We start from the raw sequence: 134,130 nt of genomic DNA, 5'->3' as shown, positions 1-134,130 counted from the left end.
TGCTTCAGTGCAGATAAAAGTAAGTTTTGTATATCTAAGTCAGTCACATAAAATTGAGCTCCAAGCAGGCAGTTAGAGCCCTTGGGAAAGGGCTCCTGCACCCACCACTGGCAGGTCACTGAAATCCTTGGCTCAGAACACAGCAACAGCCAGAAAAACAACAAAACACCATCTGAAAGAGTCCTGGAAACAGAACAGATGGCACCTTGGTGCCTTCAGAAAGGAGCAGGGCAAACCCACAGCTTGGGCTCTGCCTGCTGGCAGATCTGGTCCCAGTAGGACAGGGCAGGGAGACACCGGGCACAGCAACAAGATTTCCAAAGGATGGAGCCACTGCTGACTGGGCTGACTGGCAGGATTTGAAAATACCACAAGAGGGATGTGCCCCTGCAAACTTCTTTACAGTTCTATGTAAACTTGGAATTAAGAAAAAAAAAATTACAAATTCTGTAATATTACTCTTTTGGTTTGAGTTCTCTTTTTTTTTTTTGCAACAAAACTCTGAAAGAGGGGGAATATTGAGCAATCAGGCTAACCAGTAGTCTAAATATGTCATACAGGGATATGAGAAAGCACCATTTATAACATCGTGTAAAGGACCTCAGAATTTTTTCTGGTTTTTGTTTCTTAAATGCCTTCAGAAGACCAGCACTTGGACACTTAGAAAAAGAAAAATAAAAAATATTACTGAAAGGCACTGTATTCCATGATCATTTAGGGATGGTGATGGTGTGGCTCCCTCTGCTGCAGTATCCTGGATGGTGTTGCTGGTCCCTGCCTCGGTTCCTGGCTTGGCTATGAGAGGAAAGAAGCAGTCCTTTTAAACAAAAACAAACTGATCAAAGTGACCAAAGATTACACCAATAGGTTTTTGCTCACTCAGAAATAGCTTTATGACTCTCTGGAGTAAGTCACAAAGACATACCTAATTTCAGGCAGGAAATTGCAGGCAGCAGGGCTGGCAGGAAGACACACACACTTCATTTGAAAGAGATTCAGGTACAGCTGGAGCCTTGTAGCTCCTTTTGAAGCAGGGAGGTACTTTAAGGAGAGATGGGGTATTCCTCCAGAATCATGTCTTAAGATTCCTTTCCCTCCTGCTTCTACTGATTACTCTTCTCTTTTTTCAGCTACTTTCCTTTTCCTCTCCTATATCCTGATGCTTCTTGTCTCATTTTGTGTGTTTGGGGTTTTTTTTCCATTTATTGTACCTCCATTCATTGTTTTGGGTTTATTATTTCTGATCTTTTTATCTCACCACTTCTTTATATGGCAAAATGCTTGGAAAGGAGTTGTTTTTTTCTGACAATAGCATTGACCATTGCCACAAGATCCTTTAAGTGAAGAAAAATGCACCGGCAGCCCAAAAAGGAACTGTTTGGCATCCTGATGCTGCATTGCAGTGTACCAACACCATAAAAATTTAGCATTAACCACATTCTTCCACCCACACAGCCATGAGAGGAAGGAGGCTGGGGCAGGTCTGTGCTTCTGCATGTGCCCCATCTCAGTGTGGTGTGACATCAGTGTGCCCTGATGTCACATCCCTGCCCTACACAAAGCTGGGCTGCTCTCAGTCAGTGAGGTGGAAGCAAGAGAATGAGGACTGGGGGATGTATTTAGAGCTGATGTGGAAGATGGTTGAATGGAGATTGGCTCTTACTTTAGGCAGACCTGCTTGAAATCAAGCAGTAAATTTAGACCTGCTTTGCAGGCACCTGGAGTGTCTGTAGTGCTTGTGCAGAAGGTCACTGCTTGGTCTCTGCAGCAGAGGGATGCTGTGGAAGAGCTGTTCCTCCAACCTTAACACCCTCAGTGAATATCTGTGATTTGAGCTCGCATCTGGCTGTGTGGTGGATGTAACTGGCAGTGTAGTTGATCCCCTCCATCTGAAGCAAGTGCAGAAGGTCACAACCATCCAGCTGCTGGATACCTGTGGGCACTGAGCTCCTGTGCCCTTTCCAGCCACCCCAGGCAGGCCCATTAGGAGACGTACAGCTGTGCCCCCAGGCTCACCCTGCCCACAGGTACCTTCCACAGCTTGGTGGGGAGTTAAGGGAAACAGACTGTCCACTCCTGGAAAACTGATCCCTTTTTGGGAAAGAGAACTTCCTGAATTTAACACTGTGTGTCTGTGTGTGCAGACACTAACCCACCCCAGAAGGGTGCAGGACTGTCCTGCTGTGCACTGCCAGCTGTACAGTTGCAAGCCTCAGGGTTTTTGGTTTTTTTTTCATTAAATTCACAACAGATGACACCTTCTGTGAAACCCCGGTTTTAAAATCCCTGGAATTACATAAGGATTTATTTGAAAAAAAGCAGGTTCTTGACTTTCATTGTTCCAGGGAAATATTTGAAAATCAGACCACTCAGCACCTTGGATTAAAATTTAAAAGATCATTATATTTAAAAACTTGTTATTTTTTAATGCCCAGAGTTGGCAATGTAGCATAAGTCTGCTGTCAGCTCACAGATTTTACTTAAACTACATACTAAAGGACTTCAGCAGCCCTTACAAAAAAAAAAAATGGGGCCATCTGTTACCAAAGAGTTTATTCTAAAATTACAAATCTCCGTTTCAAGTGCTGCCCAGCTGTAATTGACTGTGAGGCAAGTAAGCCACCACCTGAGGGCAGAGAAAAAGACAGAGAACACAACTTCACCCAGAAAACTATCAGATTTTACTGTATCTATTTAGTCATTTTTCCAACACAAAATGCTTCAAACTAATGAAATGCGTTTTCCATTCACAGAAAAAAAAGACTTAAAAATATATGCATTAAAAAGTCTCAATTCAATGAGCTCGTTTAAGTGTGAAGCAGGATTTTCTCTAAGAGACCCAGTGTTAAGATTTAAGGAAGAATGTAGGAGGAGACAGAAGGAGACAGATGCTTCAAGAGAAGTGAAAATTATTTAGGTGTACTTCTATTAATACAAAATCTGCACTGTATCATTACTATGAACACAGGATGTTCAAGACACGTGGTAACAGACAAGTCAAGCAGTGACGTGGGAGTCTTCTGGCTGAAGTTGCCTTCCTGAAACTAGGAATAAAAGAGAATGTGTCAAACAGAAGACCATTAAATGTGAAGCTTAAAAAATAGTGATGAAAAGGAAGTGTGTAAAATGAGGCCTTGTTTCCTGGTAACCCTGTGGAAAAGTCAAATTTAGTAATAGAGATTATACCTTAAATTATGCATGAATGAATGTCACAACTATAAGCTTTAACTTCTGAAGTTCAGGCAGCACTGACAGCAGCAGACTTGCCATGCAAGTAGTGTAACCTCCCAACCACTCTGTCAAATTTGTGAAAAGGAGAAATACACATATTTGCCATCTGGCACAGACACATGAACTCCCATTTCTGATGAAAGTCACAGTTCACAGGTTATAGAGTCCCATAGACAAGATATTTATCATTCATGGCTGCACTAGTTCTGTTCACAGAGAGATAATTATCCCACTACAATCCAGCAAAAATATCTAACACCCTGCAATTTTTTCAGAGCTATATACTTTGTTTATTTTTGGTACCTGTGTTATACAATGAACAGAGGCGGTGCCCATCATTTTTTAACACCCAGTTCTGCCACAAAGGTTAGTTGGAGTCAGCTCTGCAGAGCAATGTAGGAAGCCCATAGGAGCTATGGGGACTATTCCTTGGATGAGGAAGAATGCCAGCAGGGTCACCCAGTGTCTGAGGGGGACAGCAGCCTGTGTGGAGTCTGGATGACACCAAGGGACTGCTTGAATGGCAGCCTGCTTGAATGTGAGCAGACTGGCTGCACATCCTTCTCAAGGTTTCACACAGCAGGCTACCTGCTCTGTCCTGGTAAAAAGCCTTACACGTGTCTCTTCCAAATTCTCCACAGGAAAACAGACTAGAAAATATTGCAGTGATCCTAAAAATGAAGCTTCAAATAACGTTTTTGCTCAGAGCATATCAGTGCAGGACTGCAGAGTTCCATGGTAATACAATTGTCACTGGATCATGACTGGATTGTTGGCTTTAGCAGCCAGTTAAAGAAAGAGGTGGAGAAGGACACCTTTTCATATTAGCTTATTTTAAATATCAATCAATCTTAGGGTTCTTTAATTAAAATAGAAACTTGATTGGGAAAGAAAATAATTTTTAGAGTTGACCTACGGAAAGGATTAGTGCATTTGGCACTGTCCCTAATTTGCCCTTACCTGAAATGAATTCAATTTTAAATTATCTGCCTCCCCAAGGTGTGGATGCCAGCCGCACAAATAGATGTAACAATTCTGCACTGTAGACAAATTGTCCCTGTGTCACTCCTTGCCTCACTGCTTCCCCAGCCTGCTTAATTGCCATATCATGAAACAGCCGCCATCCAGGTGCACCTCATGCATTTCTATTTTCTATTTACCACTGAAGCAGCAGGTGAGGAAACTGATTGAAACTGATTGAAACTGATTCCTGTAATATAACTTACTATGTACCAAAACAATTATACTAGCAACTGTTTTCAATAATAGTTATTAGGGATCCACTAGAAGTACCAGCTTTAGTATTTGTTGCTTTGATGCTTTTCCAAATACTAAAGCAGTATTAAAAAGTAATGAACTGGACTCTTTATTCAAATGTGGTATTATTAGTCTGCAGGGTTTGCTGCTGTTTCTGTTCAGTTATGGTGGTCAAAACTTTGTGAACAGTAGGAGGGGAAGGAGGACAGATTGATAACCACCTACAGATCAACACCTTACAGCATAACATTGTCCTCATGTCTGTGAACAGCAGCTTGGTGGAGAATATAATATTAGCACTCTGCATGGCTTCCTTCTCAGTGAGAAAGAAAAGAAAAACAGCTCCAAGTGGAGCTCTTGGCAGGGACTGGAGAAGCCTGTAGAGAAAAGTAAGAGTTACAGGACAAATTAAATAACGGGAAACCTTGTGTCTGTAGCATGGGAAGGGAGATACGGTGTATGCAGCAAAAAGGAGATAACCACAGAGAGCGTCCTGTCCTCACAAGGGGTGGCAAAATTGGTATGGACAGGAGCAAGTGAAGTGAAACACAGAGCTCTGCCATGTACAGGAAGGAGAACAAATCTACCATCATGGGGATGAGCAGGATGAAAGCCCTGGTAATTGCATGGTGAGCTCTCAGCCTCCACACTTCTCCTGGTTTATATTCTACCACACACACCAGGGAAGGATCCCTGCTCTACCTTTGGCCAAGCACAACTTGTTTTGAAGAGAAGTCATTAGCGCCACCTCAAGAGATCTCAAGCCCTGTCTCCCTGGAAGATTCCTGTTATGTGGCTCCCAAGCCCGTCTGCTGAAAGATAACGTGATAGTGAAAACCAAGCTGCACTAAAATAGCAGTGTTATAAAACTGAGGCATCACAGAGGGAACTGCCAGTGAAGAGAAATTAGTATTGAATCAGCTCCCTAGGGCACCTACAAGCACACTTGCAGTGAATTTCATGAAAACAAACTCCTATTAAGCATTTGAAATCATGTGCTGCTTTACAAGGACTAACCTACCCATTATGGGGAAAATTTCCAGAGTCATTTCAGTCAGTGAGCTCTCAGCTGCCACAAGCTCAATGTATGTATGCTTAAAACTAAAGTTACATAAATACAGAGATGCTAACAAAACAGAAACTTCAGGAAAGAGACCTCTCAGTGCATCTGCACAAAGAAGTCTGCAAAAAATGGCTCCCAGTAGAAGTTCTAATGAGCTATTCACTTACAGTAGGATGACTGGTTACCATTTCCTTCTAAAAGCATTCTCATTCAGAAAAGGCTCACAGTTAAATTCTCTGTCTTGCTAGAAAAACCTGAGGTCTGAGCCAGAGGATGGATCTCGTGTGGACAGGGCTCACTGGGCACAACACTCGTCCAGTGTGAAACTCAGAGCATCATGTGAGAGCAGAACCTCTCCCCATGTCACCTCACCCAGCCTGCACCCACACCAGGAAGACAACTTTTGGAAGACATTTCTCCAGATTTAGTGCCAAAGTCACTTAGTAATAGATCAGCTCCACATAAGGAACAAAGTTTCAGATTTAAAAAGGAAATAAAGAAGCCTCTCCTTGGTTTTTTTTTTGCCACGTTTTAATTAGTGGGAACCAATTTTCCTTTGGCTCTCCAAGCAGTATCTGGCAGGGATGCAGGACTGAAGTATTTAATGTGACCATTCTGGTTCTTCATCACCAGGCTGCTTCCCAGTTGCCTCTCTCATGCATCACCAATGCTGACAGGTGACAACTCTGAAGCAAGAGGACATCAGGAATGCAAAATACAAATAATTTCTTTTTGCAACACCAATTTACTGATTCAATGCAGGCAAAAAGCTTGGAACTTGCTTAACACTTGTCCATCCAGCTCAAATTTATCTCCACTGCCCTGACAGCTGCAAATATCTCATGGTACTCTATTAACAGACCATTGACATTATCAGTCTTTGCAAACCTTTAAATCAAAACTCTGTTTTCCACAAGAGATCATCTGATTTAAACAGGGATTGACTCAGGGAAATTCAATGCCAGGTGCTACACAGGTCAGACTGTTTGATTGCAATTGTTTCTTTCTCTGGATTTGCAAGTAATTTTTTCTTTGCAAAATGAAATTATCAAACTGTACCAGTGAAAAATCCACAAGTGTTCATACTATCAAGAGAAGCACAATAAAACAGAAGGCAGGAAACAGGATAACTGTGGGTGGCTACTACACTTTCAAATAGCAGGAGCATCTTGAACCCAACAAAATCAGCAGATGAATGTTCCTGTTCTGTGGGAGCAGGATGGAATCATGGAGAAGAGTTTGATCATCTTCAGCCCTAGCCCATTTTTATTTAGATTCCTGCCTTTTTTTTTCCTTTCTGGTTTATTTTTTTAAGACATTCTATTATTATGCACAGATCTATACCATACCACATGAAAAACATCCGAATTGGAGACGCAGTCTGTCTGAAGTTCTGGTTGGGAACTAATTTCACAGGTTATGTTTAGACTCTTCTCAATATTTGAACTCCTGTTTCTGGTAGTTCTGCTGCATGCTGTTCTGGCAGCTCTCATCTCACTTCAGATCTGCATCTAAGAGAAGGCACAATATAAGCAAAGCATCCTGAAATGTCATTTATTCAGAAATCTTACAGTTCCATCTCTTCTTTTTGCTGCTTGTCACGTAAAAAACCAACAGTTAAGAGGTTTTAGTCATACACTGACACTAATGGGACCCTAAATAAACATGCAGCTCTTGCTTTGTTTCTCAGTGCTGTACAAACTCTTCTAAAACTAATACTTCTTCTAAAACCAGGAATCTTCCTGTCTGCAGACATGCAAAAAAGCAAGCAAAGAGGAAATTAATCATCTTCTGCTACTAAAATAAAGGTGGTTTCTCAGCCCAGTTGCAGTGTCTGATTTATGCATGCTGGGTGTTGAGAAGTGGTGCACTTAGTGCTGGTGAAAAAGTGCCCTTTAAACACACTTCTAAAACACCCTACATTCCTCCAGGCCTATAAAAAATGAGTGTATTAGAATATCTGATTTTCACCAGCCTAGCAGATTGATCATATTTAGGTCAGAATGACCTCAGTACTAATAAACATTTTGTCATGGTTGTATTTTCCAAAACTTTCACTGACTGCCTTATCTGCTGTGTTTACCTCATGCTTGATTTCTCCTTTGGGGCAACTTCTGAGGAAGGTCAACATTGCCTTCAAGCCTGTCTATATCAGTATGATAAAACTGTGTGAATTGTTCTACCTCAGTCTAGGATGGGTCTGGCAGCCTCTGTCACCGAGGCAAGGCAAAGCACTTGGGCTACCTCTGATCACCTCACCTCTGTGGAACCAAAGCAGTTCAAGTCAACCTCAGAGACAGGACACACATTAATCAAATGAAGCAGTGGACTCCTCTTTCCACTCCCCTGAAGCTATTTGCTTTTTTTTTTGTTAATAGTTACTGGGTGTTTGCAACAGCCCTATAAAACCAGTTAAATCCTGTGATCTTTGTCCACAGCCATTTCTTGTGCCAAAAATAAAAATAAAAGATAATAAAAATTTTTGAGAAAATGTGTTTATAATAAAGGAGAAAAGTGAAAATCATTACATCTGTTCCAGTGGGACAACTGCAAAATATTGGGATGATAAAATCCTAACAGTTTTGTTCAAATGAAAAAATTCTACCTATAATAGCTAGGCCTTTGGGGGCTTTTATTCTCAGTTTAAGAGCTTTCTGTTAGCTCTGCAAGCAAATTTGTCACTCAGCTCAGCAGACACATAGAGAAGGGTAGTGCACATAACTGGTGTTTCAAACACACACCAAAGCGAAATTTCCTACACTGCTCTTGACATTAATTCTCACAGATAACACTCTTTTAGCAAATTTTGTCTGATGACCTATCAGAAGTTTGATATCAACCATTTCTTTTTTTTCCTGGAGGGCCCAGCCCCTGCCTGAGTGATGCTCCCTGGAGCTGTGCCTGCCTGCAGCCCTTCCTCCTGGATTGACTTCAGGAAGAAGGGGTTGAGAGAATCCCTGCCATGAAGGACCTGGGGACTCTGGTGGATGAAAAATTCCATGTTGTCCCTTCCAGCCCAGGCCATTCTGTGATTCAGATGCTGGGGATCTGCACCAGCTGGGTCAGCAAAGGCTCTGCCTCCGCCAGGAGCAGAGCAGCCTTGCCTCCTCCTGGTGCTCCCTGAGCCTCACCAATTTGCTCTGGACTGTACCTGGCAATTTCAAGAGCTAGACCCCTCACCTGAGGAATGATTTTTCCTTCCTGTTAAATGTATCTTCCAAAAAATATTGAGAGATAGCAAACAGTACAGAAGATAAACAACCAGGCACCTGGCCTCAGGAGCACTTTGCTTTACTGTTGTGGTTATTAAGTATCCTTTTTGAAATACATTACTTCAATCTTTTCCAGAAATATCTCAAAATTACCTTGTTAGCTTTTTCCTTATTACAGCAACTAACAATATAGAAATGAATTCTTCTAAACTCTGGATGAAAGCCTATGTGTAGCAGAGGGTCTCTATAGAACCTAGAAAAGCTAGGTATAGACAAAGTTGTTTAGTTTCAAAAAATTTGAAGTATTACCTTGAAAAAAGACAAATCCTTGCCATTTCCCTGTTCCTAGAATGAAAAATATTCAGAACCATTTCAGGAGCTATAAATTTAGTAACAACACCTTTAGTAATCTATCAAACAACTTCAGACTTTCATGTTTTAATTATTCTAGAACCTACTCTGTTGAGATTGGCAGAGAAACAAATAGATTTATGTGTTTTACCAGGGAGAAGACGAAGACCCTGTTTTAAAACCCCCTCAGCTTGAGTTAGTGTGAATGGCTCTACCAGGCATTAGTGTGCATGGAGAAATTGGCACCAGGAACAAGCAGGCTGAGGAGAGCTGACATGTGTGCCAAGCAATAGCATCCAAGTTCCTGCCAAGAACTGATAAGCTCCAGAGACTTCACAGTCCTGTGGAATCCACAAAAACTGATAAACTGAGCACAGACACTCTGCCAAATCTGTCCAAATCCACTGGAATCAGCCATAGGTGTTGTACAATGCAGGCCATATCCATGAAGGCTGCTACATGCAAAACTCCAAGATTATCCGTCTATCTATCCATTTATGGATATGATTATATAAAACATACACACACACACACACACACTCACATACATATAGAAATGATGAAATAAAATGATCTGGAGGGACTTCCTGAACAGCCTGACACATCAACACACACCTCTGCTTTTAAGTAGTCAGCTGGGGCTGGTTTCCCAACTCCTGCTCCACTCATCAGTGCAGATGTTTGTGAATCACAGTGTGTTATGAGTCCCTTACTATTAATAACAGCATAACAAAACATAAATGATGTTGTGATATGTTTCCCCAGCCTGATCCCAGAGAAAAGGAGATATACAACAACCCATTATTGCAAATTTAAATTTCTACATTTTTGTGGATACCACCTCAGCAAGAGTGTCTGATGTTGGATCCAGACTTTCTAAATTACAGACTTAGGTAGGTTTCCAGTGTGGCATTTTTCAAGTGGCTGTCACCACAAACGGAGGCAAGCCCAGACACACACAGGGAACACCCCAGACCTGGAAAACTGGTATCACGGAATGGGACAAATTAAAAAGTTGCCAGGCCCCTCACCCAAGCTTCTGGACCATGTGGTCTGTACAGTCTAAAGATCACAGTCTCTTCTTGGGACATTCAGTGTTGCCTAATCTGTAACCTGTCCCTCTTCTAGCAGAGTCATCAGGACTGACTCATGCTCCTCCCAGCCTGAAGAAGCCCCAGGACTACCAAACCCGACCCCAACAATAAAATGACTTCTGTGCCACTCATTCCATCTTGGCTCAGGAGGGTACCAAATTCAGATGACCCTTGATGATTTCCTGTCATCTCCACTCCTCATATGAACAGACCAAGAGACATCTCCAGGAAGAATCTATCAGGAGTCTGTTCAAAACAGTCTTTATCTTTAAAACTGGGCCTGCTTTCAGCATTTGCCCAAGTTTTCCCCCTTCCTGCCTCATCCCATCTCCCTGCTGCTATCTGCCAGACAGATGATCACTGTAATTTTCCAGAAAAAATTAAACTGTGTTGCCTATTTGCAGCAAAAAAAATGATGAAAATGAGCCACCCAAACACTTGTGCAGGTACTGGTTCTGGTGAGTGTTTTTGATAGGACCAGCAACACCTGCTGAGAGGGTTATCCTGCAGCACGTTCCACTTCCAAGCACTTCACAGGCCACGTGCAGTAGAATCTGCTAGACTTTTCTCAGAACAATAAATGCCTTTGCTTTCGTACTTCAGTTTGAGGCAGAGATCAGATTGTTTGTGAATGCAACAGATGACAAGTTAAATTGCAGTTATGCTTTGATGTTAAAAGGAAATAGTTCTTTTAGAAAGAACAGACCTTCAAAATCCTTCCATATCAGCTGGATTTGCAGGACCTCTTGTGGTTAAAGCCCTAATTTGCAGTTCCACGTTTTTTGCTGGCGCACCTGTGGCTTTTTCTCCTTCAGTTGTGCAGAAGAGAAGAAGAGGCTTTGGCTTGAAATGTTAAGCAGCAATGTTAGTGGAAGGAAAAGCTGCGCTAACTGGCATCTGGTGACAGCAAATATTTTTTTCTATGGATTTAAGCTTATTAAAAAAGTTGTTATTTTTGGTCCATCCTCTTGAATCTCAAGCACACCGTCAATAACAGTGAAATGGAATTGTCCTATGGAGTCACAGAACCACAGATACTGTGAGCAGGACGTGACCCACAAGGATGATGATAGCCCAGCTCCTGGCCCTGCACAGCACAGCCCCAAGACTCACATCTGTGTTATAATGCATCAGAAAATTGCTTTCAAAGGATCTCACCAATTAATATGAAAAAAACCCTCCAAAGCTGTAGGAAGAGATCCTGTTATTTTAGCTGCCACTTCTTAGCTCTGCTGTGCATCTGTCAGTGAAACCAGCTGAGAAGTGGGGTGTCCAAGTTTCCCTCTTCCCACCACAGGGCTGCAGGGCAGGAAGGAAGTTGCCTGATGCCAGTGCCACAACTTCTCCTACCTGAGGATGTTTTTGTGGGAAGGCTCCAGCCCGTGCCATCACACCATTAGCCATAACAAGCACTGTGGCCCCATGGCAGGCAGGGAACAGGGTTTGGAGGGCAGTTGTTGTTGTCCCAGAATGGGTTCTTTGACTTGGTATGTGAGAGACCAATCCACACAGAGTATTTGAGGTATTTGATTTATTCACAGTTTGGCACAGAAAGGGGTGCTGGGTGGTACAGCCACAATGCCAGCACGGTGACTACCAAAACCTGCTAATATTTATACATTTTAGTAAACAAAGGCATTAATGTTCATTGGCTGAAAGCCAATGGGTCTCTTATTGATTAGTATTCTGTCTTCTGCTTATTAATGATTCTTTTGCTTCTCCTGCTAACTAGTGCCATACTCAGTCTTTCTCTTCTTTTGGGTCAGTGGGTTTCCTTGGTCCATGAGTTGGTGAGATGGTGATCACCATCTCTTCGTGCCAGAATTACATTTTACCCATTTGGAGCTGATACAGCACAGTTGCTTGAGTTGTCTTTTTAGTTTTGAGGTCCTGCCAAATGTCCTTGTGGCCCATAAATTCTGCGTTCTTTTTGTCCACTATCAGCAGTGTATCCTTCTCCCCAGGCTTTGTTAACCTCCCCCGAGGTCGGAGATCACCTCGAGTCCTAAACCTTAACGAGGTAACTCTACCCACAAACAATTTGTCTTTTTAACACCCAGACATCCCTCAGGGATTGCTCGTTAGCTGCTGTTTCTAAAATCCCCCTTTCCTGCTGATCAAGCTTGAGACATAGCAGGACCCGACAGCAGAGAACACCCCACCTTCGGGAAGTTTTTCGGTATTCCCCGTTGCGCACCACAAGGCCCAGGGGCCGGGCCGGGCCGGGCCCGTCCCTCAGCGTTTCCCGCCAAGGCTGAGGCGGGCCGGGCCGGCCGGGGCGGGGCCAGGCCTCGCTCGCGCGGGTTTGGCGCGCAGGGCGGCCCGCGCTCCCGCCGCGGCCATGTCTCGGCAGAGCACTCTGCTGCGCTTCTTCTCCAAGGCCGCCCCGCCGCCGGCCGGCACCGAGCCCGGCACCGAGCCCCGCACCCAGCCCCGCAGCCAGCCCCGCAGCCAGCCCCGCAGCCAGCCCCGCCGCGCCTCGGCGGAGCGGAATGGCCTGCAGGCCGCCGGCAGCCCCCCGGGCGGGCCGGGCCGAGCGGCGGCGCGGCGCGGCGAGAAGGACGCGGGGGGCGGCGCGGCCGCCACGGCCCCCAGGTACCGGCGGGGACGGGGGAGGAGAGGGGAGGGCGGCAAGGGGACGCGGGACGGAGCTGCAGCCGCCGGCGGGCGCGGCGGGACGCGCGGGGTGTCCGTGTCTCCCCCCGTCGCTGCCCCATCCCACCATTCCCTGGATACGGTGCCCGGCCGGGCCCGTGCTCCCGGTGGGTCCGTGCTCCCGGTGGGTCCGTGCTCCCGGTGGGTCCGTGCTCCCGGTGGGCCCGTGCTCCCGGTGGGCCCGTGCTCCCGGTGGGCCCGTGCTCCCGGTGGGACACTGCGGGGACGGGGGCGGTGGGTTTTGCTGTGTGGAAGTAGTGATGCACTCGTGTTTTAAATTTGCTTTCCGTGCCGTATCAGAATGACACGGCGGGTCAGGCTGGAAGGGACTGTAGGGCATCTGGCCCAGCTGTTGGAGCAGGGTCATCCCGGAGCACATGGCGCAGGATTGTATACAGACAGCTTTGAATATCTCTAGTGACGGAGACTCCACCTCTCTGGACAACCAGTTCCAGTCGCACACACAGTTTAGAAGTTCTTCCTTGTGGTCTTGTGGAACTTTCTGCCCATTGTCTCTTGTCTTAATGCTTGGTACCACCAAGGAAAGCCTGGCTCCATCTTCTTGGTAACCCCTGATTTAGGTATTTATACATATTGATGAAGTCCCCTCTCAGTCATCTCAAGGCTGAACAGGCCCAGCTCCCTCAGCCTTTCCTCTTAAAAGACATTCCCATAACCATCTTTGTTGCCCTCTGCTGGACCTGCTCCAGCAGCTCCGTGTCTCTTTTGTACTGTCTCTTTTTGGCAAGTGTCCCACATGTCAGCAAACTGAGTGTCACTGGTTGTGGGGCCACAGCCTGCAGGAGAGTCCCAGCCATCCTCTGTGGGAGTGTGGCAGTGGCTGGGGTGAAATCTGGGGGAAGGACGAGACAGCAAATAAAAGCTGCATCAGGTGCTTTGCAGTGCAGGTAGAATTTTTTATTTATTCATTTTTTGTAGCCTGAGGGCTTTTTTAAGTCTTACTGTTTTCCTTAGTTGCCTGGTTGAAAATTAGTTTCTACAGGAAAAGGGCATGCAGTGACAGGACAAGGGGGAGTGGCTCCAAACTGAAAGAGAGTGCGTCTGATTAGATGTTGGGAAGAAATTCCTCACTGTGATACTGATGTGACACTGGCACAGGTTGCCCAGAAAAGTTGTGGATGTCCCATCCCTGGAAGTGTTTGGTTGAGGCTTTGAGCAGCCTGTCTAGTGGAAGGTGAGTCTGAATATTGCAGGGGATTGAGACTAGGTGATCTTTAGGGTCCTTTCCAATGCACACCGTTCTGTGATAAAGCTGTATCTCTGGGGATCTGGCAGAGCTTGGAGGAACAAATCAAAACAGTTTGAGAAGTGGTGGTAGTGGTATGGAAGAACTGTGTAATCCAGGTTGCATCCTATGAGAGGCTTCCCAAGACTAAGAGGGCAAAATGCTCAGCAGCAGTGTGCAGTAACGTTTATGAAGAGAGCTGTTCCAAATGTTTGTATTCCTTTCATGGCACATTTGTTGTCTCTGCAGTGTCTCCTGTGAGTATTCTCCTGGGGACTTGGTGTGGGCCAAGATGGAAGGTTATCCCTGGTGGCCGTGCCTCATATACAATCACCCCACCGAAAGAACAATAGTCAGAGGAAAAGGAAAATCCGCTCGAGTCCACGTGCAGTTCTTTGATGACAGCCCTACAAGGGGTTGGATCAGTGTTAAATACCTGAAGCCATATAAAGGTAAGAGGTAAAAACAAAACCGTTTGAAACTGAAATATGCCTCTTGTTTTGGAATTACAGGCTTGGAATATAGGATATATTAATTCTACGTAGAGAAAGAGCTGCAAATCCAAGAGTGGAATAGAGCATGTTTTGTGCTTTGTAAGTGACAAGTTTTGGGGGTTACAGGTGCACTTGTGTTTATACAGTTCTTGAAACATAAAACACTAAACCCTTCTGGTTTTTTAGATTAGAACAACTAATTAAGCAAATTTAAAGCTTGCTAATGTTTTAGAGATATTTCCTGTATTTCTCCCATCAGTATAAAAATTATGTAAACGACAAATCCAGTGTTTTCAGTTTTATCCCTGAAATCCTTAAAATGTTAGGGGTGTCAAACCCAATTCTTTAGCAGCTATTTAAGAACTGCAGTATGTCCAGAATTAAAGGCTAGGCCCAGGATATTGGGTAAATAAAATTAATTCTGCTGCAGTGTTTCTTCTTAGCAGTGCAGCAGTTTTATAAATAAAATACATAACTTAAGGGTTGAGTGTTGGTGAGGGCAGTGGTTGTAGTTACAGATCAGAGTTGGTGTTTGTGGTACTGAAGAAATGACATGGCTAACTAGTGATAATCAAATATAATCAAGAGTCAACATTTTGCATAATAAATCTCACCTTTTTAATAATCATAATCAATTTTCCCCTTTTCTCATAATTTTATTTTTGTTGAAAATGAAATAATTGGTCGTAAACTGTTGGTCAAATACTTCCTGTGTAATACAGTCTTTCTGATGCCCCATAAGATTTGTGTCACTGAAAAAACCTGAATTTTAACAGTTTCTCTCTTTTTACAAGTCAGAGTTCTGTCTTGTGATCATGTAGCCATGTTTTTGTCTCCTCTATACTTCAGTATACTGCACTTCAGCCATAGTTTCAAATTAAAAAGGTAATGCTATTGCTATGAGTGCTAGCATAATTTATTGCAAGTAAATTGGTCCATAGTTATATGTGCCTTTCCTGACAGTATTTGAAAACAGTCAAAGTATTTTAGGAGCTTGCAGTTGCATTTAGAAGCAAATACAGGTAAGGGGAATTAATCTGTTTACCAAAAGAAAATTGTGAAAAAGAAGTTTAAGCACAGATAGACATCTATCACAGGAAAAGTGTTGAATGCAGAACAGGGTAAAAATATTTAAAATACCTGGTTTGCTTTAAATTCAAACAAAAAACATCTTCATATGCAAAGGGTAGGAAAATGGAGATACTTCTTTGGTTGTGCTGGTTTTTGTACCTGAGTAAATGCAGACAGCACAGGGCCAGACCTCTCACAGGTGAACATGGAGAAGTGGAGGTGCATAGCAGTTGGTTAAGTGAATATGCAGATGTTGCACACTTGAGTGTGCAGCTCAATTATATGCGAAGATTTTTCTCCTGACATTGTTCAGTCACATTTAATATTAATGCAGAATATTTTTAGACTGCTTCATTGCAGTTGGAGAACTATAAGGAAGGTCTGGATTTTTGCATTTGTGCTGTTGAAACAGCTGCTTGTAACTCCCTTGCAATCTCAGAGTAGGTTGTGAGTAAGAATTTTGAGTTGTTTCTGGGGTATTTGGCCTCCTCCAAGTCTGCTGCCTTTGTCTGCCACTGGTTTAGAGCTGAAGCTTCAGTCAGTAGTGGTGGATGATCGGATTCACAAGCGTGGTAAAAAGGACCTGAAATCAGTATGTAGATTGGTTGGCTTTGGGTTTGTGTGATGTGCAGGTGGTGGCAGGAGGAGGATGAGAGAATGGAGCAGTTATTAATAGCAGGCTTTGTTCACTGCCCTGCAGTGTCAGGCTGAGTGGCCAGCGTGATTGGCCATCAGCTAATCTGGCTAATGGGCTGGGCTGGGTGCCTGGCTGCACTTAGAGCAGCAGTTTGGAGGCCAGCAGAGCTTTGAGGTCTGTGCCATAGGTGATTTGTGTCTAGAAAGTGAAGGTAACTGGTTGAACTTAGCTGTCGTTGCTGAAACAGCCCCATGGCCTCAGTCAGGACTGTGCTGCGCTGCCAGTGTGAAGCGTTAAATTCAGTTCTAACTACAGTCAGTGTGAGCCTGTTCAGAGCTCAGCTTAGGAGTGCTCACATGTGCTAATGAGTTACAGAAATAGAAGCAATTCTTCAAGTGTTCATGTAGGTAGGCATTTCATTTGTGTATACTTTCCCCAGGGGTAGTTTATCAGCCTGAAGGAGTGACAAGTTGCTGTATTTAAGATGTGGGAATGAGTGGTAGCAGCACAGTTCAGTTACCTGAATATGAATGTTAGTTGCCTGAATGCATTTAAAAGTGAACTGTGAACACTGTTCATCAGTTCCTAACAAATCTGTGTTTTTTACAGGTTCATCAGATGGGGAGACTATGAAGGGAGGTTTGTTTTACAGCACAAAGCCTGAAATTAAAAGAGCCATGGTGCTGGCAGATGATGCCATGACCAAAGATAAAACCAAGAGGCTTGAGCTGGCAGTATGCAATGAGCCTTCAGACACAGAGGAGGAAGAGGAAGAAATGGAGGTAAAATGTTTCTTAATTGCTGTAATTTGCAGAAATATTGCTAGAACTTAGAAGCTGTTAGTTGGAACTAAGCATGGAATATCCTGCCATTCTCTGGTACTCTAATCATAGCTTGTCTCCTTGTTAATCTTGCACACATATGTATCCATATGACTTTTTTTGTACTGCTTCTGTACTGTACTGCTGGTCTCTCATCTTTTCTAGTTGGAAAGATAAGTCTCTTTTGTGTTCTGTATGGTAAGGACTGACCTCTGAATCTACTTCTCTGACTCTCTTCGCTCATCGCTCCATGGTGACCTACTTTTTCACTCAAATGCTTTTTCCTGGTGCATCATTTTATCTTTTATCTCTATCTGTTACTCATGGTCCAAGTTGCCCTAAGTTTGATCTGAAGTTTTTGTGTGTCTTAATGTATAAAATTTTAGCTTTATGACTATTCATCTAAGGCATTAAATTGAGTTTTTGGAGCCCACCCTCATCTTGTGGAGTAGCACTAAAATGCTAGTTCTTGCACTGTTAACACCAGTCTTGATGGAGTAACTAAAAAGTGATATTTTATTGTATTGTATTCATGTTGTGTTGAGTCAGCTATTATTTTAGTAGCACCATATGAGTACATAGTCTTGGAATAGATTTCTTTGGAGAGGAATAATATGAGGAAACTGTCAGTGGGATGGGTTTCCCTTAGCTCCTCTTTTACTCAGGCAATTTGTACTCTCTCAACTGCTGGTTTTCCATTGAAGTTTGAGGCTGAAAAGGAAATTGTGGAGTTGCTTTTCTTTCTCCTACACGTGCCATATTCTTTTTTGTGTAGTTTAAATGCTTTGTTCATCAGCATCACATATGCACAGTAGTGAATGAGTCTGTAAAGAACACAAATAAGAGTAATTACACCACTGGCCAGTAGCAGTCAGTTATCCAGAAAAAACCTGATTTCTCTTAAGGTAGGTGTAATTGGCTGTGACTCTGCTGTCTCTTGCTTTAAGCATCATAGATACTGCGTTATTGTACATTTTTGCATTCTTTATGCAGCAGTATCTTTGTAGCCAGAATTACCTACAGACAAAATAATTTATTTTTCTAGGAGATGAGTGAAAATGCATCGGGCAACAGTGAAGACTGCAATAGTGAGGAGGATGTGAAAAGCAATAAGCGAGTGATGAGCAGTGAAAGAGCTGTGAAAGCCAAGAGAAGAAGAGTGTTGGATTCTGACAGTGACCACGATGGCTCTGATGTGGAGTTCAAGCCTGATGGGAAAGAAGCAGCAAGCAGTGAGGAAGCCAGTAGTGGGGTGGATGAAAATGAGTCTTCTGACACAGAGACAGAGAGTGTTGCAGAGAGCCCCATAAAAGTCCCTTCTAAACGAAAGAGAGGAGAGGTGAAAAAGCCTGCTAAAAGGAGTAGCTTGGGAAATGGATGTTCTGAAACTCCCAAAAGAGCAGCAACAGTCTCTTCAGAAGCCAAGTCTAAGCTGACATCGTTTGCAGCACCTGAAAGTTTTGAATCTCAAGCAAATGCTGGCAGTGGAAGCACTGGTGGCTTCTCAGTGTGGGAACACGAAAAGCTTGACTGGCTGCAAGAAGGGAAGAGGAGAGATGCGCACAGGAGGCGTCAGGGTGACCCTGATTACGACCCCTGTACTCTGTATGTGCCGGAGGATTATCTCAACAAGTGCACGCCTGGCGTGCGAAGGTGGTGGCAGCTCAAAAGCCAGAACTTTGATGCTGTGATTTGCTACAAGGTTGGAAAGTTCTATGAGTTGTATCACATGGATGCAGTCACTGGTGTGAATGAGTTGGGCCTGATCTTTATGAAGGGCACCTGGGCCCACTCAGGTTTTCCAGAAACTGCTTTCGGCCGGTTCTCCGATGTCCTGGTGCAGAAGGGCTACAAGGTGGCACGCGTGGAGCAGACGGAAACGCCCGAAATGATGGAAGCGCGCTGCAAGTCAGGGGGCCACTCCAGCAGGTTTGACAAGGTGGTGCGCCGGGAGATCTGCAGGATCATCACCAAGGGAACCCAGACCTACAGCGTCATGGACTGCGACCCCTCCGAGAACCACAGCAAGTTCCTGCTGTGCGTGAAGGAGAAGGAGGACTCGGCCGGGACGCGCGTGTACGGGGTCTGCTTCGTCGACACCTCCATGGGCAAGTTCCATGTTGGCCAGTTCCCGGATGACCGCCACTGCTCCAGGTTTAGGACTTTGGTAGCTCATTACACCCCTGTGCAGGTGCTGTTTGAGAAGGGGAATCTGTCTGTGGACACACAGAAGATACTGAAGGGCTCGCTTGTTTCTTGCATTCAGGAAGGACTGACCTCGGGCTCCCAGTTCTGGAATGCATCTAAAACACTAAAAGTCCTTCTTGAGGAAGGATATTTCAAGGAGAAGCAGAATTCTGAAAATGGATGTTCTCTACCCTCTGTGATCAAATCTCTGACTTCAGAGAGTGACTCTCTGGGATTAACTCCTGGTGAAAACAGTGAATTAGCTTTGTCAGCTCTTGGGGGATGTGTCTTCTATCTCAAAAAATGTCTGATTGATCAGGAGCTGTTATCACAGGCAAACTTTGAGGAATATGTCCCTGTGGATATCACTACTGCAAAAACCATGAGTTCAAGTAGTTTGTTTGCCAGAACTGGGCAGCGGATGGTGCTGGATGGAGTCACCCTGATGAACTTGGAAGTCCTGCAGAATGGAACTAATGGAACCATAGAAGGTACTTTGTTGGAAAGGATTGATTCTTGTTGTACACCATTTGGGAAGCGACTCCTGAAACAGTGGCTCTGTGCTCCGCTTTGCAATCCTAAATCCATCAATGATCGTTTGGATGCTGTCGAGGACCTCCTGGCAGTGCCAGATAAAATGTCTGAAGTCAGTGAGTGCCTCAAGAAACTGCCTGACCTTGAGAGGCTGCTCAGCAAAATTCACAGCATCGGGTCACCGCTCAAAAGTCAGAACCATCCTGACAGCAGGGCCATCTTCTATGAAGAACTCAAATACAGCAAAAAAAAAATCGCTGACTTTCTGTCTGCCCTGGAGGGATTCAAAGTCATGAATGAGATTGTCGATCTCATGGAGGAGGTTGCCAGTGACTTCAAATCCAAAGTCCTGAAGCAACTGCTCACCCGCAAGGCCAAAAATCCCAACGGTCGCTTCCCAGACCTGAGTGCAGAGCTCACAAGGTGGGACACTGCCTTTGATCACAACCAGGCTCGGAAGACAGGAGTGATCACCCCAAAGGCAGGCTTTGACCCCGATTACGATGGAGCACTACACAATATCAAAGCTGTCGAGGAAGATCTTCAGAAGTACCTGGATAAGCAACGCAAGCTGCTTGGGTGCAAATCCATGCAGTACTGGGGCACAGGCAAGAACCGGTACCAGATGGAAATCCCGGAAAGCGCCATATCCCGGAACCTGCCCCAGGAATATGAGCTGAGGTCGAGCAGGAAGGGCTACAAGCGCTACTGGACCAAGGAGATCGAGAAGATGCTGGCTGCGATGGTGAACGCCGAGGAGCGCCGCGATGCCGCCCTCAAGGACTGCATGAGGCGCCTCTTCTACAACTTTGACAAGAACAGCAAGGACTGGCAGACAGCTGTGGAGTGCATTGCTGTGCTGGGTAAGAGCTTTGCCTCCTTCTGACACACAGTGAAACTACCCCTGTGGTGATGAAATCTGGTCTAGGGATGTTGCCCAGCTCTTGTCATTTCAAAGTTCTTGACTGTGGCTTTGATAATTAACAGTGATTCCCTGTTTACTTCCTATCATAGCAGGACAGTTGCTGGGCCTTGTTTGCAAACTCTTCCTTCATTCCTGTTGTGTATTGTAGATATGCAGCCAATTCAGTGTAGCCTGGTGGGCCACACCGCTTCCCAAGCCTTGTGTGTGGATTAGTAGCTCCTTACTAAATGAAGGTATAAAAATCTAACCTGCTGGTAAACTCCTTTCCATCTGAGCCGGAAGCTTTCTGGGCATCCTTTAAAAATAAAAGTGCTCAGTGTCAAGCCTTGAAGAAGGTAGTCTACTAAGAAGGCTTCCCCAAATCTTCCTTAGATTTCTGGGATAGAACAATCTCTTGTATTCCCTTCTCAGGACTGGCATACTTCTGTCCTGTGGATTTTCTGATAAGATGGAGCAATCTGGGATGTCTTTGTTCCAGGGAAAAATAAAAGCACTTTCTGAGTGCCACTAGAGCAGAAAAGGGAGGGCAGGCAGGCAGGGAGTTTGGCTGGGAATGGATTTGCTGGGAGAGCTGGGAAGCAGTCACATCAGCTACACCACAGCCCAGGGCAAGTGCTGAATTGGTTCCCAGCAGAGAGGAATTCATTGTCCAGGCTCAGCTGTAATGTGTGTACATAAAGTCTCTAAAATCATAAACAGTCTCACTGTGTAGGTGATCAGCTTTTAGAACCTCAGGGCTCAGCTAATTGAGGGGTCTTGTGCTGCTGTTTTCTGCTGGACTAACAGAGTTTCAAGCAGAATTAGGATTCTTCACAAAGTAATTCACTGTCACAGAAACTGGTTTCCACCTTACTTGTTCTAAATGGAAAAAAAAAATGCAAGAAAATAGTACTTTATACGTGTACTTTTGAAATGAAATAGTGTGTATTTTAAAGACTTTTAACTAAAATAACTATAGGGGAGTGTTTTTTATCATGACATCTGCAGAAATTTGGAAGGAATGAGGAAAGACACTGTAAATATTCCCACTTTTACTTGTTCTGGAGTACTTCTTGGGCATTTCCCTTATGAGGAAAATGGAAGAAAATAGAATATTGTTTCTACAAAATTTCTGTTCAATGAGTAAATGAATTCTACTGTATGAAGAAATCTGAAAGTGCAACTGACTGGAATTTCTCTTCATTTTCTAGATGTCTTGATGTCCCTTGCTCACTACAGTCAAGGTGGTGATGGACCCCTGTGCCGACCTGTAATACTGCTGCCTATGGATAACGCTCCTCCCTTCCTGGAACTCAGAAATTCCCGCCATCCGTGCATCACAAAGACTTTCTTTGGGGATGATTTTATTCCCAACGACATCGTAATCGGCAGCAAGGATGAGGGCAGCAGCAGTGAGGCCTCCTGCGTGTTGGTAACTGGCCCGAACATGGGTGGCAAATCTACGCTCATGAGACAGGTGATTGTCCCGTGTTCCAGGGTACCTCTGGGGTTTGGGTAAAGGCACTACGGGGCCTGGCTGTCATGGGTGTCACAGGAGGTCCCAGAAGTGGTCTTCAGGGTATGCAGCAGTTGCAGAGGCTGCTAGAAAATGCCCATGTTGAGACAAATTTTCTGCTTTAGGAGGGATATTTCGTTTGTCCTTGGAGAGGAAAAAGTGATTGAGTACCGTTTATCTTTTTCAAGTTACTTACCCAGGACTTGGCATCAGCTGGCAAAAGATGCTTCTGCAGTTCGAATAAGATAAAACTAGGGATGAGCAGGGAGGTTGCTGTATGAACACTGCTTGCTGTGATAATTTGTGTTTTGAAGGCTTTCAGAGTATTTGAGTTGTGCCAGAGATGATGCTGCTGCAGCCTGGAGCTGTTAAAGCAGCGGGAAGCTTTATGTACTCCAGTCCCTGTTTTAGGGGAAACACGGCTTTGTGTCCTTGTTGTGTGTGTGGAACTGAAGCTGCAAGCACCAGTAAAATGTGAATGTCCCTGTTTGCTGTGCAGGCTGGCCTCCTGGTGGTCATGGCCCAGCTAGGGTGCTATGTGCCTGCGGAAGCCTGCAGGCTCACGCCCATCGACCGCGTGTTCACACGGCTCGGCGCCTCCGACAGGATCATGGCCGGTGAGTGTCTGACCCTGCACAGAGGGCTGGTGCCACCAACTTTCTGCTTTTGCCTTCAGTGGCAAGTTGGAAAGGGGAAAGTATTTTGCAAGGGGAGCTGGGCGCTCTTCTCTCTTGTTCAGAGTGGAGACAGGATTGCACTTAGGCTTTATTTTTTTTCACATGTGTCCCTGTTCAATTTCTGACAGACTCACGGGATCACTTCCTAATGAATTTTAATATTAAAAGCCTAACTCCCAGCTGGATGCAAATCTGAGGAATATCTTTTTGTAGAATTGATTATACTCTCATTTATACCTTTTTCTAAGTGTTCTGAAATAGGACAGTGGTGTTGGGGAAGCTGTTGCACAGGAATTGTTTTTGTACCTTGCAAGGAGTATAGAATTTCCTTGTTTCAATCAGAATGCCTTATGTTTGAAATCTGATTTCTTCTGATGGGCAAGAGAGGCAGATAACCTTGGAAGCAGTAGTTGATAGTTCTTGGGAGTATTTTGTTCCTTTAGTGGAGAGGAAGACACAAGTGGAGGATGGCACGGCAAGTGGAATTGCAGTCTGCCAGTGGCGATGGGCAAAGTGCCACTGGGCTAGAAGAATAAAATGATTGTTGTGGTAAGAGTGGTATCACTGCTCATTTGAGGAAGGCACAGATTTTCTGTGATCTCTCTGCTGAAAAATGTGGGTCAGTGAATATGAAAGGAGTTAAGCCCACTGAACTTGTTGCACAGAAGGACTTTGGAAAAGAATCGTTCTGAGTTCTTAGTTCAAAAACTATTTACACTTCCCAAAATTAAGGCTTTTCTTTGCAGCTAGAGAATATTATTAAGGCTTTACTTCCCCAGGTTGTCTCCACATTGTTTAATTTCGGTACAAGAAGGAATCAAAAGTGTGGAAGAATATTTAAGTGCTTATGGTAGAGGTAAGAAAGGCCCCTCCTTCATGAGAGATGGGTCTAGCAAAATGTAGAATTTTCAATTTTTTTTTCAATTAACTGAGAACTATACTTCTGACATTTCAATTTTTGTGAGGGTGAACACTGCACAGAAAGTGCTTTGAAATCTGTTCTTGATGCACTTCTGATGTACTCTGTGTAGATAGGAAAGCACAGCAGAAGTTCCACAGCAGTCACTTTGTAAAGGATATCAGCAGGGCTTTTATGAAGTTAATATTTTCAGTAATATAATTTTAGGGCTTTATTTTCTGAAGAGAATAAATGGTTATTCTTAAATATCATTAAAAACATATTAAATCCTGGTATTTCTTTAAATAAATGCAGAAAATCAGGATTGGTGGACACTGCTTAATAATTTATATTGGAAAACTTATGTTAGAGCAAAGCAGTACTCACACAGCATGAGTACAGGAAATAAATGCTTGCCTTTAAAGGAATAAATTGCATTAATTGATGCTACTTGTGATTATTTATAATGATCCCCACAAAGAACAAGTAAATCCCAAACTCTTTAAGTGTGGCTTTATCATGTGGAGCGGTGTGAATAATCGTGTACTTCTGCTCATAATCTGCTAAAACCAATTTCAGGTGTAAATTTCAGGCCTTGTACTGTCTGGTTGCTGAAACTCCCATGAGGTGCTTAAGCCTTAGCAGCAGAACATTGCTTTTGCTGTACTTCATTCGAGGACAAATAAAGCCTTTATTAGCCAAATCATTCCCTCATGGCATCACAACCAAACCAGTAATTCCTGTCTCTCCCTTTGATTTTTTGCTTGTTTTTTTTACTGGAAAACCACACCCACCTTCAGCCTGTCCTGTGTATTTAGAGCAAGAAAGGGACAAAAATTCATCCCATCTTGTAGTTTTTGTGCCCCTCTTCTTGTCCAGCTGTTATTTTTAACTGGTGCTATCAAAATTTAAGCAGGTGTGTTGGCCTGAAAACTTAATTAATTGTGCCTGTGTCTGTACCTGTACTCTAATGGAGTACAGCCAAAACCTGTTGTTTCTGGTGAATGGGAACCTGCTGTTTTCACACTGGAAAAAGTGTCATGTTTTTGCTCATCTTGAGTTTGCTGTTGAGTTTCACTTTAGCTTAACCAAGATTCTAGTGCAGATTAAATGAGGTTTTAGTTGTGGTTCTCAGATATTTGACTACTTCTTGGCTTTCTTTTTTTTTTTGTCATTTCCTTTAAAGGTGAAAGTACCTTCTTTGTTGAATTGAGCGAGACTTCCAGCATTCTGCAGCATGCAACAGAGCATTCCCTTGTTCTCGTGGATGAACTGGGTAATTAGACTATTTTGTAATAGATGGAAGCTAAATCTGAGGGATGAAAGACTGGCTGCAAGGTTTTTGGGCTGTCTGAATGGCAGCCAAGCACACAGGGCTTGGCACACAGTTTCACCATAATGCTGCTGGTGTTTAACTGGTGTCTCAGCGTCTCTTAACATGAACACATCTTGGGTGCCCTGGGAACTCATCACCACCTCCCACCCACAGTCATTATTACCCTATTTCCAGCTGTGGTTTCCTGCTTTTCCTCTGCATAATTACTTGCAGCAAACCTCAGGAGAGCAGAAACATATTTTTTCTGCAGTGCAGAGGAGGGTGATTGTTATGGGGCTAATTCTCAGGTCACTTCCCAGAGCTGGCTCTCACCCCTCACTCTGTTTGTCTTGCACACAGCGGGGAGGAGAAAAAACAAACACTACAGATGCATTGCTGCATTTGTCTGTCGGGTGTCTGTCTCAGCAGCAGCATGTGAGCTGTGGATTGACTCCACTGTGCCCCCTGTGTTCCCGTTGCGTCCCCAGGCAGAGGCACGGCCACGTTTGACGGAACAGCCATAGCGAGTGCGGTGGTGAAGGAGCTGGCGGAGAGGATCCGCTGCCGGACGCTGTTCTCCACTCACTACCACTCCCTGGTGGAGGACTACTCCCACTGCGGGGCCGTGCGCCTGGGCCACATGGTACGTGTGGCAGGATGGCATTTTCCTGCTGGGATTGCTCCTGCTTTTCTGTGCTCTTCTGCCCTGAGAAATGGGTGTTTTGAGAACAGGACATGATATCCCATGCATTTCTTAGGCTGCAGGTAAATATTGCGAACTCTGACTTGTGATTTGCTCTTCCCAGGCATGCATGGTTGAAAATGAGAGTGAAGATCCAAGCCAGGAAACAATTACATTCCTGTACAAGTTCATTGAAGGAGCCTGCCCAAAGAGCTATGGCTTCAACGCAGCAAGACTTGCAGATATTCCAGAGGAAGTCATTCAGCAGGGGCACAGAAAAGCCAAAGAGTTTGAAAAAACAACCATGTCACTGAGAATATTTAGGTAAGGCCCTGGCTTTCTGTATCTAAGTTGCAGGTTGCTTACAGGAAGCATTTTAGTATTTGGGCAGTGGTTTTTGCTCAGTCACAGCACGAGGGGCAGTTACAGCCCCTTTAGTGAGGCAGGGAGGTACTGTGGGAGGGCAGATGCAGTGAGCAGTACTTTAAGCCTCGGGTCACTGCCAGTCTGCATTTGCACACAGAGGTGCTGGGGAGGTGCCACTGGCGGCCTTTACACCAGGCCCAGCATCCATGTCTCCTAAAGCTGCTGCAGGAATGGGAATCTAAAGCTCTGCCCCTCAGTGTCCATGTAGTAAAGGTGGTTACTGCCCTCAGGTACCTGTGCCAGGTGGTGGATGGAGCTATCAGTGATGAAAACGCGGTTCGGAAACTCACGGAGATGATCAACCGGCTTTAGGAACTCGCACGGATTTCTCAAGAAGGTGGGAGCAGACAACATTATGATCTAATAAACTTTATTTTTTAAAAATGACCATTTTTCCATTGTCTTTCCTAGGAAATTAAACCCTTTAATTCATACCTACCCTCTACATAATGGTTATTGAGTACTCCACAATATATTAAGTCTAGATGTTATGGTACATGCATACACTTTCAGGCTGTTGATTACCCACTGTCACCAATACACATAAATGGAAAAAAGCTATGAAACTGTATAGGGCTGTATATATACTTGTCTCAGCTTCATTAGAGCAGGAAATTGCTGTGATTTCCAGCAGGTTATGTAAGTTATGTCCAGACTGTTCAAAAAAAACTATGAACAGAGTAAAGTACAAGACTGTTTTGAGGAGACTTTCTACTTTGTACTTTAAAACATAGTAAAATTTCTTTCACAAAACTTAGTTACATGGGTACTTTGTTTTATAGTGCATTATAGTCTAGGAAGTCTCATTAAAACACTCACTTTTCTTTCTTTTGTTAGGGTGGTTTGAGTACAGACTATTGCTGGGGCAGGGGAGGAGATTATTCTAACTTCAGAGGACACCAGAAAAATTGCTGGATATAATTTAAGATTAGTGTTTTCTCTTTCATAGAAAGAACGTACATACTGGGACATGAGTACAGTTACAGCAAGTCTAGGTGTGCTAACAAAACAGGACACATTCAAGTACAATAAGATTTTTTGCTTGAAATTAGAAACAAACTACATGAGATTAAAGCATTAAAATCATATTTCTCAATCTGAATAAATGTTAAAAAATCAAAAGAAATGCAGAAGTGCTAGCTCACATTTTTACCATGTTACAAAAGCAATTGGTACCCATGTCCATAAAGGCAGCAACAAAGAATGCTGCTTGTCTACAGAATAGTACTACTGCAAATTGGACTGCGTTTCAATGCTACTTGTAAAAACACCAGCTCTCAGAAGTTGGTATCTGTACAAAATTGCAGCTTATTTTTCTTCACTTCTGTCCCTTCAAAGTCTTTGTTTACACAGTAATGCTAAAACGCCCAGTTCTGTTATCCTGAGTCAACATATTGCCACTTTCTTTTTTGGTAGGTTGAGCTCCATAGTGTCAACACCTCACACATCCGCTTTAATACAGTCTCTTTCTGCAGAAATGGGCAAGTGTAACTTCCTCCAAAAAAAAAGTTTTAATAGTTATGATATTAGAATGGCAGGACTTTCTTTCTGAAAAGGAATTCAGTTGTGCTGCAATGTATTAGATTCTATAGGTGGAGCAGAGTCATATAGTGTATCTGTATCGTGTGTAGGCTCTCCGGCGAGCGTACAGGGATTGGACAGTGTTCCAGCACCACAGTCACAGAAAAACCTACAACACAGAGAGACAGCTCTTAGTGACCATTCCCTGCTGCTCTGGGAGCAGCCCCACACCCTGGCTGGATACATACCTATCATGTCTAATGAATTCTACGTCGTGTCCTTGATGGCACTTCTTGATGCAGTTCACACAGATGGCGTTACGGTCTGTGGTGTTGCAAGTGTGACATCTGGAGGGAAAAGCAGCACATTAGGCAGGAATCAAAACCTGACCAGCTCTCAAGTGAAGTGCTCCAGGAGGCTGGAGGGCCAGAAATGCACTGAAGAAAAGAGGGTACACAGGACTGCAAAGTTTGAGAATTTTACATAAAGTTGGACTTCACAGCACACTTTCTGTTGCTTGTGTCACAAACACAGCCGTGCTGTGCAACCCCTTGGGCTCAGGTTCACAGAAACCATCTCTTTTCCTCAAGCCCAAAGGCAGAAAATGGGGACTTGTTAAATCCTCTTCTGTTGCAGCTGAGGAAGAGCACACATTTGTGTGTTCACTGACACCCAGCAGCTGTTCTAGGGGCCTTTCTGTAAGAGAAAGGGGGTTTATTGGAAAGCCTTACTGGAGGTGATGGGAAAGAACCTGTTACCTGTAGAAGTCATGCATCGGGTAGCTGGTGTAGCTTGAGATCTTATATAAACACTGGCCTCTACTGACAGCTTTCTCTATGGCATCTTGATTGTTCATTATTTTGTTATCTGTTGGGAGGAAAAAACATCCAGAACTAATCACATCTGGATCAATGATTTTTTTTTTCCCCTTGAGGCATTGATGCAAAGGTTCCATTAGAAACAGTTCGTTCTATATCCACATTTCAGTTTGGCATTTAAGAATATAAAATCCTCAATGCCCATGTGCCTGGAGTGCCATGCACTCCTGAAGAAAGTTAACACCTCTTTGCACACATTTTGATCTTTTTGATCTTGGCTATTAATAAATGCTTAGAGATACACAAGCCTTCCTAACAGGTTTAAGTTTTCTGCTGAGGAGCCTGAAACCCAATGTTTGAAAGCCTCTCATTTACCATAAGGCCTTTTAAGCCTCCCTTAGAAAGAAGAAAAGGATGGCTCTTTCCCTAGGAAAGTTTAAGAATTAAGTACTTTCCAACACAATGGAAGTGGAAATTAGGTCTGACCAGCTCCAGTATGTCAAAGATGTGTCCAAGGCACAGCAAATTAGATTCTCTCTCTGTTACTCAACTACATGATCCATCTAGTCCCAAAGTGCACCTCAAAAAGTTTTGCCACTCCCATCAGCATCAGAGCACTGAGTGATGCCATCAGGAACCCCAGGTGCTGGGAAGCAGGGAGCCATAGCTTATGTTTTAAGAGGTGCAAATCAGCCATAGGAAAGGGTTTAACAGCTACAGCAAGTATGTAAAAATCCTGCAGATGGAATCTTTTTCTTCTTAATAACCTCCTGAGCTGTTTGGCATTCAAACCATAATGCCCATCTCAACCAAGAGGATCCTGTTTCATGCATACTTCCCCACTATACAAGGGAATTTTATATATGTGAACTGTTAATATTTTATGAAAAAAAATGTGTTCAGAATTGTGAAAGTTCATACTTTTAGATCCTGTTTCTTTACTGGACACTTGTTTTTGGATATGTGAGAAAAAGACTTTCCACTGCACTCAGAACTGGAGTGTGAGATGGACCAAAGATAAGGAAACAGCTCAGAAGTGATTTTGGGACAGAAACGCTGATCACATAATTTTAATACAACAGCAAACCCTTAGGTTACCTTTGAAGGCATCTGTCTAAAAATCTTAATACAGCTTAATGTGGCTCATTACCTTCAGCTGAAACTCAGTAACAACTCTGCTTAAGGTGGTACCAGCTGTGAGCCACAAAGGGGATGATAAACCCAAGAGCCAGCACCAAACAAGTGACCAAACACAAACCAGGAGGACTTAGGCTCACCTTTCATTGTGACATTGACACCAGATGCTAGAAATAAACCTCCAAAGCGGTTGTTGAAAATCTGATTGCCTTCTAATGTTGCAGTCGCATGATTTGTTATTTCAATACCTTTAGTGGGTCAGGGGAACAAAGGAGACAAAAGAGAGTGGCAAAGTTAAATCCCTGGAGGTTGTGCATTTGTTCCTCTCTTGTAATCTACAGCTTGGTTGCTTTTTTAAGCTGTCATAAACTCAAGGAAAATGACATAGATACAAAACAGCACTGTAATTTGTTATAAAACCGAGGTTCAAATGCTGCTGTTGAATCTTTTCAAATAGCTACTGCTGGCATGCATAGTTTCTGGGAGGAACAACACACTACTGGTTTATCTGATAATAAAATGGTACTATGATCATGTTTATTTTCAAAGGGGATCTGATATGATTTTTGAGTGCTTAGAGCTGTCATCTTCATGTACATTTGAAAATTCTTGTGCACATACCTTACCCTTTAAAAATATATTTTTAAAAAAGTTTTCAAGATGGGCACCTAAAATTCATTTCTTTAATTCTTAGCTTTTATCAGTAACCCGTGTCTTCCAAGTCATTTGTCCGGGACTGTTCTTGAGAGCAACCTATCCTTCCCCCCCACCACACTGAAACAACACCTTTAGAGGCTCTTCTCAGAAAACTTGCTTCTTCTGAAAGAAAGATGGGAGAAAACTCAAGAATGCCATTTTAGATGAAATGGAATGGAATGCAAGACGTATGAAACTGTGATGATTAAACAGTAAAATTGCAAAAAATCCCTGTTAAGCATTCTTTATCTCTTCTGGAGCAAGAAACGCTCATTTTTACAACTTTTCAGCTTTGTGGAGTGAGAAAGTTGAACTTGAGATGCAATTCAAAGCTCTTTAAAATGTATATTTTCTCCATTTCCTAGGTTTTAAAGCAGTGATAAGATATTCATATCATCATCCAGCACACCAACTATTAATACATCCTAGACAACTTCACCAATTGCTTCTATAATAAAATAATGAAAAGTATTTCACAAAAAAATGAGAAGACAGAATATGTGTCATTTCCCAACATGCTGTAATTCCAAGAGTGCTGTAAATACACCCTGACTACAATTCTGCATTCTCTTTAGAGAACTTAGACTTTTAGAATACACTGAAGGATATTCCAGTCTCTTTTAAAACCATGGGTGAAGAAACTAGAGGAAGCTTTGTTAAGAGCTCACTCCAAGCTTCCAAATTTGAGTTAAACAGCACAAACCTGCAGCAAACCCATCGAATATTCGGTTTTTCCTTAGCACAGGGTGGCTATTGGTGCTGATAAGAACACCAGCTTGAGCATTCCTGAAGATATCATTCTCTTCCAGAAGACCTATGACAGACCAACAAATGTTACATTTGAGCTTGGGAGCATTTCCTGACCTGTAACCTTTCTGTGAAATATTTTCAAAGGATCTTGTGTGTCACAGTACTGCTAATAACTCCTTTCATTTGGAGAATATGCACCAGTAGCACTGACATCAGTGATGTCAGCTTCAAGGAGTTCTCTGTGTATAATTTTGGAAGCGTATTTTTTCAGCACATAGCCTGGAATTTGCCATCATAGGCACCACTGCAGAAAACTAAGTCTTTCTGCTTTCCTAATTTTATAATATCTCTCCTTGTCTTCTAAAATGAGCAGACTGACAAAACCAAGCATTTTTTTTGTTATAGGACAAGATTACTTTAAAACGCTGAGTTAAAATTAAAGCTCGCTTAGAGCATGTGATTATCTACAGAATATCAGAAGCTGTTACCAGGACACACAACAGTCAGGGGATTTCAGACAGAGACCACTTCTGAATTTACAAGTATATAAAAATTTCCTCAAAGATCTATGGGTTTTTTCCTCCCTGAATCTTGGGACACTCTGGCAGAACCTAAATTGCTCAGGTGCATGATTTTGACTACATGATTTGAATCCAACCCTGTGTTTCAGTCAAATGGCAAAGCTTACAAGAGCAAATGGGATAAAAGGACTGTCCTAAGCAGCAATCTAACAGTTATCTTGGATGAGATTAATTACCTCTCTACCTCCCACAGATTTCAGTATTACTAATGTAATTAAGGCTAAAAAGCATTAGGGTATGTTCGCTATAACTATTTTATCACTTCAGAAGACAAGAGCTGTTTCTAAAGAGCACTTTAAAAATAACACTGCTTAAACTGAAATTTAACTCTTATCCAGAACATTCAGTGGAAAACAGTAAGGGGAAAAAGTTACCTCTTCCCCCATTAAATATACAGATGCCTCCATCTCTTCCATCGTGGATTTTATTTCTTCTTAGTGTAGGATTACTGTCTGTTTTAATCCATACACCAGCCATTGCATTATCAAAAATTTCATTGTCTTCTATAAATCCAAGCCCTAAAATTGAAGGAAGGGTGGGGGACAAAAGAAAGTATAATGAATGAGAAGATAATGTAACACCACAGAACACAAACACTTCTGGATAAACATGTAAAACAAACCTACCAGAATTATAGACAAGAATACCACCATTCTGACCACCCCAGATCTTGTTGCGTCTAATTTTGGGGTTGCTTCCAGTTCTAGAGTGAAATGTTAGCAAAGAAGTAATTTAAAAGTCATTAAAAGGAAGTAATTTATAGTCATTTACTATATCCCAAGGCCAGACATCTCAAGCACCCCTAAGAACTGCCCCATGGGTCTCACTGCTTAAAAATCTTATTAAAATATAGTTCTTTTCAAACATGCAAACATAATTTAGCTTTACAGAATTCAACAGCCACACACACATTCCAGTCAATATCCAGGCTGTATTTGTGGTAACTTTCTTGTAGGTTAAAGCAGAGGGTATTCTGACATACTGGATTTCAGAAAAAGTTATTTTTATAAACAAAATGACAAGAACAGCTAAAAAGACACAATAGAGCCCATAACAAGCTACATCTGTTTTGGCAAAAAAATCAGAATAAACGTTACCTTATCTGAACCCCTGAGTACATGTGATTATAGATGTCATTGTCTTCTAACACGCCATGTCCATTGTCATAAAAATAAACTCCAACCTAACACATCAAGAATTATATTATTAGTTCCAAAGTAATGAGGCATAAAACCACAGGACTTTCTTTTCTGTGCCCCCCTTGTAACCAGACAGCAAAACTCACTTGTTTCCCACTGTGTATTCTGTTTCTCCTCAAGACTGGAGTGCTCCCTGTTGTCACCCAGACTCCAGCCAATGTATTGCTGTAAACTTCATTTTCCTCAATCACACCTTGTCCTTTTTCATGCTAAATACAAGATGGGTTAAGAGTTAGGAAAACCTCCTAATCACCAATACTTTTTTTTCCTGCTGTACCAATCCCTCCCACCTCTGGCTTCTTTACTGTAGCAAAGTAAATCCTTTCCATTTGAGTAAGCTTTTTCACTTTTTTTTTAAAGTAACAGCATATCACGATTTTGAATATTTGCCATGAAACAAAGAACACCCTGCATGTAAATCATTCTGTTTTAAGACTCTGCAGTGGTATTTGTAAATGTCTGCTGGCTGTTGATAGGAGAGGTGCCTCCCCAGTGCTGTGCACTCATATGAAAGCCCTGGCTCAAACCTACACCCAGCTCTGGCCCCCAGATGGACAAAAAGCTGGCATGGCTCTCAAAGTCACCGTCCCCACCACATGTCTGGGCTCAGAGGTCAAACAACAGTTTTCTCAGGCAGGGGAAGAAGCTGTACTGATTAAATTTACTCAAGGAAGAGATGAAGCTGAACACTTGCAGCATTAGCTGGACCTTAGGTAACCTTTGTCAGAAAGACAGACACATATTTCTGAACATCTGGTATTGCTTAAGGGAACCTGACAGCTCTTTCAGTTCAGTTAGCAGAGCCCTTGCTCACGCTGGGAATTGTGCTTCATTTCCCACTTTTTCAATACAACAATTGTGATTTCTATCATCCTGAAGACAGTAAAAAAAAATCTTCCCTGAGGTTAGTGGTAAACACATTACACTCCAAAACAGCTGAACAGAGTTTTTTTTTTTTAAATTATGACATACTACTACGAAAACGAAGCTTTTCCAAAAAGCTTTCAACCAAGCAACGATAAAATTCTGTAATCTATCTCATTTTAAATATTTTACTCTGTAATAGGAATAATTTAGTGGCATTCATAAAAACCTTCATCTTTTAAATAGCAGCATGGTTTCAGTTGCTTACCATGAACCTGGTTTATAACCTAAGAAGCTCAAGCACTGTAAGCACAAACATTTCACAGAGTGTACTTTCCCCCAACATTTCTAAAACAGAACACAAGTCTATGCCTGTCCTAGGCTGCACTTACTACATAAATTCCTCCATGTTGACCATCATGAATCTTGTTGTGTCGAACGATGGGACAGCTGTTTGTTCGAATCTGTATTCCTGCTAATGCATTACCTGTCAACAAAAGCCTTATTTAATACAACTTACACATTCATTTTTCTCAGAAATCAATATGCAGCAAGCAAATCAGCTTACCATAAATGTCATTTCCTTCAATAAGGCCTCTTCCATCACCGAAGATATAAACACCACCTTGATTACCATTAAAAATTGCATTGCCCCTAAGAAAAAAAAATCAACATTAATGAAGTTTAATACACTATACAATACTACATATGTATGTAGACTGTATCCCATTCAGACTTAAAATAAAGAACATATATTCTGTTGTTTTCAGAAAATCCTACCTCTATAAGTGCACACACAAATCAAAAATGCAGTTCAACTGAACACAGAGAGAAATTTCATTTCTACATATACAGGAGTATTTACAGCTCCTCATAATTAAATTAAATTAAATTAAAGTGCACTTATCCAATCCCCATCAAATCTCTTCTATGTAATAAAATAATAATGTGGAAAACAATACCTTATTGTTGGGTCACTGTTTGAGGTAATCCAAACACCTGCAAAATTGTTTGCATAGATTTTGTTCTCTATGAATTGTCCTCTTCCTTTTTCATGCACATAGATTCCTCCAGTCTGGCCGTGATGGATTTCACACCGCACCACTGTTGGGTTGGCATATGCTTTCACTTCAAAGCCTGCTATCCTGTTTCTATGGATGTTGCAGCTTTCAAAATAACCCTTAAGACATAAAACATGCAGTTTCCTGTAAAAGTCCTTTTTAAAATGAAGGTTATTCCCTCCCCTTTAAATTCAATCCTCATTTAAAAGGAAACAGTACCAAAACTGACAACATGTAAGTACTTACATAGCTAATTAAAACAACTACTGACACTATATAATTTAATTCTTCCAAAAATAAAATACTGTTTCAGAGACACTGTGTTTGTATTGCTATTTATGACTGCTCATGGAATACCAAGAAAAAATGGCAACTCTAGATATAGCACATTGAGTAGGACTCAGTATCAAGTTTCCTCAGCAGCTCCTAAGGATCAGACTAGTTTTGAAAGGCCACAAAGCCCACAGGCCAGACACAGAAAGGACAGTGCTGTGGAGAAGACTACCTGCTTGTTTTCAGACCAGGAGCTATACACATTTGGCAAGAATATGATTTCTTAGGAAGAAGTGTGCTAAATTTCTTTGAAACAACTGATCAAAATAAACAATATGAATGTGGGAGTTCAGTAATTTTTCTAGGGCTGGATTGGTCTGAGTGGCCAAGTGGTACAATTTGTTCTTTTTTCCCTTTTTTAAAATGGTGCACACTGAGATACTCTAACAGTAGCAGCAGATCTACAACACAACTGTATTTAAACAAGAGCATTATAAACAGCATTGCTATGGGCAGGGAAAGAAAGACCACTGTACAAAGCCATCCCAGGCACACTCCTTCCATGCCAACCATGGAGCAGCACCATGAAGTGACCCACCTGAAAATTCATCTGGCAAAACTATTTCCTGCCCAATGATTTCTCCAATTCTACTTCCAGGGCCTTGCTAAGTAACTGTGTTAGCTCTTTCACAGCATTTTCCTCAACATAGTCCTAGAACATTTTAATATTCAAATTCAACCTATTCTTAAGGTGAACTCATGCCCATTTTGCTTAACCAGAAGAACAGAACTAATCTGAAAGACAGGAAGAATTTCTTACTGGAGATGGTAGACAGCTACCAGGTGATGTATTGTAGTTTGTGGATGGTTAGATACAAGCTCCTAAAAGCTCTAACACAAGACTGTGTCCAGGCACCATTTTTCCTGTAGCCATCTAAATTAGTTATTTAGACCTGCTCATTATGAGACTTGTTATACTTGTGCACTAAAAAACCCCCAAAAAACAACAACAAGAAAACCCAACCAAAAACCCAAACCCAAAACACCCTCCCTCCCCACAAATTCCTGCTACTGCTCAGAGTAACTGGATTCCATGCTCACATGATCTACCAAGAATGTCTCAAGCCTGGAGTTTCTACTACCTGTCACGTGGAAATTACTCAATTTACTGCCAACATAGGCAGTCAGCACTCTGTTTCACTGCTGTGAATTGCTATGGGACTCTTTTTTTCCTGAAAGGGGTCACTTTTTTCCCCCCAGAGAAACTTACCTAAAATGACAATTTGGTATATAAAGACAAGCCTGATTCTCCTGATGGAATACACAGTTTCAATGAAAATATTACTAAACGTGGTCTGACATATTTTTAATTGCTTCACACATTATTCTCCAAGTGCCAAATATGTTTTTCACTACAGCACCATGATGAAAGAAGAGGGGTATTTCAGGTCTGCTTCATCACACATGAAATGGATTCCAGGTAGAAGTTGCAAACAGAGCCTTTCTCATGTCGCCTGCAGGACTTCCACAAGCTTCAGCAAGCACCAGTATTTAACTTAAAAAATGCTGGACTGCTGATTCAGAAATGGGAATTTGCTATAAGCATCTGTGAAGGAAATGTTCCTCTCCAAAGGAGAATAAAACAAAACAAATCTGCATCTCAGATTCCTTTATAAGCCTGACTAGTGTGTTGGAAAATCAAGGCTTTCTGCTGAGTAAGATCCCGTAACATTCAATATCCATAAAGAGAAACTGCATGAAAGAGCCCAGTCCACCTTAATCAGAGTCAGCTTAAGCTGAAGGGCTGGCTTTGGGTTGATGCAGTTAAAGCCAGCAGATTTCTGCATCTGTTGAGACTAAGTCTGACCATTACCTGCATGCAGCACTGTTAAGTCAGCTAAAGCAAGAAATACTTTTTTGTTTTTTTGTTTGTCATAAACACATGCTCTTCCAGCATTCTGAGCAACAACCTCATCCCAGATTTCCTATTTCTGATGCCTCTGTTTCCTATGACATTCTCTGTTGATATCAACAGCTTCTTTTGGCCCAAATTCACCCCCTAGAAAGGGCTCATACTTCAGTCTTTAAGATGCCCCCAGGCAATCCCTGGTATCTTTTCAACCACCAGAGCCACACCCCTTAAAGAGGTATTATTGTGCCTTTGAACTACAGCCTCTCTAAGAGAAGAGATGAACTTGTGGATCCCAAAAAACCACATATGGCTTCAGGCAACATTTTGTCTTTGGAAAGTTAGCCAGTATTTTTTTAAAACAAAAACTGTGTTTCCAAGGATGGCCTTCCATGACCTATTATCCACAGGGTCCCCCAACACTGCTAACACAAAGCTGCGTGCCAGCTCCAGCTGTAACAAGTTAGCACCATCAGACACAGCTGATCCTGTCAGCACACTCGAACTGGAGCTGCCCAACCCTTATGCTCTGTCCAGCTGTTGGGCAGCTCAAGCCCAGATCCTTTAGGGAGACTCTGCCAGGCAGTGATTGAGATCAGGAAGGTCAATACCCCTCCTCTGCAGAGAGGAATTGCAAGCTTTATATTGCCTCCACCTCGTTCCAAGAATGGCTTCCAAGTGTGCTAGGTGTTTGACTTGGACTTTGTGGGGGTCTCTGGTTATAATTCAACAGCTTAAAGAAGAAGAACCACCTGGAGGGGACAGCACCAGATAAGCAAAATGAGGCCCCTATGATTAATAAGAAGGAATAAAGGATGCACATGGAAAAAGTATTACAATCTTACAAAAAACTAGCAAGTAGCTTTCTGCTTGAAAATCCTAAATATTAAAAAGCAGCTCTATACAACAAATTTATTTACAATTCCAGGCAGAGCATTAGCTGTAGACACAAAATGACAGTTACACTGACAGCATGTGTAGGGCAAGAACACTGCTGCAGCCTGGTAAGAGCTGAGCAGGTAGAGGAATCAGAAACAAACACCACAGCAATGATAATGCTGATGTTCCCATCTGGCACACACTGTACAGAAAAAGATGCGATCACAAAGATGGGATCCTGCACAGCTGGAAAAACTCAGAAGACTTTTTATATCATTATTAACTCAGTAATTGAACTTGGAAAAAACAACTTTTTTCTTTCTTCATGTTGTCTAGTCTAACCAACATGGCTTTAAAATGCTTTAAACTTTTAACTGATGAGATTTTGTTGCTGCTTTTCTTCTCAGATGATTTCTCCCCCTGTTATTTCTAAAAGAGTTTTTTCCTTTCTCTGTTTTGAAGATTACATTACAGAAACACAGAGGCATTTCATATTACTGTTTGAACAACACATGTATTAAAAGAAAAAAGATATGCTTGTGTAAGATTTAACATTTTCCAAATATTTACTGACTGTGGTACTCCCAATAGGGTAGGGAAAAAACCCCCCAAAATCTAAAAAAAAAGACAACAGGAGACCAATATAAAAAAAGAGTAACTGCCTATGCTTATAAAATTTGCCTTCCAAACCCTTGAAGGGTTCTTATTTGAGAGTTAGTGCATTTTATGAAAATTCAAATGCAACATAAACAAAATCACACTCAAGATGCAAAACAAACCCTTTACTTTTATGCACAGCAAAAGGCAAATGGCATTTTTAATGTAGTCTGTATAGCATCTGGCATATGCTTAATTTTTTTTGGACTTTATATACACATTTCTTTAAAATGATCTGATTTGTAGTATTTAGAAGACAGAGATGTAAACTAGGCATGCTCACCCAACTTAGACATGCTGCTACACTTTTGTTTCATCAGAAAGAAAGCCCCCAAGCTTCTCATTTGGGAGCAATGAAAATGGAAACTGTTTTGCCTAGAGCTCAGATTCAAACTGTAAAATTATGCTTATTCTTACATTAAATTGAAACTTCTCTGTTGTTTGCATACAACTACAAAATACAATTTATGACAGATGCCTGGTAACTCATCTCAGGCACCTGAGAGGTCAGGGTAAGGCACCCAGGGCTGTCAACACCACGCTGCATTTTTAATGCCAGCTTGTTACATATTTGTCACAGCACTAAGGCAAACGTCAGGATATTACCAGTTTAGAAATAAGAGGTTAAGTTTCTACAAGTATCAAAATACAAAGAACAGTCTGAGAACATGAACTGAAAAACAAAGCACTCTTGAACCTTTTGGAGACAGCACTCCAGCACAGAAACCCACGGGAAAAGAACGTGTAGGGTAGGAATTCAGCACTGGAATGCACTTATCCCACTTCATAGTCACAAGCAATATAAAAAAAAGTACAGAAAGTAACAGAAGTGAAGTGAGAGAAGCAAAAATACAAAATGCATCAATTTGTTTAGGAATATAGGATTTGTATCTGAAGAATACTGTGTCACTTTATCACTTAACGAGCATACAAACACTGCCAATGATGTCATTTCATTGACTCTATCACTAGACATGATGCAGAAGTAGAAGATGCTGCCAAAGCAGACTTTGAGACATGAGGGGACTTAATCTTTGAAAGGAGTTTATGACTATGAAATATTTCAATAATATTTGCAGCTGAGATAAATATTATTCACACATTCTCTTTAATGTGTTACTTTCCCCCTTAAACAAAAGAGAAACATTTATCTCTATTCCATTTTGCTTGTCATACCACAGTGATCACAGCTCTGAAACAGGCATTTCATTGGTAAGAAAGAAGATCAAATACACTTTTATTTAAAATTAATCAAGTGAATTCAGCCTGGTTTGAATTTTTTTTTTAATATTTCAGTACTCATATATTTAATATTTATACTTCAGTACTTAAACAAGAAGCAGCTCCTACCCAGACTTTCCAATTAATGCTCAAGCCTACATACAGACACCTTCCCTGCAGGAGCTGCTAAAGCACTTTCCTTTACCAGTTTTTCTATAGCTGAAATCACTTCATTCCATGTTTCCAAGCCTGTTTAAGTCCTGAAGGGATGTATAGATATATGTACTACCCACTGAAGTGGATTAGAAGTGCTTGTACAGTATATTAACTGTACAGCTTCATGCAGTCCAAACAATGAGATAATATAAACCAAAGACATCTGCCACTACTCTTTGCAAACCAGCCAAACATCATTCTAGAGAGCAGAAAATGATGTAAAGCCATCCATCAGAAAAGGGCTGCCAGCAGGGCATTCTCAGCTGGTGCAATCTTGGCCAACACAGAAGAAGCATGGTCCTCAGGATGTAACTATTAGAGTGGAGAAGAGGCACCTATCAGCAGAATCCCACTATGTTTCACCTTCTGCTGGCAGGATTTTACGCTGGCAGCAAAAACAGCAGCCCTGTGACCTGTTTGCCTTCTACTGAAACCAGAAAACCACAAATCCAACAGCTACAACTAGCACTACCTCAATTCTTTATCTCTTCCTTCCCAGCAATCTGGACCAAGAGGAGAAAGGCCTCACTAGATTCTATCCGTAGTGGATTTCCGCTTAATGCTATTTCCAATCTGCCAACTCTCATCAAAAACCTGAATAGGTCTGGGTTAGAATTTGCTAAAGGTGCACTTGATCCCATTATCTGTATCACTGATGAATACTACTGGTCCCAGTATAGACCACTGAGGGACATGATTTAGCCACTGGCATCTGCCCCCTGGATGCAACTATCCAAACAATTCCTCATTCAGTAAACAGTCTATCCATCCAATCCACATCTTTACAATTTAGGGAGAAGGATGTTGTAGGGGAGTGTGTCAAGGCCTTACAGGAGTCCACATAAATGACATGCATAGCCCCTCCTTTCTCCACTGCTGCAGTGACCCATCACAGAAGGTCACTGGGTGGGTCAGCCAGGACTTGTCCTTGGTGACACCGTGCTGACTGTCCTCAGTCACCTCCCTATTCCTCCACGAGCCTTAGCACAGCTTCCAGAAGGAGCTGTCCCATGATCTCTCCAGGCACAGAGGTGAGGCTGACAGGGTCCTCCTTTCTGCCCTTTAATAAAAATGGGTGCAATGTTTCCCTTTTCCCAGTCACCAGAGACTTCACCTGACTGCCATGACGTTTCAAATGTCATGGAGAGTGGCTTGGCACCTACATCAGCCAATTCCCTCAGGACTCTGGGATGCATCTCACTGGGTTCCAGTGAGACTTTTGTACATTCAGGTTCCTCAGGCAGTCACAAATGTAATCTTCTTTTATGATGGGAGTGACTTTGCTCCCACTGCCCCTGCCTTGAGGTCCATCCAATAGAGAGGTGTGGGAAGACAGACTGCCAGTAAAAACTCAGCCTCCTTCTCATTTCTTGTCACTGCTGTTGCTCATGGGGGGGATGTGGGTTTTTTTGTCATTTCTTTTCTGAAAGACATACCTGTGGAAGCCTTCCCTGTCATTCCTTGCATGCCTTGCCAAGTTCAGCTCCATTCAGGCCCTGGCCTTCCTGACCCCATCCCTACACAACTGGACAGTGTCTCTGGGCTCTTCCCAGGTCACCTGTCCCTGCTCCCACTGCCTGTGCATTTCCTTCTTGCCCTTTAGTCTCAACCCAGCAGGTCTCTTGCCTTCCTTTACTGAGTCCTTACACCTGGGGATTAAGAGCTTTTGCACCCTAAGGAAAGCATATTTAGAGATCTGCCATTTTAAGAGTGACTAAAAGAAAACCGCTTGTTTTGCCAGCTGGGCGTGGAGAATTGGGACTTTGTCATTCAAGCAGGAAAAACAATGATTTGGCACTCTCTGTAAGACATGCAGAACATTTTCCTAAAACAAATCAGCAAATCATCTTTTATTTCTGTGACAAAAATCTATTCTATTTCAAGGGCTACAAATGTAACTTTTCACTACTGTACATGTACTTGGAAGTGATGAGCTTCACCCCACACAAAAAAACATATTTATGAAAGAAGGTCTGAATTCTGACACGAAATTCTGTGTTAAAATTCCACAACTAACTCCCTGCTATAAAAGTCCTCTTCCCAGAGAAGGTGTATATACCATGTTTCAGAGTTTTAATATTAAAATAAGGCTAAGTCTCCACAAAGCATTTTTAAAAAAATTTCTAAATCATCCAGCACCTTATTTTTGTTCCACTTCAAGGGGAAAAGAATGAAGTATAAATGTAAGCCTACGGTTTACATCCTATTTCAAGAGGTACTTTGTCACTGCAACATAATACAATGTAACAAGCTGCCAATCAATTGCAAACAGCTTGCTTAAACCTCTTTCAGCTAAAATCGTCTCTGAAGTCTCCCACTTCAGGGCATGAGAACAACAGTAGGCATATTTAAAGTATATGTTCAGGAGTAAATGCACGTTTTAAAAAACACATTTCTCCAACGGCAGGCAAAATTTGAAGACTTCAATTCTACAACATGTGTATTTCTTTCTTCAAAAGAAAATATATAGGTTACCATTCCATGGTCAAAAGTGAAAACGCCAACGTCACGTCCGTGGTGAATGTGATTCCGTCTGATAATGGGATTTCCATGGTTTTTAACCCAAATCCCTGCTAATGCATTATTGGATATCTCATTGTCCTCATATATTCCCTGTGAATTAAAAAATGTAAATTAAGACAGGAATCAAGAACAGTAAACAATTTATCAAAGTAAAGAAATTAATATGGAAAATTACCTGTGCATGGTCTGTAATATAAAGTCCAACATTTTCACAGTCACTGATGTTACAGTGTTTAATAGTAGGACAAGCTCCCTGGCCACTAACACATACTGCAGAGCCAACTGGAAGAAAACAGTACAGTTACCATAGCTTCAAAGCACAGTGTATTTATAAATAGTCTGGCAGTGCTTTCACAAGAAAAGTTAGCATGAACTGATATTTAAAAAAGATTTTGTGTGCGCAGAGCCAAAACATTGCAAGCCACTGGCAGAAAAACACTAATGTCATCATTTTGCAGATGCAAAAACCATGGTAGGAGTCGCTTTAAAATCACCCTGCCAAGGTTAAACAGCTGCCAGCACAATGGTTTATATAATAACTCATGCTTATGAAAGTTCTCACTCATTTATTTCCCTGTGTTAGGCCTACTGTATACTGACTGCTCACAGCAGAGGACAACAGAAATCTAAAAAAAATTTCTGTTAATTACTGCCTTGTTTTGCTTCCCTTTAAATTTCCACAGCGCAGTACTTCAAAGAGGCCAAACAATAATTTTGTAGCATACAAAGACACACTGTCCACCCAATATTTAGCAGAACACAGATGCACAATCTGGAGTACAGAATAAACATCAGAAACCAACAGGTTTTTCCCCAGCTGAATTACAAAACTCCTTATTTCTGCTACCCCAAAAATAAATATCTTCCAGGAAACTAGGACTCAAAACTGCTCAGGACTTCAGCAGATCAGCTCAGTTCCCTGAACTCCATGAAGCGTGACAACATGAAATTCTGCAGCCACTAAAATGAACTATTATTTTTAAAAGGTAAGAGCTCATCTCAGGGAACCTGGTCTATGTAACACACATTCCCCACAATTAAACATCACTAAATAAGCAAGCCAGTACCTGCTCTGTTAGTCAGTGTTCATATATCCTTTTAGCAAAGCCCCACAAAAACTATGCTTAAATAATTCACAGACTCATTTACAGAGAGATTTTAATTCCTAAAGAAATTATTTTGATAGTCTACTCTGACCTTATGAATAATACAGGCTATACTAATTCCCTAAATTAAGCCCTGTTTCAATTCTAGTAGCAGGAACTTCAGCACATATCTCGTAGAAACATATTTAAATTTTGATAACTTTATGATTTCCAGCAACTGAGAAACCAGCATAAAGCTTGTTAGCTGGCTAGAGGGCTGTCGTCCTTTTAATTTACACTTTAATTGCTCATCTCAATTCCTCCAGCTTTGGCACCAAGTTCTCTTGGTACCAGTGCACGCCACACCCAATACAAGCACATGTTTAGTGCAAGCAATTTGCTCCTTCAGCTTTCTCCTTGATAAAGTAACAAATTGCAGTCACTGTGTTGTTCACTACAACCGAAGTTCTCTGCTTTACCTTACATGACTTTTCACTGAACCGTTTCTGAATTTTCCAGCATGTTGCTATGGACACCAGAAAAGAGCAATTTATTCTGAAGCAGGACTAAGCAGAGGCATTATCAATCTCTACTTCTCCTCTGTATTCCTACAGGTGTAACTAAGGATCACATCAGCTCTTTTGGCCACTTGACTACGAGGGCTCATATTTAGCAGTTTATCCACAGAGACTATTTAAGCTTTCCCCAGCTTTCCAGGAGAGGAGTTTAGCACTTAGAACAAAAGCAAGTTGCATCTGTAACTCTGCACTTTATCAGACTAATGGGAGTGGTGTCTGAGAGTCCACCTATCAGGAAGGTCGTAGTAACCCATTCTCCTGGTTATTTTTAAGACTGTAGTTATATTACATTCATATTGTATCTGTAATACTCTATAGTAAAGTCCTCATTGTCTACAGGTCTCATTAATGCCATCTTATTTCTTCTCTGCAAGTTAAGAAGCTATTTCATCTTTGAAATAACTACAAAAAAACCCCAAAAAAACAAACCTTAGAGTTACCCTGAAAGTTATTTTTTGTCTCTTTGGTGTAGGCTCTGGGTGTTCTGTAGACCTCTAATATTTTAAGGCACTATGTGTTGGTATCAAACATTTTTCAAGGATCTCTGTAATCCTACTGGGAATGCTGTCTTTTGGTCAAAGAAAGTAACCACAACTGCCAACAGTGTAATGCAACCATTATAACTTCCTGTAAATACACACTAATTTGATTCATCATAAATTTTAAATTCTTAATTGACCAAACCCCTGCATTTATACCTCATCATTCTACCAGGATGAACAGGCAGTACCTCTGTTCATACTTCCTCCAGTGTAGTGTCTCCCCTGCCACTGCCCCCAGGGACAAAGACCATCTCATCGAGGTTTCAAGTTTCCATTGATACACAATAGGAAGCCAGAGAATTTCTTGGCCAGTTCTTTCTAAACTCTTGCATGATTTTAGAATGTCTATTTTTACAGCTGTTTAACCTCATCCACAGTTACTGTGAAGAGTGGAATGTGTTTCATTATCGCTCTAGGGGATGAGGGCATTTATCATTCCTGTCTATTCTCATTAAATATGGAACAAAAATTACACAACACTTTGCCACTCAAATTTTTCCATTCTATGATGGATCCACATCACTGCTACAACTCCCTTTGTTCCCCAAATTAAGACACAAGCACTGGCTCTTCTAGACAGATGTTGCATCAAGTTCTTTGTGGCAGTAAAGTGGTGTGTTTTGATTTTGGAGGGAGGTCCCCACAGTCTCCTTCAATTTCTAATGTCCTGTTTGTATTAACTGTTAATAATGTCTTCTTTCTTGCATTTCATAATTGCTTTCACTTCCCTTCCTTATCTCTTTTTGTAAGACTGAGGAGCTACAGATTTTTGGAACAAAGTGTGATGTTCTAAAAGCATATCTCTACCACATTTTGCTTATTGAAATGAAGGCAATCTTTATTCTGACTCACTTCACTGGACTTGAGTATTGATTGTGTGAAACTGGTCATTTTGGAGTACAAAGCACATGTAGTAGTGGTTTAAGCTTTATTTTGTTTACTCAGAATATAATGATTGCATACACTTTAACAATATTAAATTTTTTTAAAAAAGAAACATTACCATCCACTACTACGTTTATCGATAGAGGTGAGGACTAACACAGATTTCTTCCACAACGGATGCAACAAAACCTCAGGATGTTTCCTTTTAAACTTTATTTGAAAATATTCCAAAAGATGCTTTGGACTGGCAGCAGGAACCTCCAGCTTAACTCACTTGTACTTACATAGCTCCCATCTTTACATATGACATACATTAAGAACTTTACACTGACATAATGTAGAAATATGCCTCAATGCAACTTAGAGATCTACAGAAAGGGTATCAAGCATGTGCTAGGAAAGAGGTTTTGAATGCCTATGGATCAATACTTCAGAGATACCAATTATCTGGAAACAGTAAATGTCTTTTCTGGCAGACTGCCATTCTTCCTCCCTTTTTATACAAACTCAGTAATTCCTGAGTAAGCAATAGCAAGGCTTGGTAGGATTAAAGAGCCAGTTAAACTTGATAATCAGTAAGTGATGATAGTATAGCCTACACACAGCCTCCAAAATGGACCAGAAACTTGAATTCTGGAGAAGAGAATCAACAGTTCAATACAGTAAACATTCAGAAATCCAGAGTCTTAGAGGGAGCAAAACTTCAGAATTCTCAGAAATGGAAAGTAGTCAAGAAAAAAATTATCAAAGCTTAGTTTTCATAAACAACTTTCACAAAAATATTAGGATCTAGTGGCTTATGTATAAGCACGTTTACAATATGAAGTCATGCAGCTCTTCAATCTACTTTAATTACCAAGCTGATCATGGTCTTCTCATTCCTCCCACTGGTTGTCAGGGTCCCCAGCACTGGTATATGCTAAGTTCCAGAACACTTTTCTTCGTATACTTTGATTTCCCAGTATTAGCATTAACACTGGAACAAATGGGACACTGGGAGCAGCTCACTGTCCTTTGGCTCCTCTTTTGTCATTAACACTTCCAAGTATTTGCTGATGTGTCTCCAATAAAAGTGATGGTGATGCAAAGCACAGAACTGCCTTGACCAAGTGCAGTGGTTTAATAGGCCAAAACCTTAAGAAAGTGCATTTTCCTCTAGAAGGCACACACCAGGAATCCTTCCACCATTCTCATCATGGTTTCCTGCAGTATTCTTCACAGGCAGTACCAGAAAAATGAAGTTTTTATATTCAGTTGGAAGAAATCTTTTTCTTTTTCCTTGCCTTTATGTTGAGCTGAGCACTCTCCATGCACAGCAGCCTGCTGCACAGATCCATTCCCTTTCCCTAGCTGACCTTGGGGAAGTTCATGTGGCTGTTTTCACTCAAATACTCACTATCTTAATTCTTCTGAACCTCTTATTTGTAACACTCCAACTCCACTTGATCTGGCTGCGTTCAAAGATGCTCAACTTGCCATGTCTTGTGTCTAGTGACTGTGAACGGCCATGTCTTCCAGCTGATGACTAAACTGCAATCCAGCTCCTCACTTCCAGACACTGACCCCTTCTTTCCTCAGCCTAGACTACTGTTTTTTCCCAAATCAGGTGGTATAAATTCCTCACTGTCTCTGATGGTGAAATGAGTCTTTCAACACTTGTGCCTGTACAGCTACTACTCATCCTCTGAATATGTCAAATCGTTCCACTTGGAAGTGAGCTCAGCTTAGCAGTTACATCTCGTCACGTTTATTGCCATCCATCCCAATACTGAATATCACAACGAACCCAAATGAACAAGTCCCATGTGTAACCCTTTCAAACGCCCCATCCTGTCAGCTACAACCAACCACCAAACCCACGTATGTTTATTTAACTGTCACTTCTCAATTTCAAACCAACTGCCCAAAGAGTCTGAACAGATTCAAATAGAAAACCAAGTACACATTATCACAGAGGTTTTGGACACAAAGAGGTCACTCTAATAGCGACGCTCCAAGGCAAGCCAGGCTTGCAACTTGCATGGAATACCTGCACCAAAAAATAAAAATATGTCAATAGCAATCATACTCAATTTGTTATGTTTCTTCAAACAATAAAAAGCCCACTAACCTGTACAAGTACTTCGAATAATACAGTGATCTATAATTGGACTGCAGTTCACGGTAATCTCTAAGCAGTGGTGCGCATTGTGGTGCTGAGCAGATTTGTCATCAGGGTTGAACTGAAAAGGAAGAAAACAAATGTTGTATTTAACTGCTCAGGTATTAAAATAAATATTTTAAAATATCTGCTTAAGGATGAGAGTCTTACCCTGATTGTCATATATCCAACATAGGCATCTTCAGAACCCTCCATAAAAACGAAGGTGGAATCTCTAGTGTTTTCTATTATAACTTTATCTGCTACTTTTCCAGGTGCTGCAAAGAAAACAGTCTTAGTTTAGGCTGCTGAAAAAAAAAATCCTCAAAATACTTACAGAATTCTGTTCAAAGCAACAAAGGAAAATTAACAATATTGCTGGCACATAAATAGTCTTCCTGTCAAAAAGATTTTAAAAAAAGAAATTTCAAAGACAATGAAGAAACTAATCTTTAACTAAGACAATCTGGCACCAATTTAGTAACATCCAGTACTGTGAGAAAAACCTCCTCAAAAAACCTTACAGAGCTAGTTTTTGACTACTGCTTACAGTGAACTGAATGAACATGGTGCTCAAACATGGGTGCCAGGCTAGAGGCAGTTTAACTGTTCCAAGTACAACTTCTTCTGGTAGTCCAAACCCTTTTATTAATGCTAAAAAACATACATTCCATCACATGAACCACTATTTACTCATCTGCTCATGACCTACAAGTGACCTCCCCACACTTCTCCAATGTAGGATTCAGAGTTTTGAATTGCTATCCTCATTATTCTTTATGGAAAAAAAAAAAAAATCTTACTGAATTAGATTTAACTACACCACTGGCAGTATGTACAGAAGGCTACAAAGCCGTACACTTGCAAAATGCCACAATGTGTCATTTGATTGCCTGTGTTACCAGCGAGGCTCTGCTCTATTCTCTACCCTTAATCCAAAAGCAGGTGATGTTTATGTTGGGATGGCATCAGCCAGCAGAGGGGGCACCAGTTAACCTCAGCCACCCACTGGAATAAATTCAATGACACTCATTCACAAGCAAGATCGTTTGTCTGATTCAAACCTGCACATTAAACACACAAGCCAGAAGCAGTGTTCCCTCTACACACCAAATAGAAATGTGGAAGTTTCAAGTATTATAGCAGATAAATTATCTGAGAGCATTTTAAACCATTCCCAACTCAACACAAACATGAGCAGGTATTTGTCCTAAATTTTATATTTTATTTAAAAGCCTATGCACAGGATTCCTCATGAGCAGATCCTTTTCTGTTGTCTGTTGACATTAGTACAGACAAGCAGTATGTCCTGTTCTTTATCACTTGGCAGAAAGATGTCAGTCAGAATGAAGCAACATTTACATTATTATCCAGCTTGTTCTCACTATCTAAAAGCCCAATCTCTGCTTTCATTACTGCAGAGCTGCATTTTAAGGTAGTCTGGCGCTCCTCTACACCACTATTCACTTAGTACTAGATAAGAACTAAAAGAGACTTTGACGAGGAGTTGTGGCATCATACGAAATATATTTCTGAGGTTTGGTAGCATTTCTCTAGCTTTGCCATAGTGCAAATGCAGTGGCATAAACAAATCCGTGTGTTTCAGCACATGAAAAGGAACAGCACCACAGCAGTGCAGGTGAACCAAACCCAGGAAATTAACAGAGCATCCAGGAGGATATGAGAGCCATAAATCAGTATCAGAACTTTCAGGGTGGCACAGAAAAACTGCACTTCACATTGGATGCTCTGAAACACTGTTCAACAGAGGTTTGTGGAATTTTTTGCAAAGCACTTGGATCATGCTCTCTATGGACACCTTGCTCTCATCACTCAAGTTCCTACTACACAAGTAGTAACTTGTGAGTTGGGAAGGTCCCAGAAAGCCCATCATGGAAGATCACTGTACTTAGATCTCCCTAGGAAAATAATGAAGACTTCCTTAAGCATTAGTTTTATTCCAAATGCACCAATGAAATTCTCTGCAACATTCTACTGAATCTTCGCAAAGTCATCGTTCGAAGAAATCTCTCAGCTTTTGGCTTAGACCACTTTAGAATAAAGAAACCAGTATTAGAATTGGAAACGGAAGAAAAGGGGCACTAATTTTGTAATCAAGCAAACCACAGCTCCCAAGAAGTCAGTTTGCTGGAACCTAAGGGAGTCATGCTCCCCAGGATCAGAATTCATGATCAGCTTAAGGACCATTTAGAAACAATGGAACGGAAAGCCTACAGTATGGGACTGTCTAAAGGAATGTAAATTAACTGCCTATTGCCTCAGAATTATTTAATCCCTCATAAAGAATAAAACAATTTCACTTTTCCCTGCATTAGAAGACAAAAAAATCACTACCTTCTGCAGGAACTGTGATCCTGTCCAATTGTACCAAGCAAACATCAGATACTCTTTTAGATCTTACAGTCTACAAGATGCAAACCACAAAGGTCTAAACTGGTCCAAAATAAAGCTCTCAATTCGAAGATGCCCAATGGGCATTTGAAGAAGAACTCAGGCATGTGAAAGTATTCTTGCATTCCAAAGTAAAAAAATACCAATTTATAATAGTTTTCTTACCATTTAAAATTCTTCTACCCTTAAAATGACAACAACCATTCTTGTTGGGTTTACTATTTTTTTTTTTGACTGAAGGATCTTTTGATAATCCATTTTCACTTACTTGCACATTATTTAAGTCAAATGGAAAATAAAGGAAAAAAATGAAAGCTGTAGCTCTGAAAATACACATTCAGTGAAGATTCTCAGATTAGGACATTTCTGTACAACTGCTGAAACTCAGCAACTGGGAGATTTGTGTCTTGAGTGAGATGAGCACTCCATGGAAGGCTATTCCTACAGCAAACATCCTCCCCGCCCACTCCAACCATGGAAAACAGAATTATTTTTAAAAATTAAAAAGGTATTTCTGTCTGCTGAACCAGATGCAACAATTTCCTTAACAGAACCTCTCCTTTTGCTTGTTTCTTGGCAATTCAGATATGCCAGAGTGCTAGTAATACGTCCAAAGCCTTCCTTCTGAACCAACTCTTTCCCTAAGATTTAGGGGAAGAAATAATGCCAAAATTAAACAGAACAAAAACCTCAGAACACCAGGCATTTTTCTGTAAGCACATTCTGCTTATGTGACAAAACAGAAGCTTCTTGCAAGTTCAAGGTATGTTAAGCTGCCTTTCTAATAATGTTGTGCTTCTTCTGAAGCCAGAAGAATAAACTATTAAAGAAATTTGAGTAGAAATGCAGAGATTTGGTGCTGCCTTAATCCTACCATTCTAAAAAGCATGCCAGACTGCACAGAGAAGAGGTAGTTCTCCAAGGCTTAGTGGTTCACTTTAATTTGTTTTCTTTTCCAGTCAAATGAAAATTGACTCTCTCTACAATGTCACTCACCATTCAGTGGAGAAAGTCTGGGGAAGTGAAGTCAGCAGTGCCAAAAACTGAAATATAAATACATCAAGCATTGCTGGACTCCTCTTGGAGGTTTTGTTCCCCAAGACAGCTATTCTGTTACAAAAATACACAATAAAGATCTCTGGCTTTTAAAGGACTGTACTTAAGATAACTGTTTTTCTGAATAACTTAGGCTATTTCCAGAAGAAGGGAAAGCAGACGGCTTTTCAAAACTTACAAGGAGACAGAACATGCAGAAATTTACCCACATATCCAAGCTATCATTTCAAATGTCATGAAGTGACTGATAAATTTTATATCTCAGGACAGTGCTGATCTGGTTTCTCAGGATTTTAAACACTTCATGAATATGGCTTGCCCTATTTGTACTGTCATCCTCTCTTCTGTGAGACAGGAGCCAGGGGTTTGCCAGCCATTTGCCTGCAGCCATGTCTCCATTAGCAAGCACTGCAGCCTAATACAGGAGTGGTACCACAGAGGGAACCAGTGCCGAGGATCAGTTGCCCCCAGCACAAGCTGTGGCACAGGGAGGAGAGAACAGACTGACTGCTCTAGTCCTCACCAGGTCCCTCTGACTGAATACACACTGGCTACTGAAGGGCAGTAAGAGTATTCCAGGAACATGTCTCTTAAATTAGTCTCATCCAAAAGGAATCCAGTTTGTGCTCCAAAAGCTCTCCACAACACCAACCAAAGCACTCTAAGTGGGCATGTTCAGAATGTTAGCTCCAGAAATGTAGTCACAAACTGACAAACTCACATACTAACACAGTCACATCTTGCAGATCTGCGGGGACAATTTTTCAGAAAAACACTGGAACAATCTGACTGCATTGCTCAAAACCATTCTTCCTGCCAAGGCTGCAAAACCCAGGCAAGAGGTGCCAGAACACTCAAGAGCAAAACAGTTGTTATATGGAACAGATAAATACCCAAAGAGAGACTTTGCAAGAGGGACTTCGCGAAACAAAGAATATATAGGTAGAAAACACACCCACCAAAACAAACAAAACCCCCCACCCTTACTAACAGAACAAAAAAAACCCCAAACCCACCACCCTCAATAAAACCCACAATCCAGCAAACCCAACTAATCCAGAGGGATAAACACAAACAGTGGATAATTCACTTCTGGATCACTACAAGAGCAAGAAGTCTGAGACCCCTTAACCAAAATCTCTACCAGACAGTAATACAACCTGAATTCCTACCTAGTTATCATGCTACTGGGAATTAGCATGCTCCTAGTAGTGACAGGAAAAGCAAGCAGCTCCACAAGTACCACAGTTTGCAGTCTGGTGTATTATATTACCTTCCTAAACCTTTCCTATTCTCCAACTCTATTTCCTTCTGCATAAAGGTTCCTGTCCAGAGGAACAGTTGGGAGGGAACAGAGGAAGAACCTCCAGTCTCAGAATCTTTCTGCTGGATGGTCTCATATCCTTCCTCAAGATGGAATTATGATACTGAAGAAAATGGGACAGATACTAATTTGAGCTTGTTCCCACTGCTGGTTTCTACTCTGAAGATAGGTTTTATATATATATATATGTATGTAAAAATGTAAAAATTGCAACTGCAGTCCTATGTAACTGAACAAGCTTTCTGACAAATTCCATCTTTTTCTCCTAATGAAATAAGAAGATAAATTAAGTTATTCTGAGAACTAGCAAGCAGACAACAGCACTTCAGTCTGAAGTATCAGCTACTTTTGAGTTAGTGACACTTGTACAAAAAGCACTTATTTGCTAGGCAGGTGAAGAAAGATGAGCATTTTTACTGGCTATTTAATACACCTGAGTATCATGGTAATTAAGGCAGTAATAAACACAAGTTTGAGACAGTGATGCTCCCAGTTTACATACCTGCACCAATCATGGTGATTGGAGATTCTATATATATCCATTCATCAGTATATATACCAGAGTGAACAAAGATAAGTCCATCAAAATGAGCTTCTTGAACTCCACCAAGAGCATCCTCAATGGTATCATAATACTAGAAGAAAAGAAGCAAATTCAGAGTAATGTCCATTTCTATTTATAGAGATAGAGAAATATTTTTAAAAATCGCTTTAGAAACATACCAACATATTTTCTCTTCCTTTGTATCTTGCAGGATTACTGTAGAAGTGTTCAGCAAAACCTGGCTTTACATGTGCTCCTTTGTACTGAAACAAGGAAGAGAGTTTGTGATAGACAGGTGGGTCTGAATGTACTGACAGGAGATCTAATTCCCTAATTAACAAGCCATTTACTGACACCAGTTTGTCCCAGAAGTATGAATCATATACTGGCCTCCCACTCTAGGCATGCAATTTGAAGTGGCAACACCAAAAAAGTCTGAGCCTAAGGGAGCGATCAACTAAGAGTCCAGCTACTTACACAACCGTAAGCCTCGAAACTGAAAAGCTTCAGACACCTGAAACACTCCACAAGAGCTGTCCTTACTTCCATCCCTTGATTCTCTAGCAGCTTGCCACAAAAAATACATTTATATGGTGAGGAATAGAGAATCCCACACCTTCAGTGATTGAATGCTTTAGTGACTGAATACTAAACAAAGAAGCCAAGTCAAGCATTTGTCCTCAATGCACTTCAGAAATTCATTAACAACACATGGCATTGTGTGATACACTCACCTCGACGTTCATTCCCCTTACTTATGTTTTCCTAGTATCATGCCCAGCCATTCTTTCAATACCTTTGAAATTCTGGATTAGAGGTGCAATCACATTCCTTAAAGAAGATTTGTTTACTTCCAGTCAGGCCAGCTGTAAATCAGTATTTGGCCAAGTGACACTACCAACAGATGTTTGGTTCACCAGAGGAAGATGCACACAAATCTGATAGCCAGCACACACACTGGTTTAGTAAGATATGGCAACAGTATCTTTCACATTGTGAGTCTCAGACCATGACAATCTCTTACACAAAATTTCAGTGATGCAAAAACCAACACAGAAGAGCTGGATACTCAAGGACTCCACTTTACCATGTGGAGTCTCCCTAAAGAGTGCCCCAAAACAGGAAATAACTTCTGAACTCCCCCTACTGCACAGCACCACAAGGATCTTAAAGTCTAAACCCAAGATAATTACTGTTGTCACCCACATTTCAGAACTCAGTGTTTTTACTTTTATAAATACCCATAAATTTGAATATAAATGAATAAAACTGTTACCAGCTGCTGGAAGCTTTCTTTCCAGGGATTTGGATGTTCATACTCTTCTGGATTAATCTGATAAAATTTACCAGGTTCAGGATGCATCATTGGACGAGTATACTCAAATACTTCCATATACAATCTTTTCCTGAGCAGAAGAGAAAATTAATGCATTTCTGATTATCTTTCATTTTAATATAAAGTCAAAGGCTAAAACCTGGGGTTTTTTTGAACAGAATTTGCCAGTGACAGGGAATAAACCAGTATCAGTACCTACCACTGAAAACCAACTTTTTGTTGTACTGACTTTTGTTTTTTCTGACAGAAATTTTTACGTGTTTTACAATCCAAGAGAAAAATTTCTCAACGTGTAATTTTCATGATGATACTTAAACAGTTACACTATTTGTGAATCAAACTGTGCACTAACTACAGCAATGCTTTAACACTTACAAAAGCTAGTAGCACAAGTATAACAAAATTTAAGACCAAGTGTGCCACCACCTCTTCTTCACCTTGCCAAAAAAAGACTGAAAAATCCATTCACTGAGAACAAGTGATGCACTGTATTCCAAAAAGAGTTAATCAGTGAACAAATTACAGTGGTTTAAAAAGAAGAAAATGGCACACAGCAGTTGGATTCTTTTCATTAGTGCCAGAATGCAAATAATTGCAGTGTCAGAGCCTGCTGATACTAAGCCCAGACTTACAGGATGCCACTGAATCACAGAAGTTGTAATTCATCTGAAGCTGTCTTTAGGTCAGAAAAAAAGGGGTAGTTTTGTGATGTTTTTTTTTTTTTTTTTTAGTCTTAATCTTTACTTTTAAACAAAGCAGTTTAAGAACTATGTTGGTTTTTTCCTATATAAAAAATTACAAATTTAGTTTCCATTTATTCAAACTCTCAACAACCTAGGGGTAGAGCAGACTCATATGGGGGAGAAAAGCCCAAGATCAGACCATTAAATGAAACAAAACTCAACCAAAAAACCCCCAAAACCCCCATTTAAGTAACACTAGACAAAGCCTGCACTTAAGTTGAAGAAATGTTTTTTTCCTTCTGTGTGAAGTAACACAATCCCCATAATGGCCTAAAAAGTGTTCAAGGGGGAAGAAGGAACGGCAACTGAAGGAACAGATTTTTTAAAAACAGGCACTGTTTAACTAGCATCTATATTATTAGAGAATCAAGTTTTACTGTTTAATACATATAATCAGATATTCACAAGTAACAAATAATGCTTAACTAAACAAGACATAATAAAATACAAGTGGTTTTCCTTCAACTAATTGTAACCAGCATTTCAATTTTTCTATTGTACTGGCATCTTGAGCAGTACATCTAGTATTTCTCAAGATAATGAGGAATAGCTTTTCACTTACCACAAAATTGGATCATTAGCCAGCTCACTGAAGCGTTTACACACACAAGCTGCTCTACAGAGATCCTGCTCCAGCAGGTAGGAGAAGATCTTTAGAACAACTTCATCTGGCAACTTCTCCTGAAGATACTGTTCTGCAGGTGCTGCTATTAAACAGTAATCAATACAAGGTTATTGATATATTTAGCAAGCTCAAATTCTGACTGCAAAAGATTACCAACTTGTCACTTGAAAAATTCCCATTTAAAATGCCAGTTATCTCAAGGTAGCCTTTTTTTAAAGCTTGTTTCTTCTAAAACCAAAGACAAAAAATCCATTAAGAAGGCACAGACTTCAAGTCCTCTTTCCAAACTTCTTATTTCACCTTTTCCACTGGAGGAATCATTCTGCAAACAAGTGCAGATGTTAAGCAGGCTACTGTGCATGTTCCAGAAATGCTGGCTTCTCACTGCTATTAGCTTCATTGTGGTTCAATTAACCCACATTATCCATACAATAATAATAATAATGTAGTCTCAAAGCCAAAATGTCTGCAAACGTTTTTGAACACAAAATAATTTAATCAGAAATAGTCATTGTCTGAAAAAACTACTAGGAAGACTTTCTTGTTCTCCCACAATGAACACATTAAGGAAAGAGGACATCTGGGATGTAGGAAAACAACAGCCATCAATAATTCCCAAGTCCCCTCCTTCTACTTGCTCCCATTTATGTTCTTCTTAAAATGAAAAATCTAAACCAGAAGAAGTATTAGTCTTTCCAGATGCATTTCTTCAGAGAGGGTGGAGAAAGTTTTATACCCATATCATTGTGTGGAGACAGGAGTACACTTTGTTAAAGCCCTGCTCGTGGGTACATGGACACTCCACATACAACAGCCCTTTTGGGAAAGCCCTGCCAGCAGTTTGTGTTCTCACCAGACTCTCCTAGGACAGGAATCCTCAAGCAGGAGAGACCTGCTTGCAAAGGTCACTTGTTTGGCTAATGCCTGCAGAACCCTTTCTATGATCCTAAAGGCGCAGCCACACAGAGCAGCTTCCAAAGTTTAGAGGATTCAAAGTTTGTGAAGCCTACTGAATTGACCTTAAGAAAGATGACCTACTAAATATGAGGGAATAATACTCTGACAAGTAGTATCCATGTGAGATTTCACAGATAAACAAAACAAATAAACTGCCTCAGGATTCCCCTGGGCAAGGTAGCACAAAGAAATGTGTTATTTCCAGCTGTAAGATGGAGAAGACAGAACTGCAGGCACCAAACTGTGGCTTTTCTACTCCCCCTTAAACTGGGGTCTGCACACCACATCACCAGAACCTGTGTACTGTGACAGAAGTGACTAGAGCTGTTTTTCCAGAGTGTCATGCTTACATCTCTGATCAGACCAGGTAGTAGAAATTCTGAAATATTCCTGACATTGCAGCACATTCCCTGAACATGTTCCTTAGTGTGCCATCACATGAATGTCCCCTTAGTGATTCCAAGATACCAATTTCATCTCAGATGCCAGAGGGGGTATTCATGCAGTTGACAGTTGCTCACAGTAGTATCACAGTTTACAGCCATAAACCATAGGTACATGCCACTTCAACCCAACAAAAATCTATGCTGTGCCAGAGTGGTAAATGTCATCATTCCACACATCCACAGCTATTTGTTCCCACAATATATCTCATCCTCCTCCAGAATTTTTTTTATGATCAGCTCCTTGCTGTAGTCCATTGCAAGCTACAGATTTGCTAGCACGGGACACAAGAAAAGAAACAGGAATGAATGCCCAGAAATTGGCCAAGACAGTTCTCTTCTGCAACAGTATTATTAAGGGAAGATTACAAAATTATTTTTAATCAAGGAAAAACAAAACAAAAAGCCTTATGAGCCAGGCTGAATCCAGTAAGTTGGTAAAACTTATGAAATGCAAGTAGCCTGGAAAGGCCTTCTGCTCAAGAGACATTTGGGGAGCCTGAAGTCTGAAGAGCTCAGCAGCAACCTTTAAGGGAAAAATGGCTGGGCATCACCAAAACATGTTACATGCACTGCCAATGCTGGTTTTTATAAAGGTCTTTTCCCACTGTGTCAAACAGGCAGGAGCAGTTTGTTCTACAGTCCTAATTACTCTTGAAATGCATCACATGATAATTGGACCTTGCTTCTGAATTAATCTTTTTCTGGTAGCTTTCCAGTTAGATGTAGTCTTCTGCTGTCTTACTGAAAGCTGAAATGTTACATTGCAGACGCAAAACAGTAAATCCTCCCAAATTTTCCATGACCTGTCTTCTTTTAACACACAAATACCTGAGGCATACAATTTAAGTAGTTAGTTCCATAAACAACCTGCAGGTTTTTTTGTTCCTTTATCTATATAAGGACCTTGAATATTTTTTTATTGAATGGGGAAGCTCACTAACATAGTACCTTCCCATTGCTCCAAAGTTCATACTCCTGCTTTCCTCCCTAGGTTCAATTTCAAAATTAAAATTGTGTTTTCTTACTGCAGGGGACAAGGACCAACTCTGAGAAAGTGTCAAAATACTTGAAGAAAAAATAATAATAAAAATTTAAAAGCCTCAATTAACCTTCTTGTCTCTGCAATTTTTCAAGTAGCATTTACTTGGAAACTTAGGCACTGCTTTCAAAATGAAGATGATGATTTTACAGGTATTTGCTATCCTCACTCAGCTTTATTCAAAATCCTGTAAAAGTGAGCAATTTAATTTATATTGCCCTTCTGCTCAATTAAACAGGGGTTGATTTAAGATTTCCCCACTCAAATCACTGATACAGTGATCACCACGTGAAATTCTCCAGTATAATTTGAAAAAGCTAATTTGCTTCTTAATGTGAAGACTTCTCTGTATCCAAGAGAGACCTACATGATTTTGTTCTAAATCCACACTTCACATCCTGGATATCTTTTAGTAATGTGTCAAAGCAAGGATGCAATCAATGTGTTCTTCCTCTCAGTTTACAAAAATGAGCAAAAACAGTTTTAAAAGGCTTGTCTGGCCACCAAATCTGAAGCATTTATCTGCTCCTACTCTTGAAAGTTTCATGCCTATTGATGAAGTGAAGGTAATGTACAAAAAGCATACTCATATTAGAAGAAACCCAACCAGTTTTCCAAAGAAGTGTCCAAACCAGACAAGATTAAAAATAAAAATGAAGAGAGGTCATCATCAATCTTTATCTTTGCCCTAATGTAAGTTGACAGTTGAACTATCTATGATTTAGCAAATCTGAAAGTTAGAAACACAGCTAGTTATGTCATTCCATTTCCACAGGATATGCATGAAGTCAATTCAGTTTCAGTTTTGATCATTTAGCAGATATGGACTAGCAAAGTAATACCAAGACACAGAGCAGGGAAAGCAGCCTGAAAGTGAATTCCCTTCTACAAACAAAGACCAAGAATGCCATCCCAAGAATCCAAAATCGTAAATTGTCTTATATGGTTGCCTTTTTTGTCCATTTTACTTGAGAAGATGGAGACAAATAGCATTTGCTCCATAAGGACATATTTAGCAAAAATCTTTTCTTGTTAAGAAGCAAAAATATGTCAGAAACATAGTATGTATTGTTCTTGGGAAAGTATCTTAGGACATCAATAGGAAAAGAAAAAAATCTATTTAAAACGTAAGTTCTATAAACTTATTCATGTTCCTAGTGTACAGAACAATCAGTGAGTGAGGCAGTAACCTCAAGTCTCAGGATGTACTTCAAATCCATAGTTCGATGAAAATGGAAATTTAAAATAGCAACACTCCCAGCAGAGCTAACTCTCAACTTTGTATTAAAACACATGTTTTTCCAACTCCTGGCTCCACTCCAGATGGAAACTCTAGTTGACTGGCATTTCTCCTTTCAACTTTGCTGAATTTTCCTCCACTCAGAGTCTCGACAACAAGGAATGGTTTTCCATCAAGAAACTTTTCTGTATTTCTGGTCCCTCACCTTCATTCCATCTACAGTTCTAAACACCTGCACAGCCCAGATGACAACACACAGCTGCCACTCATGACAATCCAAAAAGTCTCACAACTCAGTCACAACAGCTACCACTACCTACACCAACAAAAAATATGAGGTGAACTGTGTGTTAAAATAAATGTCACCAGAATCAATATTCATGCAAATTTAGAGGAATCTCTTCGAAACTCAACAGGGGGATAAAAAATAACCATCACCCATATTGGGAAAGAGAGTAATAGAAAATAATTTGAGTCTGAGGACACTTCTTTCTTAAATTGTATCTGGTTTGAAAACAGTCCTAAAAGTAAAATTGTAAAATCACTGTTTAGAATTCCTCTGTTAATTATATGCTGGAGATCCTGCCACAATCCCTCTACTTTCCCCACCATGAGCTCAAGAATCTAACAAATGGAATGTGCAGTGGAAGTGTGGAGAACTCATCTTGAAATCAGTGTCCTTCATGTTAGAAAGTTACACACTTTCACTAAAGAACGTAGGAGAGTAAAAGCACAATGACAAAGCAAAAAAGTGAATGAAATGGAAGAAAAACTAAGAACTGTCAAGAGAAACAGGGTCTGTGACAAGACAACTCCGCACAAAGCTACAGCGAGACTGTCAGGAAATGAATCAATGCAAAATGACACAGGTTTATGTCCTATAGGTTCTGGTTATTTCAAGAATATAAATCTGAAGTTAAATGGTTCTTGAACAGCTGCTGAAGAGTTGATCAAAGAGGGGGAAAACAAAACAAAGGAGGAAAAAGAGAGCTCAAAAGACAAAAAACTAAGCTGTGGAGAAAATGAGTAGCCACAAAGAGCAGACCTCAGCTGAAGGAACGAAAACAGACCCAAAGTGCCAACTGCTCAGCTTTAATTCACAATATTAAGGGAGATGTGGACTAAAAACACCAGAAGCAAGAAAAACAGGAGAAACCACATCGATGGGAGCTGGCAAACATTGGTGTTGATTTTCCAAGCAAAAGTGACAGCAGATCTTCTGGAACTGAAGAGTGTGTCAGGAAACGAAAAATAGGAGCAGGAGATTAAAGAACTATATGGAAAACAGAACAAGCAGGGGAGGTGTGCCTGTATATACCTACAAAGTGTGTGCACACAAACAAAATACACAATACAGTTACATACACATGGATTTAATGTGTTTGTTATACAGTGTACATTTACTGTAGATGTGTGCAAAAATCTACATATGTTATGCATGCAGGTGGATCTGTTGTTTTATTTACAAATACACCAAGTCTTTCCCTCTCTTCACAATGAACTACTATGATGACATACCCAAACTACCCCTAAAAATGCAATGGAACAATGCCATCATTGCTCCTAACAGTAGCTTAGATACAAGTACACAGCACTATGAAAATAAAAAACAACCAAAACACGCCTGTAGCGTAGCAGATGGAAGAAAGGACCTGATTCTAAAAATTCTGATTTAAATCATGCTACCAAATTTGAAGTTCAGAACTAGCTTGTAGTTTTGGTTTAGTATTTTTTCCCCACTTAGTTTCTTAGTTGGAGAACACATAGAAAAACAGTCTGGGGACAGTATGTGTGACGTTAAAATATCTCTACTCCTTCTCCCTCATCCCCTTTTTAGTACAAAAGTTTTACCTGATAAATCCTGCGATTTCCCAGATACTCTAGCCCGTTTTGCTCGGTGGCCAAAGTTTTCAGTAGCTGAAGTAGAGGCACCCTTTAACGAAAAAGAATTACTTCAGTCAATAGATAACTTAAGAAAAATACTAACTAGTTTCATAATCTTGAAACAGTAACATTTCCTTTACAATTAAAACCAAAGAAGTTACCTCCATACTGCTCTTTGTAGGACAAGCTGTTCTTTTAGGTAGAAGAGTTTTTCTGCGAAGTTGGTATGGGCTGTTTTGTGCACCAGGACCTGATTCTTCTGCAACCATATCTGCAGGTACATCATCATCTACAAACAAAATGAGAAATTCAATAATTGGAATTGTAGTTTTGCTTTACCCCAGGAAAATGCTACAGAATTTTTTAGGTAAGTACATAGTCAGAAGGGTGCTACAGAACAGAGAACTTCCAGTAAAAAAAAAAGTCAGATTTGTATGCTGTGATATTCTAAGTTTCTTCATGTGTACTTCCTCCATACAGACACAGCAGCTACACCAAAAGCAGCTTAAGAAATAACAACCAACCAAAAACCTAGGCTTTTGGTTTCTCTGCAAACATTTAATTCACTATGCTAATTCAATCACCTCATTACTTCAAATTTTTTACCTAACACTATCAGCAGAATGAAGAACAGTGAAGTGTCAATTATTAACTAAATGTTATCAAGAAATCCTTTAGTAAACATAGCACTCAGTACAAAATTCAAGACTGAGTTTTCCTAAAACATCTTGGGAATAGCTCAGGCCAGCACACAAAACCTTCTGTAAAATGGAGGTAGCTTTAAATACATATGTTCTCTTCACCTAAATTATACTTGAAAAAGTAAGAGCATATTTTCTCCCTGCCCTTTAAAAAAGAAGTGCAGAAAGTGTCATGAGTATAATTTTAAAGGTTTTGATTCATTAGTTTCAATTTTTTCTCTACATATATTTATGGAACATACTTGAAACAGCAAGAAATAATTACTCATCAGTGCATGCCCTATAACTAACATTACACTATAAAGCTGCAAGAATTTTAAAAAGGCCAGAACAAAAAGCATCTAGAAAATAAATCAAAAACCAACTCCACTTAAGAAAAAGGTATACTTTCTGCAGATGCTTAACTGTGAGAAAACAATTTTGCATTTCCTTTTCAATTTAATTGCCTTTTTCTTGAACTGTGCAAAAAGTGATATGAAAATACCATCCATAAAAGCAATGTCACACAGCCAAGCAGTATTCCTGAATATATTAGGTTGAAGAGAATAATGTAAACAAACAAAAAAAATCCAGGAAAAAGAACCCGATATGCCACCAATAAAACTCCCCTACTCTTCCAATACTACAGTAGACTGTCTAAAACACAAAGCAATGCAATTCTGAAGTGACTCACTCCCATTTCAAAATTTTCATCTCATTATTTTCTTAAGAGTTTGTAGTTCGGGATTTTTTGACATAAATTACAAAACATTTTGCTTGTATTGATTATACACACCATGCAGCCTGAACTGTTACATCAGTGAAAAAAAACCACCAAAACTCCAAACTATTTTTCCCCTTCCTTAGCAGATATTTATAAACTGCAATCTTGCCATGTACCATTAGAGATCACAACACCCAAATAGAGGACAGAAGCTGTGCAAAGATGAAGTCCACTGGTGATGTGTACAACACACAGGCTTCTCAGAGCAATAGAGGAAAGCTTCATCACCTCATTAATCCACCTGACAATTAACCTGCAAGTACCTCCATGATCAGCCTTCAGCCAGCCCAGCACCTGGTCCACCTCAGCACAGCCACAAGACCATGACTGGGAAGAACCACCAACAGCACAGGGCTTTAAGGACAGGAGTGAGCATTGAAATTTCTATCAAGACCCACTACTTTTAAAAAGAGAGCTGCCTCCAAAACTTCAGCTAGAAGCAGGCTCACACTCCTTGTCTGCTACTTCCCAGGCACACCTCACATCTGACCACTTCACTGCCTAGGATGGATAAGTATTTATGAATTATGCAAAAAGCCTAAAGGACACTGATAGATGAACTGTAGTGAATTTTCCTGTGAAGGCATGTCTGCCTCAGCATGGGATCGCTGCCTGTGTGAGGTCAGTGACCTCAGAGCAGACTCTGCATACTCATAGCTCAGTCACTTGGCTTTACCTGTTTCATTGCATCTCTGATCAAAAACACCCTCTCAATTTAACAAGGTAGGCAGAAGACAGAAGCTGCTACAGGAGAGCTCCCATCCTTCCCTGGCACACCAGAGCAGAGCCGTGGGTGTGAGGCAGGCCCTGCCAGGAAGAATTGAGGCACCAGCACCAGCCCCAAGACTCCACACAACAAAACACCCAAATGTACTCATACAATGCAGCAGGGGTCGATTCTCGTTTCTATTTTAGATTTGCCCTTTTTAGATTTGGCCCTTGTTTCTATTTTAGATTTGATACAGTAACTATGATTACAGTTGCTAATATCCCCCAGAGGCTACCTGGGGACTTGGAGCATGGTTTCTCAAGCCCCTCTCCCCCACTCCCTTATTTCACATTGAAGACACAAGACGACTGTCAGAATAGCTGCGTTTTCCCCCCTGTTCTGGATGGTCAGTAGTTCAAAATTGCCACATGAAACACAGCAACAGCATAATAAGTAAAGGAAAAAAATAGAAAGCAAAGCAGAGAATTTTGGCCTCTCACTAGGTGATGGAAAGGGCACAGATAAACACCAATCAGGTCCCCAGAACACCCATGGAGGCCACAAAGGACAGAATGTATTACTGCTGGAAAGAGACAGCAGAAGCCTTTGGGCTAAAATGGAAGGAAAGGTCAGTTTGGTTGAAACACAGAAGGACTGGCTAAGCAGAAGAGAAATATATTCATTTTCTTGCAGTGTGTTTAGGAAAATGGCAGGAGTCCCACTCAAAGACTGCTTTTCTAGCACAGATGTCATTAAGGAATATGCACTCACTCACAGTAGGTATCAGAATTAAAATCTTCCTTTTTCCATCTGAACACCAAGGAAGATGAGGGAAGGGGACCATGATATCTCTCACCAGCAGTTTTTGTCACACTTCTAAGGGGGTTCTGCACACACTTCTGACACTTCAGGAATAACAACTGATCCCATTTTTCCAGGTGCAGCCTGTGTAGCTACTGTCAAGTGAAACAGCACCAGGAAACCTGAAGGTCTTGAGTGATCTCTTCCAGCAGTAGCCTTGGTGTTTGGTTTTAGCCTTCCAGATGCTCCACACAAGCCCTGAACAGACTAAAGCAGCTACACTGGGAGCCTTCACAAAGATGCTGCTCACAAAGTAATACTTCTTCAACACCCCACACTGCCCTTCCCTAAGCAAGAAAACTCTTAAACCAGACTCCAAGAGCTCTATTTTGAAAGTCCTTCCCTAAAAATCACTTCAACGTACACCTGCTTTAGAGCAGAAATATGTTTTAAAATACAGAAGCTCAGTGCCTCCAAAATATTTCGAAAAAACCTATTTTAAAGTGTAACAGTATCAGGCAGTAACATACATAAAAAGCATTATAATCACATTTGTTGATGATAGAAACATAAAAGTCAATAAACAAATTTGGAAAAGAGTGTGTGTGTAATATTAATATCATCACACAAACATCTGCTGAAATGACTGCCAGATGCTGTCACAATTTTAACCAAGTCAATATGCTTGCAGTTTTTAAGAGATTAAATTAAGCTGAGTCTGCTCTCAAAAATATTTACCTGAATATTTTTCACCAATTATATTGTAGAGTAAGATAAAATAATTTCAAATAAAAACATGTTTACTGAACTTCATAACTCTGACAGGTCAAAACCTAAATTTAAATTAAGAATCATTTCATCTGATGGTTCAAAATGACTCATGCACCTGAACTGTAACACTATAAACTTTAAGACCCACAAAAGACCATAAAGGACAAATACTTCCAGGAGGAAAAGAAGAAAAATCCACCGTTCTGGCAACTACTGTCAAAAGTGCTTTGCGTTTCCCCAGCTGCTGTGGAAGTGAGTACATTAAAAGAAAGAAAAAATAAAAACATATCAATTGACTTCTTTTGTTTCATAAAGACATAAGTTACCGAAGTGACAGTGTTGTCAAGAGCTATTTATTAAAAAATACACACACCTAGGTCACTTCTAGAGAAAATGTATCATGTCCACCATGTCTTTTCCAAAACACATGCACGTGGTTTCATTTCTACCTTATATGCATTCAAATAATATTTCCAAAAAGCATCATAAATATAAATGACAACTGTGAAGTTGTTACATTCTTTAAAATGAAAAGTAACAAAGCTTTAGCTTCCTCCAAGAGGCTCATCATAAAAACAAAAAATGGGAGGAGGGTTCCAAGGAAGGCAGCTCATATACTAATCTGTAGGGTTTGATCTTTTAAGTTTTCACTCTAAAACATCACATTTTTGTGCTGGTTTTCTCTACCTTCCCCAAATGGGGCAGTAGGAGCAAAACCAAACAAACAAAAAGACTTTTAGTTAAGAGAAGCAGAGTCCTGGGGGTGGCAGGTATTTCCAAACAGACAGCACTGAAATTGCTACTGTAGGCTGGGGGAAGAAAGTGGTGAGAAACCTAACCAAACAGTTTTAGAGACAGGAAAATCCATATTGAATTGAGAGTGATCTAGAAGAGTAGCTCTGAAAAATAAAGTTACTCTATACTGAACCTATTTGAATGAAGCCATGATTCATCTTGCTTATCAAACAAATTTTAACAGGAAGACTTCATTAAACAGTGTTTTAAGTAGAGCCAGTACAACTTCAGAATGAAATAAACTATTAAAAAAAATTTCCAACACTGTCCATCTTAATAACTAGAAGAAAACACAAATTAAGCAACTAAAATATTAACTGATACAGCTCATTTGCTCTGGATTGAGCTCCTCTTGCCATAATCTGGCAAAACCCATATCAAGCATCCTGCCAGCCTGTGAGACAACAGTCCCAAGTACTTGATTGGATCCACTTCTGGATTAACTCAAAATTCCAACAAAGAGGAGAGGATGACACAAACTTAAGCGAGTAGAGAGGAAGGTACCCCCAACAGAGCTAACAATGAAGGCAAGTAACTTACTGAACAGAAACATGAGGCAGCTCTGTATTTGCACTTACAGCAACATCCCTGCAGCAAACTGCCGACCCAATAACCAAGCAGAACATACCCACCCACTACTTTTCTCCAAGGAGCAAGTCCCTGGGAGTGAACTGTTAAACAAATGCATGTATCAGTAATGCGACTGACACTCATCCTGTGTCCTTGAAAACATTCCTAACAAGTGGCTGACACCTGAAAGCAGATACAGTACCAACAACACATGAAAGGCACTGAACATAGAATTTGCAGATACTCTGTATCTCAGAGCAAAAGTTTCTCACACCAGTAGAGGCTTACCCATTGATTCCAGGCAGCATTTAAGGATTAGTTTAAATTATAGATGGCTTAAGGTTGTTTTTGAAATGGAGACCATTTTCTTTTGAAAGATATCTGAGGACCTCTCTGAAGAGAAAAACAAAAACCAACACACTAGCTAGGAATACCACATCCAAAAAAGCCCCCAGAAGCACCCCCCATCCAAAGCAAAGAAAACCCCTACAAAACTGAGAAAGATGACATGCAAAGTTCACAGAGCTCAGATCCAATCCTAAAGGCAGGAACATTAGGGTGGTCCTTCACAGTCAAATTCCAGTTCTCTACAGTGGACTTTGGGGAAAAAAAGTCCATAAGAAACAGGAGGTATGCGTACTGCTACTCCATTTTATGATGAATGTTAAAAACATGGTTTTAAAATAAGTAGCTGCAAACTAATTTGCTACTAACAAAGACCTTAATAAGTATTGTGATATGTTTTTAAATTATTATAGAAAGAAATCCCGCAGTATTTTTCCAGCATTATCCAGAGCAGCACAGGTCACAGAAAGGTAAAATCTGAAGGTGCTATTTTGTGTAAGGTTCTGATGGCACTGGTCAATGAGAAGGATTAATCTCTGACTGAAGACAAAGCTGTTTGTCTGGAAAGAGACCCTGCAAGAAAAAGATTCTGAGTCAGAACTGCTACTCAGAGTAGCAGGCTCTCAGTTTGGAAAGGGGACAGACCTAACATTAAAAATGTATGGTTTTGTAAAGACTACAGAAAGATTAGACTTCCTGAACGCCATATGGAATAAAGAGATTCTGCCTTCTGGGAAGCAACAACCAGACACAATAACCATTACTGACTACTAGAATATCTTAAATATACATACAATTTCTTACTGACAATAAACCAGAGATATACAATAATATGAAAAGCTGTAACAGTAGCTGTAACAGTTTATCAAATAAACAAAAATTGAGTGGAATACTTTGAAATTTTCTTGTATGAAATTTATTTCTCAATTGAAAGAGAGGGGGAAATTATGCTGAAACTACAAGTTACAGTATTTATATAGAGCAAAATTTAAGAAACACACACACACCACCTTCCACCCAAAGGATCAAACAGCACCTTTTCTGCATTTACATATTAAGCTTTTAAACATCAATACCCAAATAAGATATCTTATTACTCTCTCTGGAAATAGGTCGTGCAGTCATGATGGCCTAAAAAGAGTAAGAATAGATCAGACACTCAAACTCTATATTTATCCAGAAGCTCATGTTAATTTTACAACATATTTAGAAGTATTTTCTACAAGAAGAAAAGCAACTACTTCTAGATAGACAGAGAGTTTCTTAAAGCTGAGATTATTTCTTCAGTGTTACTCTTAGATAAAAGTTGATTTCCATGAAATCTTAAGAATCTGATCTTTTCTCCTCCTCTGCTAGGTCAGCTGGCACCCCCAAAATGCTCCATAGGAAAGCATGGTTTACACAGCAAGGCAAAAACCTAAGTTCTTAGACCTGGCACAAAACAGACTAATAGAAAAGGAGACAACTGGGCAAGATACACTGGCTCCAAGTCCAAAACTTGTCCTCATCTACATTTCTTAAAAAAATCATCAACAGACATAAATAACTATTCACATCTTTACACTTCATTCCCTAGGGAGTTCACAGTCCAAAACCACCTAGCACAAAAAACATGTGTTAACACCAGTTCAAAAACCCTCCAGCTACTGTGAAGAATACATTCCTTTTCAGAAGCCAGGATTAAAAAGTGATAACGAGGATTTGATGAAAAATTCTGGTTTCTTTCCACAGCCATGCCCTCAAAAGGGATATTTAACATCAGGTTAAAGATTGAATTTCTGGAAAACGGAATCATTAACATGCACATTTTTATTATAGACACAGAATAATTGTGCAAGTACCTGCACACTTGAGTCACTTGTTAAATAACTCATTTTAGAGAGGGAGGAAAAAGACCTTTCTCTTAGAACAAGCAGCTCTAATGATCAGCACTAGCATATAGAATTGATAAACTAGAATTTCAAAGACAGATGTTATTTTCTGTTATTTTTTTTTTAATATGACATTTTTTTCCCAAACTGATGATAACTGTATTATAACACCATCTATAACACTTAACAAAGTAATAAACAACTCTCCAGGTGGCTGCTGTGCAAGTATCAAGGGAACTTCCTGCTTAACTTCTGCTGTGACAAGGTTTCATTGAGAAGGGACAAGGAACCCTTTTTGGGTGCATTCCTCATTAAGAAAGCGATACTTTCAAAGTTGTGGCATTGCTGCACGGTTCCTTGATGCTACGGTGAAAAAGCTGACCAAGTAGATTTTAAGGTTCAGAAATACAGTGCTAAGAGCCTTTCATTGTTACATTTCTTAACAACACTAAATAAAATACTCTATTACTACAAGCTGATTTTTTTTTTCTTGTCTATTGTGAAACTATACTCGAGATTCCAAGTAGGACCAATTAAAACTTCTACCTGGCCAAATCACTTCATTTGTTAGGGCAGACAGATTACCAGTCTCAAAGGTCATCTCCCTCTCTGGCTGAAATATAGCAGCTTTCATCTCATTAGAAAAGCACAGCCAGTGAGAACAATAAAAACCACTGAAACAGGTTCCAGCATCGTCACTTTCTTCTGACCAGAAAGATGTTTCTGATCAATCCTCATACTCCAAGTTTAGGCAGTACTTCAAGGTGCCTGAACAAAGAGGAACCCTGTGACTACACCCTTGGGGCCTACAAAAAAATCCAAAATTCCATTTTATCAGGAAGTAAAGTGTCTCTCAGACAAGAAAGAATTATAGATTCTCCAACAGCAACAGCAAAATCACCAGAATATGTAAACAGAGGAATAGTAGAGACAATTGCTGGTACTTAAAAAATCAAAACAAAACAAAAAAAACCCCAAAAAACCCCCATGCAAGCACAAGCCCCACAAAAACAAGCAACCAACTACACAAACCATAAAAAAAAATTAAACTCAGAGAACTTGCTTCCATGAACAATGATGACAATCAAACAGCTGGACATCATCAGGATGAAAATCAGCCTGCAAAACTCAGGAGAAAAATGTTCTAACTAGCCTATGTAAAATTAATAAGTGATACTTATTTGTGAGGACAGATTATTTCTAATAAGCAAAGAGTAGCTGAACTATGAAGCAGAAACCTTACCTTCTTTAATTAGACTAAGTCTGGATGTTGTTGATACCAATAACTCCAAAAAAATAATTACAAGTTTGTGACTTCCTCTTTGTATTAACTTCTGGCAGCAATTATTTTCAGCCTCACCTCCTTTAGCACTGCTGAATTGAAGAAGGAGCACAAACTATTCATTTCTTCTCTAGTTGAGCTTCTGGTATCTTTGAAAAAAATGTGGGGCAAACCCACAGTCTAGGAATGAGTAAATTCAATGAGAATGCAGAGATTTCACTCAATACATTCACAACTTAACATGTAAGTTTTCTACAGCCCCTAACTGATCCCTTTACAGGAATTTCCTGTAATCCATGGGAAACCATCAGGAACATGGTTCCTCTTGAAAGAGGAATAAAACAATTCACAGATCTCATTATGAATTAACACTATTGCAGCTATTCAAGCATAACTCCTGTAAAACACCATCTCAGGGCACAATCATATCACCCAATTTTCAGGAAATTAAAGCCTCCCACAGATTTCACTGTCATGACCCGCATCTGCAGAACACTACTGTAACACAGGCAGAAAAAAATATGTATCTCCCAAGTGTAGTAGCATATTTGGAGATACTTGCCATGCAAAGTCATCTGTCTTCTGTGGACTGTCCATCAGAAGTGACTAACATCTACCAAGACATTGGCCCAGGTGAAACCTCATTATATCAAAGAGCAGTTTTGATGAACCTTAGGAAATTCCTAGTTTAGTGCTTCAGAATTAAAAGAGTTTCTGAAATGCCGAGCATGACAAGGAAAGGCAGTAATGGGTCTGTGTTGCAGTGGCAAAAAGGCTAAGGCAAAAACCAAGCAAGATGAAAGGCCAGGCAGTCCTTGTGTGCTGGGTTCCAAAGGGTACAGTCAGTATTATTTCCTCTAAGAAAGAAGCAAGAGGAGGAAAACTGTATTAATAATACTTAACAGCTTACTGGGTTTGGTTACCTTTCCTCCCTACTGTACCAAGCAAAGTTTCCAAGCTGTCTATTAGTCTACAAAGTAGCAGAGAAACACCAAATAGTCCAGAGGAAAAAAATGTGGACCTTGTAACCTTGACAGATAGCTGGGAGGAAAACACACCTTGTGCTAACACTCCTCACGATTTCGGATGTTCAAGAGCATGTCTCCAGGAAAAGATAACTGTGCAAACTGCAAAAGGAAAAAATATTAATTCTGCTACCTTTTTTGGCTATTTCTCTATACTATAACACTTATATTAAACAAGCACACTGCTTTCTCCTGCTCCCCTAGTACTACAATCAACACTTACACAATTTCAAATGTTACAGCTGAAATGAAAAAAACCAAACAAAACCCAAAGAAACTCCAGCATGCACATCCCCCCAAAGAAACTGTGAAATATCACTATAAGAATACCTAATACCTGTTAGAATAACTAACAACAGTATCCTGAAAACATAAATACCTTAGACTGGAGAGGAAAAAAATTTAAAAATCATTCATTCTTGCCAAATTATTGCTCTTTTGTTCACCAAAGAGATCCCTTGTTATAAGACAATTATTTCTAACCTCCCAAGAAAGGCTATTTAATGGAAATAATACATATGTGTGCTATTATGCCAGAAACATACACACATAAAAAAGGAAAGCAAGTATTTCTTATCCTTGAATTAGTCAAAAGTATGTTGTATCTAACATGTGTAGTAGTAAGGCTGAATTTTACAAGCCTAACTGTGGCAAGGTTCACACACAGTCACTTATCTGATCCTTACTCTGGAAATTTCTCAGTGACTGTTCCTATTATTAAGTTCCTTAAATTACCAGCTCCAAGGTGCCTGTCAAGACCAGGAAGGCATGGTTCTGTTTAGCTTCAGGGAAATAACTGAGAAAACGACATGTGGAACCATATCAAGTGCCAAGTATCGTCGGGGTGCAGGAGGGAAATACTTATTTGCCAGCATATATGTTATTATTAAGACGGGTTAAGAAATCTGTCATCAAGCTATAAAACACCACTGCAGTAGTCAACATCTGATACAAAACTAAATTTGTTAAGACCTACAGTAAAAATAAAAAACTGCTGACAACACCAAATACTGTAGGACTAAGGGCCTACCTAAACCCAAACTGCTTTGAGAAAAAGTAAATCCTACACAGAGAACTATTATCATTAGTCAAACCTTCTACTCTGGAAGATAAAGGCTAAATAGCTTTTCTACCAGGTTTTACAATACTAATACATGATTTAAATACAAATTGGCAGAACAGGATCATCTGTTTTCCACTGCCAACACATGTTGCAAAACAAACATGAGGAAAGCTGGAAAGAAGGTTTTGTATTATATGTTCAAAGAAATTCCAGCACAAGGAGGACACTCTGTTCTTCCCTGCCCTGTAGGCTAAGGATCTCCTGAACACCCCAATCCAGACGTTACTGCTCTTGGATATCTGGAAAGAAAAAAAATTACATCCTGATTTTATTAGAGAACCAAATGGCATATTTTTGATACATTAATCAAGTTTTTACCTTTTTTTTGTTTTCCCTGCCTTTAAATAGAACTTTCTAAAAAACAGGCTTATTTTCACAGACACACACTTATTTTTTCAAACCTAAACACTGTGTGAATTCTGCACACATTAAGTTATCCAGCCCATTCCACAGCACTGCATAACCAACCACCCCACAACACTCAGCTGGTTTTAACTCTGCTGTTTTCAACAGCAAGGAAAGCAGGTTGTCAGATACTGACTGATGATCTATCTTTGCCATTAAAAGCAGTATCATGCATGAAATGCTGAATCAATGAACTAAAAGCTTTTTAAGTAGCTATTAAATTTCCATTAGTATTTTCTATTAACACTGTCATTTCACATGGTGAGGAGCTGTTAGATATATCTGTATGTACATATAAACCCATGTGGGTTTATGTATATATATATATATATCTAACAGCTGTATATAGGTGCATTCAAACTTCAGAAACATTTTTAATGGGTAACACAACTGATTTTGATACAGAAACTCTGCTTTAGGTAAAACTTCAGAGTCTAACACACCAACAACTGTCAAGGTGCGTGGGTGGTGGTAGAGGGCAAAAATCTGTGTATTTGGTTGTTACTTATGTCTTCTGGTAATTAATTACAGTAATTGCAAGTACATTTTTCCTTATAAACTCTGAAGTTAAATGTAATGGCTGCATAATTTAAGAGTTTCTAGAATGAGACTTTCTGCAGTGAACACTTTCAAGTTTAAAACCACAGATGCCCTATATCTGAAGAACTATTTTCAACTGCTGACAATTTCATTTAAAAATAAATCTAGCTTCTTCTCTTAGTATCTCTCAACTGTTTTTCTTATGGTCCCAATTTGACTAAAGCTCTGTTACACTAAACGTTACGGAAATGCCCATCTGTAAAAGAAGGCATTATAGATACCTCCTTGACAAAAATAGTTGATGCTTATTATTTCCATTCAAATTTATTCTTAACAACATGAAGAGGAAATAAAGTTCAAGCAGGCAGAGTAAGCTTGGTTACCTGAGAGAAAGCATAAGTCACAAAAGGGAAAGAAACTACTAATTTTTTTGGTTTTGTCAAAATTGTCCAGAAATACTGAGTTTTCAACAGGATTGTCTTTCTTCCTCCACAGTCCTTTATTTCTAGTCTTTTAGTATACCTAAAGTAGAATCCTGAACTTCTCATTTCTTAAACAGGTCCTCCTTCTTACACACCTGAACTCCCATTTTTAGGCTACCAAATTCTGGATATTCACTCATTTTAAGACCAAACAGAAGGGGGTTTTCCCATTCATTCAGTTTCCATTTTGAAGGTCTGAGACACCACACATTCCTATAAATTTGTTGTGCCTCAGTATGGTAAATTTCTATTCAAAGTATTTTTAAATCACGTGCATTAACTGTAAAAGCTGTTTGAACACATGCAGCAAGAAGCAATAAGGAAACAGTATGGTTGAAGTGGAGCCCAGTAACAGTCCCTTCCATCCAGACTCTCAAAGCCCTTCACTACACACAGTAATGCTGTGTTGTGAGCCATTGAAAGAGACTGAAACAGCTATCAAAAAATAAACCCTATGCTAAAAGGCCACAAGGACATAGAGATTAAGAGGAATGTTCTTTCTCACTATGCCAAAAAATAGAAGATAACCTAGAAGTTGCACATTAAGATGGTCAGTTTTCTCCTTCCATGTCTGCACAGTTCCATCATTATCCATTGAACTCAAACGTTTTCGCTTGGATATCAACACCAAGCAGTGTATTTACAGACCAGGACACTGTGGAGACTCAGTGGACAAAACACATGCAGACAAAAAGGGAATCAATAGACTCCTTTCCTACTTATTTTAACTACATTTCCTGATTATTTTTCCAAAGAAAGATTTTTCAAAATTGGTTAGAAAGTATTCAAAGATGTCAAGATGTGGCATGACAGCTGCCCCATGCTGAGGTTCCCCTTCATGCCTTGACTAGTGCTGACTACCCCTTTATGCCCTCCCTCCCAATGAGCCAACGCAGACTGATCTTGTCCCTTTGAATAATTTTTAGTGTTATTTTTGAGTAATTTTTAGTGTTGATGAGAAGTTGAATATGTACAAGAATGCACCTGTGTGCATATGCAGAGCTGTCAAGGCATTCTTCTGGAGACAAATTTGATGTATGCACAAAAACACACAGAGAGAAGGGTCACAGGTGTGCAGACTTGAAACAATTCCAAACACACGGATCCACCAGAACAGATAAACACCCCTTGTTTAGCCAAACTAATTTTACTTAGTGCATCAACAGACTAGGTGAGTCAGAACACCTTGGTGGAAGAGGGATGCTATTTCACACTACTAATTTATTGTGGTTTTTAGGTCATCTGACTATCCTAAAAAAGTTGTAGGAATAAAGAGCATTAGCATTAAGAAGAAACATCATACTATAAACAAGACCAATGGCCAACAAACCTTCAGATAAGTTCTGTATGACAAATAATCTTACAGATAATTATCTCTTCTGCAGGACAAACTGCTAAAATGTTACAAAGAAAAACAAAGACTTCCTTGGCCCAAAGCACTGCAGAAGTTCACTGAATTTACAGCTGTACACAAATAAGGAAAGAAAGCATTTAAGCCCTCCAAAGACATCAGAAAAAGATTTCCATAAGGAGACTTTTTTTTTTAAACTGTGAGGGTGAACAAGCAGCAGCACAAATTGCCTGGAGTTTGTAGAGTCTCCAAACTATGAGAGTCCTTTTCCAAGATGACCATGGCTTTGTTAATTAGGCAAAGGCAGAAAGCACCACTGGAGAACAATTCAAGAATAATGCTGCTTGACTCTCATCAGGTAAAAGCTCTCCCATTCCTGCTTAACATACCAAATTTCTATTACAAAGCCTTATCACTGGCCATCACTGCAGCTCCAATCCAACTGTTTAGCTACAGAACATGTTTGTAGAACTTCATCTCAAAAACCTCAGCCCATTTTAACTCTTCTGAGTACTCCTCGCTTCTAAAAATCCCAGGCATCGTGACATTAGGACAGGAAGACAGACTGTAGTATTTTCAATCATACACAAGTAAAACTACACTGCTACATAAACGTGAATGCTTTCCCCACCGGTGTTACTATGTTAAGTTGTCAAATAATCTGTATCAAAACATCTTTTTTCAGCAAATAATCTATTATGAAGAAATACTATTTAGGTTAAGTCAAAGCATCCTTAGCGCAGTAATTTAAAGATTTGATTAGAAGTACTAAAATATAAGTTAAGTAGCAGAAACTCACTCCTTCTCTCAGATTTCCATAATACATACATTACATCATTCCTTCCCAACTGTCAGACTCAGTTTCATTTCATCATCTTCCTGGTCCAGAGGTTTGAGAGGAGAAAAACACCACTGCTGTGCATTTTGACCCAGACTTAGGCTGTAAAATATCCCAGGGCCTTCACTTGACCAGGCGAGCAGAGCACAACCAAGTCTTGATCTGTTTGTTTTTAAATAAACAGTGTTTTTGTAAAGGGAGAGCAACTGATGGGGTATTTGTAACAAAAAGCTGTTTTAGAGAACCAGAAATGTTTCTACAAAATTGAATGCTAATAGATACTGATAGAAACTAATTCCTTTTCAATTTCTTTAATTACATCTACAGAAAAAAATCCAAAGAGGTCAATCTCAAAGCCAATGTGCAGAAATTTTAAACAGGAGGACCCAAGCTGCTTCTCTCCCCACCTTTCCACACTAAAGACCAAAACATAGTGAGGTATTAGTGTTTACCTGGAAGACCAGCACAGAGAAGTAAACAAACCACTGCCTGACTGTGTGATCTTGTTTACACTGCTCAAACGTGGTTATAACCAAAATAAAAGCTTTGATTACAGGGCTGCAGAAGATTAATCCCTTACTGCTAGAGCTGAGAAAGAAGGGAAGACAAACTCCAAGACATCCATCAGACCTTTGTTTAAGAGAATTAAGATTTTAAAAGGTGCACTGCCAAGGTGGCAGCAGAGCAGAGTTCCACCTCTGTTCAGAAGTGAAGCCTCCTGGATACCGTGAGCAGAGGCCACAGTCCTGCCAGGCAGGAGCCCCTGGGCTGTGCCTGCTGAGCACAGAAAGGACACAGAAAGGACTCTGGGGTAGCTGCAGCAAGCCTCCTGCTCCTCCTTTCCCTGTCCCATGCTCTTCCAGTCATTTCTGCTCACACCAGGATGGATGACATACAAGTACCACCTACTTAAGGGTGATCTTGAAAATAGTATCAATCCCCACCCACCCCCACGTCTTTCACCTGAAATTAGGTAATACTTACACTATTACTGTACACCATCTTGGCACAAACCTGTGAAAGTCCTGCTGGTACAGAAAGAGATAAACCACTCTTTCTCCATATTATTAAACTCTCAGTAGTTACAAAAATAAAATTTAAAAACTCAAGAAGTGCTACTGTGCCAATTCATGGTTTCAAGGATCTTTGCAGCTGTAAATTGAAGTATGCTGGAACACATGCTGGCTGAACACGCTGAAAAACTCACCTGCTAGACAAGACTGCACCAGCTAGAAAGTCAGAGTATTAATATATTCTACCTCCTACACCTTCACTCTAAATTACAGTCAATTTGCTAAAAGCGAAGCCACACACAATCATTCTCCCTTACAAAGTATGTTCCCAAACTAATGAATCTACAGGCTGCACTAAGATGGTTATATAACATTGGCAAATTGAATTTATTTTCCAGACCCCATTTTTTGTCAGTCTTTGTAATCATCCCCTCAGTTTCAGCTTCCTTCATCAAGTCATTCTGTCACAGTTTCACCTGTTCTGAATTTACCAATCTGACACACCTGCAAACTACTCAATTGTTCCACTGTTATTAACGTGCAGGAGCACCTGGAGACGCAGCCAAGTCAGTCACTTCAAACACTTACAGCAGAGGGGAAAAAACCCAAACTTACCCTGAAGAGCTCATGGACACAGTTGCAAGCCAGGCTAGAACAGGAGAAAGTAAGACAACACAGAGGCACAGCGAGTTTGTTTTCACACAGGCTTAGACTGGTGTGTTGACCATGCTGTGCTTTGGGGTTATGTGAACAATGTTCACGGCTCTGTCCCTGCTGGTTTGCTTACAGCCATTCCTTCTCCTAATTGATAATCTGGGATGAGATGATGGCACATTGTTTAAGACCTCTACACTCAAAAACATGCTTGAAAACACTGGAGTCAAACCAGAACTGGCTGCTGCCATCGTGGCACACTCCACCCGATTAATGAGTTAAAGGATTAACATCTTTCAAAAGTAGGTGGGGAGGACTTAAAAGACATTGCTGCTTATATTCTTTCACCTGCTGCTTCTTTAGACATCACTACTCTAAAGTAAGGCTAGAAAAAGTATTTTCTATGAACTGATTTGAATTTAAACACTACTGAAAATTACTGGTGAAAATAAATGAGAATCTAGTGAACCACAGTTTCCAACATTTGATCTGAATGACTTTACCTTGTGTTAGCACTTAGGAGAAGATTAATTCAGTAGCAAAAGTCTTGAATTTCATTGACCACATTTATGTCATGTTTTTCTTTACTGAACTGGACAACTATACAGTCACACTTGTGACAATTGCAATTTTCATAGAGTGGCCACCTCCTCCCTCCAACCCAAAACCATCTCAATGCCATTCTATGCTTCTGAAACACCACCTCCAAAAGGGCTTTGGACAGCAGTTAAACTGGAAAGAAAACACACAGCCCATGCCTTCTATCTTCCCAGTTAAGGGCTAGACAAGTGGGCATTATCCAAACCCTATGAATCCAAAAGCTTGGAGCCAGCACAGCTAAAAGGCAGGCAACAGAGAAATACACCTTGAAGAACCCTGTCACTGCATAGGAGCTGCTTGACAATATTTTTTTTCCTTAGATGTCAGAGCATATGTCACCACTGATGACTAACGTGTAAGGAACACAAAGAAATTTTGGTGCATCAGTCAAACCATGGCTGAAAAACTGAAGCCTGACATCGAATCAGGCTGCTATCTTTGAAGAGTAGTACTTAACAGTCAGTGAATTATTTCATGTCAGTGCTGTGTGCATTTCTGATACTGGCACAGGATTAGAAACAGGCCAGTGACTGAACTACGATGGAATTAATTTTTACTTCTATATTATAGACAATAGACTCTCATAGCAGATGGATGCACTGCACTATCTACAGTGGTATTCTGGGAAAATATTATGGTAGCTGGAATGCCCAGTTATAACCAGAAATCAACAAGTAAACAAAGCTGAGATATCACCACAGAGAATAACTTCCCTTAACAGATGCATCTCACTTGCCACATGTAGAAAAGCATCCCCAGAAAAAGATACTTTATATCTCAGACTCTCAAAGGACTTAAAGGAGGTCCTGCCTTTGGTGGAGTAGTTTTAAGACTCTTGTCACATAGCAACAGCTACACATGTGTGCATACCTACACTGGCTAACTAAAAACAAAGTAGGAACCAACCTAAAACACTTAGAAAAATAAGAGTCAGAACCACCTCATTCTGCTGCTGTCTTTTCATGTTTCCTGTATAATTTAATCCTGGAGAACTGCAGTGCTTCAGGGAACACAGGTCAATGCCAACAATTCAGCACCAATCTAGTACTAACCATTACTTCTGAACAAGAGGTTTTTTATTGACTATCTAGCATCTTTACCTTGAAGGGAGCCTCTGAAGTGTCTAAGTGTTCCTAGAGGAAAACCTTGCATGCAAAGCATCTACACACTGATGATCCTGTCTTTACACAGTCATTCCACATCCACCTTCTCTATAGACTGACACCTGCCACGGGACAGCAAGACCATGGATGCAAACTTGGAACAATTAATCACAGTGAGATTCAAATTCTGCACATGTACAATGTGCAAGACACTGTCCATTTGGAAGCACAAAAAGCCCCCCATTACACAAAGACATTTATGTAGTCTGTCAGATTTGAAGTGCCAGCACAGACACGAGCAGATTCAGTATCACCAGAGATGCAAAAGAAGAATCCTTCATGAGCTGCTCTTAAATCACGAACATTCAAAACATTTCTATCAAGTGAAATAAATTTTGTGCACTCAATTTCAAGTATGCCACAAGAGTCACAAACACAGTTAAACCCAGCCTACTAAAAAAAAGGGTATTTTCCCCACTGAACTAAAATATACAATACTGGTAAATTATTAATTATACTGCATCAAGTACAGAATTCTTACATCTCTGTTCACTGTTTTTCTAGAGGCAAAACTGAGATATTCTCCATGTTCTAGTATGCATCGAAAACAGTTTACAATTGCATTGAGCTTTGCCATATTCCCCCTGTATTTCTATTGAGCACATGGAATATTATTCATCTTTATTATTATATTCGTGCTCAACATAGCTAAAAATTGTCTTAAGATGTATTCTAAACAACTGTGAGATTGAGTTCTTGATGTTTATTCTCAAACGATGGCTAATTTAAAAAACTAAGTGTTCAGATTCTATAGGTTGAACAAATAAACTTATAAAAAAGCTAGTGTATTGATTGAAATATTTTTTCACATGTAACTTCATTACTGTTTTACACAGAATACGTATTTTAAGAATAACTCCTTAAAACATTGTCTCACCATTCTGAATTTAATCAAGAAGTTACCAAGAGCAACCCTTACTTATTTTCCTCCACATATATTAACATCCATCCTACATCCAGATACTGTAACTATGGTGGCTTGGGTTCACTTTCTGAGGTTTAGTTGATTACTGAGGTTTTATTCACAACTTCATAAACCAGTGTTTTGGAAGGAACAAGTGCTGCTTCCAAGAACTTTTACCTTAATGCACATGGGCAACCTAGCAAACCACACTCCTCCAAAAACAAAGGTACTTTCCAGAAGGAACAGTCCACAGGCAACTCCATGCCTCCAGGCAAGAGGCTGGGGGCTCCTATAAGCAACATACACCTCATCCTTTTAATTAAACATACAGAGAAAGAAATCATGCAGGACAGATTGAGACCTGGTAAAAATGCAGTACACAGAAACAACAAATTAGATACTTTCTGATCAAGTGTACTAGTCAAATGCAGTTATCAGAACAAAAAAAAAAATTAAACAATTATAACAACCCAGACTGAGAGAGTAAAAGTCATATTTAGAGCTCAGACTAGATTTGTTGCCAGGCAGTAAACTACTGAATACACATAATTAAGCACACAAAACCAGTATTATACTAACAAGATTTTAAGACCAGCACTTAGGTGAAAGACTAAAACCATCTTTTAAAGCAACAGAGTCTTCATATTCCAAGGGCAAGAACCATTTATACTATACTTAGTGCCACCTATTAGTCAGAAAATGTCATCGTTTCTGGGAACAAAGCAAAGAGCTACAAAATAACAGGTTTGGAAAGGCTGTTAATAACGTTTCACACTTGAGAACCAGAGCCTTCAAACTTAAGAAGAAAAGTCAAAGTCACGTGCATCTCAAAATCAGAATCTAGTTTGGCTATTTAAGTTTAATATTTTAAGACAAAAGAAAACCCTTATTAAAATATCTTTAGGAAACAAATGGAAAAGGAGAGAATTTCTCAATGAAAAGTAATCCGTAGTGACTGAAGACCTGAAAACCTTCAGCTGTGGTAGTGTAGGGATGAAAATCTTACAAAGTGAAAACTTCTAGAACAAACACAGCAATAAAACTGTCAATCACACAAGTGGTAAAAAGATCTGTTTTGTGCCCTTAGTGGACAAATACAGAGGTGCAGTCATCTTCTTTACAGAGAAGTTCAAAATTAATTTTCATCTTTTATAGAGCCAAACTCTACTGTCAACTTGCTCACTGTAAACAGACTTCTGGTTTCCCAGCAAAGAACAGACATGAGATAAAAAGGAGAGATGAAGTCCCACCACCACATTCCTTCCCATTCAATCACAAATGACACTGGAGGCTGGAGCCACATATGTATTAAAACACAAGTTAAAAACACTAAAAAAAATACTAATATCAGGAGTGCCCCCTGCAATGGGACAGGAGTTCCCCACAAAGTTCTCTCTGATGGTGCCCGAGTAAAGATCAAAAGCAAGGCAACTAAGTCATGGACTTGAACATCTCAAAATACAGACAATGTCAGGCAAGTTCTTTATCAGAAATAATTACAATGGAAGTAATTTTGAAAGAGCCACTGGACTTCATTTTGCCAGTACAAATGACTACAATACTTTGCCAGTGCCCTTTCTGGACACTTGTAACATTTCATTCCAAGTCATTACAACTTTGTTTTTTAAATCAACTTTGGAAAGTATAGAGAACTAAACGTAATTTCCTGCAAATCTGAAGCAATTATTAAAGTAAAATGTTTTCACCACATCTACAAGCAAAAAAAAAAAAGTTGCCATCAAAAATTTGCTTTCCCCTAGCTAACAACATAATTTAGTAGGAGAAATTAAAGAAAATTTTAATTCCAGACTCTTCTTCAGATACATGCAGCAATGAGGGGATGTCTCAGACATGTTCTATTGCATGTTCACAAAACTCCAATGTTATCAGCCTGGAAGCCCCACCACGTACTCCTAGACATGACTGTGAAAGGCACAATCAACACTGCGACACATTCTGGGACCAAACTATGGACTCATACCAGAGCAAAGTCAATAAATGCATGTTGCACATATTCCCTTTATCAACCTCTGGTCTAATGGATGGAGAGTGGACAGAAGTAGATAAAGCACCCATATGCCAGGTATCATCTTCATAAAGGTCCTTTCAGAGCAGTCAGTAGCAGGTTCAAGTTAGAGCACAACATCATCTGTCCCAGTCCAGATCATCACTGAGTACTAGGAATCCATTATTTAAACTATGTTGCTTATTAGCCTCTCAGCACATCAGCTGGCTGAATGGGATGACCAAGTTACAGCAGTTAGACCTATGGTAGAGTCAATGTAAATGCTAGAATTTCCAGAACCACTAAACTATTAGGCCATGCCTAGTCTTGAAAAAACAAAAGAGCCAACAACCAAACAAAAAGAGAGGGAGCAGTACTTCCCTTTCTGATAAAAATATTCAAAGCATTTCAAATTAAAAGCCATACACTGCTTGACTGCCAATTGCAGTGTTTTCCCCAACAGCTACCTTTTATAAACTCACCCAATATTCCTCAGATAAAATGTTGCAATTTTTTTTCTCTTTCTGTACACAGCAATGTCCAATATGATCAATACCATTAGGAGTTCCCACACCCCTGCTCAGAAGCCTATGATAAAGTTTCTAAAGAACCAGAGCAAAATCTCAGTGTTTAAATCGTCCACATGAGCTGTGGGTCATCTCTATGCACTTCCTTTGGTATTTGTGTTTTCACAATGTCACACTGCATTTTAGTACAAACGTTTAATTTTCTTGTATGGTTCAGTGCACCTACAGGCACACCTATGGTTTCACAACTGTCATGATGTTGTATCTTCAAAAGCACAAAGAAGAGTCCATAAGGGCACAGAATGCAAGTTGTAAGAACGTTATTTATTCTCACAGAAATGCCCACTGTTCCTCCTGGGATTTTCTAAAGTTAATTGCGCAAACAGTTAAAACAACCCTCACCCACAAATAAGGGCTTTGACTGACACACACTGGCAAATAAAGGAAAAAAAAAAAAAAGTCTGCCAGGCAAAGCAAGCCTCAATCGTGCCAGCTGCCCCTTAGAATGTAAGTTGTTGCCCCAATGACAGATGGCCATACAGCTCACGTGGCACTGCAAGAACAGCTCCAGTCTTCAGCCCAACATAATTAAGCCAACCAATTCTCCCTTACCTTCATGTGCTGCCCTGAAAGATTAAAGCACCATCACAGCCATATTCTGAGCCATTGAGTGATCCTTGTCTTAAACAAGGATCAGCTAGCTGGGAGCACAGGACAACGGGTAACAGAGCAACAACTCCCAGTACCCATCCAGATTTTAGCCTGGGACAAGCTGGGCACTAACATAACCCCTGAAAGAAAACAGGTATTGTACCAAAAGACACCATGTGGTACACAACTAGAGTCCCAACAACAGGACATCATGTTTAATTCTGTGCTTTGCCACAGATGTGATTCCATGATAAAGATAAAACAATTTAAAGTGTGTAATACTGCCAGAAAGGAGAGTGCAGACCTTTTCCCACCAGCTCCCACATACAATACCCAGTGACTGTACAGGTACATAGTCATTAAAATAAAGGAAGGAAGAAGCAAACCACTGAGAAAATCCCATTTGCTGGCCATTTGCAATCACACTGCTTAAAATACCAGTGAAACTGTGCCTACAGACTTCCCCACTGACTTTGGGCAAGTGATGCCATTTCTTCACACTTTCGTTTCCCACTGCTGATGTCAGAACAATGGTACCTCAGTACACCCCAGGTGTGCAATGACAGCTACAGACACAACTGAAGGTCTGCAAGACACAGGAGTTCCGCAATACCAGCATCCAAACTAATAAAACAAAGGGGATCCTTTACCAGTATCTGAAATTACTCTAGACAATCACTAGTGGCAGAATAACAGATATTTCCCCATGTTTACTGCAACTCCAACACAAGACCTTCAGGCAGAAGGGAAGGATTAAAGTTGAGTGCACTGATTAGTATTCTTTATTCATCACTGAATGCTTGAACAGCTCTATCCCTAGTAAATTCTGAGCATATACAAGAGTAAGGACTTCTGTGAAAAGATCAGTAAGTCAGGAACCTTCTGGACTAGAAACTGCTCATTAGTTCTTACTCCACCCACTGCAGTGCTCTCACTAGAAATACTAAAAGAGGAAACAAAGAACCACTGAATTGTTCCTCCCACTTTAAAAATTAAATATGCACACATATATACAAATCTACTCATAAAGGAAAAAAAATCTTATTTAATTGAAACCCTTAAGGTCATTAAGTCTACTACAGTGACTGTCTCTAAGAGGAATTTTATCTAGATGGGCAGATCTTTGCCAGCTAGATTTGCAGAAATGGATACTTCACAATTGTCTCCATATATTGTGAAAAATACCTGACAAAGGAAAGGAAGAGGCAAGCCTTGGGAGGAAATATATCCCTTATCTGTTTTAAAGAAAGAAGGAGCAGGTTGATTTTTTTTAACTGAGCAAAAACTCAACAAAAGTAAGATAACACATTCTTAAACCTTGCTCTGCTGATCCCTTTGCCCTTTCTCACCATATACTGATTTCAAAAGCTAGAGGAATTAAAATTCATTTTCTGTAACGTATTTGCCCATTTCTGTAGTACTAATGAATTTTGGAAAAAGACAAAATAAGTCCCAGAAATCTTAAAGAAATCTTAATCAGGCTCAAGCAGTTTCCCTAGCCACCACAATGCACAAACAGCATTTATATTATGCAAAACATAATCCTTCTGCCTATAGGACCCTACATATGTTACAAGAAATAAATCTTAGTTAATATTTAATACTCAGTATTTATACATAATTTTAGTGACTACATCTGCACCAAAACATCATAAAGATGATAAGAAAAAGAAATGGTCTGTTTTACTACTTAAAAGTTGCTCATTATGAAAGAGGTAATTATTTCCATCACTCAAATGATAAAGAATTGAAAATTTCTGCCTTTCACAGCCATTACAGCATCACTTCACCAGACTACCTGTTTGCTAATACTGGTAGTCCAGAGGAATGCCCAGGGCTAATGCTGCTGATAGGGAAGAAACACTGGGATAACAATTAAGTGTATTTAGTCTGGAAAATCACTGTGCCCAGCTCACTATGATTCAGGTAATCCTCTTGATTGCACACAATTGTGCAACATTTCTAGATCTTACACACACAAAAATATACTGGTAGCTTGGAGCACTCTTTGTGATACAGGCCATTGAGTCAACTGAAATTAATGAAAAACTACACACTCGTTCTGCTGGGATTTACCCGAGAACATGGCAATGAATCCACTCTCAGCACCAACAGATAACAGGTATTGTTTGGCAGACCTTTGAAAGAGAGGAGTAAAAAATCATGCTTTTTCAACACTACCTACTTTTAACTTCCATTGTATTAATCAGCATAGAGCAACCCATAGCAGAGAGAAAATTCAAAGCTTCAGTTTCTCAAAAAAGTCATCCAGGAAAACGTAGGCTGAAAAATTAATGAAATTAATATGAAAGCTGATCATGAACTGGAACACCACATACTATTAAGACTGGAATTTTAAAATAAAAAATTGTTTGAAATTAATTTTCTGTTCTTCTCTCTCTTTCCCCCACATTTTTACAAATTTACAGATTTCAATATTAGTATGACCAACACATCTTCCTTTAAACTTACATATTAAAGTTAGGTTGTCAATAATTGAAAAAATCAGAATAATTTCCCCTCCTCTTCTTTTCTGGCATTTAAAAAACAATTTTAGAGGAGATGGGGCTGTTAGTAAACATTCTTTCCTGTTTAGACTTTTAAAGTTAACAAGCTCAGATGTTCAAGCATTATTTAGACAAAATGGGAGATACAACATCACATTGACAAGTACTGTGATTAAATGATCTTCCCAACAGAGTATCATTAGACAAATACCCACTGAACCTACTGGTATATTCCTTCCTCAGCTACTTAAACCTTCCAAATTAAGGTAAAATTTGACAATGACGAACAACCATACTGATACCATCAAGTGTATCAGCAGACTATTGATCACAAGCTGCTGATCAATGAGAAGAAACTTGGCAAGATATGAAAGGTTCTAAACTTGTTATCAAAGGCCACTCGAAGTCGCTCAGATATCACCCATTATCACAATCAGACCCATTTTTCTAGTCATCCTGACAGCAACAGTAGCCCAAAGCACTAATCCTCTCTCCTCCCACTGATGCTCAGCTGGCCAAACAACTCTTGTGCTGAAGGAGGTTCTCTCAATAGCAATCTGAAGCACATACCTTAGAGGCTCAATTATATCAGAGCTTTGTGGAGACTTAAAAATTGAACTAGAGGAAGCTCCAAACGGATCCCAATACAAGACGGGTGAAATCAGATGATTTTAAGGTTTCTTCCAACACAAACCAGTCTGTGATTCCATGAAAAGTGGTTCTTCTGTAAGGGAAAAGCCTCTATGCACTTTCACACACTGCAATTCCCCTGGACCTTTGGTCTCCCAAGGTCATAACAGATGGAGCTCAGGCATCTCTTGTCCCTACCCACAGTCTCAACTTGGACACTCACAGCCAACACACGTCCTAACAGAGCAAACGAAACTTCAGAGTAAACTCTGATTTATTTTGAATAACAGCTCTTCAAAGACTGTGCATGAATGACCATGAAAACGGTCACAGATCTTACAACCTTCAGAGAAAGATGAGGCATTGCACCTCTACAGCAATTAATGGAACAACCATCCAAGCACTGTAGTCCTTCCATCAAGATGGCAACAGTTGAAGGAAACAGTAAACACGAATTTGAGCAGTCACTACACACAATTTACACTGAAGATCCAACAGCATTTCATTCACCTTTCTGGCCTCTTGCTTTCCCAATCATCAGGAAAGGCTTATTTAGCCAAAAAAGCATTCCATTTTGTTCTCATCTCCTAGAAAACATGACTAAAATTTGAAGTTTTCCCATGCCTCTGCATGTTCTTTCTAAAGGTACATGAACAAACTAAACTTCTTAAAGGTATGTTGATAAACTTTCCATCTATTTATTTCTCACATGATTACAGCAAGTCTGCACCAAGACTTATGTCTCAAATTCCAGTTAAAGAAGAAATGTACACATTTCCTCTCACTTTTCCAAGTACAAGAAGTTTGGGAACTGTAAGCTTTACCCAATTATCTCTGAGAAAAAACATTTATTGATGAAATAAGAATGTAAAAATTAGGGAAGATACTTTATATACACACAGGATCAGTAATGCAGTAATTAAGTAAGGAGATTAATCTATGTAAGAAGAGAAAATTTAATAGACTCAAGAGACAGCTACGAGTTTCTCTTCTCAGTAAGGCAGCAAGACAGGATGGCTGTATCACAGTACTGAAAAATATTTTCCCATAAGCATTTAAGTAGTATTTTAGATTTTTAGCCATTATTGATGAACAAGACTGGACTGGATTTTCTGTTGCAAAATCAAATTTCAAGTAAGAACTAAGCACTAAAAAGAAAATCAATTGTTTTACCTTTCATGTCATTTCAGATCAAATTCAAGTGCCATTTGTAGTAAATGGGAATCCTTCAGTTAGCCAGGATTTCAGCAGGCTTTGAATGAGAACACCAAAAATTGTTACTGCAGTGTTAGAATTATTTCAATTACCAAGCATTGCCTAAAAAAATCAAGGTAAAATGTACTTCTTCCAAAACAAGAAAGAAGTATACCAAGACACTGTGAAATAAACAACTTCTTCCATGTGCTTTTAAATGCACTAATAAAGCTTTGTATGCTCTCTAAAGAAAAGCACACCTGGCAATTTTAACATCTGACTGGTTTTCAGGATGGCATCTTGTAGCATTTATTTCTTCAGCAAGGTATGGTGTCAAAACTGCAACAATACAGGACATGGGTGAAGTCCTCATCCTGCTGTTGCGCAGATACAACCAAACTAGCTGAGAGACAGAAACTGCTCTATTGTTTTAGCCAAAGCTCTTCCAGCAGGTCTAACAATCCACATGGAGAAGGGAGTGCCTTGCAAGGGCATAATGAAAGAGGGTCAAGCTAACTCAAATTACCTTCCATTTGCCACAGGCTAAGAGCATACACATGAACAATTACTGTGAATCAGACACCACAGATCAGCTGACATATGGGAACCTGTCATCCTACAATGACCTGTCCAAATACAAAGATAGCTTGAAATTTAGACCTGCTGTAAAGCTACAACCCTCCCCTATTTAGAAAGCAAGACACTAAACCCTGGAACCTTTGCTTCTGGATGTATAAGCTGAAAACAAGCAACAGAAGAGAACCCACAAATGAGAGCCCTTAAGGTAAACAGGTTGTTTCCAAATACTACAAACTGGGATTACCAAAAGGAAATAGTTACTGTAACATGACCTATTCATGCTAACCAGCCCTTCAGCATAAAATCATGCACACAGCACGATGACCAAGAGACTGCAAATTCAGCTCTTCTGCTGGTGTGGACAGTGGTTATTTACAACAAGTATAGGAATTCCAAGCACAGTTGTTGATTTGGCCTTGTTGCCATGTAGTGGCAATTCAAAGTAGGACAAAACCCAAAGTTTCTTGTTTCCCAACCTCATTCCCAGGAGTGCTCATTTCTCTATGCTGTGCGTACCTACCAAGCTTAGTGCAGTCAACCAGCACTGAAAAAGTGAGGGAAAGCTTTATGTGCTCCACCAGCACTAGACTGGCACTCACGTGGTACAGCTGAATCAGTTTTTTGGAACACAGAAAGGTTGTGCAAGAAGATAAACACTACTATTATTTTGATACCGGAATACCAATGATATCCAGCCTGTATGGGAAGCATATCTATACAGGCTTCTGTGGAATAACCTATATAGAATCAAGGCACAGATGCTTAACAGAAACAAACCTAGGAGCCTGAGTGACAAGGTTTCCAGGCAGAGCTCAACTATGCAGCAGTTTGAGCTCCCAGAACAAAGCAGTGCCTGAACTCTCACATGTAAGACATCTGAGGGACCTGACAAACCTGGCAACGGAATGGAAACTGCAGGTTTCTGTTACAACGAACAGTAGGTTTCATTGTTATGTCCCACAGAACGAGCAGAGCACAGAGCCCCAGCAGCACTGCAGCAGCACCTCTCAAATACACAGGACTGGCACCAGGCACTGGGGAAGGTTCCAGTCCCACACGACAGCCAAGGTGATCTAAGGGTGACCTGTGAGGGCAAGGGCCAGTCCCATCGATCAGCGATTCTCTTACGCACTCACCCAACCCTGCAGTCAGATAAACCAACAGCTAAACCAGCAGTAACTACTCAGAGTGTTTTGGAGGCTTGGTTTCTGTGGTGATATGGTCCAGGGAGCTAAGTGTGCCAAAGCAAGGCAAAGGCTAAGCATGAAGTTAGAAGCAGTACAACCAGGACAACCCCTCTCTCTAACAAACAGGCTCCACAATTACTTAGTTCTCTTGGAAAAATGCAACTAAAGGAAGCATCACAGAGGAGAGCACAAAAAATAGTCCCCAGATGCCTACTGAAAGAACTCCAGGTTTTATATGTATTCACTGTTTTTTTATTCCAGCCTCTAGCCACAAATGAATAATAATTTTAAGAACAGGCAGCAGTATGATCAAGAAAACGCTTATTGAGAGAACCACAATAACTATTTTAGTTATCTTTTAAGAAGGATTCCAGATTCATATTTTAGTAACTCAAGAAAAGTTCATTAAACTTTCTAACAGGAAGTACAAATAATAGAAGATGCCTCTAGAGCATCTTCATTACTTAGGAGCCTACATCTAGAACTTAATCTCTTCTTCTACAAAAATTTAAAAGTAATAATATACTACAAAAGCAGAATTTTGATGTTCTGTAATTTCACTGCATGTTTTAATTTGTCTTCTTTCCCTCCCCTCTCCTTGGCCCCCATTTTACAACTGAAGGACTCAAACTAAAAGCCTAGATTATATTCAGATACTACAGCTTAGTACTACAAACAAGAATCACCAAGTTTTGTTCCCCTTCCAATCCAAGTGCTGAATGCAGAAACATCATACAAGTAAGAAACAAAAATAAATACTTAATAATCTGAAAAAATAAGAATATTAGGTAATGATGAATTCAACTGAACAAACCTTCCATTTTCTCAATTCCTGTTAGTTCAGTCAGTTCACCTCTGCTTTTGTTACTCATACGTTGCACAAGCCTGGTTAAATTTTCCTATTGCATCTGTTGTAATGTAAAAGACTACAGATATTTAATCATTAATTTATACAGTTCAGAAACCTTACAGAAGCCCACTACCTCCTCTTCCTAGCAGACCAAGAAGTTTGCAGGTACAGCCTGCAAGAGGAAGTTTAAATGTTGCCACAGGTGATGCATGTTAACAATGCACCTGGTTGCGTCCTCCTTCCATTACCCCAGGGAGCCAGAGGAGAGTGTGGGCCAAAGGAGCTGTCCTGGCTGCAGTGGCAGCCCCTGGGATGTCCCCCCTGTGTGTGTGCTCACAGTGCTGAGTGCACACGGCACAGCTCTGCACAGGCACTCAGCACACTCAGCACTCGCGAGGCACGCCAGGCCCAGCACGCTGCTGAGGGAGCTGCTGCCCATGGAAAGCAGGCTGCCAGCCTGACCCTCCCAGGCAGCTCCTAGTGCTTCCCAGAGTGCCCCCAGTGCTCCAATTCTCTGCATATACATCAAAGCTTCATATCCAGTGCACAGAATGTTTATTTATGCTCAACAAGTGAGATGCTTCATGCCTGCACACCTGCACTAACAGCCTGACATACATTGCACACCTTTGTCTACTCTGTGACTGTCCCAGGAAGCACCAGAGCAAGGAGGGGGACACAGAGCACAACCTTCCCCCAAAGCACAGAGACATAAAATAGACCTATGGAGAAGGCTTCATTATCTCTTGAACCACTGGGCTCCAAGTTTTTGTAACACAGTATGTAAAAAAAGATTTGGCATTTCTGGGAAACTATAACTGATGATAATAGTCTTATGATTGACTAAAATATACCAAAACTATAGGCAAAGAACACTACTGTGTATGCCAAGAACAAATACACTTGATTTTTATCTCTGCAAATGAAATAGAAAACCTTTAACATAGGTTTAGGCACTTGTCTCACACAAAGGACAGCAAAGGTACACAGATACTCCTTTGTACTCATAATGCAGAATGAGGCTTTGGGAAACACAAGTTGTACTTGAAGAACCAAGTTTATAGACTCTAAACTTTTATCTCTAAGGTAGACTTTGGAAACTTTTCATTGCAAAAACAAGAATTGTATTTCCACATGTGAATATATCTTTTCCCAGCCCATGACTCTCAAGAAATAGAGAAAAGCTTTAACTAGTTTTCTTTCCATGTGGAGCAACTGATGCCCGACTTGACTTCTTGTCCTAAGGGATGACCCTACAAAAACTGAAATCCATTTAGGTGCTTTGATGCAAGTGTGTGCATTTGCTTCAGAATAAGAGTAATCTAATTCAATTACTGTTACTGCCCTGCACTCATCAAATAAGCCTTTTGGTGCACATACTAAAAAAAATCATATATAATCATGCATGTGCTTACACACATACACTTCAAACAGAGCCAAAGAGACTCCTCACCTTTCCTAAGATAGCTATCTCAGTGTTACAAAACTCAAACGTTGTGAGAAAGGACTCTACTGGAGCTTAGTTTCTACACGTTTGTTGTACGCAGCCTAACCTACTCTTTTTCCCAGTACGTCAAGCCCTCGTGTCCCCTAAACAGACAAATGACTAATTCAATTACCTTGTGTGCTGACAGGCCAGCTGGTTGCTGTTTCTTGGCATGGGTAGAGAGAGTGAGTTATAAATGTCTTTCCCTCATTGTCTTAGTCCTCTGCCCAGCCAATAGTTTCCACAAAACTTAACTTCACACCCCTATGTCAACTTTGGTTGAAATGAGCTAACAAGTTCAGAAGTTGTAGAATGACACACAGACTGTATGGGTGTATGTATCTTGTTTTCACCAGAAAATAGGCTGGCACAAGGAGGGGAAGCAAACTTGCAAGGTAGGTTTATAGGCTGCATGTATTAAACTTGCCTCAGCTCCGTAAGTACTGACCCAGCTTAACCCAATCTAAATTGGAGCTGCCACAGTCCCACCACACCCACAAGCGTTCAGTGTTATCCCTTCCCTTGTAGCAGAACTCGTGCCAAAAATCAACCTGGGAAAAAAAAAAAGGCAGTTAGCGTTTGGCGCAGGCAGCTCCGGAGCCAGCTCCCTGCCTTGTCACATGGACACCGCCACCACGTAACAGCAGCACGCAGCGCTGTGGCAGATGCAGCTGGGTACTTAGCACACAGGAGCCGACCCTAAGAGCACTTAATTCTAGACATGCAGCTCAGAACCTCATTAGTACTACATCCAGGGATGTGCTGGTTTTACAGAGGCACATATGCACTAATGGAGTTATTCTTTTGAGAAGAACAGAAACAAGAAAAAAAATTTCATATGATAGCCCTGAGGTTGACAATTTCAGCTGCATTCTAGACAAGATTGCTGGTCGTTTAAAATAAGCATCTAACATTGTCTTCTTCCTAAAACTAACCAAACCTATACACTCAAGGAAGAAAGAACAGCACTATAAGCAAACATGGAAATATTTAATCATAAACATTACCAAGTCCAGATTTCCTTTTGGGTAGACCTTTGTCCTAAAGAAAACACAAGGACACATCTATTCTATATCTTTCATGCAGAATTGAAAAACCACTGGTAACCCTGCTGGTGGCTGGGGAGAGATCAGAAGGGAGAAGGTAAAACAAAAGTGGCATAGTGTAGCCAGAGTGGCTAATTTAGATGGAGGGAGGTGTGAACAGCAGAGCATAAGGCAAAACATCTTGGGAAGTGTATCCTGGTGACATCTTATCTTGGCTGTATAACACAGTGAGTCTGGGGGAGAAAACATTTTTATCTGCCATCATTTATGATCTCCCTGCTCCACTAACCAGAACACAGGTACACAGGTATTGTTCATCAATGTATAATACAGACAGCATGGTTATATATTCATTAGATTTGTTTTTTCATTGACATAAAATGGGAATCACTTCTGTATAAAGCACAGCTTTGTACAATTTTTAAATTCTTATAAGGAACCTTTGAGGAAGGATTTTTCTAAAAGCATTTTCCCCAGTGATCTATTTATTAACAATAGGCATCATAACTTGATTTTTACCCAGCAGTGAACATGTAACAGCTGTTACTCAGTTGTAAAACACTGTCTACTTACGCAGCATTAAATAATAAATAAAGCTCAAGACCTAGTACATGTTTTACCAAGCAATCTAATGATATGAAACAAGAAGTTCCAAAGATTAACTGAGCTGTATTATCAACTCTGTCCCATGATAGCCATGGTTATAAGTACAGAGCTGTAATATGAAGGAGGAAAGAAATTAACAATAACAAAAAATAATTTCTGTTCAGTCACAGCTGCACTCACAGTACCCAGTAAGAGGCCTTTTTTAACAAATTTAAATCTGAGTTCAGTAGAAACCCTTTCCTAATAACTTATACTGATTCTTTTGTACAGCCTGTTTTAGGATGACCTACATTGTTGGGGAATAAAGGTGAAAGAAGTCAACACTGATTTGCACGGTACAGTCTAACCCCAGTATATTGGCTTTTAATTTAGTAGCATTATTCATCAGCCTGTACTGCAATAGACCTGCACAAAGTGATCAAAGTCACAGGTAAAACTGAAATTACCTCCCAGATATAGTGGATCAGACCTTGCAAATCCTGAGATAGAACAGAAACTGCGCTAGAGACACCCCAAATGTAGATGGTACACCAATGACAAAAAAACCTTAATGCTGTTGATACATTTTTGGGCAAGTGAGACCTAGCACAACTGACCTTCAAAAATGCAAGGAAAAAGCTAGCAGTGATCCACATGGAATGTTAATTTCGACAAACCATGTTATTTGATTTTGTTATAATTTCATCATCACTGGGTGGTCAACAGCACAGAACAACATTAAAAAAAAAAATAGGTGAATCCAGAGTTCCAGAAATGTCAGAGCAATACAAACACGCTGCAGCCTCACATTTTAATAGAGGAAGTTTCTGGCTGTATCTTTAGCAAATTAACAACATATGAACAGTGGTAGTCTAACGTAAAACTGAATAATCACCGCATTTAGTCCATAAGCACATCATTCTGGATGCCTTTTTAAAGTTGTATTTTCATCTGTTTAAAATGCAAAGTAAGCCATGGGGTTGAAAAAAAACCCTATATTCTGCATATGGAACATCGATGATGAAAATCCTCAGTGCATGTCTTTCAGAGGAAGAAGTTCTTTTGTTGTTGTTGTTTTTCTTTATTTTTTGTGTTGTTTGTCTTTTAAATGTCAGTATACCAGAGAAGTAATTTTAATCATATAATTACTGAAGATTTTGGAAGGTTTACACAAGACCCATAATTGGGCATAAGACATCACATCCTCTGGTTATATACACAGCAATCTGGTCTGGGTAACATTCTTTGCTCTGACCAATGTGTGTGAGGGGGGGGCGGGGGAAGGAAGGGGAGGGAGGGGAGGGAGAGGAATGGAGAATTAAAAATACTTCCTCAGATTAAATTTTCTTTACTTCATCCACTTAAAATGTTCTGATGGCATAAAATGCGCTAAAATATTTATTGCGATGCATCTCCATAGTTAAAATACCTTGTTCTCAATGTGATATCCTAGATAGTCAAACAAAAGACATTCAGCTGACAATGAAGCCTTTTTTTTTTTTTTTTTTTAATTTTAAAAAGGCATTTGTACACCTAAGACCGCACCACGGATCAGTCTCCTTTATCACGCCGGAGTTGTGACAGGTAATGCATAAAAAATTAAAATCCAATCCACCAGATAAGACATGCAAAATGTCTCCTCCAATCCCACCCCCATCTCGCCTTCAAAAAAAAAAAAAAAAAAAAAAAGAGCCTAGCCACCACCAGCCCTGAACAGTCGGAGCACACGCACAGTGGCAACCCAGAGCCACCGCTGGGGCGACAGCGACAGGCCCGAGGGGCCGCCACCCCCGAGCCTCCCCTGCACCCCGCTCCGGGCTCCATGAGGGGCGAATCCCACCTCGCCGCTTCCTCATGCCCTCACACAATGGTGCTCTCCCCCATTAGCTCCGAATTGTCAACATTTCCCCGCTAGGCCCCGGCCGGGCAGGGCTGGGGCGCGGGCGGCCCGAGCCCCCGCTCCGCTCCGGGGCGGCGGGGGCGGTGTGGCCGGGGGGGATCAATGGCTGAAGGGCCGCGGCCCCCCCGCCGCCGCTGGAGCCGGAACCCAAACTGCGCAGCAGGCGCGGCGCGGCGGGCCCGGCCCCGCGGAGCCTCGGCCAGACCTGGAGCCGCCGCCCCCGGACACCATTTCGGGGAAGGTGCCGCCGCAAGTCGCCCGGCACCACCGCCTCCCCCCGCCCCGCAGCCCCCCGGGCGCTCTCCCCCCGCGCCCCTCAGGGGCCCGGCCCGCTGCTCCCCGCGGAGAGGCACCGGCGTTCCCGCCCGCTCGCGCTCCCCAGGGACGGGGCGGGGGTTCGGGGGGGGTGTCCTGTCCCGAGGGGCCGCGGGCGATCGGCTCCCCCCTCCCCGGCCGGGGAAGGGGCCGAGCCCCCGCCTCCCCCCGAGCCGGGGCAGAGCCCGAGCCAAACAAAGCGCGGCCTGAGCGGGAGCCAAGGGTGAAGCAGCCTGGGCTTTTCCTGCCGGTGCCTGCGCAGGGCGGGCCCCGAGCCCGGCTTACCCCGATCCCCGGCGGCGGCGGCGGCGTTGTTCCTCTCCTGCTGCTGCTGCTGCACCGGGCGCGGCCTGGACACTCGCCTGGGTCTCCTGTTGGCGGCTCGGACCGAGTTCATTTGCCGGCTCGTGTGGGCGGCGGGAGGGGAGGGGGGGAATCCTCCGGCAACCGGTGCCTCGGCGGGGACGAGGGCGCTCGGAGGGAGCCCCGGGGCGGCCGCCTCGCAGGCGCGGGGAGCAGGGAAGGGCGGAGGGCGAATCTCCGGGCGCAGGTCCCGCCGCCGCTGCCGGCTCGCTCGAAGGCAGAGGAGCCGCCGGCTCTTCCAGCGCTGCTGTGGGGGACGATGGCGCCGCGCCCCCCCGTCCCGGCCCCCGGCGATCCCGCGGTCCTGCCCGGCTCAGGCCCGTCGCTGCTCCGTGGCAGGAGGAGCCATTGACACCGCCAGGGACGCGCTCGCGAGCGGGCGGCCGTTGGGCGGCCGCGCTGCGCCAATCGGCGCGCCCCACACAAACGGCCGGCGCCGGCGCGGCCAATCGGCGCTGCCGTACTATCGGTGCGCAGGTCGGGGAGGGGCGGGCGGGCGGCGCGGCGCGGGGTGGGGCGGCGCGGAGCCGATAAAAGGCCGGGGCCGCGCGTGCGAGGCGGCAATGGCGGTGCCCGGGCCTGGCTGTGGCGGCGGCACCCGTGAGGAGCCGGGCCCGGGCAGCCCGGAAGCTCCTGGGACTGCTGGCAGCGGAGGGGCCCGGCAGGCTCCGCTCGGGCCGTGTGTGATGAGGGAGAGAGGGCGGGCGTCTGGCCGCGGTGCCTTGTTTGTGGGGCAGTGCGCCCTGGTAACCCTGGCTGGGCTGGGATTAGCCGTGCTGTGGGTGCCGGCTCGTTTCGGTTTCCTGACTGGTTGGTAATCATCTTTTCCCTCTGGATTTGTGTATATTCCTTGGGCGGTGTGCCCTCTCGTGTTTGTGTTACCTTTTGCTGAAACAACGATAATGCTCTTTATTTTGGGCTTTAGGCAAGCGTATGAGGCTTTTCCTCCTTTATTGTGTGTGTTGTGTTGGTGCTCAGCTGATGGCCTCAGACCGGGGAAAAAAATGTAAGCATGGTCTTTTTCCTTTTCAGGAGTCACTTAATAACATGGATGGTACAACACAAGCAGTAAGGAAGAGCTCTTCTCTTGGTAGGGTTGCTCAGGAATCTGCTTCTAATGCTGTGAAGGTGGGTTTGCATGGAGTCCTGCTTAAACTAAGCTCTGGGAGCTTCTGGAACCAGGGCCCCTGTCTGTGCCTGAAAAGCAAAAGATGTTGCTTGGTATAAGATATAAATAAATGATGGTAATTAAAAACACATTAGGTTGGAGCTTGTTTCAAGCTGACAAATGAAGGTATAACATAGTTTAAGGAAATGACAGCTTTTAAAAAGAAAAAAATGTCAAAAACTTTACTTGTGATCCTAAAGGAAATGACAGTGAAATCTATCTCTCATTCCATATTAGACCAAATAAAAATGTATGAGATATACCAGTAGTTGTTAAGGAGCACTTTTTGACTTAACATTTTGTTACCTTTAAGAATGTCTGGAGAAACACTGGAGGATGTTTTTCCATGTCCAAGGGAAGTAATTCTTGCCAACTTCTCTGATATTAGGGGCAAAAATAATGGAGTTAAGCTCCTGTGAGAAGAACTCTGTAGGGAAAAAGAATACAAATATCAGTCTGTTGGGGGCCAGTTTCTATCATAACAGTTACCAGGCTACTGTACTGAACACTCTGTAGGGCTACATAATTGCATGTAAATGTCATTAAAGTATTAATTTTTGGTAGTAGCATTGTAAAACTGCTTTAACTCTTGAATGGGAACAATAACCCTACCCAAGTATTGTGCTGAACTTACTGTGTCATGGTTAAGGATTTTTCTTCCCCTTATTGAAAACTTCTCATCTTTAAACTGGACTATTTTGATTGTTTGACTCTATTCCTGTTCTAGTTGTGCTCTCTTCACCAAGCAGATGAGTTCTCAGTGTTACAAGATTAGCTGAAATTGCTCAATGTAGGTATATTCCAAATTTATAGTACTCTAAATCTTTGAAAACTTGCTCAAGGACAAACTGCTTTTCACATAGAGCCTTTAAGAATCTAAAGGTTCTGATACTAGAATAAAACTTTATTTAAACAAAGCTAACTCTAAACTTCCTTAAGAAGTCTTGAACTAGTTTGAATGGTCTCTTGGCCTACAAAAACACTTTCTGTAATTGGCTCTTTAATGTCCAAGATGTACTCTCACTGACAGCTAAAATACCTTGAAGGCAATCTATAGAAGTTGTGCAGAAGTTCGGGGTAAATGCTGTGAGTTGAAAAAATGAGAACCTCATGCTGAATAATACAGACTTGATTCAGTTACTCAATAAATTACTGGTGCAAAAAAAGTAATTCCTGTAAGTACTCAGTGTTTGCTTACAAGGTATGGAGTAAAGAAATACTTGTAGTGCTCTTGTCTGACATTCTTTGCTGTGCTTTAGAAAGCCTGAAAACTCATCCAAACATTATCAACTAAGTATCTGTATCTCTTCTCATAGCTGTTAAATGTATGCTGTCTGGGACTTGATCATAATTTCAGGTTTGTTTGTCAGTCTTTAAAATGCTCTGCTTAGCTATCCTGTGTCTCTATCGCTGCTGTAAAACCTCTGAGAAGAGCACCGTTCTGTGATGGAAATGCACTGAAATTATTAAATTGGGCTTCATTGTATTGACCACTGTGGAGGTGCTTTAAGCCATCCTGTGTGATGTGCTAATAAGCCATTCTTGAATGTGGGTGTGATTTATACTGGCAAGATAATTTTGCCTTTGTTGAGACAGCTTTTTCTTTATTTAAATTAGGAAGAGAGGGGATGGGAAGTGGAGCTAAACTGTACAGTGATCTTTTTGCATAATTGTCGACAATAGAAATGCTTGCTAGGCTGGTTATGTTGGCCACAAATCACCTTTTGGTGACCCTTGAACAGCCTCACATTATGAACAGAAAGGTGTAAGACCTGGGTGAGGAGCTTGCTTGGAGAATTTATAGCATAAGCAATTTGGACAGAGTTGTCTAGTGCTAGCTCATCATATTCAGACCAGCTGCACTGAACTTCAAATGTGTGTGTATTTAAATGTTAATGATAACTGGTTCTCGGCCTCTTCTTGAAGAGTTGGCTGCTGCTTTGAAGAGATGACCTCCTGCATGGAGGAAGAGATGCCACAGAGCGCTTAGTGATAACAGTAACTTGTTAATTATGTGTTAACATAGAATAGCTGGAGATGAGGCAGCTTCATAGAGGGATGTAGTGCGAGTTGCCATGAAGGGGATTCCTGTATTTGAGGGTGATGTGCAGAGACAGAAGAGCAACTTTGAGTTGGCTGACTTTCTTTGAAGTGAAGACAGTTAAAACAGCTTAAATATCAAGATAGTGAATCAGTGTTTCTCTTCTAGAACCTCAGCATATTGCTGAGAGATTAGAGGTGATGGGGTTAGAATAAGCAGGATTGGGAAATCACTGTGGGACAGTGTAAAATTAAAGTCAGCAAGGCTGATTGAGGCCAGGATGTTCTGCAGCAATCATCACTATTTTATTCTATTTAATGTATATGTCAACTAGCAACTTGAAAAGCCTTGCTACAGAGCCTGTTAGAAGTACTTTGAATGGGGGACAGATTCATTTAACCTGTCATGATCCATCCTTACTCTGACGATACGGGTATTGCTTTAACAGTTGATCAAAACAAGTCTGGGATAACAGATTTCAATGAATCTGTGATCTGTGAATTACTTCTAAGGGGTTCACTAAGGACAGACTTCAGCTTGTATATAATGGCCTAAAAGTCTGCTTAAAAATTATTCAGAAACAATAATTTTGAAAATTGAAAAAAACCCAAAACAAAACAACAACCTCCCCACTGAATTGCTGGTTTTTAATTAAGTGGCAGTTGCACAGTATTTTCCCTAGCATTAGCTTCCTAATATTTGTGAGAGAACAAGAAATATCTTGAGAACATGGTTATAGTTTATTGTACAAAGCCCACCACAGAGCCTCTAGCTGCAGCTTGTGGATTTGAACAAGAAGTACAAGGAGTCATTTTTTTATTGTGCGCTTGAATCGATTCAAGTGGTTTTGCAAAGGAACCATGCCTCTTCCTCTCTGGAGGCATGGATGAAAGTCAAGTAGAAAGGGCTGAAATAACTTGTCCAAGAGCATTTCCAGGCTATTAACAGGGCTATGAGCAGAACCCAGGGTACAGGAGTCCTTACCTAAGGCTCTCTCCACAGTGTCATGTTACTGCTTTCAGAAGTATAAGAATTTTTTGCCTATTATTTCTGACCATCTCATATGCTGCTAATATGTCCCTGGACTAAAAATACTGCATTGAAGATTTGGGACTGACCCAGTGTGAATTTCTGACTTGTAGCTCTTTAAACTTAGAGGGCTGTTTCTCCTAAGATTGGAATATGTGGCCCTTTCAGAAATAGCTAATGATGCCCGTAACTGTTGGACATGCTTGCTGTGCACCTCAAAAATTCCTATGTCATTTTGTTGCAATGTCTCTGACCCTCAGTTCCTCTTAATCGTGTTTTACAACCCATCTCATGCAGCTAGAATCTTCCCACTCTTGCAGAAAAAGACTCTTAAATCTCTCCTCTTTTACCTGGAATCCATGTCTCCTAAGAAAATCCAGTGTGATGTTAGCTGACCTTCCTGGGTTGCCTTCTGGGTGAATGTCTGTGGCTGGGGTGTTTTCTGTTGCTATACCAACCTGGTTTCTGCACTAAAAATAAAGACCTCAGGGTGGGGAATGTGTGTTGTTTTCTATAGGCTCACATGACTGTTGCAACATGTTTATCTAACATGTTAATTCTAATTCTGCCCTAAGAAAAGGTCTCTGGAAGCATGAGTGGTACTTCAATAATCATGATTTTTTTTAAATAAAAGTAACTTCTAATAAAAGTCCTGGAGGGATTGTGTCTGAGTTTCAAAGCATTATTATCTGTCTTAGTCGAAATTTCATAACTAGATAAATATCTACACCACTGCCTTCTGGGTTTTTTGGGAGTATGTTCAGGGGAGGGAGAGGGAGTATTGGAATCGTTTCAAGTATCCATTCTGTATTTTCAGCCAATTTTTCCTGATGGTACCCAATGAAATCCCCAAACTTGGTCCTCTGGATTGTACTGTATTTAGGTGTTTCAGATAGTCCGATCTGATACAAAGCTTCATTTTTAAAATTAATTAAAATAAATTGGGTAATAATCACATAATTTTATGGGTGATGAGTTACTATTTTGACTTGGTGGTTCTCATTCACTCAGGGTTTGCTTCTTGCTGTTCATTTTCAGACATGCATGTACAGAGATCGAGTATGGGTTTCACTCAGTTTTTATCCTTGGAGCCTACTTCTGCGCATTGCATCAGCAGTATGTCCATATGATGAGCTCTGTCTTTAGAGCTGGGGCTTTCTGCCCCCAAATAAGGCTGATGCAGGTGTTATTTATATTGCCTTGGAGAGGATGCAGCCTGAAGAGATCTTTCAACATAATGAATTGAGTCAAGTCCCAAATGAGAAATGTTTACAAGAAGTACATCCAATACTCCCAACTGGGAAAATAAATCATTTAATACCAGGATGCTTGGAGTTACATGAGGGTCCAGCTCCAGATTTAGACCCACCAAACTAAAAAATGGTTTTTGCTGCTTGGGAGGTGTGGTTCTTCCCTAAAAATATCTCGGTGGGATTCTGAGCTCCTTATTTTTACAAAGTACTTATGTTCCCTGAAGCTGGTCTATCACAGGCCTGGAGGGGCAGGAGCAGTCAGGGACACTTTGCTTCATCTTTGTCATGAGCAGCTAAATACAAAGTGAGTACAAGGAATCCCAGTCTTCATTTTCAGTATGTCAAACCTTTGGCAGCATTGTAGAGCATCCAAAGGTGGATTGCTTAAATGGGATTTGGTATCTCCATACAGAGAGGGGTCAGTAGTGAGAAGTGATGCTACTTCCAGTCCTGAAGGCAAAAGTAGTCTCACCATCAGCATGTGTGTACAACTGCCTTCACCTCAAATCTGGAGAGCAAGTGGGTATGGGTTTTATTGGTACTGACAGTTTTAACCCTTTACAACTGTTTTTGTTAACTGGTGGGAACAACTTCATGGTAAAAAGAGGGAGATTAGATTTTTTTACTCTGCTGCATGGTAGACAGATGACATTTTAAATGCCCTACTCCAGAGCTGTAGTATCCTTTTCTACTGTAAAAGTTCTCTCAGTATAGAAGACTGGACCTGCCTAGGAGTAGCATATTGTGTGCATATGTCTTGCCAGCTCCTTCTCTGGTTTGAGCAGGTAAAAGAGAGGAATTTAGGTCATTTTTCTCCATCTTCTTGTCTCAAACTCTTGGTTGGGCCCTATCTGATAAATGAGAATAAGGTCTAATTATTCTCATGATCAAGAAATATTTAATCAGAAAGCGCTTTTGGATGCCCTGAAGAGTGTTTTGCAGTTAGGCTCCGAATTGCTGTTGCCCTTAAGAAGCAGTCCTGCTCTTCACACTGACATTTTTGCTGCCCCTCTGTTGTACCCTGTTCTATCAACCAGCATTTCTGCAGCAGCACAGGCAGATTGAGGAAGTAAAATGACTGCAAATTAATCCAGCTGAAGGCACAGCTATTTTTCAGACATGTGCGATGGTAGCACAGGAAAGTGGTGGGAAAGGATAGCCCTTACATGAAAGAAGCTTGAAACAGATTGGCTTAATGTGATCCTGGAAGCATCCCTTTAGTATTTCCCTGGGCCTGTGGGTGAAAGTCATTCCTAATTAGGTCTGTTTTATCGGAATGCTCTTAGCCATGGTTGTGCTGCTGTAGGAGCTGTCTGGGCTGCTGCTGAAGCCCCATGTTCCACTCTGTGGCTGAGCTGTGCATCCAGGCAGGTGGCAGCACACACTGCAGAGATGACCAGCTTGGGAACACGCAGTGAGTAGATACTTTAAGCTACACAATGACTTCAAGCAGTTAATTTCTTTCTGTTGCCACGTGGTGGTGATGCCTTCAAGGAGCTTTGGACTTGTGCTGCTGAGGGCACATGGCAGGTAAGTTGGCAAGAAATGTTTTACAGGCCAGTACCCATTGACTTTCTCCAGTCTGCATGGTTTGTCCAGTTATCCACATGTTGGTGATATATTTGCTTCTATTTATCTTCCATTTTCCATGTACACATGACTACACCTCAGCAGGATCAACTAGTCAACAACAGGAGGTGTTTTTCCAGGAATAACTGACAAAATACTATAGATCTTAAGGGTAGCATATTGCAGGTATCCCCTTTTGAGTCTACCCAGTTGTTATCCTAGATTATTCTAGATCTAGACAGTTTTCCTATTCTATCTTCATCACATCAAAGGCTTGGTTGTGATCTTTTTGATTCCCTAATGCCCCTGTTTCCATGGTGAATCCCTAATGTGTCAGGTTCTTAGCATTATTTTATGCTGATAAGCAAACATGGAGGATAGATCCTCCATTCAGAAAAATGTGTGTATAAATGAGATCAGTGGTACTATAAAATCCTCTCCACCAACTCTTGGTGATGAGCATGAGTGTGATCTAGGCCTTAACAAAATTTATATAGTATATGTAAATGCACATTCACTGTCAGGACAGCTTACAAAACAACTGATTTAAATATGTTAAATAAAATCTGTTTTTCCTCCACTTGGCTGTGTCCAGTATACTACAAACTCAGATTTACTGAGTCACTGAGTTCCTGAGTCTTAAATTTTCTTGTTGCTTAAGTTTTTATGGCTTTTTCATAGCAAATCAGAAAAGAAAAATGGGAAACCAAGATTATCATATATTTTCAAGTCTCAGCTAAGATGAGAAGGAAAGCTTGAGTAAGACTAGTGTAATACTCTAGAGAATTTTCCTTTTAGGAATTAGGTAAAGGGAAGTGACATTTCTGTTGTTACAGGTTACTGACTGTCACTGTAAGTTCACCTTTAACATCAGTAGAGAAGCTGTTACTCTAGAAGTTTATAAATGTTCAACTGTTATTGTGTGTTTTGTAATCTTCATTTCTTAACAGCTGCTCCTTGTCTTTGTTTTTTATCAAACTGGTCATCTTATTACCCTGTGATTAAATGATGACTTTGTCTTGTAAGGTGCTTGGAAAAACAAGCCTATTTTGATGCAAGTTGGGTTTTTTGAGATTTACATCTCTGTAGATGGCATTTCTTCTGTGAGGCACTTTGGGTATGGGCTAATTAATAGCTGTTCATGACAAAAAAATGCAGTCAGGCATTTTACTTTTTTTTTTTTAAGTGAGGCAGAAAACAACTGAGAAGGAGAAGCATCAAATCTGATTTTCTTTCTCTATGCTCTGTTCCATCATGGCATTAGGTGCAGTAGTCAGTGCTGGGCAGTACTGGGCTGTGCCTGCTCAGTGCTGGAATTTTGCATAGCTCTGAACATGTTTGAGTGCAAAGGGGAGGTCCAGCTCTCACAGTCACAGAGTTTCCACAGCCTGTGTGCACAACTTGACAGGTCACTGGTTCTGTTGCACCACACTCTGTTGGGCTATGTTTGTGCAGGGTTTCCATGTTTGGCCTGTGAGGTGTGGAAAAAGGTGGCAGTCTGATCTATGAGTCAATTTTTGGAGGTGTGGAAGTGTAGTCAGTGGAGGAACAAAAAAAGGTGAAGATTGGGAATGGAATGTTTGGCGTTGGTTTTAATTAGAAACATCCTGTTCATCACTCATATGTGAGATAAAAAGGGAAGAATATCCATTCCTACAGTACACTGAAAGAGGAAATATCTGTATTACAGTGACCAATTCTAACTGAGCTGCCAAGTGTAATTCAATTGGAATACATACCCTAGTCCAACAATATTTCCCTTACAGTAGTCTATGAGTGAGAGTCAACTGGCATTGTATTTATTCCTAACATTTCTGCAACTGGTGACTTGTCTAAAATCCAAAGTACTTCAGTACTAAGTCAGTATTATACTTAACAATAATTTCCATCAACTAAAAGATGAATAAAGCCCAATCAACAAACCTTTGTTCATAAACCCAAGGCTTCTTGTACCCATCCCCTCAAAAAGGTACAAAGATGGCACTTGTACCATGACCTAGAAGAGTGACTGTGTAAATCAGAGTAGGAAACTGATACTTGCAAGGCTCAGAGCTGAAAGTTCTTTTGATTTTGGGGGGCCCCTTTGTTCTTGCCAAGGAGGAACCAACCACTGAACTCCTCAGCTCACGTTCTCCTAGGTGTGGTGTTGTGACTCTAGGAGAGAGGTATGTACTGCCCGTGACAGCACTAATCACCTGAAGTGACCTCTCCTCTCCCTGCACTGCAAACCAGCTGCACTGAGACTGTTACTTCAATTTTACTGGAAATTAGATTGAAATCTGCTGCTCCTGGATTTGGTTAATTAGCTGGCACTACCTTTAAAATACTTTTTAGAGCATTTGGATGGTGATGTGAAACATGCATAATTTTCAAGGCTTAAGGCATAGTAAATATAGTGAAATGATCCAAGATCCTTCCACATGTCAAAGGGAAAAGTTTAAGAGGTTTAAAATTGGCATGTTCTACATTATAAAACTGAACAAATACCAATATAAATGGGTGCAAGTAGTCCTTCCACCCTCCAGTTGATACAAAAGACTTTCCTCACTTTCTATGAATGTGCCTATGTAGACTGAAGCTTCCTCTGAACCAAATTTTTTTGGTTTCTGATTAAATATGTGAAGAGATGTTGCAAAGTAAATACTTTGAATTGCTATAAAGCTGTGATGTGTCATACCTAAAAGTATTAGTAGAGAAAATAAAACTCTTAGTTTCTAAAATTTTTCTAAAAGACACAGACATTTTTGACATTATTCCATTCAGGTCATAAAATTGTTACAAGCTATTGTACTACAATGTAAGACATAAATTTTAAAGAAAAGTGCAGGAAGTTTGAATGATGCATGACCATAAATTTGCTCATCTTTTATATAATGCTTTCTTGAGGTGCTTACATTTTCAGTACATTAATTGTTCATAATGAATACTCTTGCATAAAACATTCAAAGGTAATTTTCTGAGGCCAAAGAATGACTAAAAAGTTACTCACTAAAGAACAATCAATAATCTGTGTCCAAAAGAACACTCCTGATGTGAACTAAACTGATGTAACACATAGAGAAGCTTGCATATAAAGAAGAATCTGCCCTAAAACAGAAGCCATAGAATTGGTGTGGACTGGTGCAGAGGCAAAGTTGTTATTTTCTCATTATGTTTCATTGAAGGTAAGGAAAAAAACAGCTTTGGACAAAACATCTGTATCTCTTATGGCAAAGATCCTGGAGGTAGCCACCTCTGCTGCAGGTAATACATGATTGCTTTTGTGCTGTATCCTTCAGGATGGATAATAATAATCAGTGAAAATATGTTCAAAGAATATACTAAAATATCTGGAAAATAAATTAATTGATCTATCAGGCTTCTTCCAGGCAATAGATTTTAAACAACTTGTCAAGTATTTCTTGGCTGTTAGACCCTTGCATAAGAGCTTTCCCTGGTTCATAAAGAAAATTAATGTGAAATCAATAATGGTATTTAAAAATTCACCAGACACTTCCCATCCAGTGCAAGTCTCACTTTCAGAGTGCCACTAATGCAACAGGCAGAGTGGGAAAACCACACAGACTTGACCTTAGTGGTTAAAACAGAAGCCTGTGTAAATGGGAAATGCAGTGAAGAGATGCTTTCAGAAACAACCAGGAGGACCTGCCTGCTTCCCCACAAGAACAAACCTTGAAACAGAGCCACTGTGAGCATCAGCTTGCAAAAGTCTTGTTTGAAGATGCAGTTGAGATGCTATGCTGAGTTCCTGCTAAAAGATACTGACCTGAACAGCAAGCAAGCAAAAGGGAAAAAACAAAAAAAGGAAAAAATCTCTTAAGGGTGAAAACCACAACAGAAGAACAGTAAAATAAAGCTTCCTGTGGCATCATACAACCCTATGAGCTACCAGATTTCAGACAACAAAAGGAATGTTTGCTACTTTAGGCTGTTTCGTTCTACTCTTGCAGAAAACCTGGGATCGTTCTGAAAATGGGAAGAAACAAGCCAGAAATTAGATTTTTATGTTAGTTTATTTTTTTAATAAAAGCATGAAGAGGAGTAATACAGTAAATGGTGATTTTGTGGCTGTATCTGTGATTTTTCTAGTGAAGGAGATAAATTGCAGTTATCATTTATGTAAATAATAAAATTGTAATTACCCACAGTTGCTATATTTGATCTGTAAAAATAAAAAGGATTTGTCAGTATCCCCTCTTCTCCCTCTTCCTCCCCTAAGTGATTCAGAACTGTTCTCCAGCCTCTTGCACAGGGTTGTTCAGCAAGGGCAGAAGGTGAAGTACCAGCCTACAGAGCTCAGGGGTGGTGGTTTCTCCTGAAAGGCTGATGTACTGACCTGCTGCCTCCAAGAGCAAATTTCAGACTTTGCTCAGTATTGTCATCTCCAGGAAGGTGAAGTACAAGCCTACAGAGCTCGGGGGTGGTGGTTTCTCCTGAAAACCTGATGCACTGACCTGCTGCCTCCAAGAGCAAATTTCAGACTTTGCTCAGAATTGTCATCCCCAGGCACCTATGCCTGTGCTCTCCTGGTGGTATTCACAAAAATTTAAAAGTATTTTATTATTGCTTTATTACTCATCGTAATATCCAGTTTGAGGGGTTCACGTCTCACATCTCCCCAAGCCTTTTTATCTGACAGAGTTAAAACTTTCTTTTTAGGTTAGAATTCAGATTCACGTGGAAGCACTTGACTCCCAAAGCTGTGTCTCCAACCAGCAGATAGGAGATGCATGATAGAATTGGCAGAATTGCACTGCTCTGAGCATTTTTGGAGACATATGCTGCTTTTCCCACTCCTGGAAGTAGTCCCACAGATGTCTCATGATTATTCACTTGAGTCATGGTTGCGGAGTTGACTTTTTGGTGGTTTGGATTCCCAGATTCCTATGCTGCATATTTAATAGTGGAGGAAATTCTGACTGAAGAGCTGTCCGGTTGAAAACGGAGTTTAAACAAAGCCCAACCTCACGGCTTCGAGCGCTGTTTGGTTGAAAATGAGACACCTCCGAGGGGAAAGAGAGGCCGAAGGACGCGAACCCTCGGCTGGGTTTGTTCGGCTCCGTGGGGCCGTTCCCGGCGCCGGGCACCAGGTGGCGCTGCCCCGCGCGCTCCCGCATTCCCGCCTGGCTTTATTTTGGAAAGGAAGCTCGGGAGTCGCTGAGCTGGACAGCAACATCTCGGGCCGGAGTGGGTTTTTCGAGAGAAACGACTCTGGGAAGACTGGGTGTTGTTTTCTTGGCTGGGGTTGCCGGAGCAAGGGCTCGCCCGTGCGGCATTGCTGGCAGGCTCGTGTGCTCCGTGAGGAACGTGGGAGCGCCCAGCCTGTGCCTTGGCTCCGTGCTGCGAGGCTTCCCTAGCTCGTGTGTCAACAGAATAATGGCTTTTTACACCCCCAAACCCAAGGCCTGCTCTTGGTGTGAAATGAATTATTACATGCTGCACCATCAACAAAAGTTAGGCAACCTTTAGAGAGAAAACTTTAATTTGCTTTGTCTTTTAAAAATTCCATCAGTTTCGTTTGTTTGGTTTTTTTATGGAAAAGGAGAACAAATTCTGTTCACAACAGTCCTTTACAAAGTTCAGAATATTACATATACAAAAAGTAGATTTAAAAATTCATTGGATATTAGAGGTGGTTCAAAAATGATAAACGTTTCTCAGTGCTTTCTCTAAAATTTCCACAAAGCTTCTGGAATATTTGAATCAACTGACTCTTCAGTCAGTTCAGTTTTCAGGCAAGGAAAGTTGTTTTCTTTTTCCTCGCTGGTAGTATTTTTACAAGAAGTGAGGACGAGATCAGGCAGATGGAAGAGAAAAAAAGTGTGAAGGAATTGTAACATCAAAATCTTTTAAACTGCATTACTGGTTTGAAAAAACGAAGCCATTAGTTGTGTAGCTTCTGCGTCTAAATTACAGAATGTTTTAAAAATGCCTTTTAAAACTAAACTGCATTTTGGTTTTAAAAATTGCTGCATTCATTCAGACGCTGCTGAGAATGAAAAGTATTGATAAGCTCTACTAAGCATTTTCATATGGAATCTATTTTCAGCCACATACCAGAAAATGTCTTTGTTATTTTTTTGAATGAGACCCTAATCTCAGAATGACTTTTCATTTATCAGAGCCTTTTAAGTCTGCTATTGTGTTTCCAGTCAGATCCTTTCCACTCACTTCTTTTTTCCTGTGTCAGCCTCTTACAAACTTGCCATAGGGCAAAGTTCGCAGTTATTTTCCACAGGCACAAGGATTTCCCCTCTCAGGGGTGCACTTGGGCTTTATGCAGTGGAAGCCAAGCACAAATTAATGCCAGCTCCAACAGTTTGTGATAAAGTTTCTTGTGGTATATCATACTTAATAGCAAACCCTAAAATTTGTGATTTAACTTGTTAGCAATTCAAAAATTCGAGTTGTTTCTTATGCTGTTTACTCAGATGAAATGGCTTAGTGGTTTTTTACATCACCAGCATTGGCATTTGTGTCTGTATTGGTGTTCTTATTTAGCACTGTGTTGGTTCCCACTTCAGCTGTAATTTAGTAATGTTCAAATACCACTTTATAAACAAAAAAGTAAGTTCTGGCATCTGCAGTTGAGAAGTTGGAAAACATGAATGCAGTATGCCAAAAAAATCCCTAAAGAAATATAATTTACTTCTCTTTAGACTTAATTATTTTTCTGTTTTGTCTTTTTTGAGGGGGGAGGGGTAGATTACAAATGTTGTAGTACTTCAATTCCCTGAAATATATTTATTTTAACTTTTTCCAGGGTGTTCAAGTTTACTTCTGTATATTTTATGGACAAGAAACAGCTGACATTCTCTCAAGGGGTTAAAAAAACCACAAAACCTGTTTGTTCTCTCCTAATTCACTGTTACAGATTTTATGACTCCTGGTATCAAGAAGGATTTGTGTTCCTACCCTTGACAGAAACTTCCACCTCCACATCCTTCTGCAGTGAGGATGTGCCAGCTGTCAGCTTGGCTGCCATCTCCCACCCTGCTGCAGCTGAGCAGAGCTTTTAATCAGTCTTGGAAAGTGCTTTGCTGACCCTTCCCTTCTGCAGCTCCTCATGTTGGACCTGCTTTTGTATCCCTTGCGCGGCATTTGCTGCCTTCAGCTGGAGTTGGGACCAGCAGTTGTTTGCTTGTGTCAAGTGACCAGCTGGTAACAGGAGAGAGCAGAGGATGCATGGATCAAAGAGCCAGAGTTGTCCTGGTTAGTGGCACCGTGGTCCCAGGTTGCTCAGTCATGGTTTACCAATATCAGTGTGAAAAAATAACGAGGTTGTTTAGGTAACCTGACTTTTCTGTTAGGGGCAGATAAACATCTGCATCACAAAATGCAAATAAAGGGTGAGAAATCTGGGGATTTGTGCAAGTTCTGTTTTGGAAGAGCTGGCCTGGTCAGAGTCAGCTCTCTGGGAAGGTGGCAGCAAGGAATCAGTGCAGATCAGCCAGGGCTGCAGAGGTCTGCAGTCAGCACAGCCTGGCTTTGCTTGTCCTCCTGACACTGAGACCTGACCTTTGGCTGATTCCTTTCCTGTCCTTCCATGCTCTGGTCTCCTCCTGCCATTTGAGTGCTTTGTCCTATTGAAGCTGAGCTCCTGGGCAGGGGGAGGCTGCAAGTTCCATCTGCTGGGTGTGTGTGAAGCCCTCAGCACCACGGGCTGAGCCCAGTGGGCATCTCCAGGGCACTGCACCACCAGCAGCTGTTACCAGGAACAGTGAAAACAACGAGTTATACTGGAGTGTGGAAAGGGGAATAGCTTGTTATTACCCATGTCAGGGTTAGAGAGTAAGAACTGCATTTGTCTTATTACTGATCATCCTCTGGAGAGCTGTAAGCAATTCCCTGGATACGGATCTGGTTTCTGCCCTTACCCTGTATAACCTCATCCGTTTCAAAACAAGATTTAATGTCATTAGAGCAAATTGGCATCAAGGCAAGGGATTTTGTCCATAGAATTCAGGTTGTATTTACTTATTTTTCCAAGCACATGGCATCAGAAGGATCATTGAGAAATTTATCCAAACCAACCTTTCTTCCCAGCTGTCTCAGGTCCAGCTTGTGTCACCAACCTTTTTGCCTGTGCTGCTTTCCATTCTACTAAGTGGTAAACAGCCTCTGAAACACCTTCAGGATATTCTATACTCCCTGTGCTTGATCTCATCCAGCACAAGGGACGATTGTGTGGTTTAGTTATCAACTGGGAACTTGGTCAGATCTCCTTGTATTTTCAAGATTGCTTATAGATTAATAATTCTTTCTGGTATTACTGTGAGTAAATTATAACACGACAACATACAAGTGTCTATGGCTAGCATTTCATTTTATGCATTTCTCTTCCTTTTCTGCAACATTTTTCTTTTCTGCAGTTTAGTGTGGGTACCTCCTTCCATGATAGATTGTCTGGAATTCCCGAAGGAGTGATTTAGGCTGCCTTGCTATCGTTGTCTTTGCTTGCACTTTAGTACTTTGAAATTTCTGCATTTCAAGAAAAGGAAGAAAATTCCCTCCAGTATGGAACTGCTTAGATTTCATTGGTAGTCTTTTAGTGTTTCAGTCGGTGCTTTGTCTCTGGTAGGTACAAGTCCTCTGTGAATGTCTCTCAGAAGTCCTTCAGGATACCTCCTAAAAGAATGCAGAGTTAATATGACTTGCAAATTGTTTTAAGTGATTTGTTTATTGGGTAGCCCTGGCTTAGTTCATTCTCCTTGATAAAATGCAATCAGTTGCTTTGCATCATTCCTTATAAGCTACAGTTAGAATCTTCTTTTGTTTTTCCAGAGAAGGATCTGAACCCTGACCCCAGCAGCGCTTTGAAGTCTTGCCTGACAGACAAAGATGAAGCCTGAGGTATCAAAATGTCCTGGGAGGGACGTGACCCTTCAGTGAGCAGGGACCTGGTGGGGTGGGCTTGTTGCACAGGGCTCGAGATGGGGAGGAGGATGACTCTGCATGGAAGTGTGGCTGCTTCTTGAGCCCCTGCAATTGCAAACTGTGGCTGAAAGCAGGGGAGAAGCCAGGAGGATGTAAGGGCAGTGTATAATTTCCTGGTGCCATTGCAGAAGATTAAGAAATACACTTTAATGGACAAAGGGATTTTATCTTTGGATAAATACACATGGATGTGTACTGTATTTCTTGGATCTAAAAGAAAACAAGTTGATTTCCTCTATAGTATTTTGATTCCAAGAGAGACAGTGGCCTTGATAAGCAGTAAAGAAACAAGGCTTACTGTGATTCTTTCTTCCTGTGAAACTTTCAGCAGAAGAAATACAAAGTATGGAAAGGCAAATAAGAGGTTGTGATATAGGAGATTAATTCAGATCACATAGCAGATAAGGATGTTCCCAAAGTTCAGGACATTCTTTTAGGAACATCCCCACATAAAAAGGAAGCATCAGATGTGTTATCCAAACTAAATCAATATTCATGACATGACATGTCTGTGGGCATTTAACATCCTTGAGGTAGCACCTTTGTGACTGTATTCTCCTATTGCATAGATGTGTCCCAGGCATAAAAAGTTAAAGAGATAAACATTTCATCTTTATTGAAGTGTAGGCTGTATGAAAGATGTCAAAAAAGACCCTAGGACTTCTTTTTTTTTTTTTTTTTTTTTTTTTTTTTTTTTTTTTTTTTTTTTTCCCAGAGGGCCAGAATACATGAGATAATGTCAGATATAAAAAAAAAAATCTTATATTTGCAGTGAGAATATTTCAAGTGAAATGCTTCCATCTGAACCCAGGAAAAAGACAGAGGAATGATAACAGCAGATTTCTTGTCAGAAATCAGCTGTCAGAATGAACAGATAATACTTAATGGCATCAAAAATAGAAATTCTCCTGATCAATCTGCAAAGTCTCTATAAAAATAACAAAAACAGGAAAAAATGACTACTTAAATATTGAGAGGTTTACATGACAAAATGCAAGATGAAATTAGGCTCTAACACAGAACAGTTATTTTGCCTTTTCTCTCATTATTTTCCTTCCACCCTTCTGCTGCTTTTTTCATTTTTTTCCTAAGGCATATGCTAAGAATGTTTCCAGTGAGTCATTTCAGACAGGTTGAGCAGACATCTAAGGGAGCAGCCTTTTGTGAATCAAATGGGATCATACAGGTAGAACAGGAATTCATTGGCCTAGGCTGAACATCCCTTTGTAAGTGAAAGACTTTGCTTGTTCAGTCCCACAGATGCAGCATGGCAACAGGGATGTGACATATTGCTTATTTAGGGGCATGTGCCAGAAACTGTGAAGGGCAGATCAAGCCATCTGAAAGAAAATCAGACCAATCAGAATCTTGTCTCTTATTTCTAGAAAGGAGTGTTTGTGGGAATGAAGGTGCTTGGATACCAAATCATCTTCCAAACCATTTGGAATTCGCTCTGATAAGAGTGGTTTTTGACAGAGCTTTGTTTCCAGTTAAATTCTAATGCAAGGTGCCACACAATACAAACCTGCATGAACTGAAAAGAAGGAGGAAAATCCTACTGGTTTCTGATAGCTGTATATTGAGCCAGTCAGTTCAGCTACTACAATATCTGAACATCTCAGTCTTTAATGTCACTTCAAAACTTCTATATAACTAAAATTTCCTTTAAAGGTCAAAATCAACTTCTTAGAAGCCACTTAAAATGTGAGAATCCATTTCTAAGAAGAGTTTGCATGCGTATAACAGGTGAAGATATATTGCAATATGCTGGTTTTTTTCTGATTTTTTAAATTTATAAAATGTATTTTTCCCAGGCTTACAACCAGCACAAAATCAAATATAAAATTCAGCTAATCAGCTGATAAAAAGCAGTAAGTGTCATCATCTATGACACTTCAGTCTGCCAATTCTTATATTTTTTACCCACTTACACTCTTCTCTTTTTGTACATCTTTTTGCCTAGGGAAAAACACAAGATTTATAATATACCAGCAAAGAAAACAATCTTGCTCTTACCACACTAAGGTGAAAGCTCCAAGTTAAACATTAATCTCCCAACATATCCTTGTCCATGTTTATTTTAGTCTAATCTACTCAGATTTTGTGTATTTTTAGAGCATCTTCATCCTCATAGTATTTGATCATTGCCTCCTACAGACCACATATGGAAAGAAACACCCTGGTATATGGCTGCTAGATATTCTGGAACAAATGGGAGTCCAAGAGGAATAAGCCTGGATGGCTAACAACATCTTTAATACCTGCAAGCATTTGCTTGAAATGCAGCAAGTTCTGATCTTGCTTTGGGCAGATCCCCACCTGAAGCCTGAGTGCTGCTGGATAATAAATGAGGAGCAGAATGCACCCACATATTTCAGTTCCTCTAAAGCTATAGTGGAAACCTGTAGCTGATCTGTGCTGTCATGGGAGACTGGCTGGGGCAGAGCCAGAGGGGGAGAGGGGTAGCTCAGGTGATACAAATCCCCTTTGCTTGTGTAATAACATGCTTTTATAAAGGGAGCACAAGGAGCATCTGTGCCTTGGCTGCAGGAGCCTGTGAAGCAGCTCTGAGGAGGATCAGTCTGACTCACAGAATGAGCTGCATGGAGCAGTTATGCCCCATGGATAGGGCAGGGGGAGAAAGGTGCAGTGCAAATCCATAGGAACATTATGGAATCATTTTAGGCCTTGCACGTTGTTGGTGTGCGACTGCTGAGGGAATGTATCCTGCCTTTTTAATAGGCTGCACAGGGCTGGGAAAGAAACAGCTCCAGCCAGTCATTTCCTTAATCAAACCTGAAAAAAAGATGGAGTTGGACTCTGTAATGCCATGCTGACAAGTGATATAATATTCTTATTCATCTTTTAATCCTGCACTTTCAGGTGTCTAATTTGGTCCTTCCCCTGTTAACTTTCTTATTTCTTCTTGTGCGGTACATCAGAGGTCACTGTGCCTCTTGTCATAATATTTCCAGTTTACAGGAGGGCAGAGGGAGCAGAAAGTAACTACAAGGTAGTTCTGAATCTTTCATCTGCACTTCTAAATCCTGTAATTTCTTTAAAGTACATACTCTCCTTCTTTCTTACCACCAGAAACAAGAACTTATTTGAATGTCAAACAGGGCTTTAATGAATCTCATAAGATAATCATAACAGCAGCTGTCCAAGTTAGTTTCTTTTAAAAATTCTCTATGATTTCACTTATGCTTTTAAGCACTAACACGAGAGTTTGCCTTTTTCTTCCTCTCATACATCCCTTTGAAAACAAGGATGTTAATTTGCTAGTTAATGCCTTTTAAGTGTTTCTTCACCTAAGACACTGAACACAGCTCCTCAAATATGCCAGCTGAAATGGAGCACGTACTGTTGAGGAGAGAGGCACTCAAGTAGCTGATATTACAGTCATGACATTATTGATATAAATATTTAGAAATGCCTTGAAATAACGTTAGTTACCACTCAGCAAAGGTTGGCACTCCTAGAATGGTGATTACTAAATATTTTCATGGGTTACTAACTTGGTTCAACAAGGCCTAAAGTGTTTATTTACCCTCCACTGAGGAAGCATTGCTCAATGCAGGGTTTTTTCCCTGTACTCGACCCTTTAAAAGTCTCTCCTACAAAGGAGGGCAGGTGACAATGAGTTGAAGTTTTGTTGACTTTTCTTCTAACATCTGGGTGTCTTGTGCACCGCTAGCAGATGCTTATGCCTTCCTTTGGGCATAGAAGATGTCTGAGGGTGTTCTAAATTTGAATCACTTAACTCACACGTAATATCCCAGTCCTAAACTGAGGATGTACAGCCAACATGTAAGGCAGTTCCTTCATGTAGGAGTCCTAGCCCAGCATCTCTGTCTAGTTCCCAAGTGACAGCTCTTAACTCCAGAATTACTTTAACGAGAAGCAAGGCAGCCAGCCAGTTTCCAGGCTGTTCGCATTGCCTCTTCTCCTGAGCCTGCCAAGGTACAAAGTCCTTGCATAACCCAAACACTGAACAGCAAGATAGCAGGTCTGTCCAAGAAATGGAAATCTGCTTGCACACTGTAAAGGTAACATTAGAAGACTTTGTTGTGATGCTACATGGTCATGTTTCCCATGCCAATGTGCCTGCTTATCTGTTAACAGAAAATGTAATTGCAAAGCTTTAGCACTGCACTTCTGACCAACATTCTGCAGCTGAGCTCTTATCCTGTTTATTTTTTCTGCAAAACAAGTAGGAATCAGCTTTCTCATAGTGCACTGGTACTGTTACAATTTATCTTGAAAAATTTCTCAGTGTGTTTAGTGACAGGTTTGTTCTCAATGATTTTCATTCCCAGTATGATCAGTTACACAAATGGAACAGTATATACTTCATGGGGACATTTTGTACTTCATTTTGCTCCAATCAGTTACTGAGGCTTCATCCTGATGTTTTGTAAGGCATCCCTCAAGAGTGCTGTGTTTCACACATGCTTTTCTGAGGAGAATAAGAAGAGTTTAGGTTTTTTCCATTATTTCAGAGCTGGCTGTCTCTAGTCCCACTTCACCTTTTCCCTTCAATTGTTTCAGATTTGCAAGTAAGATGCCACTAGTAGCATAGGAAGGCTGCAGTCACTTCCAGCCTGTTATCAGCACTGCCTACAGACTGATGCAAATTGGCACATTTAAAGCCCAGGCAGACAGCAACTGTGTAATCCAGTGGCATTTCCTTCTAAAATTTTCTGTGCAAGAAGAGGAGCTTGGAAGGAAGTAACAGTTTGGGGAGAAATCCAATTCCAGCCCCAGAGGCAATGCTACACTAAGCAGTAAATCTTCTTGTCTGTGTCTACAGAAAGAATAAGGAACTCCTGGCTTGCCTGCTCTGTCTCTGCAGCCAGGGAGGAGCCTGCAGACTTGCTGCCCACTCTTCTATACCAGACCTATTTGACCATGCTGCAATTCTCTGACAGTTCATGCTCCAGGTTTTCTTTTCCACAGAAACCAGGACCAGGATGCTGCCAATGAAGGAAGGTGGGAGTGATGCTGTACCTTATTTCAACCTGACATGACTTTAGGACATGAGCAGATAAAAAGACCAGAACCAGGCACAGCTCTTTTTTTTTTTTTTTTTTTTTTTTTACCTCTTTCTTTTTTTCAGCTTGCTACGTATCCAACAGTTTCAGGCAAACTGTCTCATGTGAAAAACAAGCTCAGAAAATCTGAAAGCATCTAATTCATGCAGAAAAGTACCTACCAAACTGGGGGGAAATAGAGACTTAAAGCTAGTCAGTGCTGTAAAGTCACAGACACTTACAGATTCAAGGTACCAGTGCTTTCCATCTAATTCCAGGACAATCTGTCACTTGGCTTTGAAAAAGGCAGCAACAGTGATTTAGTAGCAGAAAACACCAGCATCTATTATGCCTGCACATCAGTATTGGAAGGATTATTTCTGCATTGTTTCATTCCTGAGATCCCACTGCTATTCCTATTTAGTAAGAATAGATCTGCTTCTAAATTTCCCATTAGAACCATGTTTTTGATCAAAAGGCAGTTTCTGCCACATGAGCAACTCTAATGCACCAACAACTCTTTCATCAGATGATGTAAAAAAAGTCTTGTGTTTAGGGTTGCCCAGCCTGAGCTTACTGTCCTTCAGCCTGTTGAGCTGGAAGGTTGAAGGCTGAGTTGCTCCCCTGCCATCCCCCAATCTCTCCATCCCAATGACTGTTCCAACAGCAAAACATGCTTTTCTGGCTCAGCTGAGTCAAGGAGATTGCTGTAGGTGGTGCGTGGCAGTGACATTTTGGGAGAAGGAGTCCAATGTAGGAGGCCAGACCAGAGAGGAGACAAAAAACCAGGCTGCAGCTCTCAGGAGATGTGGTTTCCCTGCGCAGCAAGATGTAATTTAACTTTGAGCTGACTCAAAATAAAAGGCTGAAGGATTTTTCTCTCCCACCTCCCTTTTACATCACATGGGTATTTTTCTCCTTACCAGTATCTTCAGGTTTTCTGTTCCTCTGCACAGCTACAGCCTGTTCTGCTTCTGGGAAGCTTTGGGGAAAGGAACTGCAAATAGAAAATACGTCTCCTTGTTTCTATCCACCTCTTCCCTCACATGCTTTGGTAAAAGAAAAAAGTGTAGAGCTTATATATCTTTTTTTTAAAATAAAAGTCCAGATTGCTTCCCTTAATGCTTTCTCTAGTGGTTTCAGCTATACTTTTTTCTTCAAGAAGAAATAAACCACTTCACATTTAAAAGTCACAAATTGTGGCTTCCATTTTGTCAAAAAGGCTGGGCTCTTTCCAGGTTTAGAAATACACTTAAATCTGCCAAGTTTTGTCAAACATTACCTTCCTTTAACAAGAAATATTCATACTTTTTGAATTAAAGAGAAAGAGGAGAAGCAGCCATTCAAGTGCCTTTTTTAAGAGGGAACATTCTGTATTTTCTTGGGTGCAGACATGGGGGAGGAGGAATATGGAAAGAAAAAAAAAAAGCAGACAGAAATACCCAGCTGAGGGCCAATCTGAGTTTATAATTGGTATCAGATTCTGCCAGTCTTACTCATGAAGTGCAATTCCTATTGATTTCTGGAGGTTCCTCACAGGGTAAACTAATGTTTAACATAAATAAGGACTACTGAATCTTGTCCTAAAGAAGTAGGGGTCAGGAAACTCTCATCAATTGAACTGCTCTATTCCTGACTGGAAAGCCTGCTCAATTCAGGGTTAATTAACCTATTCCTTAAAGTGGAAGTGTTGTGGAGGAGCATGATCATTACCATTTATATTCATTCTAATATGATGCATTCCAACTCCCTCCCCATCAGGTCTTACTGAGAGCAATCTGGTGAAGAAGAATGAAAAGTCTTTGCAAAATGGTCTTGAATTCTGCCATGTAAGTTGTCTGGCAGTGCAAGATCAGATAAAGTGTGAGAGGCAATCATGCACACATTTTTTATTCCAGACTATTTTTTAAGTTTGTATGATACAAACCCCCATCATTGCTGCTTGCTCACTTTTGACATCAACCTTTGCTACCTATCCCACTCCAATGTGCAGGAAAGAAACTTTGATTTGAATTTTACTGAGATGCCATGCATCCTAATAATGCACTGGAGTGATTGGCATGGAGTCTGGATTCCAGGGCTGGATGCAGTAATGTTGCCAGGAGGCAATGTTACAGACCAGGGGCTACAGCTGTGGTCTCTGAAGGGACCTGGCCACTCTGTCCATGTATCCTTTCCCTGTGTCTTGCAGTGCTTGAAGGTACTAATTTGTTCACATTTTCCTCTGTTCATTAGTGCATTCTGTCCTTAAAAATTCATTTTTTAAACATAGTAATGTGAATTGTCTAGTTGAAAGATTAGTCACAAGAAGGTGCTTGAAGTGGGAAGGCTTTTCCAGAGAGGTGCTACATGTCATCTAGTCACTCCTAAGGGCAGTTTCCAGTAGGTCCCCTGGCTTTTGGAAGTGACACCCCCTAGCTTTTGGAAGTGACATACAACCTGACATGTACCAGCCACGCAATCTACCAAACCCTGCAAAGTGCAAATATTAACCTAAATGCAAATTTAGGTAATTTCACTATTATAAGCTGCACCTGATTATAAGCCGCACCTTACAATACAGAGTGTGATAAAATCTGTCTATTCTATCACCATCTGTTGAGGGTGGGGGCAGTGATCCTTATCTCAACAGGAGATATTCTGCTAATGGGCCATCCATTGAAACCAGGCAGGGCATTGTTCTTTATCTTTTCACAACCCATCCTTCCTCCAGCCAGTCATTTTCTGCTAATGGCCCATTGAGTCCCACTGTGTGACTGATAAAATTACTGCATCCCATTGGAAGTTGCTCCAGCCAGGGGGAAGAGCCCAACATTTCTTACCAAGATAAAACAGAGGTTTTGGGACACTAAGGGAGCCCCTTTTCTCCACTGGACTCCAGAGGAAAACCAGATTTCTCCACATCACCACTGGACCTCCGGAGGGAAACTGCACCTTGTACAGGAGCACTGCTCCAACTGAATCACATCTGTCACTGCAGGAGGATGCAACCACCATTTAATGGGACTGCTACCAACACCCTGCCTGATGGGGTGTCAGGTTGTACTCTGACTTTGTCAGGGTTTGGAGTTTGTTTCTTTGTAGTACTGTATTTCTATTTTAATTTCCCTAGTAAAGAACTGTTATTCCTAATTCCCATATTTTTGCCTGAAAGCCCCTTGATTTCAAAATTATAATAATTTGGAGGGAGGGAGTTTGCATTCTCCATTTCAAAGAGAAGCTCCTGCCTTTCTCAGCAGACACCTGTCCTCCAAACTAAAACAGCAACTTTTTGTTCTTTGTCCATATATAAGCCGCACCTGATTATAAGCCGCACTTTGGGTTCGGACCAAAATTTTAGTCAAAATGGTGCGGCTTATAATCGTGAAATTACTGTAAGTTGCTGTGTGTTAGCTCTTAACTGAAATAGAGAATGGGGGTTCCAGCAGAGACAAACAAATAGCATTGATTTACACTGGCTTGAGGATTTGGCCAATCACATCTCCTTAAACCCTTCTTGGAGGAGCTGCAAACTATATAAAAGCTTTTCCTGGAACATGGCAAGTAACTGTGTGTTTAGGCTGCCTAGTAGTAAAGCTGGGGAATCTTTCTCCATTCTGCTGGATAGCTGATTCCTCAGATAAAGTTACTTATTTAGTTAAATCCTCCATTCTTTCCTGCCTCTCAGGTGCATCTTCCTTCTCAGCTATCCCTTTGAAGTCAAAGTGGATTTTGAAGAAGAGCTCTGATGATCCAGGCTATCTGTGCCTCTGTCTTGGAGGAGGTCCTGGACCAGCTGCACACTCACTGTGCTGAGCAGAGCTATGCCCCTGGCAGCACTTCACTCCAGCCTGCCTGCAAGGAGAAAGGGTAAAAGCCACTCCAACGCTTTCTGAAAAGCTCTAGTGTTACTGCACAAGTGCAAAACAAAGCAAAGCATGTGAAATAACCGGGATGCTTCCAGAAAATGCCAGCCTTCCTGCTCAAAGGCAGTGTACCTGCTCTGTGCCCACACTGTGCTGGGGTAAGGGCCATGTGCTGAGCACCCAGCAGCTCCTAAGTGTCTCCTGAAGTACTGCTGGTGGTTTTAGCTGCTTAAAAAGCTGATTTTGTTTGTAGCATAATTGATGGAAGTTTTCTTGGGTGTTTTTTTGCCGCTCTAATAAGTATGCTGTGAGTACATCTGCAAGCATTCATATGTTAAGATAAAATTACTGGTGGTGCTCATCTCCCCCTGTGCTACTGCTTCTTCTTTCAGTAAATGCTTGTGTGCCTGCATGCCATGTACAGACAGATGCATGTGCACAGCACCTGATCCTGCTTCTTAATTATTTTTAGCCCAATTCCCAGAGTTGTTCTGCTTCCTGCTGATGAATGGGAAATTCTAGTAGCACTGTTTCATTTCACCAGCCTCTCAAGTGTAGAAATTATGGTAAATTTGAGAACAAGTGAGATTAGATTGATAGTTACACCTCCTTCTTTAATTAGCCAACCATGGGATCTGTGGAGATAAAAGAAGGGAGTGAGAATTTACCATGGTGAGAGAGCTGGAGGTTCTTTCTTTTCTGTCCTTTCTTGTCCGTCTGTTCTCACTGACAGTAGCCCCTTTCGTGATGTGGGATTTATTTACAACTGCCCTGCCTGTGCTACATCAATGGTTTCCCTGACCTTGGCTCAATGATTATGCAACAAAGCGTTGTAAATTATCTTGTCGCCAGAATCTCTATTTAGGCAAGTATAATCGCTTCCTTGTAAGATCCCAGGCCTGGTGTACAGAAACAAAAAAAAATCTCCTGCATAATAATGAGTGCAGTGCACTGTTAGGGATGAAAAAGCCCCTCTGGCCGTATGGAAAACTACCACACACTGGCGCTGGGAACCTGAACGTCAGGAATTGGTGCAGAGCGCTTAGCAATCTTTGGCAAAAAGGTGACTGCCCTATAAAATGCAGCATGGCCCGTCCTTCCTTTGATGCAGCGCTGAGCTCTCTGTGCCTCGCTGCAGTGATGCTTGGCAGGGCTGTGCTCCCTCCTGGCAGCGCTTCTGCAGCTCCGTATTGCAGGGTGCCCTCCTCGCCCTATTGACCCTCTGATCAATGGGACTTGCAGCCCGGTTTTTCCACACCCGTGGCAATAAAAGATGGAATGCCGGCTCTTCCCGATGCATCGGAGGGGCGGGGCGGAGCGGTCTGGCATTCTGCTGGCTCCTAGCAAATCCCATTATGGAGATGAGCTCTCGAGTGGCCGGGTGGCTGCAGGTGGGGACGTGCACACATGTGCATACTGATCCCTTCAAGGATGCGTATCCTCGCTTGGCTCTGCCAGCTGGGCTGCAGGAGATGTCAGAGGGATGGGCTCCGATAGGGGTGGCTGTGTCCTGCGAGCTCGAATCCATTTCAGATGCAGCACAGCTGCTAATGCCAGACCTGTTCCCGTGTTTGTTTTGCTTCAGCTCAGTTTTCCACCTTCCCTTCTTGTTTCTCAGAATGATGGAAAATGTCCCTCCCATGAAACACCCCTTCGGTATATCTCTAGACCAACTCACCAGCAACTTTTAATTTCTCCCTCCAAAACCTTGGATGTAAAACCTTGGGCTGCTGAATTATTATTACTGTATCTGAGGGAATCACACTATCCTGTTCTTACTCCAAAGATTTTACAGTTAGTCCTCCGGCACAATCCCTTCTCCTCTCCCTCTCCATAGTAACAGGGGAACTGTTATTTTTGTATATTTGTTAGGAATGTAGTTAGCATTCACTGAATAAAATCAGAAAGCAGTATTTCACATAGAATAATTATGAATATGTATTTACTTGAATAAGCTGTTGATTTTGCATGAATTCTGCACACTGTTTCCTAGGCAAATATGCTAATGATTGATGTGTGAAAATTTACTTTATTTTGGGCTTGTCAGACTAACTAACACAGTGATCCAAATCCAGAAAATTGTTTCCTTACGCCTAAGGAACCATAACAATTACAGGAATATTCCAGGGAAGTTGATTACTAATACATCAAACCCTCCTCTATGGATATGATGATTTTGCAGCAATATTTCCAAACAAAAATTTACTTTACTGCTGTCTCTTGGCATTGGTATTCAATCAAGTCCTCATGGCTGTATCAGCTCAGACCAATGACATTACAATAATTTCATGGTTTCTGTGACAGCATCATGGGCTGTGATGCCAATGAGCACTGAAAGGAGCAGTGCCAGAGGGCCATGGCCATCTCAGCAGGCACTAGGGAGCAGTGGGTGTTGTTTACCTGAACTTCAACGAGGCTTTTGACAGCCTCCTGTAGTATCCTGGAGGATAAGGATACTGAGCTGGAGACAAGGGAACTGAGCAGGAGGGTAAGATGAATGGAAAATTGACTGGACCACAGGACTCCAGGTATTCCAGGCAGCAGGTCAGAGTTGAAGTAGTGACTGGTTACTGGTGGTGTTCCTCAGGGTCTGATATTATTTAATATTATTAAAGCCGGACAATGGAGTGGGATGGAACCTCTCAAAGTTCACTGATGGCCCAAAACAGGTGGAAGAGTCAATGCACTGAAGGCCAGGGCATTGAAGAGGGATGACAACTGGCTGGAGAAATGGGTTGAGAGAAACTTCACCACATCCAATAAAGACAAATGTAAAGTCCTGCACCCAATAAGGAATAACATCCATCAACAACATGGGCTGGGCTTGCTAGAAAGCAGCTTTCAAGGCAAGACCCAGGGGTCCTGGTAGACAGCAAGTTTGGTGGTAAGGCACTGGCACAGGTTGCCCAGGGCATTGCGGATGCCTTATCCCTGGAAATGTTCAAGCCAGGTTGGATGGTGCTTTGAGTAACCTGGTCTAATGGAAGATGTCCCTGCCCACGGTGGGAGATAGGAATAACGTGATATTTAAGGTCCCTTCCAAATCAAAACATTTTATGATTCTGTACTGGCTCAAGTTCAGCAAAAACCACCAAGATGCTCAGGGTGCTAGAGCATGTGGAGTACAAGGACAGGTTTAGAGAGTTAGTTGAAGAAGAGATGGCTCAGGGAATATCTAATTGCTCTCTGTAACTACCTAATAAATGACTATAGACAAGATGGAGCCAGACTCTTCTTTGGGGGTGCACTATGAAGGCAAGGGACAGTGAATCTCCTTAGTGCAGCAAGGTGGATCCCAGTTAGATGTAAGGAGGAAAACTTCATGGTAAAGAGGATCAAGTGCTAGAATAAGCGCTCAGAGAGGTTGTTAGCTCTCCATTCTTGGATATACTCAAAACCTATCTGGATAAGGCCCTGACTACCCCCATCTCACTTCAAAGATGGCCCAATTTTAAGCAGGAGCATGGACCAGACATGAAAGCTGCCTTCCAGTTCATTTTATGGGGAGTTTATGGCAAACACTCTAGTGGATTTTGCACTTGGAAAACTACTCCTTTTATCTGTATTTTGGATATCTTTCATGTCACAGTAAATTTCTCCAAAGAATGGGAGTTTTGCCAAAGAAAGTGAGTGCTGAGACTAATTTGTATCATGACAGTCTGGCTATGAATTTATAATTGCATCACTCTAAGCCCTGACTGGTTCCATACCTACGGTTCTCTGTAGCCGAACATTAATCACCAGCTTCCAGGGATGAAAACCTTCCGGGGCTTTCATCCCCATCTTGTGGAGGAGGCAAGCTGTGCCCTTCAGTGGGCAGCCACAGTCCCTGGCTCTGTGTCTCCAGCCTGCCTGCCTGCCCTGCCTGCCTGTGCAGCCCCACAGAGGTCTGGAGATCTGTGACCGCTCTTCAGAGCAAGCGTCGAGGAGCCAAACATGCAGCCTGAATGTCTCCCACATCAGTTGTGTTTGGAGAACTATGCAGAGAACTTCCCAGCTGTCCTGAATGCTAGTCATCAGGAATTGTGCTTTTGACATAAATGACACCCAAGATTTCACAGTTCCCATCCCTTAAACATGTGCATTCAAATCCTAGAGGCAATGTTTAATGCAAAAACAAGTTAAATAAGCAGGTTTGCACAAAACCACTACTCTTTTTGTCCTTTTCTCTTTTGAAATGTGAATGGGACTTTGCTTAGAAACTGAATTTAATTTTTCAGTCCTGATGATAAACCAGAAACAACTATCTTGATGCGAGTTTGTATTTGGAGGACCCTGCTTTGCACTTTGCTCAGCTGTTTCAGTGGCAGTGGACCAATTCTTCCCATTCTCTGGCTGATGTGCTCAATGAAGCATACGCAGAGAAGTGCTCCAAATTGTTTAAGAAGCTTTCTTAAGCCCACAAAGATAATTTTAATCTCTGTTTGTATGGCAAACAAATATGTAAGAGGAATTAAACTAGTGGGTAGCTGCATGTTACAAGATTTTTTAGCATTGCTCTATTAATGTGACTGATTGAGTACAAGATGTGTTGCTTGCCATTTCCTGGAATAAAAAAATGAGCTGTTGAGTCTTAATGTGCTATTCCAATTATGGTTATAAAATACTGAATCAAGCCTTTCTTTAAAAAAAAAAAAAAAAAAAAAGAGAGAGAGAGAGAACCATTTGGAATTAAACAGTTCAACAGAATTAATAATGATTCCAGATGGGCCTGTATTTGGCACTAAGAAGTGTGTGAAAGGAAACATTTTCAACCAGAAGCTTGAATGATTTATAAGAGTTCTTGAGAGATTTTTCACTAGTAAAGATGCCCTTTCAGCCTTTGCACATTTGGAGCTAACAAAGGAAGTGACACTCAGTGAGTGAAAATCTTGGCATTGGTGAAAAACACACATATGTTCACAAGCAGAAGTGCCTGAAATAGCACAATTAGCAAAGCCAGGTTCTTGACACACTCTCAGCTCCTTGTTTCCCTATGAGTAAAAGAGGAAGAGCAGCAGTTCCTCACCTTGAAAAGGTACTGAAAAAAGGAAATCTTTCATGACTGTGGGATAAATAGATACCGTGGTACTGATATCTGTAGCAAAATGGTGAGAATAAAAGCAATTTCTGCTCGCAAATTAAATGTTTTCTTAGGCTTGGGAGAGACAAGACACTGGGCCAAAAAGAGAGAGGTCTATGTTTGACAACGATTATTTTAATATCTAATGTTGGGCAGAGTAGGGATTACTGGAAGCAGCACAAGGCAGAGTTACAAGCTCTTATCCAACAATGAACACTATCTAATGAACTGACTAATTGTCTCCCTCTTCCATAGCATTCCTGTTATAACCACAAAGTATTTAGCAGACATTTAACTTTTTTAAAATGCAAGTCAGTAGTTGGAATGAGTGAAAAAGTTGGCATTGAGTGGCCTCTTTACTGGTCACCATGATTCATGGATTATATTAAACAGAGAAACAAGGAAAGAGATTACTCATGCTTCATGTGTTACATAAAATCAATTATTAATAGACAGCTGGGTATCTGGCTGCCTTTTACTCTGTTATGAACTTGTGGGAATGATGAGCAGCAAAGTAGAAGTTAATAGACTGCCCCAAACCACTTTTTTAACAATTATAGTGTTAGCCTGGTGTCATTGAATGGAAATAACTGAACTTTGCATCTTGCCTCTTCTGTGATTTACAGCCCATTCCTTGATCAAGGCTTTAGGGAGGATGTCTTTTGCAGGGGGAGTGGAAATGGCAACATACGGCTTTCTATCTTGTATTACATCCATTTGTAACCTGCACATTCAACTACTTTTCTTCCTAGAAAGGAGACATCCCCTCCTCCCTCTGCCTTGTTGCAGCCAGTGCCACAGAATCTCTCCTTGCCAAATTCCACCCTTTTATTCCAGCCTCCCTTTCCTTTATTTCACCACTTTAACACTTTCTGTCTGATAATGCCAGTCTTTCTTTGCACATAAGACTGCCCAATTATTCATAATTTCTGGGCCCAGGTTCAACAAGTCTGTTTGGAGATGATAGTTGCTCTGCACACACAACTTCCCTTCATATTGGTGGTCCTGAGGCTTGTATCAGGCTCCCAAGGGTTTATCCTTTTTAATGAATAAATGACATTCTTATTTACCTGGTTATTATTCCACATGCAAGTGATTGGATTCCATTTCTTCCTAGAGCCATCATGTGCTGGCAGTCCCATGGCTTTATCCTGTGAATGTCATGATCCTCGTTATAATTTAAAGGCAGATGTATTGTGATCAGAAATCTCATTCACTAATTCCAATTGTTGAAAATAACCAAGAATTAGCCTTTAATGTTTCGGTTTTAATTGCACCTTAGTGGTTAAGCAGTGTATCTCTACCTTCTGTTCATTGTAAACTTAGGAAATATTGCAACTGGTCCTTTCATTTGCTGAATTTTCCAGGCCTTCAGTTCTTTCCCCTTTACAGCTGCATAGCCTTGGGAAAAAACAAAACAAACCTAAACCTTGCAGGCTGCACGTTGGGTGCAGGAGAGTTTCCATGCTGTCCATGTACTCTGTGCTCTGCAGGTTGTGCTCCCTGCTCTCCTCCGCTTCAGGGGCTGTGAGCAGAGACACAGCTTCTCCTTCATCCTCATCGTGAATTTATCCCTTCTAAATGGGTTCACAAGGTTGCTGAGTTCCTTCTTTTCTTGACTGTTTTGTGCTCTTTTGCTAAAAAGACTGGTAAAGAATTTTTCTTCTCTCTGCCTTATTCATCACCCTCTGTGGAGTGAAATGTGTTGTCCACAGCTCTGTAACTTTTCCATTGATCCAGTATGTTCAGATAAATCTGATTTCCAGTTTTTAAACCAAAACTCATCCAAGCAGATGGAAAATTTCTAATTCTCTCAGTTTCTGGGCCTCATAAACTTGGCTTGTCTCTGCAAGTCCTTGCATCTTTTGTGTAATTATTTATAACTTTGCAAAGTTGTTTGAAAGTTTTCTAAATGTTGCCCAAATGAAATATCAGGGCTTCACACCCCCTCTGTGGAGCTGCTCAGAAATTTTTTTCTGCTGAATAAAATAATGCTAAAGATTTGGAGTGAATATTTGGCTTAGGCAGGCAGAGCAAATCACCAGCAACTCTGCCTTGGAAATACAGGGAGAAAAGCCAAACCTCAAAAACATTTCCTTTCAAGGAAAATCGGTTTTGAAACAATGTAAATAAAGACATTACCAAAACCATGTTTTTCTTCTAGGACAGCACCATCCAGAAAGGAATTTTTTTTTTCCATTTAGAAAATAAAGAAGTCTGTGAAAAACTATCAAACTCTATCATAAGCAAAGCAATCTGGACAAGAATAGGAACAATCAAATTAAAATGAACCTCGTTTTTTTGTTTCTTTGGGGTTTTTTTAGGATTGTAGGAGCTCTCTGCGAGTTTTAGTTTTGTTGAGTTTTTGGGTTTTTTTGCTTTGAAGGCCTCATTTTCTGCCAAAAGATCAACTTCAACAGAATTTTCAACCTATGTTTTTGCACAGGTTTCCATAAAATAGCAGATGCTAATGCTAGCATTTATTCATAAAAACAACTTCCGATTTGAATGAGGCACTAGGAAAAATACAATCTTGCTGCTGCTCCTTGTTAAGAGCCAGTCTTCCTGCCTTTTTCCTGACCCAGCCCACGATTAAGGTATGAGCTGGAGCTTGAATCCTGCAAGACCCTGTGGCAGGCTGGATTATTCACTTACTGATGGCTGTGTCGCAGTTGTGTGACACAAGCTTTAGGTCTGCATCTGCACGGTATTTCTCCATCCTTGGGATATATCCTCCTATCCTTAACAGCCCTTTTCAAAGAATGAGAGCCTTTTATCCATTCCCTACGGCCTGGGAAAGGAGAGGGCAGTTCCCAGCCCATTCCTTGGTCTCTAACAAATCCTTGCTGCCCCAGGGGCAGGATCCCAGGGAGAAGAAATTAAAATGAGGGAAAGAGCTGTACTTCTAATGTAGATCCTGGGTCATGAAATAACCACCTGGGCTTGCAGGCACACAACACCTGTGGGAAAGGAAGAGCTACAAACCTTAAGTGATTGCTTGGAAGTATGATTTTTCTTCTAAAAACCACAATTTTACAGCAGAACCACACGTATTTCTACCGTACCGGAAAAAGGCATTTGGGTGAACTGGCAGATTCTAAAGCCCACTAGAAAGTGAAGCTCACTTCTGCTTTCCCAGTTGCCTAGGTGATTAAAATGAGACAAACACAGATCTTTCTATGGTTAGTCTTAAATCCATAAGACAAAGAGTTTTTTGGCTTTGTGTTGCAACTTGCCAAGGTGTTTCAACAGCCGGGTTTCGCCCAGAGCTGTGCCCTCCTCCTGTCCCTTGGCTGGTGTGGCATTTCTGCTGTGAATGTCACCTTGGAGTCACCATCCCAGCACCCTCCAAGCTGTCTTGGGGCCAGGAGGGGACACTGTCCCTGGGGGCAGCCGAGTTCAGCGGGTGTGTGCCTGTATGTAAAGCTCCCAGCAGTTAAAAATACCAAGCCAATTACCTCGAGTGCCATCAGCACCCTGCAAGCACCAGAGCAGCAAAAGGTGGCTGGCCGTGAGAAATGGGCTGGAAATCAGAGCACCAGGCTTCTGTCTCTCTGGCATCCTCACCAAACTGTGCAACTCTGGGCTCGTCAACTCATTCCTAATCCTCCTGCTATTCTCGCTCTGCCCTCTCTGTTTGGAGAGCAGATCCTTTGTGACAGGGATGGCTCTCCCTGGGTGTTTGTACAGTGCACAGCACAATAGGCCCTGCTCCCCGTGGATGGCTCCCAAATACAGAGCCTTCGAACCAGGCTTTTGGTACAGAAATCATCCTGCCTGGTGGTTCAGCAACCCGGTTCTGTTGTGTTTTTCTTCTCCTTTCTAAGGATTTCAGGCTGCTCGTAAAGCCAGTATCACCAGGAGACATGGGAATGCTGCTGCCTTTCCGTGGCAGATCAGGAAAGAGAACTACAAAAATGTGGAGTGAGATTCTCCACCTTATATAGCCTTTTTCTTCCCCTCTCTCTCCCAGTTCAGTATCACAAAGAGACAAAACCTTTTACGAGACAAAAAATTCCCGGCATGTCTTCTTTGCCTCCTGCTTCCCCTCCCTCTTCCTGGGCTGCCACATCTGCAGATATGTGCTTCCTTTAACATCTTCACTTTCTTCCATCCACGATTCTCTGCTGACCTCTGGAAACTCTCCAGGGATTACTGGAGCAAATTTTAGCTGGGGAAAAATGGTCTCTCCTGTAGAGAGGCGGCCATTAAACATATTTTATGCCTAATCCATGTTGAGGTTATAAACACCTGCATCCATCTAGCCCTATTTACCCACGAATTAGGATAATTTTAGGTGAGACTTGAATATCCACACGTTAATAGTAATAGTTTTTGGTGGTTTTTTAAAATATTGATTTAATTTTTTTAATTGGTAAGTAAAAGAACATTATCACCCTTCATTTAATGTCCAAGTTCCATGGTGGAGGAGACAAAACGACACAGGATATGTTCTAAAGATGGGCAAATAGAGGTGAGGGATTAGAGTACAGTTTGTCTGGCTCCTACAGAAGTCAGAGATGAGACTGGAGGGATTAAGCTGGTGATGCTTGGGCTAAAGTATCCCATCACCTGCTCACTATCCAGGAGGTGAAACCATTCTCCTTGGGGCCAAGAACTTTCTATTAAACTGCAGAACAAAACGGAGAGCTGCTTTTTCCATCCTGTGCTTTGTGCATGAATTTGAAGCTGCTTCAAAAAAGGAAGGTTGAAAAAACTAAAAGGAAAAAAAAAAAAAAAAGAAAGGAAGAAAAAAGGAGAAGAAGTTATTTCAGACATGTTTCCTGGGTTGTTGTTTGTGTTTGATGTTTTCAGCTGAAGCCAAGTGGAACGAAGCAAATGCAGCCCTGGCTGCGGTGCTTTGTTTCCCTGGCTGGCAGGGACACCTAGTGGGTAGGACAATGTGTGCTGGTGAAGGCAGGGGAAAACACATGGTCTTGACTTCCCACCAAGGGCAATATTTCATTTTCTGAGTCATGGTAGCCTAATTGATGCTCATGTTATCCTTTGGAATTAGCATGGAGTCAGGAGGGGTTTACAGCCAAACCTCCTTCAAGGAGCAGGGTGTAATGTGAGAAGGTGACGTGAGCAGTGTTACCCAAACTACCGCTAACAGGAGCCACTGCCAGCCTGGCTTTTGTGCAATTGGTTCTTTTGAAGCCTGTCACAGTCATAATAACACCTGCCCGGGCTCTGTGTGAGAGCTGACTCAGTGGTGGCATAATTCATCTGTCTGCAGCTCCACCTTTCATGGGTGTTGCGTTGGGGCCACTTCTGTTCTCTTGCAGACACCTACAAAATGACATTTACTGCTGCTCTCAGTGGGACAGGGAAAACCAGCAGGGACCTTACAAGGAAGAGGAAGGCAGTGTGCCCATCTGCCTCCCCCCAGACCAGCAGGGCTGTTTGGAGTCAGGGCCAGGCCCAAATCTCTGCTGCCTCCTCACTGCTCACGGCACAGGTCAGGCTTTGCTGGCCCTGTCCCTCTGGCTGTTTACCAGATCGGGCCATTGGTTGCATTCCCTTGACACATGTTTTCATGGGAAGAGGTTGTTGAGTAATTTCTTTGTTTCCATGGTGGGGCTGCGGACAACTTTTTTCCTGGCATCTTCCCAAGCACCTGCCTGAGAGGGCTGGCATGTGGATGCTATGTTCCAGATCAGTGGCATCCCTAAAATCCTCCAGCCTGTGCCAGAAACAGAGACATTACATGTGAGAGATTCCTTGCAGGGGAAAAAAACAAACCCCTTCATAAACATTTGGTTTGGTTTAGATACTTTTCCTCCGCAAACTACAAAATGCAGAGGCTGGGAAGAAGCAGCCTCCTGCCACCACTGTGGGGACATAGGCCCCAAAAAGATTCATATACTTAAAAACATAAGATGAACTGCAGCTTTTTATTCAGAAACAGATAAACAAAATAGCAAGAAGCAGTTATGCTCTGGACATTTTGAAACCATCTTCTACACAGTTATGGTTATTAAGCACTTCTCCTTTTTTCCTCCTTTTACCAGGAATCCTATCTTAGGATTAATAGACACTTGCATCATTTCAGCCCTATCTGCTGTAATAAGGAGCATCTACATCATCAGCAAATATTTTTATTGTGCTGACACTGCACACAAAGTGAAATGTGAAGGTACAGAGCTTTACTTTTTTTCTCTGGACTCTCAAAATCATTTGAATAGCTTATGCCTCACGAGTTCCTTCATTAAAGAAGGAGACTTAATTCTCATTTAATGAAATTAATAAATTTGAAGGAAGGGGTAAAAATTACTTCATTCTGACATAGCTGCACAGTTTTGTAGCAGGATCTGAATATCTGTATTCTAAGTACTGATGATGGGCAGAGACAGTAGACAATATATTTAATAAGACCTTTGGCACTAATAACATGAATTAACACATATAAGCTAGCAAAATGCAGTTTATGCAAAATCATGATTATCAGTGTGTATATAAATAGATGAAAAAACTCTCAAAGTACTAGTGCCAATGACTCAATGTCAAACTGGAAGGAAATTTCAAGAGAGCATTCCAAGCAGATGTGCAGAGATCTTCAGAACTGATTTTAGTCAATATTTTTATTAGTGATTTTCGGGATAAATATAGAGTACACTTACAAAATTTGCTCAGTCTGGCAGGCAGGATCAGAATGCCAAATGCTAAATGGAAGAGATGGTCTCAGATCAACAAGATGAAGTTCACTAATGACAAGTATGAAGTGCTACACTGCAGAGGGAGATATCAAATGCATAAATATGAATTGGGAAATAATCAGCTCAGCATCAATATGAGAAAATGATATTGTGTGTATGGTGGTTCATAAATTAAATATGACTCAACAATGATTATGCTGCAAAAATTCTAATCCCACCTGGAGTTCTGTTAATAGAAGTGTTGTACGTGCAAGAGGAGAGATTGTGCAGGCATCCTGCAGCTCCTTAATTGCAATCTGGTCACCCAGGTAGCCCATGCTGCACATCACCTCCCAGACCTTCCCTCTGCTCCTTCTCCTGGCCCTGCCCTCACCCAAAGCCATTCTTTGCCCTCCTCCGTGAAGGTTCCTCGATCTCTTCTGCTCTTTGGAAAAATACCCATACTCCTGCTGCCTCATGTTGTTTCTTCTTACGAAAATAAGTTAGAGGTGATGCCAGGGGTGGTCTCCACATGAATCCTATAGGCACATCCTACGTGGATCCCACACAGGCCACATGTGCTGCTCAGAGAAGCTTGCAGGGCCTCTGGCAAGGAAGGGAATGCTGCTCTTGCAGAGGTGCTGGCTCCTGGCAGCTCTGTTCTGACACTCGGGAGCATCACTCAAGCCAGGGCAAGGCTGTCGCTTCCAGGTGCAGCTCCATTCGAACGGGAAACAAAACACTTAAAAGAAACAAAGGAGACTGTCCCCTGAGAATCACCTGTCCCAGGCAAGAGACGAACATGGAGGGAATTGATTGCATTTCATGGCATCGTTTTTTAATCCTAGCGAATTTTTTTAGGTGTCTGATTGCGGGAGGTTTTTTAACTGCTCAGGATTTAATGCTACCCGGAGCCATCCCCATTGCACCGTGCGGTGACCAAGGGCTGTGACACAGGGCTGTGACACTGTCACAGCTTGCAGCGACAGCGTTCCGAGCTCTTTCCATCACTTCTGCAGGCAGACCGGGATGGGGGGCAGGCTCAGACAGCGCTGGGAATCATATCTGTGTTGGAAATCATAAACAGATCACGCACAAGCCTGGAGGGGGCTGCGCGGCAGCTCCCAAACGCCCAAGGCTTGCCGCTAGATGGCAAACTTTAATTTTCAAATCCTGGAGCTGCCGGGGCCCGTGCCTGGGGCCGTGTGCGGCCAGGGATGGGGATGGGATGGGGATGGGATGGGATGGGATGGGATGGGATGGGATGGGATGGGATGGGATGGGATGGGATGGGATGGGATGGGATGGGATGGGATGGGATGGGATGGGATGGGATGGGATGGGATGGGATGGGATGGGATGGGACGGGGATGGGGATGGGGATGGGAAAGGGATGGGGATGGGGATGGCATGGGGATGGGCATGGCATGGCATGGCATGGCATGGGAGCCAGGTCCCAACCCTGCACGCACTCAGGTGGCCCCGGTTTTCCATCTGCCCCACTCCTCCTCGGCACCCAGCTCAAAGCTTTCCCTGGGAGCTTGTGCACAGTAGAGAGTCAGGAGATGCTTTGCCAGGTGTCTCTCCCTCCCTCCCAAAGCAGGGAACCAGG

The 134,130-nt window shown here is 41.1% G+C and overlaps 2 protein-coding genes across 4 annotated transcripts; one reads left to right on the top strand and one right to left on the bottom strand.

The window, feature by feature from the left end:
* The first annotated feature begins 12,510 nt into the window (after window positions 1-12,510).
* On the top strand, window positions 12,511-26,658 carry MSH6 (mutS homolog 6). Its single transcript, XM_033053805.1, has 10 exons — window positions 12,511-12,803; window positions 14,359-14,561; window positions 16,921-17,093; window positions 18,178-20,716; window positions 21,969-22,234; window positions 22,773-22,890; window positions 25,035-25,124; window positions 25,652-25,806; window positions 25,970-26,169; window positions 26,502-26,658. Exons 1-10 carry the CDS (start codon window positions 12,550-12,552, stop codon window positions 26,581-26,583), a joined length of 4,080 nt encoding a protein of 1,359 aa, XP_032909696.1. The 5' UTR covers window positions 12,511-12,549; the 3' UTR covers window positions 26,584-26,658.
* Window positions 26,625-96,255, bottom strand: FBXO11 (F-box protein 11). Of its 3 annotated transcripts, none has more exons than XM_033053806.2 (23): window positions 95,866-96,255; window positions 61,574-61,701; window positions 61,380-61,461; window positions 55,784-55,928; window positions 54,419-54,548; window positions 53,322-53,405; window positions 53,101-53,233; window positions 47,978-48,084; window positions 47,777-47,888; window positions 42,752-42,858; window positions 42,529-42,666; window positions 34,800-35,017; window positions 34,406-34,491; window positions 34,230-34,324; window positions 33,060-33,182; window positions 32,872-32,957; window positions 32,401-32,477; window positions 32,149-32,292; window positions 31,147-31,257; window positions 29,888-29,995; window positions 28,551-28,659; window positions 28,041-28,139; window positions 26,625-27,961 (listed from the first exon to the last, which is right to left on the bottom strand). In XM_033053806.2, exons 1-23 carry the CDS (start codon window positions 95,975-95,977, stop codon window positions 27,832-27,834), a joined length of 2,664 nt encoding a protein of 887 aa, XP_032909697.1. In that variant the 5' UTR covers window positions 95,978-96,255; the 3' UTR covers window positions 26,625-27,831. The 3 variants fall into 3 exon arrangements, with proteins under 3 accessions (XP_032909697.1, XP_032909698.1, XP_032909699.1); XM_033053807.2 differs by having other exon boundaries at window positions 55,784-55,925; XM_033053808.2 differs by having other exon boundaries at window positions 95,943-96,255.
* Between the last annotated feature and the right edge of the window lie 37,875 nt (window positions 96,256-134,130).

Source organism: Catharus ustulatus, chromosome 3, assembly GCF_009819885.2.
Source record: "Catharus ustulatus isolate bCatUst1 chromosome 3, bCatUst1.pri.v2, whole genome shotgun sequence".
In the NCBI taxonomy this organism is placed as follows: domain Eukaryota; kingdom Metazoa; phylum Chordata; class Aves; order Passeriformes; family Turdidae; genus Catharus; species Catharus ustulatus.
The sequence above is the reverse complement of the archived record's forward strand: the minus strand, read 5'-3'. Positions and strand labels throughout refer to the sequence as shown.

Excerpts from the sequence above, each read along its gene's own strand:
- FBXO11 (XM_033053806.2), bottom strand. The coding sequence starts at position 95,977 with ATGAACTCGGTCCGAGCCGCCAACAGGAGACCCAGGCGAGTGTCCAGG. Across the intron at positions 53,234-53,321 it reads AAGGAAGAGAAAATATGTTG|TATTATGATACCATTGAGGA; the intron begins GTATGTTTCTAA and ends CTTTTCTTCTAG. Across the intron at positions 28,140-28,550 it reads CCGATGCATGACTTCTACAG|ATGTCACACTTGCAACACCA; the intron begins GTAACAGGTTCT and ends TTTTCCCTCCAG.
- MSH6 (XM_033053805.1), top strand. The coding sequence starts at position 12,550 with ATGTCTCGGCAGAGCACTCTGCTGCGCTTCTTCTCCAAGGCCGCCCCG. Across the intron at positions 25,125-25,651 it reads TGTTCTCGTGGATGAACTGG|GCAGAGGCACGGCCACGTTT; the intron begins GTAATTAGACTA and ends TTGCGTCCCCAG. Across the intron at positions 25,807-25,969 it reads CCGTGCGCCTGGGCCACATG|GCATGCATGGTTGAAAATGA; the intron begins GTACGTGTGGCA and ends TGCTCTTCCCAG.